Source organism: Gavia stellata, chromosome 7 (assembly GCF_030936135.1).
Source record: "Gavia stellata isolate bGavSte3 chromosome 7, bGavSte3.hap2, whole genome shotgun sequence".
NCBI classification, from domain to species: domain Eukaryota; kingdom Metazoa; phylum Chordata; class Aves; order Gaviiformes; family Gaviidae; genus Gavia; species Gavia stellata.
The window spans coordinates 27,677,302-27,821,480 of record NC_082600.1 but is presented as its reverse complement, the minus strand read 5'-3'; the positions used below and the strand labels follow the sequence as shown (position 1 = coordinate 27,821,480).

Below are 144,179 nucleotides of genomic sequence, written 5' to 3'. Positions count from 1 at the left end.
GGAATGTATTAAGGAAAGACATTGGCCCATAGTCTTAAAGGAAATATATTAATGCAACAGATCACCTGTTCTCAACTCAAATAACAGCCTGGTATCAGCTGAAGAATACTTCCTTAGGGCAGCCAGCTGTGTTATGATTCGGTCTGTCACCAGAGGAGAGTAAAACACACTCTCCTAACAAGCCCGGGCATTCACAGACAGCTGTACGTGTGCATAGTCCATTCCCCACCCACAACAGCATTGTACAGATGTCCAGTCTTTGATCCAGACAGCATTCCTCTTCCCCACACAGAGCCTTCATCCCCTTTTTAGTGAGATTGTATTACTTCCATTAGTAGAAAATTTTTCTTTTCCTTCTTTTCCTAAGCTGGAAAATGGACACTTCTTCAGAGGTACACAGAGAAAAAACTTGCTTACAAATATCAGCTGATGATTCCATGAAAGCAGCAAAAGATTTTGAAGATGTCAAAACCTGCCACCTGTGAACTACATATAAGAAAAATCTGATTTTATAGTCTTATTCCTCAAAAGTTGTGTGTTGCAAAAATGAGCGATAGAATACAAGTCTTCCTTCTCACTGGGAACATTATGATTTTCCTTCTTTCAGTCAACTTCTTCAGTTAGAAATCCGTTAAACATGAAATTGCACATACGCATGTTTCAAGCTTAACTTTTCTTTTGTGTTTTTCCACCTTTTAATTTATAACTTAGAAAAAGCTAGACTTTTGTATAACATTTTGCAATTCCTTCTTAATTGTTGACCAGTTCAAATATTTCAGTCAACAGTTTTGCATTATTTAGCAGTCAATGAAAATACAAGGTTGTTTAGCATGCCTGAAAGGTAGCCCTCATATTTTAGACTGCTAAATCTACATTTTAGTAAACTACAATTACTCACACAGCCTTGAAGCTCTTGACCTTTGCAAATGGATCTAATTGAGTGACCTCTAGATTTCTCTCTCACTGGGCTAAGACAATTGACAGAGGTTACTGACATGTAAATACATATTGATGAGCCTGAAATGCAAAGTTAAGAGTTGGATTTAAATTCTGTCCTAACCAAGTTTTCCCACATCGTTGTGCAGAACATGAAAACAGTTTTAATAGAGACCAGTAAAAAAGCAGAAATGTCAATAGTAAAATTAACTTTGACGTCATTTTATAGCCCTGTTATTTTCCATCATGTTGTAAATATATGAAAACTGAAAACTTTCTGTATACAAACTGAAAAACTGATCTGAGAGTACTGGCAGAGTCTTAAAGCTGTTACAAATACATGGCTGTGGCAATGATGTGATTCTTTCCTGATCAGCAAGCAATATAAATATATCTGTTATTTACAAGTATGTTGCTTCATCCATCAACACTGCACTGAACAGACTGCATTTAGTAGGTAAGTGAGGCATGGCAGAGAGTGATAAAAATGAAAAATTACTCCAACTTCAGCTATGCTAATTCTGAGCTATGTACTGTAAATGTTTACAACCCCTTTTAAGGTAATGCCTCAAAGAATACAGCTTTAATAAAATTGCACCAAAATGTTCAAATTAAAGTATTCCTTTTCAGCTAATTTGAATCAAATAAAAGGAATTCAAAAGCCCAACTCAACGATATAAAGTACTAATTTACCTGGGAGAAAAAAGTTTGCACGATTACAAAGCCCCATTTGTGTGACACTAGCTGTATCATGAGAACGGCTCTTTGAAGTCAGTACTACAAGTGAAAATTATTTGACAATTACCCAACAATGGCGTGCAGTAAGTTTCAATATTTCCTTGTATTTAAGCTCCTTCAGCTCCCTGTATAAAAGAGGTGGATTCCTCTGCAGGGAAATTTAAAACGGGAGGCTGATTTAAACGCTCTGAAAAATTCCCTGGAGAAGCTTAGACATCTCCTTTTACAATAAAAATAATAGTCCACCATCTTTCATGCCAGGGTTTGGCAGTATGAATAACCCCAGGCTTCCCCTGGGGATAGTTGCGTGTGAATTGTTGATAGGTGGAAACAGCTGCCATCTTAAACATCCTTGATTTGGCTAAAGAAGTAAAGACCAAGATTTGTGCCAAAAACAAATTTTCAAGGGTGGTAGAATATGGTTTTCTGTCCTGACATTTTATGATGCCATAAGGAGATATTGAAAGGTATTAAAAACTAGGCATCACAGCGAGACTTCACTGCAAGCACTGTTCCTGTTGCAATAGACTGTTTACAGAAACAGATTACTTCTTGGTCTCTGGTGGATTCTTCCTTCACCAAGAAAGCTTGTGTCTGCCCCCACCCCTATCCTGGGGTTAATGAATGGCTGCAGCTTTATGCAGGGAGGAAGAACAGATCTAAAGAGCCCAGTGTGGTGCCCTTCTGCCAAAGACCAGGGCAAAATGAGAGCTGAGGGACCTCTGCACAAGCTGTCCACCTCTGCTACCATGCTACAACCAAAGAAATGGGTTTGTGCCCTGGAATTATATCTTTACATGGAAACTTGGTATCAAGCGTATTTTCCCATGGCTGTAATGACAAATATTTGCCCATTCTCCTTTTCGTGAGAGGGACTGAGAAAAACTTCTTTCAGACCTGGCAACAGGCAGGCACTGGGGGACCTGGTCTACTCCTACCCATTGGTTCAAGAGAGGAGAAGGGTTTGCTCTACAGAGAAGGATGTGAAGCTGAGGGACTGCTTTCTGTGGGGTACCCCTGCTGCGTGGTGAGAAAGGAGTGGGTGGATTTCTGACAACGTTATTGAAAGAAAAGCTGCTGTATTTGTTGGTATGTGTACAGACTCTGCTGCTGCAGTTTTCTCTAACTTGATGATTCTGTCCCATTCATGTTAGCAAAATATTTCATGGTTCTTATTCAGTAGAGATTTTCTGACTCATAAGGAAATCCAGGCAGGCTGCACCAACTTCCCCACACTGATCAGAAGCGGCTTAAGTTTATTTCATTGTTTTCTTGTGCAATCTAGAAATATTGAATTCACGCAGGTTTGCCAAACCCAGCAGATGGGTGACATTTTGGGGAAAGAAAATACAGATTCAATGTAGAAGATTTTAAGGGGTAGAGGGTCCTCGGAGGAGGAGGAAATATTACATCCATTTTAGGGTTTGTTCTATTCGTATTCTTTTTTAAGGCACAACATATTTTTTATTGTTTCCTTACAATCTGGGAAGAGGGCGAACTTTACAGTTAGCAAAGCCCTGCGGAGTAATGCAAATTCCACTGTGATTTGGGGTGTAGCATATAGTACAATGCATATCTTTCAAAGCTATTGAAATTTTGACTGGTCTCCCTCAGTTCACTCACTCAGGAGTTAGGCCTTGTGCTTTTACCATTCTTGGGTTCTCCTCTTCTTCTTAAATCAGTCCCTAGCATTCAGTGCATACTGTCACTACTGTTTTTTCTATCCAGAATATAAACAGTGACAGACAAGAAAAGCTTTCTTCTTATATAAGAAGTTACTATTTTTTAGTATTATTTTTTTAAAAAGTACAAGAGGAAAAAAAGGATTTTACAAACAAGTCTGTGTGTAGCAGTTGCTACAAATGAAGTCTACTTAAGTAACTCAGGAGACATTCTTATCTTGGCCAGGTTTCAGCTGAATTGCCTCTACATCAATGAAAGAGTGGCCTTTTCTTTAATCCTGTCACAGCTCTTTTTCTATTGTTGGCTTTGGTCTTTCTAGTTAAACCACATCTGTGAAGGAGATGAAGACAAAATCAGCAGTGCTCATTATCCTTACAGTGGTGACTGCTTTGGACAATAGTTCAGAAGATAGAGAGTACTCAAGGTTGTCGCTTAACAATTCTTAAGTATCAATAGTAATTTGATAGAATCTTGAGCCTTTCCTTCACCACACAAGTGTTTCAACTCAATCTAATATCCACTTTGTATTAAGCAGAGGACCCCAGTGACAAATAAAAAAATATTCCACAGGAAAAAACAGGCACTGAAGAAACAGACTTGAATGAATTGTTTTGAAGGTATTTGATACAGATGACATTTTTCATTCCAATGGAATCTGGAACTGTTTGTAAGATCTCTTAAATTTAGTAAATTCAGTGGATTTGTTATTACAAAGAAGATTTCTTTTGGAACTTCACATCCAAACCAATAAAGTTTATTATAAATGGGCAATTCACTCTGCCCACACATTTTTTTAGAGTCTGCCATTACATTTTTGTTTCAATTACATAAAAGACCCAGAGAACATTATGGCTTATTTCACTGTTCACTTCATACATAATTGAGATGTTAAGCACACTACAGTAGTTGGGGACATGAAAGCATTGGTATGCTGTCAGAAATTCCCATTCTTCAGACACATTGCATGCTTCAATAAATCCACCTATACAGACAATGCTTTAAAAAGCTGTTGTCCATACCCAATGACAGCAGCATCTCTCAGGGACTTGGCATTAATCTCTGGTTATGCTCACCTTTCTTGGCTTCATAGACTGACAACAACAGATTAGTTACTGGTGAGTGAGACCTGGGACGAGGCCATATGCAGAGGTCACAAGCAATGAACATAACAGACCTTGGCTGTCTAAGCGAATTAAAAAACTTCAAACATGCATCTGGTTGTTATGGCAACCATGAACAGCCAAATCAATTGTTCTAAGGGAACATGTAAAAACTAACAAATACTTTTAATGTAGTTTTAACATCATCCCTCCTATGATACTTATATTTTGTTTTCCCCTTTGTGACTCTTGCACCTTTCAAGAGCAGTTATACATAGTTTCTTTCATATAATTTTAATTTAAGACAATCAAACACATTCAAATCATATTTTCAAAACACAATAAAATATCAATTTATTGAGTTCAGACACTTCTAAGCATAAGGAAAAACTAGGTTCAGTTTGTTACCTCAAAATCTGAAAAGGATTTATGGCATAGAACTCAGATTTCCATCTCAGCCTGGCTCAGGTCTCCAGCCTGTGTTTTTTCTATCAAACACGTTTCTGCATGACTAATTTAACCATGTTGCATAATTGAATCCAAAATGTGAAACTGTTTTAGCTGAATAATACAGATGAGTATTTTCTAATGCAAATGGCATTACACCAGGCATGATGTAACTGTTGTAAGAGTCACACAATACACAAAGATGAATTAATCGCTGGACTGAAACTTTGCGGATATCTAAGTATCAGTAATGACAACATGATTTATATTTCATACCAGAAGAGAGATCACAGTTCCAATGCAAACTAGGTTCTTCAATAGAGCTAATTTTCTAAATCTGAAGAAGCTTTTTTGATCATTTGCCAACTCAGAAGAGTCGATATTTTTTAAGGGCAGCAGTCTCTTCTTAGTGAGTAATTGCACAACTCTGCACAAAGCAACATCTTTACAAGAACCAGTGCCTCCCAGCACATCCACTGGTATAAAGGAAGGATCTCTGTCTGCTGAATCGCTATGGAATTCACTTTATTCAGGTTGTCCAGAATTCATGCTGATTCAGTATTCCCCAAAAAGTTTATTTTTTCAAGTATTTTAACAGAGTTTGGCTATGAAAATGACAGATGCTGCATCATTTACTTGGAAAAAACACTGAAAATTGCTTTCCCATTGGCTGTATCTGCACACACAGCTTAACCTAGCATCTTCTCAAGAAATGCTTGTGCTGGTTTTGGCTGGGATAGAGTTAATTTTCTTCATAGTAGCTAGTATGGGGCTATGTTCGGGATTTGTGCTGCAAACAGTGTTGATAACGCAGACATGTTTTCGTTACTGCCGAGCAGTGCTTACACAGAGTCAAGGCATTTTCTGCTCCTCACACTGCCCCACCAGCGAGTAGGCTGGGGGTGCACAAGAAGTTGGGAGGGGACACAGCCGGGACAGTTGACCCCAACTGACCAAAGGGATATTCCACACCATATGACATCATGCTCAGCATATAAAGCTGGGGGAAGAAGGAGGAAGGGGGGGATGTTCAGAGTTAATGGTGTTTTGTCTTCCCAAGTAACCGTTACTCGTGATGGAGCCCTGCTTTCCTGGAGATGGCTGAACACCTGCCTGCCCATGGGAAGTAGTGAATGAATTCCTTATTTTGCTTTGCTTGTGTACACAGCTTTTGCTTTACCTATGTACACAGCTTTTGCTTTACCTATTATACTGTCTTTATCTCAACCCATGAGTTTTCTCACCTTTACTCTTCCGATTGTCTCCCCCATCCCACCAGGGAGGAGTGAGTGAGCGGCTGTGTGGTGCTTAGTTGCTGGCTGGGGTTAAACCATGACAATGCTTTAATACATTTTTCACTCACACCTAACAGCCTCTATCACATTTAAAATTTGAATGCCAGAACCCGATTTCTTATCCTTCAGGAATACCTGGATCACAGTCTAGACCAGAGCTCTGGTTCTTCATGTTGCATTCTACACATGTGAAGATAATCAGGACTTGAGTCCTGAAGAGGAACACAAGACCATGTTGTGTTCCTGTTAAGGTCAGTTCTGGAAACCCAACCGAAGTAAATCAGTTATTCCATCAAATCCTTTGCTCTATCATATAAGTGATCTGAATTCCTACTTTTGTTTTCAGAGACATTTTCAGAGGTCTGTCATTCTATGTTTACATCTACTGACAACTATCTTTTTAGAGGTCTATCCACAGCTGACCCTAAAATGTATTTGGTAACTTTCTCTGAAGAATTCCTTCCATGAATTTACTTATAAGGTCTGTGACAGTGAAAAATCACCTTGTCTTTCATCTTCATTATACTGGCATTAAAATGTATGGAGAATGAGCAGGAAAATGGAGAGTTACTGCACTCAAAGTTCCTCAAATAGCTGTATTCTATACATATTTCCATGTATTTTATGTAAGTATATTAAAAGTCTTCAGAATTAATTTCCTCAGTTGGTTAGGAGAAACAGACTATGTCAGAGAAAACACTGATGTTAGGATAAAACATGGCTGAACAATCATGTAATATTACACTGAATTGTTGTTATAACAATAGAATGTGTCCTATGAATGGAGGATTAATGCAAGATATGCTGTGTGACGTGAATGAAATTTAGCATCACAGAGCTGTATGAATTTCTGTGGAGGCATAGTTTCTACCTTACAAGGACATACAGAAGAATAAATTACCTTTTTCTGTGACAGAAAATTACATTATTTTTGATACATTACATTCTGGAATAAAACGTAACATAGCACTTTTGGGAGCTGTTCCAAGACTCCTAGTGCATGTCTACACAATAAAATTGAATGCTATGTAGAGAACCCCAGCCTAGGAAGGACTAAGCTAATTTCAGAACCAGTAACATCCTAGCCATGTTTTTGTAGCATCACTGAAGCAGCAGACTCTGTTAGCTCAGGTTCATTGTCTTGTGGACTTGAGGGATCAGCCTTGAACAGCCACATTGATATATCTGCACCAGATCATACTGTGTGGAGTTACTGTAACCCAGCACTACTTCTCTGTTCTCTGTATCTCACTCCAGTCAGAGAATTAATTGGCCCTTAAATGCACTCATCCCTGTCACTCTTCACTGAAGTATATACTTGCATATGTGTGTACACACACAGAGCAAGGAGATCCAGACCAGCAGCAAGATTGCATGGTCTCAAACAACATTCTCAAGCAGAAAAGTCTTTGTTCGGTCTTGTCAGCACACAGGGGCCAACCATACACACAACCAAGATTTAGCAGTGGTTTCAGAACTCCTAATAGACCTCCCATTTGAGACAGCAGCAAATCTGTAGCAACTTTAAGCCCTATCTCTCTCTGAGCTAGATGACTAGGACAGATACCTCATTCAGAGAATCACAGGGAGATTTTAGACAAAGAGACTCATCTGCCCAGAGAATCACATTTTTAAAAAACAACCATTCAGACAGCACGATCTGGTGTGAAAACTGTCCCAGGGTGAATAAAACAATTCAACAGCTCGAATCAGCTTTTGAACGGGCCACGCAGATTGTTCGAATTTGCAGTCTGTTTGATAAGGTCCCCTTCTCCGTACATTCCTGAAGGAGCTAAGCAACGAGACAGAAGTTCTCACATGGGTTAAAAAAATAAATAACTAAAAAGTTAGGAAAAACTCCTTAGAAATGAGGAATAAAGACAGAAATAAATGGTCAGTTTTTAAAATGAAAGTAGTCATTAATGGAATCTCACAGGGATCTGTACTGAGCCCATTCTCTCTCTTATATATTCATAAACAATCTGGAAAAGAAGATGAAGCCTCATGTGAGACAGTTTGCTGAAGAAATGTATAATCCAGGCTATAAAAGTTGAGGGCTGACTGCCAAGGAAAGACCTTACAGTAACAAACATATGGCCCGATGAAATGTAACGTAGATAAACATAAAGCAAGGTACTGAAGTAGTTAAACTAAATGACATCAAATCAAACAAACAGAAGACAGGAGCTTTTGACATCAGCAACACTATTTTTAATTCCTCCATCTTAAACAATTATTTTTTTTCCGTGTAAGAAAACTTTGATTTAAAAAATTCAAAATTCAAGCAAAGACAAGAAAACAAAACTTGAAAAGTTTCACCCAGAAGGTTTATCCTGTGCTAGAATTGTAAACAACTGAAAATAGGGAGTATATCAGGAAGTGCTAGACAATATTAACAAAAGTTTTCTGGTGTTGTCTCTGCTTTGTTGAATGTTAGTGGTGCTTTACCCATCATCCCAAGATTTCTTGGAGATTGTCTGCATCTACTGAGTCAGAGTGCCCAAATAGTTTAACAATCTGAGCTCTAGTATTTCCACCAACCCCACTCACTTCATTGCATTCTTTAATGACTGTATAAAGAATGCCAATTTAAATTTTTTACAAGTTTCTGTCTTTACAATTCCCATTCCAATTCAGACTTGTTACCCTTTGAAGACAGGTTACCTGTCCTTCTTTTAAAACCTAGCACAGCAATATGAAGTGGCAAACATCAACGTTTTGAACAACATTTACTATGTCCTGACTCTCCCAGTCACAAAACTAATTCAAATGAACTTGATAATAGACAGTCAGAAGGATTAACAAAATGGATGAAGCAGTAAATGGATGCTGAGCATTTATAATGAACTGGTGGGAGGTACCCACGACTCTGGGAAAACTGTTAATTTACTAATATTGATAAACAAAATAAAACACAGATTAGAAAGTCTGTAAGTCACAATCACAGGTCCACTAAAAGGGAATAGCTGCAAATGCTTTGGAGGCTAAAGCGAGAAAGACGATTTGCAATGTAACATGAGAGTCACCTTGGACAGAATATTAGAAGAACTGCAAGAGCTAGCGTGAAGCAAAGCTATCGAATGGCTGTCACCTGGAAAACAATGTTTGGGAAGAGTTACTGTGAACAGCATATTAAACCTGAGTTGGCACTGTAAAATGGTAACACAAAAGACAAACACAGTTGCATAGGACACATGGAGAAGGCAAACAATTTATTCTTTCAATATGGGCACAGGAACATTATGAAAATTGTCAACCCATTAAACCCACAGACTAATTTCTTACCACCCACCCACAGTACTAAGAGTTTGGGCCATAAAAACTTCTCATAGCTGGCGCACCAGCAAGCTAAAGATGCTGGTACAGGGACATTAACAAGACTTCTGATTGGAAATCAGTGCAGACGCTGTAGCTGACAAGCTAATGAGGTTGCTTGCACAGGCCCAGAGGGTAGAGATAACTCCAGCCAGACATCTCAGCACGCTAAACTCACAGAAGAGGTGCAGCCACAGCAGAAACAAGCGAGAGGAAGTTAGTGGTGAATCCTAAACTGTGATATGAATAGTCACGTAGCTACAAAACAAGTTGGGTTAACACTCATCTGGATTTCTCTACCTCACATTGCAGTGATCTTGCATGAGCTCAACCTTCTGAAGTTGCCAGTCAGCTGTGAAAAAATATCAGGGACATGTGGAAGGTCAGATGCAAGTGAAATGAAAGACTATTTTCCCCTGTCAGGAAACCCAGCTTAATTCCACCTTCCCAGCCCTTCACTGTCTGTTAAACCAAAACAAAAATCTCAAGGAAAAACAACAAAAAAGACTGCACCAGCAGTTTATAAGGCTGAAGCTCTTTCTCTGTAGAAAAACAGAATCTGGTAGAATTGCTCAAGCTAGGAGAGAGTTAGTATTCCCTTCCTCACCAGATGCTTTTGGAAGAAGAATGGCTCTGTAGGTTTTCTCCTTCTGGATATCCACAGCAGACCGTGAGAGTCAGGTGGCAGGACCGAAAGGAGACCTGTCTCAAGACCCTTGGTGCTTGAAAAAGAAACAGGACAGAGGGAAGAAGAATTAAAGTTTTTGTGGAAAGATCAGGTTGCCTCCTGAATCTAAATAATACTGTAACGTTCTGTAAATACTGAAGCATTAGAAACTGAAGAGGTTCATAAAATCAGGCCCATAGTCTGCTGCTTATCCCCACTTACCACAGTTTGCTACATCTGTTTTCCAGGTAAAAATGAGTTCTAATTAACATGTCACAGTGCAGCTCAAGGCACAAGAGATTGGAGGGAGCAGAAAGTATTGAACAGAACTAGTATGGGAACACATCTCCAAGGACACCTTTATAGCTTTATAGTTCTCTTTTCATGTACTTCTCATCGACCCCTCTCTATGCAGGCATCTGCCTACATGGGTAGCTCTTGCTAATCTAATTTTTCTCTCCAAATAGATAATAATGTGGGACCAACACAGGAAATGCAACCTGGCTTTGGCTCTGCCTTTCAAAAATGAAGACATCAATTACAAGAAGATACTTAATTCTTGAAAAAGTGTCACAGCTTCTTTTGCATGGAGATCAAGCATATTTGGGGTTAATCCAGGCTGTTTGATATGGGATTGTGTTGCAAGGTGCTAGGCAATTTCAGCTTTCCCTGTCTTTGATGCTGGAAAAAAGCACTAAGCACCTACAAGGAAGTTCTTGGCACTTCACAAAGATTGGGCCAGAGTGACAACATTAGGAGATAGTTTGCTTTCTAACATTTTAGGTCTGACTCATCAAGCCTTGACATTTACAGCCTTATTCAAATAAGAACATCTTCAGGAGTAATTAAAAGGGAACCATTTTAAAAGCGCTTTTTATATCAAAGAGAAAAGAAATAACTTTGTGTTGACTGTCTAAAAGAAGTGTGACAAAGCCTAACTACATTTATTCAAAATCTAGCCCAAATAAAATGTCAAAATACTGGCTCTCTTTCAAATTTAGAGATGCATAAGAAACGTACAGGGAAGCAGACTGTAATAGATATAAACAAATCCAAGTCTGGATTAAATTAAAAGCTGTTACAAAAAGAAAGCACACCGTTTTCATAAAAGCAGGATCATGACAAATCAGGGGAAAATAAACATTGTCCTCCAAAAAGCATGATGTACCTTGCCTTTAAGAGGGCATTTTAATTCAGTTTCACTGACTGAAGAGGAGTACAGGAACATGAGGAATGAAGGATGAGGAGGTGGGGAGAATTTCTTAGAAATTATTAACCATCTTAAACAGCAGGGGTTTAAATGTCAGCAGAAGCACATTAACCAGCGTTTTCAGTCAAATTCAGCTGCTTGACTTCACTCTCAGGATCCCCTGCAGAACTGAGCTCAAGCTGCTAACTGAAGCAAAAAGCCAAATCGCTGCCTCTTCACTGAAGTAAGGAGGTACTCTCCAAATTATTTCCACTGATGAAGCAGAGAAAAACAAGGGCAAATGAACGAAAAGGGCCCATCAGAAAGTGTTCAGGACAGAAATCCTGAGTGGAGAGGGAGAGCCATGCCTACAGAAAAATGAAGAAATGAAGTACAACTCCTTAACTGATTCTCTTGTCTCTCTTACATATACCTTCTCCTTTCTCCCCGTCCTACCGGCTAACTTCATCTTTGAATCAATTTCCGCCTGTCCTCCTTCGTTTTCTCTCCTCTCCCTTCTCCATTGGCAATTGGGTTCAATTTCATAGTTCATAACACTGCCAATCCCCGAAAACTTTGTGTTTTACTCTTAGGGGCTCTCAGCCATTTTATGTACTACAAATAAACACAGTACCTCCTCATGGATTAATCCTGCTATCCTTCAGCTGAGAACTCTCCCAGTGGAAAAAGTCATATTGCCTATTTATCCAGAGAAAGATTATAGAAATAGTGAGGCTATAACACCGACAAAAATAACTCTAGTGTCATCATTAAAGCATGCTCTCTTCACAACTGAAAGTAATAAATCAAAAATCATTATAGAGCTGCTTCTTTCTACATACTTTAGATGAGTCAGCAAAAATGTACAAGCATGTTGGATACACCAGTATTCAGATAGCATCTCTACAACATCACATAGCATAGGGAAGTTTTATTAAAACAAGGAACATGAGATCTCTGTCATGATCCCTGAATTCCAATTACAAGCTCAGGCTTAGTACTGTAACTACCAGATGTCACGTCAGAGCTGCCAAAGTGAAGAGGAACAGATGGCATAGACCCATTTAAGTTTCTGAGTTTTGAGAATGGGTTTAGGGGATTGCACAAAGGGGTTTTTTCTTGTGCCAAATAAAGTACTTGGGGATTTTTCAGCATGTATAGGAAAAAACAATTTCAGGACAAATAAAAGACAATCCAAAGTCTTGAGCAAAATTAGCAGATACTTAAACTCCAATAAGTTTTCCCTCCATTGGGAATTATTATAGTAAATCCTCCTTTCTGAATAGTTTCTTTATTTTAATATTAAAAAATCTGTAAAACCTCAAGTCATTTCATAAAATCTTTTCACTCATACAAGAAAAATACAAATAAGTGCTTTAAGACTGCAAACAAACCTTGGCTCCGAGTGTAGCTGAGAAATGTGAGACTGTAAATTAAAGAAGTTAAATAAACAGAAGTAATTGTATTTTCCCAGTGCCTGTGGTAGCGTTCACACAGAAATCTTACATCTGGCCTTGTATTATGAGGTTAAAGGATTTCTCAGCATGGGCAAAGTGGCAAAATAGAACTGTTTACTACTGATTCAAGTCCCAAGGAGAAAAAGTTTGACATATCTGCCCTCTGAAAGCACCAAACTCTTCTTTACTCAGAAACAAAATCCAGAGTGTTGCTGAGGATCTGATCCTTCTGTTTTTAAGGGAACTGCAGATGACTAGCACATCTTAAAACTGCATTATAAGTGACTGTTGAAGTGCTCTTCATACTCTAATTCAGAAGTAACAAGAGTTAATTATGGCTTTTGACATGTGAACTCCAGTATGAGAAACTGCATAGAGCAAATACATACTGTAAGAGGAGGAGCCCCATTACATGCCAGTATAGTGCTGTTCTAGGCAGTACCTGCTCAAAACATAGTAGTCCACAAGATCATGGCATTTTCATTTCCATTTGAAACTTGTTTCCCTTGAGACCCTTTCCATCTCTGCATGTCTGCATCATTGCTACACTGCAGTGCTTAACCCCTTAGCCATTATCCTAGAACAATGCTTCAAAATGGCTGTTTTCACTTATGAGGCTGTGCAACATCAAGTGCTCAATGTTGCAAACTGCACAGCATAGCGAGGGCAAATGAAAAGAAACAGACTCCTAAGTGTACTGATGAATTGGTCAATAAACTCATATAACCTGCTGTGAAATAATTTAGAGGAAGGATGCACTAATGTACTGAAAATAAAACCGTCCAATTTTCTTATTTAAACTCTAGGCCTAGTTTTATCCTGCTCAACTTTTGATATTTTACTTGGAAACCTGTCTGCCCTATGACCTAATATTACATTCTGCAACCACTAAATTCCTCTGCATAATCCAGTGCAATCCAGAGAACAAGAAGCCATATAAGGGAAATCCCTCTTTTTCAAGAGGATTTGATTTTAATCCCTTCTTGCAAAGAAGGTAACTACGCAACCCTCATATTCTGGGCAAATTCTTCAGCTCTTGTACTTACATGCACTCATTCTTTAATAAAACATCCCCTCCCTTCTCATTCCCCAGCCCCAGCCTAATTGTGAACAACCTCTAGACTGGGAATACAAAAGAATGGGTTAGTCCACAAGAAAGATGTGGAGAATTATGCTATAGAAATACAAGCAAAGCAAATATAGTATTATTGCCTTTATCAGGGAAATAAGGCAGTGAGACAGACTGAGGAGCTTCTCAACCAATCAGTCTCCACTCATGGTTTCCTGCAGTAACAACCAAATTATATACAAATAGATTCAGGACCAAAATCCTAAATCCATTGGTTTATATCCATTAGTCCATTGGTTTATATCCGCTCTGTTGTTATTTTAGACCTTGTAGAATTTGTCCCTAAAATGGAAAAGCTTTCCTTTAAAAATGAGGTGGTTTTTTTTTTTTTTTTTTTAATGATGATCTATCAAAGGTCTGAAACACAGAGATTAAATGACGAAAATACAACCTCTGGGAAAAAGATGGAGGTAGGAGAAGAGGGAATAAATAAGCTAAACTAGCCAGCTGTAAAGGCAGAGCTTTTTGCAAAGTAGCTAAGTTGTCTGGCATTTTATTTACCAAACTATCAGGCTACAATATCACACACTTATCATCTATGTACATCTCAGTAACAGAATCCTTTCTCACTGAGATTTTCAAACAACCCTTCAAACTCTATTTTCTTCTTCAATGTCTAAAAGTGATTATTTTTGACCAAGTCAAGCAGCTCAAAAAAAATATGTTTATCTCTACAAACATAGTGTTTATGAAAATGTGGAGATTTGAGAGGAGTCACCAGTGAAGTACAGTTATAACTGAAACTGAACATCAGATGCATACAACTTTCAGCCTGTGCCTAATGGAGGAACCAAATATATCAGTCAGCCACACAGAGGGGGGGAAAAAAAAAAAAAAAAGACAGATGCACAGGAATGCAGTGGGAGAGTAAGTATACTTCACTAAGATCTAAAGATATTTCTTCCCATTTTTCTCCTGTCCTACCAATAAATGGAGTTCCAGGAAAAGGAACATGTTATTTGCTTCACGCTCCTGCTCCCACCATAAGGCAACTAAGTTCTTTTTCTCAGTGGGTGCTCAAATCCTTCCACACATTGGACCAGATTTGCCATGTTTCTGCACTTGAGATAACCAACTGCACTTACACCATGCCAGCATAAAAAGCACTAAGTCAGTAGCAGGAAAGCCAGTTGCTCTCCACTAGTGCCCATGGGGCAATAAAAAGCTTTTTCTGTTTCTCTCAGTTCTGGCAAGGCTCATTTACACCATGTCTTTTCCCATCTGAAACAACCTAACTGTACCTTCTTACCTCATTTTCCTTGCTTCTTTCCAAGTCTCGTTGGCAAATATACTTTGTTCTTTGTCTTTCCCTTCTCCTCACCTGAATTATTCAAAGATTTGAGTCTGCAGAGCATTCTGCAACAGAGCGGAGATTTTGCAGGAAGGGGGAACAGTATCTAGGAGACTGTTCCCCAAGAGTGTATAGGATCCATTCATAACTACTGCTTTTTCCCCTGAGTTCCTCTCAGAGTGCTGTATTTACATGTTGTCTCATTCTCGGAGCATACATATAAAGTCTCAGTCTAGCCCTGGATTGAATCCCACAAGATGTAGTAAGAGTCAGCTTGAACGTCTCATCTGCCTTAACCATTACAAATGAAGTTATCAATAAATAACCACAAAAACTCATTCTTAAAACCTCTCAGGTCTACAGGAGACTTAGTCAGAATTATGGCCCCACTACAATAAAGAAAAAAAATAAGCGTGTTTCAAGGCAAACCATGTTATTTTGTAACAAACAGCATGAAGTTTCTGTTTGTAGAAGATGTTTTTTTCTAAAATAAAATACACAATGAGGTCACTGGTAGATTTCTCCCAGTTTTGCACTGATTAGCTATCTTGAAGTTAATGAAGATATTCCTCATCCAGAAACGTATTTGTAAAGTCACTCTTACATTCAAGTGTTTATAAAACCATATCCTAAACCAGGAGCAACTAGATCCATAAATGGAGAAAATCAGTAAATAACTTTAGATTTATAGATTCTAAAGTAGCCAATGAAGTTTCTCCAAATAAAAATGTTCACTGAAGGCTAGGATGAATACAGCAAGGTAATGCAAGGTAGTTTAACAAGATCTGCCATTTGTTTTCCTGGTCTCTCACTCAGTTGATCCTTCTGCTGCCAGAACAGTGAAACTGTGGAAAGTCCTATTTAACACAAAATTTACAGTCTGCATCCAGGAAAGGATCATATTTTGGTCTGTCATGTTAGGCAGCTCCAATAACTAAATATTATGTGCTTTTCCTTCTTCAGTCAAATTACATAGTTGTTTTCATTAAATCAATAGTCAGTTGTCCTAATTTTGTCAAAAATACGGTAGGAATGATTCAATGACAGAAAATAATCATACAGAAGTAAAAGTGTTAAAAAAATATAAAAATTGTTGAAGAGTAATCATTAAGAAACATGCACTTTGAATTTCTAAATTCTAGTGCACTTAAAATTAACATTTTGCCTTGAAACTAGACATAGCATATATATGTCTTTCTACATGGAGCTAGAAGTTTTTGTTCACCTTAAATTATGAAACAAAAGTACTTTGCTGAAAACAAAATGTGACCTTTTTCAGTTTTACTGATTGCCTTTGAAGAGAAATAAAATGTCACTGTGTCTCATGAAGTTTGCTGGGAACTCAAGTGAATCAGAAAGATACTTCCTTCTCTCAGTGGGATACTAAGGTCTAAGCAACCTGCAGTAGAACATAATAAATGTTTTAGTTATATAGCAAAGTTGTTTGGTTGCTGCATGAAAAAAGGCACTCAAGAACTGGTTTTGAGTGCCCTTCTAATGCTCTTAAAAAAAAAAAAAACCAAAAAACTTTCAGTTAACTTCCACAAGTTACAGACTCTCTAGTGCTTGTGTTAGGGATAAGTCCCACCCCATATCTGCCTGAGCATTAGCTCCTTATTCCCGCATGTCCTATTGAGGACTTTGTTTGACTCCTGCTTGTTAAAACGTAGCATGAAGCAGACCAAAGCACAACAGCAGCCAGCATCTCAAAGCTGATTTTAAGCAGGAAACTTAAATAGATTCAAATATATAAAAGCCTACCACTTTTCATAAACAAATTCTTTGCTGTGTTTGCAATGGAAATTGCTGACACCACTGCACTCTTAGTGTAGATTTTACTCTGTGCAAAGACTCACGCAGAACACATAACATATGCCAGCAGCTACCATCAAGTAACTCTTCATAGATCTTATTTCTTCACTATTTCCACTAGGTACTCCAAGAAACAAAAGCGAGGTCAAGGTATCGATAACGTCATGTAACTCCCAAGATGGAATTCAAGGAGAAAAGCAGAACCATGATCTTAAAGGCATGCTCCTTAAAGGTTGGAACTGATAAAAGATATACATTTCTCTCCCTTGCTTTCCCCCAGGAAAGTTTTATTCAATTATCTTAACTAATTAGGGGGAAAATTGTAATAAAACTATAGCATTCAATTTACTTAGAACTAACCCTTTCATCCTGATTCATTTTTTAAAAGCTGGAAATTTTCTATTTCCAAGTTGGATGATTGTTTTCCAACAAACAATGGAGTGTATTTTGTTGTTGTCACCGTGTTTTTTCAAATTTTTTTTTACCTCTAAGAGAATTTCAAGTAGAAAAGGAAAAAATACAGAAACCAGTTATGTAACTTCACAGCTTTCTCAGCAGTTCCATTCTACTACATTGAAATTATTGTCAAAGTTTCAAAATTGCAGAGGTAAAAAAGACAAAGGAAAAAAGAAAAAATGTGAAGATGCTGGACTTTGTCTATTTAATTTAGTGAGGAAGAAAACAAGCAAAACAAATTAAGAATTACCTATAAAGCTTATTTTTTTTTTCCCCTCAGAAGGAGTTTCAAGGAAGAAAGCACAAACAAGCTCTGTTTAGAAAGCGTGATCAGCTTTGAACTGAAGATTTAGATCCCCCTCCGGAGTATACCAAGCAAATATTTTCCTGTACCACATGTGATCCAAACAGACATCCCTTGTGATGTTTCCATTTTAAAGCTTCCAGCTAGGAGATGTCCAAAAAAGTAGATTAGTTCTTTCAGCTTTTGTTCTTCAGCATTCTTGTTATTCCTCTACTGACCTATATCAACACGGTACCACATGGAAAATGCTGGAAAACTCCGGTCTTGCCCTAAGAGAGCTCATATACCTACGTGGCACAGCACACGCCATGTGGAGATGGTCAAGAGAGTCCAATTGCATTAGCATTCCCTTTTGCCAGGGGTAAACTGTCAAGCTCAACACACCATGTCTGGTTACAAGCCTCTCTTGTTCAGCTTGAAAGCACACTGCATCCCCATGTGCAGAAACACTGCGCTCTCCCTAAGGCTTTACTGTGAAGTTCCTACTACCGCACATAGATTCTGGCATAGGAACAGTACAGCAGACATGGTGAGCTCATACCTACAGTATGATTCCTTTCACCTCACTTTGCATAAGCACCACTGACTCGTGTTTAACATGATAAATGTGATGTGTTAAACACGTCTTAAAGGTTTGCAGGACTGAGGACACTGAACAGCTTGAGGACTGAACCTCTATCTCTTAGCCTCTGTTCTATCAGTCTTTATTTAAAAATTTCAATGGGGCAAAGGAAAAATGAAAAGTTTTTGCCAGTCCTTTATTTGTGATTTTTTTCATGGCTTTATATTAAATGATAAAGGCAGTTCTACCATCATAAGAACATGCGTGCCATGATAGTTTATATTACTAGTAAAAGTAATTTTTTCCAATACAACCTTCATCTGTTTTAGAAAGGTGGGCAGCGGACACACAACAGCAAATTAATCTTGACAGACACATGATCCAGGGCATCTATACTTACAGATTTATGAGCTTTTCTAAAGAATTAGCTATAAAATAACTAGCATAAATCTTAAACTAATGATTTACCTGCATTGCACACTAGCATATAGCTCAAGATCCCCAAACCAGCTCTAAATAAGCTCGTTCAGTCAGTATCAGATACAGCCTAAGCACCTTGAAGCAGATCAAATTAGCCCCCAGGAGCTCTGTGCTTCCATTTAGCATGAGCTTGAGTATACTTGTAGACTTACCCCTAGTTTAACACTTGTGCTTACCATTTGTACCTGGGTTTTTTTAAGGATAATAGATTTTAAGCATAGGCTTCGCTTTTCTTTAAGATCATGTATATAGCCAAAATAGCAAACAAAAAGTTTTTAAATCCATCAGACATTTTACCACTGCTGAAGGCCACATTGTTAATAACTAGGAGACATGAAAAACCATCATAAAGTTATGTGTGGTCATGTTACTCTTCTATCTGCTTTTATCTGTTTGCAAGAATCATTTATAAAACTGTTAGGAGCTGCATACATTAACCAAACTATCCCATTATAGCTTTCATAGTGCTAACTAGTTATCAGTAGCGGTAGAAACACAGTTAATGAACAACTCATGATTGAGTATCAATATGTCACCAGGCAATATTCATTCAACCCAATCATTTGTTCTTAAGGATTTTCAGTTCAGAGGCAACATAACTGGAAATACATTGGTTTGTGTCATTGTGTTCACCCTTTTCTTCAGTTAAATGTCTTTATGAAAATTTTCTACTCTTCCTGTTACTCTTTCAGATATTTGAGTATCAAAAGCTTTTATCAAACTACTAATTATATTACTTATGCTAACATTTTTTTCTAGTAGAAATGCTTTTATTCTCTATAATTTAGAAAACCCGTCCCTAAACATCTGCAATGAAAAGATAATGTAACTGAATTAATGGCAGCTGGAATCTTTATACATAGCAAAGAATATCTGAGCCTCTGCCAGAATTTCAACCCTTTTTTATCTAATTGTTTGTTCTTCTTGCATTTATCCCTTCAGCATAACGATTAAATGCTGTGTTCTCCTAGGCAGTCTGATCAAGTGTTGATTGCCCTCAAATGCTTTAGTTGGGAGAGAAAAGGAGGAAATAAACCTTGAGAAATGTGTCGGTTTCACTTATTCCCAGAGGATTACACTGGGATACAGTGTGGATCAATTGCTTTCAGTAATACCCTTTTATACACCAGTGCGAATCATTACTAGGAGAAGATCAGAAATTGCCACCCTCTAGCCTCCCCCTTTTTTTTTTTTGTTTCCTGAATTGCAACTGGTCCACTGGGATCAGATCATCCCTTGTTTCAAGGGAGTAGCTCGAATTATAGAAATATCCCTGTAATATTAGGAATGTACCCTACCATCTTAACACTTCCTCAAGCACATTCCTGGCTTCAATTTTAATATGACACATGGTCCACCGTTTAGCCTGATACATTTGTCCACTGCACACCTTTCTAGAATAGAAGAAAGTTGTATTGGAAAAGAGTACTTTTCTGCTACCCTAAGTGGAAAGAGTAGCAGACATGGAGATGAATGGCTTCTCAGAACCAGACCTACAAATGAAAAAAGCTCTTATTACTCTTACAGCTAATGGACATTTTTCCTTAGTTTGCAAGAGCTTAAATCACAAGAACCCATAATTTTTGCTTCAGAAAACTCAGATTATCACTGCTTAATACTATTGCCTGAGCCTTCTCTGACTGCAGGCAGTCTCCACCATCTGTAGGACTTATACTACAAACTGGTATTTAAGTTTGCTTAAGGCCCCTGTGCACCATGCTGTGGAAATATATGTTGATAAATGTTTTATCTGCCACTCTGGACATCTTCTTTCCACCAAAATCAGCTAATTGAGTAAGTATACAAGCCGAAGAAATGGACAAATAAAAAAGAGATTAATGCTTTCCCCAACATTTAAAATGGCAAGATTAGTCCATACTGCCCTCCATTCAGAACGTATGAAGAGAAGAAGAACTGCAACATGTATTTGAAGCTCTCTGTTGTAAGCTGTGCTTTACAGGCATATCTGTATAATAATACAGGCAGCTGTATAATTATGCTGTCTGTATAATTAAGTTCCTTCATGACATACCTCCCAAACCAGCAATTTTGAATTAACATTTGGTGCATTAGTACGTGCTGAATCCATACACACTCTTACAATCAGGTATTGTGTTTCTGCTGGAAAGCAGTAAAAAGCAGTTTCCTAGAACACTTACTAACTGCAGCCAGTAGTATGAGGACATCTACTTTGTTTCAGACCCAAAGCAAAGACCTCAGTTTAAATCACCTTCAACATTTTCCCTGGGCCCCAGACTTCACATAGACAAGGCAGGGAGTGGTGTGCTTAGTACTGAGCTGGAAGTCTTGTCCATCTTCTCAACCGTACAGCCTGACCCACATGAGACTTGCCATCAGTGCCCTTCTGCACTAGCTGGCATAGCAGGAGCGAGTACAGCATGCACCTCTCTCTGCTCTTTAACACAATTACCTTCATCTTGGTTTAGCATCTATTCAAGTATGGAAAAGGTGAGACAAAATCAGCAAGATTCTATTTAGCTTTGACATCAAACTGACAATACTTCTACATAAACAAGCAAATAGGATCTGAAACTTATGTTGAGCCAAATGAGAATGAAACAACCCCAAGACAGGAATACAACAGCCAAAGTAGGTAACAAGTGAGAAAAACAGAAACACATAGACTGTTAACACTTGCACGACACCTGAAATCTGTGTTTCTAGTGAACAGTAAAGACACATACTTTTGCAGACAGCCATATTATGGTTTCTCTTGGATCTTATCCATACAAATCAGGACTTTTTAAGTATACCTTGCCCTGAGAGTTGATATTTCTAGTTTTATTTGGTTGTTATTCTTTACTAATCCAGTTTTATGATTCTCTTGAGTGCCTGCCAATAAATATCTTCAGAGGCATCTGGTGTTGTGGCTTGCATCTGACATGATCAGAACACCTCAAATGCTGGCTTCAAAGTGTATTTTCCTTTTATTTGGTTAAGAATTACAAAAAGGGATGAGCAAGAGCAAACTTTTTACTTCTGCATTTCTAGTTTTGATTTTCTAGATTATTCCCCAAACCTGCCAGCAAGAGCTGCAATGATAAATCACAACGGGGAAGGATGGTCCTTGTTTGAACTTTCAGGTTTAGTTGAAGAGATATGAAGTAGTCCCAGGAGTAGTTTTTCAACCTGTGAATTTATTCCTTTTGAAGACTGTATGACTACATTTGGTCAAGTGAATGGACACTCTGGAAGCAGTCCTTGGTCTGCTCTTGCCCTTTCATATTATTTTTATACTGAAAAGAAGGTAGAAAAATTCATAGGAGTCCTCCTTTTGAAGACAATTATCAGTTAGCAAATGGACATATTCAGGAAGTGTCTATTCCTTCTGCCCATACAGGGACACAGTCAGTACATCTGTGTGCCAGAAAGGTCATAAGCAGCTGTGAGTAACTGTTAATATGCCCAAAACTGCTCTACCTTATCCTAAAACCAAGCCAGCCCAAGGACTAGTGAACTCAGGATAGTTTAAGACAGTACACTTCAGGAGGATGCTGTGGAACAACACAGGGTATATTTATAGCTTTTACCTCTGTCATCTAACAGAAATGGTACTGAATCAAGTTCCTTAGAATCAAACACCTGCAGATTTAGCTTTATTTAGTCTTAAAGTGAATTAATACAAATACGGCGAGGCTTTATTATTCTGAATGGCATCATCTACACAGGAATAAAGGTGATTTTAATTAGCCCATTTTAAATTAAAATATTTACTTATTCAAAATTAATTTCTAATAAATGTTCTCTTGCATACAAGCCTTTAGACATATGCTTGGTGCTGACTGACTTCATCTGGAACTCTAGTTGCTCTGGTGAAACAGTCTTAATCACTGACATTTATTGTTGACAAGGAGCAAGGGAAGGGAATAGAGATTCTTCTCAAGTGGGAGGGGCATGTGACTGAAGGATGTAACAAGAACAGCAGCAGAGCAGCTCACTTTATAAGAGATGCTACAACTTGTATCATGAAAAAGGTGCCTCACCACACAAACAGGCTCATGCATTCATGGCTTGGCTTGCCCAACCCCTCTACAGCATTGCCATCCTCCTCCCTGAAGGACACAGAACCATCACGATAACAAAAATAGTTCATCCCTAATCATTAATATATTTGGCATGTTTCACTATAGAAATCAGGCTGAATATTTAATGGATTTTCCTGGCTGGTTTTTGCTTTAGTAAAGCCAGGAGACCAGAACTAGAGCCTCCTCTTTTTCAGTTGTAAGAACAGAGATCACACCAAGAAGAACTGACCTGCAAATAACATACCTTCTTTCCTTAATTAAAATGGAGAATAAAGCTACAAACTCATTTTATTTGACTTGCATTGAGTGTACCAATTTAACTATTCTGGTGTAGGTATGAGTTTCATGTTTTATTCAGTGCCATGCACATTCCAACAGGCAGGCAGACAGACAAATGAGCACAACATTCACAAAAAACCAAAAAGTTCTAGACAGGATATGCCTCACACTAGCTGGACTCCTTAACAACTGTTTTGCTTTACAAAGAAATCGGACAGGATAGTCTACATTCATGGGGCTTGTAACACAACTGCTTGGATGTGCCAGTTGTATGCCAGTTGTGTTATACTGCTTTCGCCTCCTGTGACAAAAGAGTCAGTAGCATTATATCTTATCATTACCTTCCAATATAGTCTGAGCACCTCAAAAGTCATGTCTGAGGCAGGACAACCTTGGAGCAGCTGGACAACAAGGAAAATAGAAATGTCAAAAGTCCTTTACAAAACAGTAAAAGTCAATCATCTTTGGACACACTAAGTCAATTGGCCTTGGGCAACACAAGGGAAAACTAGAAAGATTGTGCTTGGTTTGTTATTCCTCTTCACTGAGCACCAGGGCTGTGATACTGCAGGACTGCAGTCAAGTTCAAAAGGGACAAAAATGTATTAAAAACAAACAAACAACAAAAAATCCCTACCAAAACCACCAACTTTTTCTTGACAGGAATCTTCAATTATATTTAAAACAAAAACGGAGGAGGCGGGGAAAAAAAAAAATCCTCATGCTATTGGACGTATCACTGATAGATCATTTTATTTTCATAGAATCACAGAATCATTTAGGTTGGAAAAGACCTTTAAGATCATCAAGTTCAAGCGTCAACCTAGCACTGCCAAGTCCACCAGTAAACCATGTCCCTAAGCACCTCATCCACATGTCTTTTAAATACCTCCAGGGATGGTGACCCAACCACTTCCCTGGACAGCCTGTTCCAATGCTTGATAACCCTTTCAGTGAAGAAATTTTTCCTCATATCCAGTCTAAACCTCCCCTGGCACAAGTTGAGGCCATTTCCTCTTGTCCTAGCTCTCATTCCTAACCATTTTAACCTGGTTTGTATTTTCAGCATCATAGCAAACCATAACTCAGATAGCCAAAGGTGACACCAGTAACATTGTTTGAAAACAGTGCAAAAAAATTCAGATATCAAGGTTCCTTACGGAAACTGAATTCAGAAACAACTTCTTTTTCCCTACACCCAAGTCAGATGCAGTAATGTAATGGATTTCAGTATTTATGTTACAGTAGGTATGTTAGGATAAACTATTACACAGAGGTTAACAGCTGTGCTGAAACTATGCATTTTGACATGTCCTTGATATTTTTCATTCAAACTAGACAACCATAAAAAAGTAATTATGGTAGGTAATTTTTTCTTTAAAAAAACACAAACCAACTTTTATAAAGTAGGAGTGTCAGGGAGCAATTTGAAGATCATTAAAAAGATTTCAGGGCAAAAAACATGATCCTAGTAGAACGACAATAATACAGATCTCGCTAACTGTTCCCTGCTGTTACAAGTGGAAGGTGAAGTGTGATAGCCAGAACAGGTATATTAGTCAGATTTGAGTATTTGGAGTTACTGCAACTTCCAGAGCCAATACCTTTAAAAAGCCGTGGTTTTGTTTCAGCTTCCTGTTTTATACAAATCTTTATCTAAAATCAGAAAAAAATTATGAAAGAAGAGTTTTCAACAAGTTTCAGATCTGTTCCTTGCTCACCTTCTGGCTTTGCTGTTCAATGCTGTTTGTATAATACTTGGACACACTATGTATGATATACACATCAATCTTGAAAATTCGATCCCTATCATAACAGCAAGTACTAACAGGCTAATTGACCTGTGATTCCCACAGGCTTCTCTGATAACTGAACTGCATATATGTTCTGACATGTTTAAATTTAACACTGAATTAACGTTTTATTGCTGTTTGATGTTTGTCTAAGTTGATGAAAACAAAATAAATTGCTTAGTCAGTAAAAATCATACAGAACTAAAAAAGCTTGTCTGTGACTTGTAATTCAACTTACTGAATGATTGTGGAGTTCTATTAACAGCTATGAAATTGGGGGGGGTGGGGGTGTTATGCTTTGTTTGCGATCCTTGTCTCTTATCTAATGCAAGTCAGAACTCATTAACCATTAACCCATTTACTAAATGGCGTTTTCTTCAGAAAAGTGAGTGGTTTACCCCAGCAAAAAAAAAAAAACAAAACCAAAAACTACCTAGCTATTGCTGTGATTAGCCAGAATTGTTAATGATACATCAGATGGAAATGGTTGTACAGTGTTTTCCTCTGCGTAGTTCAAGCAGAAACCCTTCAGCCTAACTCAATCCAAAGATGAGGAAGTCATAAATACCAGGCTTGAGTTCAGAGCATCCAAGGCAGACCTCACTCTGCTCACACAGGAGAAGCCCAACATCTCTAAACAAGGAACGGACCAGACGTGGGAAATGCCCCACAGAAAGCCATCTCCATCTTTCGGTCAGTTAGGCTCTGCTTTGCACACACAGAGACAAATGTGTAACCAGCTTTTATTGATCCAGGCACCTAATTTACAACCATGCAGCAGCTTGTGACTTGCTGCATCTCTTGACTCACAGCTCCAAGTAAGCACCTGCTGGATAGGAAGTCCCAGATGTGTAGGAACATTAGAAGTAATGAAAAATCATTATGCTGCAAAAGTCAGTTACAGGAAGAGTTATGGTGTTTCTGTGCCACCCAAGTACCGTGAGCTTGCCAGCATAAGAAGAGCTTTCTAGTTCGCACACTCTATTAGTCAGGTGGGTAGCTATCATGCTGAACTCAGGGCATGTTAGATGGCTACTCTTTTAAACTCTGTTTCACATTAATGGGTCTGTGGCCGCAGCTTTAAAGAGTGCATGGCCAAGATATTTGTTGACGGTGCTAACAGGAGTGACATAGATGCTGAAGACAGGCAAACAAGTAATTAATTGCATGCAGATCATTAATACTACAGGACACATCCCTGGCCTGGGTCCTCAGTCAGCAAAGTGAAGAAAGTGCCCACCCACAAAATCCGAGTGAATGGATATAACATGTTGGTCATCTGTGACAGGTTAAGACCAGGAACAGAAAGAAAAAAAAATTGCACATGACTCCCCAAGTAAATGAGCAAGACTGAGGTCAGCTGCTATGAGTCACTGAAATGTTCCTCCCCTGACATTCTGGAGGAGATAGCCAGCTTCCCTAATGTGGAAGGGAAAGCACCCTGGTCTTGAACAGTTAGGGCCAACTCGAGCACTTTTTGAGTCTAAGAATCTCATTCTTTAACGCACTCAGAGGCCGCTGTTCAATAAATGCTGTTTTTCAGTGAGTGCCCAGCATACTAAAGGTTAACAATGTTACTATCTTGTTAACAACAATGTGCAATTTTCCTATCTGAAGTTTCCTTATTGTTGGAGCATAGGATATTAGGGAGGAGAGGGCGGGTGGACTTGTACTGATTAATTGAATTAATTTCCAGCTTAATTAAAATACATTATGTACTTCATATTTTATTACAGAACTATAGAATGACATGCCCTCAACAAACATGTTTCTATTATAGGATTTCCTTCAATTAGCACCAGCACAGCTAGCTTCTGAATAAAATGTACAGCCAGGTGGGACTTGCTGGGAGGAAGAAGGGGGAAAGCCAGCATGAAAGGTGCTGTGCCTGGCACGCTATGGGGCAATCCAGTGTGCCTCTGGCTTCAGGAAGAGAACTAAAGAATAGGTGGTTATTCATTGCAGGACTGACTTAGAGCAGAAGCCAGTGCCATGCTGCTTACTGGTCTCTCTGCCAGTCTTCTGGCAGCCTTGTGGAGCTATGACATGGACAAGATGTTTGGGTGCTGCTGATTGGCTCCTGCCTACCAGGTAATCTTAATCTAAAGTCATGACCGCATGCATAGTCCTTGCCTTTATTTTGAGCACCCGCAGTGCCAAAGGTGAAATAGTCAATTGCTAGAGCCTTATGCTAAAACTGTACTAATTCCTCATCAGCAGAATTTGAACCCTTCACTGCTCCAGCTCCCCAAAAAAGTAGGTGTCTGGTTTTACTGCAAGATGGTTACACATCCATGATTTCTGACACAGTACCACATACATACTGAGGTCATGACCCTGTTTCACCACCCCCATTAGCAGCATTAGGATCCCCACCACATTCTGATGTCTGGATTTCAGGGAACCGCCTCCCCTCCCAAGCCTCTGTCCTCTACGAATCTTTTTGGGTTTGTAGCACCAGTTGACTGCAGGCTAGAAACGAAGACTAGAAAACAAAACCATGGTAATTGTATATATTGCCAGATCCTGCACGCGTGAAGGAACTGAATATCACTGCTCCCCAGCACATAAAACAGGGAACAAATGCTCTATCCATGTGATTGCAGAGCAGCTACAGGCACACAGGTAGCAGACCAGGTGGCCTGAGAAACATGGGAGAACAAATGGAGGCCTGCCAAAGCACCGTGCAATGCAGGCAAATATTAGCATGCAATAATAAATCGCAAGATGGAGTTAACTGCTGCTTCCAAGCAACACGGTATGGCACCAGTTACTACATTACGAGTGAATTGCCCAGTGCAGACAAGACTTTTTTATTCAAAAAAATTCAGTACAGCATAAATTCCATTGTGTTGACAACCCCTTAGACTAGAGGTTGCATGCCAAAGCCAAAAGAACTGTGAATCTCACCCTTAACTTTTTAGTGGAGTTATTCTACAACCTTTCAACATTCAGAATATATTCTTTTCTAATTTTAGAGGCAGTAAAGAAGTATCTCGTATATGTCGCAACCTGACAACTGTGCAGGTAGAAACATCAATCAGAGAAATATGATTCCAAAATTTTAGATTTCCATCTAAGTACCACAAGCTTGACTCTCCACAGCCTCACATACTGTAATCATTTAGATGGGTATTCAACTAAATGCCAGCCAATACTACTGGATATTCTCTTCCCATACAGATGTGAGTAACTGAATGGACCGGAGACAGGGAAGAATCAGGGCCCTGCACACTTGAATGCCTGTGTTAGAGAACACAACATCCAGAACTGTTTGTGCTTTCACAAGCAGATATTTAGGATTTCATTTAAAGATCCATTCCATGAGAGTTGAAAATCTGAATGAAATTATTGATGCTGTGCAGTCATCTGAAATTTAAGAATGATAATGTTCTGAAGAGTTGGTGTCAGTCTTTCTTTGACCTAAGCTGTTAAAGAAGCAGTAATTAACACCATAATTGGCCCACTTAAATCACAAAAGCATGTCCTGTAAGAACACCAGAACTTCTACTTCAGACCTTAAGCACCCCTTGCAGTACTTATCTTTTAAACACACACTGCCCAGAACATAAGAGCAACACAGTAACTGCTGAGACCACAGGAACGGATGTAGGAACACTATGTACATTTGCACATGAACCTGTTCTTCAGTAGCAGGACAAATTCAGTTCAGCTGTTGATTATGTAGCTGCACAGATCACATTTAATACTTATAATTACATAACTGAGAATATGCACAGGAAAGAATAACTCTGAGACATATAAAGCATTAGACCTGAATGCTAATCCAGAAGGTGAGTGGGTTGCAAGCTAGAATTCTGCACCAGCAGCAGGATGCAGTATTTCTCTGCTTTTTACCGTCTTTTTCAGCTTCCATAACCTTAACTGTTTACTTCAAGTTGCAGTTCTGACCCAAGCTATCCCCCCTAAGGTTGCATAAAGTAAACTGCCAGGTAGGCAAAAAAGAACAGTCAGATTTTAGCCAAACATTTGCCTAATGAAGCTAGATTACCCAGAGTTTTGCTTTACATTATGTCTTTCACGCACAGAGTAGCTATTCCATGTAGAGACCGATCAGAAAGAGAACAGCTGCCTTCTGTAAAACCAGAGAAGCTTCCTCTAGTGTCTACTCATTGCCAACAACCCCTCAGTGGCTGCTTTTTGACTGTCACTTAAAACTTTACATTTCTGGTATTCAGTTTTCATTCTACTAAAAATTCAGTTCAGAGTTCTATAGCTATCCTGCAGACTACAATGTGGTGTAAGTATGTGAGCAAGCTTGAAATGAGAAAGCCTGAGTATCAGAATCTGCCCAGACATGGCCACATGATGCTCAGCAGAGGATAATTTATCCTGCTTCCGAGAAAAGTAAATTAACCATGGTAAGCCTTGTGCTGCTGCAGCAAGGTCTCTACAAATACCCAAGTTACCTCATTTAAAGCTAGGGTGGGCATCCATAAACAATACTGAAAGCTGCACAGCCTCAGACTCAGCTGCTTTTTCCTTGGATGGATTATATATCAACAATATCCAGTTGCCACAGGAAAACACAAAGGCAGAAAAAAGCTTCCGTCATTAAGTATTCAAATCCTTAACAATTCTATGGCATACTCAAGCCAGGTCACTCCAAGAACTCACACGCCATGAACTGAAATTTTACCGTTGAGCTGTTAAACACAAAACAGTTATTAAACACCAAAACTGCAAGCAGGCTTCAACACTGCTGTCCTCTTGGGGAAGAAAAATAATGATGCTACTTAATGAATTGACTTTGTCTTTGAGGATTGAACTCTCCTTCTAAAGTCTGCCCACCTCAATGTGACATTTAAACAATAAAAGGACTTTCACCAAACACCTTTTTCAACCATGCAACCTTACAATGCTACATTCAGTAACTGAGGAAGGTAATTTTTATGAAACTACATACATCCACATGCATATATATCTATCTATCACATACACACACATATGTATTTATAAAATGAAAGAGATTGCAGTTGCATCCATAAAGGCCAGTTGCTGCAGAAGTCAGTGACAAATGCTGCAAATGGCATGAAGACAACTGTACTAAAAAGCAAGCGAGTAGCTGCATATTGATGCCAGAATTCAAGAATACCTTTGTACAATGGTGGGTTTTGTTTCATTTTGTTTTTTTTTAAAGACACAGAGTTCCCTTGTCAGTTTGCCAAGGTCTTGCAAGTTCTACTATGCATTAGAAAGGGTATGTGTATTAGAAAGGATATGTTCTCAAACACTAAACACCCACGTTGCCAAGTACAAGATATTTTTCAGAAGAAGAGAATGTCATGCATACTGAAGGAAATACCAGTAACTGCTACGTTGTGGGGACATTAGTACTGTAAGGTATTGTAATATTTGCATTTGATATTGTTTAGAAGGTCTTCAGAAATTGAGGGGGATTTTCAGAAGTGGTTATAGTTTGCTCAACTCTGCTCTCTCAAAATGAAATTAATTATACCACTGGCTTTATTCATAGCAGAACTAAATGGATGTTAAGGCCTCCTAAAAATCCTTTAGAGCTTTTCTTGAATAAAAAATTTAATGTCACTTTGACATTTGTTGCTGGCAATGTAGATTGTAATAATCCCCACAGTCATTTCATTACATCATAGCTTGAAATAATCAGAAAAACAGCCTCCTGTTTTTGCTACTCTGGTAGGGTAAGACAAACGTAGGATTAATTTTTTTCAACAAATGTTACATCTCCACTGGTTTGGTGACTGTAATAATCAGGTAAGAGTTAACCAAGGAATTGCATCAGCTTGAGTTATATTTGGAGAGCTAGAGCAAAAAGCCACTGGATGAACAGAGGCTGTAATCATGCAGCAAATGGAGGTTATATGTTCTTTGATGCTTTCCTACAGCTTCTTCTTCAAGGAGATTAAAGGCATGGAGAAAAACTCCTGAACAGGAAATCTTAGGCAGAAACTTTAAACAGAACTTGGATACAGTTGAAAAGCCACAGCATGGAAAAAAAGAGAGTCTGCAGAGAAGCAGATTGTAACTGGGCAGCAAGGACCTGCCTAAGCTTGCAAAGAATAGCCAAATTTAGATGACTGCGTGTGCCTAAGGATTTGTTATTTTAATCTTTTTGCTTGCAAAAGTACTATGGAAAATAGGACATGTGCAAGTGGTTCCCTGTGACTGGACATGGTGGTTCATGGCAGCTCTGGCAGCAGGAACCAGAGCTATTGCTCTGACCAGTCAAAAACAGATCAAGGAGGTCAGGGAAAAAGGGGGTCAGTCACAGAAATCCACCAGGAATAAAGGGCATACCTAGGCCTGATGCTAACAGGACATACTCAGAGAAGAGAGGAAAGGTAGTTTTACCTGATCTGCTTTACTGCAAAGCACGCCCATGAACACCATGGGAACCTTCATGGGGCAACAGAGGTTAGTTACATTTCATTTTTCTAATCTTTCATTTCATGCAGGATTTTACGTTTCAGATGATTCCTTATGAGAGTTCCCTTCCACAGAGTAAATCCTTCTTTTGCCCTTAAATGAAGGGCCGTATTTCTAGTCAACCAAGATAACAGATTTTCTGTCTGTTCTTCACCTAGGCAATGGCCTGCAGTTACAGAAAGCTCCAACAACAACATTCTTTGTCCATGTTTTGAAGCCACCAATATCCAGATCAAGAATAAACAAAGCGGGACTGGAAACCAAAGCAACCATCCCACAGGTGGCACCTCCCTGGTGGAAGCTTCCATCACCCTACGCCAAGCACTCCTTCCAGATATGTATCCTGCTGCTAGGAGTGAAACACAAAATAATAGTATTGGAGAGCTGGGGTCTCTTAGTCATTTGAAGTGTTTATCGTCACTACCTGGAATTTCACACAGCAGTGAAGTGGAAGGCAACAAAGAACATTGAACCATTTGCACTCTTGTCTCCCTTTCTGCCAATCACAAGTTTGAATTGGTAATATGACAGATCCAAGTATCTTGTTACAAGAAAGAGATGTGGGTGTTCATCACTGCGAAGAATGAGGCAAGTTTTAATGTCTTCAATTCAAGATCATCATCTTTGGAATATTTGAGAAGGGAATTCAGTCCAGTGTGTAACACAGCTAATGCCAAGGCAGGCAAATCCAATAGATGTGATGTCTTGTTGCCATACCCATGCAACTGAATTAACAGAACTTGAGAGGGACTGACACACGCCTAGTAAAGAAACAAACAAGGAAGATGTCCCTAGTCCAAAGGACTAATTAAAGTCTTCTCTGGTTAATAAAAGAATTACATAAAGATAGGGAAATGTACAAATATAGCATTTAAAGATGTGTTATATATATTCATAGCATGAACAACTGCTTTTAGTGCATAATACTACATACAAAAATCCAAAATATCATTGTATGCTATAAGGAAACAACACCTTGGATTCATGCTGCTGGAACCTATTGCTGCTGTGTGGCCACCACTGTGTCAAATGTGACTTTTACTCTCTCCCATACTGTCTCTAGGAGTCCTCCCTGAGAGGAGGGCAAACAGCAACTGGAGTCCTTGCAGTTCCAGACCTGGTCCCTGGAACAAAGCAGTCAGGAAGGGACAAATCCCAGCAGGAGCCACCAGCAAAGAGGAATGCTTTGTGCCAGGGTGTGGTCAGCATGGCTTGCAAGCCACCTCCGCTATCAGCTGCTGAAGTGCTAATTGGTGGGAGTAAAGGAAAACAGATCAGCAGCCTAAAAAATCCCTCTGGAGGGAGACAGGAAGGAATACTCTGCAAATTTTCAAAAGCAGGTCTGTTCCTATAATAGTAGCTGGATTGTGACAAAGATGTATCTGACAATGTACAACAAAATGTACCTTTTGCATAGTCCACAAATTGTTTGGGGTTTCTAAAAATTTGTTTAACATCTTCCTATATAAATATGAAAAACTTAAGGGAAAGGAGAAGATGATCAGAATGTATTTATTTAAATAAATATATAAGTAAGAAAAAATAAAAACTAACTATTGCCTGAAATCCTTTTTCTTAAATTAAAAAAGATCCCAAGATGTAAAACCATCTAACAGTAGTTTAATCTGAGCCTGGAAGGATAGTGCCCTCTGGTGATAAAAATGCCCTGTTATTTGAAAGTATGAAGGTAATCTCTTGTTTTTTCTTATGACACTTCTGAGCAGCTGCACTAGACTACTCAATTTCCAAAGCTCTGTTTTTAAAATATGCTTAATTAAGAAGCTTTTATTTGTAGCAAAGATATCTGATTATGTGTGATTGCAAAAATCTAACAAATTAACATTTTCTTACCTGATGCAAATAGCTGCTGACTGATTCTGCTGCTCTGCACATTCTCAGTATTCATTACGGTTTGCAGGGATTTTATAGAGGCAAGAGTTACACACTTTATGGTTGTGCCTTTTGAGAATAAAGAGAGGTCTAACATTCAAATATTGACCTGTTCCAGTTCCCAGTAAGTTCATCTAGTTAACTACAGAAAAGAAAATAAAGATAATATGTTCATATTTAATCCTATTTACAAAAAAAAGATTCTACATCCATAATGTGTTTTGCTGCAAATCTCACTAATTCATTCAAATACAAGTAAATAAGTAAATTTGAGTGGGGAAAAAAAAAAAGAGTAAATGTTCACAAATTGAGGAATCTTGCCCAAGAAGTACTGAAATAATGAACTGTGAAAAGGACTAAGATATTGATTATACTACCCACATCACAATACTAACTGGTATTACTCAGAGATACACCTCCTAGATAAGTATGTAGAACATAACTAAATATTGTGCAATTACTGTAATCTTCATTTCACCTCATATATAGTTTATTTTTCTCTAAAATGTCTAGTTTGCTTCAAATATTGCTGCTACAAGTTTACATCCCTCAAACAGGAAGAAAAAAAAGAGGGGGGTGAGGATGCTGAGAGAAGTGAATTCCTTCACACAGTGGGACAGATTCCTTAACTAGAAACACACAGCATCAGAGAGTACAAGAATGCATATTTCTGACCAAAGTCAACAGATGCAACAGAAATGCTCGTTTTACTCACCCATGACAAAGGATTACAGGGTCCAAAAGGAAGAGAACAACAGGGACCTGACTCAGTTTCTCTCTATAGGGGTTCCTGCAGTTACCTGCCATCCCTTATATTGCTACATCTTATTTTCAAATGAAGGCAACATTAGAAAAGCATGTGCTAACTGGGATATATTTAATATCTTTGCTAGGTTGCAGGGGGAACTTTAGCAGTTTTAAACCTGGTTGAACTTTCTATATTAGCCTTTTCTACCAAGATGACAAGATTTTGTGGCCAGTTTTTATTTTACTAGCAATCAACATATTTACAAATATTGGCAAAACTTACATAAGCTTCTCCTAAGGCTGAAGAGTAAAAACATTAGAGAAAGAGAGAACAGATGAGGGGAAAGAAGCTAGTGAAATTCTTCATACATCTTCAGTTTATAAAGATACAGGAAGGGGAGACTAATTCATAATGTTGAGGCTCCCAGATCCTAGTGCCACAGGAGCATCTGCTGAGAAGGCTGGTAAGGAAAACACCTTTTGAACTCCTTATACTAAGAAGTAACAGCAGCTAAGACACAGTTATGTGAATGCTGTTCTGAACCTGCCTGCACTCACAAAGAGGGAAGCTGAGAGGTGGAGAAATCCCATAGTTTGTGCCAGATATGACATTTCTAATCACTAGCCATGTCTCACACTGAATTTTTCCAGGCATTCAGACTGCAATTCCTTAGAGGCTTTTTGTTAATGTTTTTCCATAGCTGTGTACCCAGAACAAGAACCCTCCTCGAGGAAGAGATTAAAGTAGGCTAATTCTGCCTTGGAAAAGGGTGGAAGCGTGACAGTGAATAACAGGAAAGCCCTGGAGAGTTGAAGCACACTGCCGTGGCAATTGGAGGAAGCATTATCCACCTTCCCACACACTGCAGCAACAGCAGCAATTGCCCTTAGGCTGTTCAAGGACTATGCACTGCCTATACCAGGTATTATTGCTACCTCACATGGTCTAGTGTCCAGAGAACTCCCTATGCCTATACTGTATCACTGTTGATGGTTCTGTAGCAGCATGCGTCATAATAATAATGCAATAAATTGTCTAGAATGCCCCTAAAACCAGGATACATTCAAGGTTTTAAGTAGTTCCCCTCACAGCAACACTTGAGAAATAAATGACAACAGCAAATGCTGCTCTAGGTGAACCTGCTCTGGTGGGGGGGTTGGACTAGATGATCTCCAGAGGTCCCTTCCAACCCCTATCATTCTGTGATTCTGTGGTTTTGTGACCACTGAAATGAAAGAAGGTTCAGTCTCATTTCCCTTTTCCAAAATAGGCCTATTCAAATATTTGAGCAGAAGAACCTCACAGTATGTATCTGTCCTACTGCTTTTTAACAGCTCTATGTTTTACAGTAGATTTAGTTTTGAGAATTTGAAGATAGGGATAGTAAGAAAGCCAATTTTATCTGAATCTATGCAAATGAACAAGTTTAAAGTAGCATTGATTTTCTACTTACAGTTTTTACAAAATTAAATTTTTATTATTGAGTTAGATGGCTTTCTGTACATTGCCTTTCAAATTTTAAGCAGTAAGTATGCGGGGGAAGAGTACAAAAAAAAAAAAATTGCAAATTAAGTTGCCAATAGAAAAGTTTCTATTCTCCCCAGAGCAGAAAATTATTTAAGTGAAACCTGCTTCCATTTAACCAGTACTTCTTAAAAGTGATCTTTGTGAAACAAGACCCAGTTCTGCAAATTAGTCTGCATTTTCCACTGTCTTAGATGTTTGCACTTGTCTTCTAACAAAAATAGTTGGGTCAGATGTTTATAATGTTGAGCAGCCCGGATCACAATGTTAAAAGCTTTAGCTATGCATTTAAATTTTCTGTGAGTGTTTGACATTACTAAAACCTGTCAATGTTAAAAAGAGCAAGTATAAATTACCATCTTTCTCATTTAAATAGCAGCAAGAACAGGAAAGAAAAGTATTTGAAATTAAAATCAAATCCGCAAGATCATGTAATATGCTGCAGAGCTACCATAAAGCTTTTTATGTTGCCCACCAATCACATTGCTCTAGAGGGAGTTGCTAGGTACACTGCACTTCTGAAACTAAGACATTTGCTTGTGTGTGCAGGTCTTCATTTTGTAGTAGTTTGGGCATGTGGAACAGCAGCCATTGCCAGAATCAAGCTAGCTACTCCTAGGAAAAGTAACCATCTCCCCTTCTTCCCCCATTCCCAGCAGCAGAAATAAAACAAGCTCTATGTGGCTCATGTCCTTGCTCCTCTTCCCACAGCAGAAGCTAGGGTTAGATCAGGCTTTAGACTTCATGTAAGAAGATTCAGTTTTGATATAGTGCTATAAAGTCTTCCACTGACCCTCTCATTCCTACTGCCCAAACCCTTTTCCAGTTTCCAATTATTCATTGGCCCCTGTCCTGTATATGCTAAACAGTTAATAGTGAAAAGCTATCAACTCAAAAAGAAAAGCAGCTCCCCAAAATTAAGACTTAAGAGTGAAAAAGAGAACAAAGCTTATATACCTTGATTCCACAGTGCAGACAACAAACATAAACAAGAGTTATTAACACTTTAAGTAGCATCATTGCATATTTTATGAAGAAATTCTTTGAAATGAGGCTTTAAAGGGGAAAAAGAGTGCTGTCAGTAAAGATGAGGATACCAATTAAGGGTGTTCATATATACAGGCTTCATTATATGTGAACTAAGATTTTGCAAGATTAGGAAAAAAGAGCAGAGGAGTACAGTACTTGAAGCAGTTCAGGAAGTTTGCTTTGAAAGATCTTGTCTAAGTATGAATTGCACACGTGAAGAGGGCACCTAGAGATCTATGCCCAAAGGACAGGTAAACAAAAACAGTAAATAAGCAGGTTCCACAAGAAGAGACATAATTGAGGATGAGTAAATTTTAGGTGCTTTCTGAATATTCTGCTAATTCCTTTCTGGTTTGTTTGACCTTTTTGAGTTTTGTTTGTTTCGTTTTTTAAGGAGAGCAAGCATTGCAAGAACCAGAACTGCAAAGTCTCTAAACTGGTCGCAGAGGAGGACGTTAGGTTGTGTGGCCCAGAAGGAGAACAAGACATAGGATGGAGGATAGGAATAAAGTAAGGAATGATATTAGATGAAATGGTCAAGGTACCCAACAGCTCAGGACAGAGTTGGGACAGCACAATGTGGGAGCAGCAAAAGAAATGTGAACTACTTGGAAAGGAGCAAAAAATGTATTTTTAATTATAACTAATTAGTAAGGCAATTAACATTTTTCTCCACAAATGGAGAAGTTCTTCAGCAGCTCTTGGATGAAATTGCTTCTTTGGGACTACGAGAATGGTTTTCTTTTTCCAGTGCCTGGCATACAACTCACTTTAGCCCTCTGCTTCAATTTTCAAATCTGTAGAATCAAAAGAAGGAAATTTCACTTCCTCCATCACACATGTTGAAAGGCATTTAGATAGCAAATGTTATTAAGTCAGTATGCTTCATCTGCAGATTACCACCAGCAATCTGTCCGCTGCCTCACTACCTTGCACTGCACCCAGACAAATATATTAACCTGGATCAGAATGACTGCACATCACCATCGTTCCAGTCTGAAGGTTTTTCATGCCAGTTTTGCATGGTTAAGTAACCATGCTTGAGGGTAATGACATGCTCAGTTGTTGACATTTTATTAAAAATAATCTTGTTTTATATATCTGGCACCAACATTAAGTTGCATATATTTATGTTGGGTTTTAAAAACCATTGAAGATTATCAGATCTTTATATAGGATAATTTTACTAAGTTTAGCTAGAGCGCTGTGCAGTTAGCATGTAGGACTATAACCATTGCTATTACACTAGTCAACATTAGTTTAAATACACTGTTTAATGGAGATCGCATAAGCAAAACTAATTATTCATTGTTTTACAGTAATATGTGAATCTTATATCAAATAAAGCAGAAAACATTAAACATTTTAAAAGGTTAAATACTGCCCCAAGCAATTCTGCAGAAACTATAACGATGAATATTTAAAATTAAAATTAATGTTTAATTATTTCTGCCAGTGAAACAGCAAGAAACTTATGCCAGCCTGTCTTTCTTTCCTGAAACTGTTTCATAATAGACTACTAATATTTACAAATTTGCTTGTCATAAAAAGAGCATATGAGCACTGATTTAATTGCTGAGAGAATGTTCATATACGCTCTGGACCAAATCTGAGCTGTTTTTCAACAGAGACTATCACCATAAGTTTTCCATAGCATCCATACACACAAAATGCCAAAGTCTACTCTTCTTAATACAAGGCCAATGGAAATTTTCTGCTCCAAAGAGGCCTCACATTCACTTAAGCTCCTACAGTTTCTCTAACCAGCTCAGTATTCATTTCTCTGTTCATATTTCTCCCTTGAACTCATCTGAAATGCCCCGTAGGTAAGAGGAATAGAACTGCCACTGACGAGGCTGCAGTGGAACCTGTGTCACTGCCAGAAAGGTCTCGCAGAAAGGGGAGAAGGCCACAGGCCAGCACAGCACAAAGTTAATCAACAGCTCAGAAACACAGCTGTCCTCACAGACAAGGCAGCAGACAGGTTTCTACCTACCTCAGCAGACTGGAAATAGAAGAGAGGAAGGAAACAAAGCCCTCTACAACTAAGTGGAAGGTTACAATGGCTCTCCTGCTGTCCTCTTTCAGCAGTCCACAAAGTCAGGGATTTAATTCAAGTTCCCCAAGTTAACCACAGCTGGGAAAGCAGAAACTAGAAACTCTAGCAGGACTAGAGAAACCACATGAACAGCCACTATGAAGTACTGCATGTGTTGACACAAGAGAAACCGCTCCACACTACCTCTTGTGCCATCACCTTGTTTCTCTTGGATGTATTAGATCGTATACACAGCACACAAGCAAGAGAATGAGAGACTGAGCATCTTCACACATTAGACAAGCCACAGTTTGGCTTTTGATGAGGAAAAACAAAACTCTTAAGAAGTGTTACATGTTTTCATTGATTATTTTTCATGTCCCTTTCTCCTCCGTGAAAGCTAGTGAAGAATTTTATTGCTTCCAATTCCATTCCTTTTTCAGCTTGACAGCAGGTTTTACTACCAGATACTCTTTTTAAAAGGTTATTTCTAGTTTGCACTGCAAATTTCACTAAACAAAATCTTGAGTATGTTCTTGTAAGCACTTACTTGTCTTTACAGCACTAATTGAGAGTATATGCATAGAACCAGCACTGAAAAACAGATTACTTTTATAAAAAAACATGTTGCTATATTCTTGCAAATATCAAAACTCTTTCCATAAATGAATCTCAGTGTCTGTGCTGAAAGACACAGATTGCCAAGAAAAGCTCAGAAAGGAGCTCCCTGCACGGAGATGAGTAAAGTCATCGCTCATCTCCTGCATTCATAGCTGCTCAGCAGATGCCTAGCCTGGGGCACTAGGCTTCTGTTCTTCAGCTGTGGGAAGCACATGCAGAGAGGTCCTGCTACTGAAACAGCCAAAAAGCAATTTTCAGACCTAGCCACACTAGTTCTGCCTGATGATGTGTATTTGCTTGCTTCAGACCTGTCCCTCCCTCTTGCTACCGTTTATGCAGTTTGCTTCCTTACACCCCGTACCTCACCCCTCCCTCCCCCTGACACCAGTCTTTGGCAAAGCAGACGGGTTACTCACCTTGTGAGTAACCTAGCTTTTCACTGTGTGTTTTATAAACAAGCAAACACTCTCCCTTCACATTCAGGAAATTAATCTGGTGCTTGTGTGTCATAGGCCCCCTCTCGCTCTGTCATACCAGGATGGTCTGACCCCAGCAGCCATATCTGGCTACATCCAGGATTTAGGGGAAACAAGCAAGTAAGCTACATTGTCCAGTCTTAGCAGAAACTATTCCTTGTCTCAGTGACAAGCAAAGGTACCTGCCTATATTTGCTAAGACTGGATGCAAAATCCCAGCCTGCTGAAGCTGTCAGAAGTATTAGAGAGCAGGTAGCTATTCATTCCTCCCTCCTGATCCCAAAGCCCATTTTCCACCCCTTCCCAACAGCCTAGATCTGTAAAAAGAGCCAGCAGGGTCATCCAGTGGTTTGGGCTCCCTTTGCTCTTGCAAGAGGTGTTTCTCCATCTGTTCTGTAAAGAAAGGAGAGAGACCAGATGGATGTCCTGCCCATCTCATCTACACTGCAGGTCTGGGCCTAACAGTTCCAAGCTGAAGGAGGCTCAAGTTTCTTCTCTCCCACCAACATGCTTTCCTGAAATGTAAATTTTCCTGTGGATTTGGGCTCAAAGAATAGGGACATAATGCAAATTTAGGTTTGTAAGCACAAAAGGTACAAGCTTCCTAGCACATAGCTCAAGTTTTCAGGAAGCATTTGATTGATGCACACAGAAATGTACATGCAGATACGCTTTGCAGATTTTCCAATATCTTTCTGCTGTTTCCTTATAGGATAGCACACAAGAATGCAGATCATTAGAAAATACACTACCTGGCTATAATATCCTCCCATTCTGCTCACCTTTACCTGGAAGATGCAATGGTATCTGTGACAGCAATATTTAGAAAGACTGAATTCCCTTCTATCATTAGATCTATGAACAAGGACAGGGGTTTTTTTCCATCTTCCTTCATTTTCTTTCACCTCAATTCATTAAGCAGAGATTAACTAAATCACCAAAAGCCACCTCTGACCATTATCTCCCAGGGGGTAGAGTCTGTAAGAATACAGCAAGTTGAATGATATCTTCTTGGTTCCCAAGCCAGAGACTGTAGCATTGTGTTTAATAGAATTTGAGAAATCTTTTTAATGTCCATTTGCACAATTTCTCTTGCCTTTCTTAATTTCTGGACTCCTGTGGAAAATCTTGCTGAGACATCATGTGTAAAAATTCTACTTTGCTGTTGTTCATTTAAACCTGGTACTGGATAGTCCTTATACTCCGCAGCGGATGATTATTGCTTATAAATCTTCATAGCATTCAGAATTTTATATCCTTTTCTTGTATCTACCTCCTCTCTCTTCCACACTGAAGACTTCTATGCTGTTTAAACTTTTCTCATGAGAAGCGGGGACTCGAACTGTGTGATGGGTGAGATACAGTTTTAGAGAATGGCATAATGATAACCTGAGATTTTCTGTGTGCTTCTTTCCTACTATTCCCTAGTACTTTTATTATTATTATTCTTTTGTTACCATGAAGCCCTGAACTGACTTTTCTTAGTGCAAAGAATAGTGATGCCAAGATCTTTCCTGGGTAGAAACAGATAGTTGAAAGCTCTTCACCCATGCATAGAAAGTGATGATAACACAAAACCTGAGACTGCTGACAATCACCTTTCATCTGACTGCTTTGAAAATTTTGTGTCCCTGGTAAGTTTTACCACATCCCTGCTCAGCTCCCAGGATTTTATATGAGCACAATGAAATTATTATGTCCATGCACTGATCTTTCCTGAGTTCTATTACTATTCTCCCCTATATTGTTGAACACATCCCTCTATTTCTCCCTTTTTCTTCCTCTTTGGTAATGTCTTTTTTTAAGGCTCTTAAAGAATCTAAAGATACCATAGGACAACAGGGAAAGTCTTCTCACAGATTAAGGGCTAGCTAAGAAACAGGCAAAGAAGGACTGGAATAAGTGGTTGGAGCCTTCTGCTGCAAGCATCTGGATGTCTTCTGACTACTGGGCTTTCAACAGTTTGCTTTCTTAGTTCTAGCCCTTCCCTCAAAAGCATGCCCAAACACTTCAACCCACCCAAACCTTCTGCTGTGCTTCCTTCCTTACTCTTTCTGTGAGCCCTCTTTAAATGCCTTTTCTGTTAATTTTGTCTGATTTTTTTCCCCTAGCTGCTGATATTTTTCTACTCTTTTTGTCTTTTTCCTCCCCTCCTGAAATGCAGAGCAGTCATTTCCTTCGCATTTCCATTACCAATCACAATGGAATAATCATTCAGACTAAACTATCTCTATTGCCCTGCCGGATGAGTACACACTTGAACCATTGCTAGTCATGGGGAAGCCTATTCACAGTACAGCAATTTTCATAGCAACAACTATACAATAGCAACATAGTACAGTTTTATTTTTTACGTTAAAAAAATTGTTTACCTCTACCTAACCCTATTATGTCACGTGTTTTAGAGTGGTTTTGAGGATTCCCGAGAAAGGTAAACACATCTACACAGACTACAAGGAAAAAATAAAAAAACTACAGACATGCATTACACTAAGGGTATCTTGCAAAGCAATTGTCTTACCGACCCAAGGACCATGAAGGAGATGGACCGTCCATACATTCTTGTGTCGTCTTGCGCCGCGCGCTCAGCCCAGCAGTTGGTAGGTGCCAGCTTTACATGGGCGTCCCAACGGAGGCAACAGTGACCTCGCCATACACCGGCCCATTGCTTTTCGGGAAATCCTGGTATTTCTATATTTGCAGAGGAATGGATTTCGACACACATGACCAGTGGGTGCCGAAACACGCCTCGGTTGCCGACTCTCAACATAGGGAACCTATGGCGCATGTGCCCGCTGGTCAGGTGCGCTGCACGCACCATAGCCATGCTGTCTATTGGTTCATAAGCTTTGTACACGCAGCATATTACCAAAATCCAGCAGTCACGTATCAACCATGCTCAAGCCGACAGCAGGATGTTATAAGGCAAGCAGAATTATGAACTGTGCTTTGTATTCTTCCACCGCTGCACGTCCTCCCTGTCCTCCCCCTGTATTGCTCAGCCTTCTTATCTCTATGGTCAGCATTTCAAACACTAGACAATAAACCATCTGTTTTATTGTGCTGACTGCGGATTTCTCAGCTATCTACTTCTCACCCAGCGTCCATCCACGGACCAAAATTCCATCTTTTAACTCTTCCGTACACAGTCATGCTTTGTCATTGATCTTTTTAGGAATCACTGGAGTATAATAATAAGTAATTTGGAGTACCTATTCAACTCACAACTTAATATCCTAAGACATCAAAAGAAAGTTGTCTTCTGTGGCACAGTAACATTAAATTTCTGCTTCACAGCAAAGAGGAATATAACAGAAAGGATAATTTGTAGCAGTCAATAATATTCAACCAGAACATATCAAGACAGCTATAAAGGTGTCAGGAAGCCCTGAAGCAGTTCGTTAGTAATATAATGTTCACAGTTTGGAATAGCATAACTACATTTTACTTGGAATACTCCTCTCGGATTTGCAATTCATGAGACACTAAACATCTTAAGTGACACCACACGCTTAGATTCTTTTGTGTTTGTTCCTGTCTGGGTATTGCAGAGATGGTAACTTTTAGAAAAATTTGCCTCAGGGTTTCCAATTAAAGGTCCTTTTTTCAATGCTTCCTGAGCTCTGAGAGGCTGGACTGAAATTTCCTGTGCCAAGAGTGCACCTTAGAATAGCATATGGAAATTATCAGTTAAAACCATTCCTTCTTTTTGAGAAGGAACTAGTAGAGAAAAAGTAGTGCCTCATTTAACTCAAATGCTTTCCTCCTTTTTGCTGAAAAAATGCTAGCCCTTGCCTTTCCTTGAGGAAAGAAATCTCTCCAAAAGATGTTCATCTGGTTTACAGTTTTTGCCATAAAAATCTGCAAAGTTTGGGCAGATTTGGGGAGGGGGAAAAAAAAAAAAAAGACTCTTTTGCATATGGCAGCACTGTTTCAACATCCACTCCAGCCACATAAAACAAGATCAATTCCCACACAACTCCTGTAAATCAGCATGTGCCATCTTCACAGAATAAAATCCCATCCCTTTGAAGAAAGTAAGCCTCTTGGAAATGGGAGAAATGTACTTTTCCTGCAACTTATATTCCAAATAATAGGAGTTGCTGTGGGTGTCTAGCATGAAAAATAAAAGAAAATAAGCTTTCTTATGGCTGGTAGCCAGGTTGTAGTAAGGGTATGTTATGATCAGTTTGATTAAATCTGGATTAAATTAAGAACTATGAATGATAAGAACAAGAGAATAGGAATGGAGAAAAATACAGAGAGATGATGAAACAGAGGTGCTGTCTTTGCTTAATGATACTCCCACGATCCCAAGCCCAACAATATATGGATCAGGGATTTTCTATACCAGAGAAAAAAAACCAGGATAAATAAAAATTAACAGAATACATAATTTAATTATTTTTTTCTTTTGTTTATTTATGATTAATACTTTGGCCATATGGAACATATAATGTCTCATATTACTATGAGAAAGCAGAAAGGGATAAAACCAGTTAAAATTTAATTGTAAGATCTGGAAAAGTATAACCTACAGAGAATGAAAAAAATCTATTCAGATTAAGTTATTAGCTTTTCTTTTACTTTTCTTTGGAACAAACTGTGATTTTTTTTTTTTTAAACACATGAAAATAAATCTGGAATAATGTTTGCTTTGTTGACTTTTGAAAGTACTCTGACAAAAGTAGTACACATGTTAAAGACAGCAGCAGGAATTTTATAGTCATTACACTTAGACTGAAGCCTTGATTGAAATGCATCACCCTTGGGTTCAATCTCACTCAATAACCCCATTTCACACATGTTGCATTCCTTTGCTTATCAGTAGGAAGTCCTGTGAACATAGATACAATCAACTTTGGTAAGAAAATTGAAAACTGATCCTTTCTATGCAAGAAGGCAGGAACCACCCCAACCAGCCTAAAAGACTCTGAAAATAGGCGCCAAAAAACGGCATAAGGAACAAACAGTGGTTTGAGTTCTGAGAAAGCTCCATCTGCAAAGGTAGAGGACTCTCTAGACAAGCATAGATCCTTGGCTAGGTAGAGGAGTGTATTTTCCCACGTACAGAAAAGAGACCATTTTCTACACGTTCTCTTAGCAATTTTCTACATGTTCCCTTAGCAGAGCACTTCATTCTTAACTTTGTATTTTCTCCACTAGTTTCATTCTCACTTCTTCCTTTGGAGGATTTATTTTGGTTCTGCCCAGACAGGAAGAAGTGTCATTGTAGTGGACTAAGATCGTGAAAGAATCACAGTAATTATGTTTCCGGGGGAGGAAGCGGGGAGACAACCTCAGTCCAACAACTGTTGAAGGAAATTGTGGACATTGTGTTGGATTTAGTTTTGTGATTCTCCAATTTACAACTAGCTTTTTGGAAAACGATAGCTAGTGATACACAATTAAGTTTTCAGGTTACACATTGCTGTCTTTGCTTAATCTGACTAGCACCAAGTGTGCCATGTGTAAGCACACCACAATAAATCCATTTAAACAGACATCCAAGAGACTTCTGTCTTATATGATACAATATCACTGTCCGTTGCTATGATAAAAAGTCTTTTTACTTATTATATTAACTTTTTCATACATGCCTCATTATTTCTTCATGCTGATTACTCAGTGGAAGAGTTGAATTCTATTTCAGGCTATGGAAAAGGTCACAGACAAAAGGGAGCTTGAGCCTCTGTTTGCTATTTTAAAAAGAAAACTACCACACTAGTGTTAATATTTGCTTTCACTTACAGCAGGTACGCTCTGGTTATCTGAATAGCAAATCATGGAGGGCAGTGTGAATGAAAAAGTACTGAGGAGAAGTTATTGATCTCAGAAGAAGGATGTAGACATGTAACGATATTTTTTTAACAGAAACTTCTGAAATATTTGCAGTTTTGCTGTTATTGTTAAAAGCTATTGAAAGATTTATCAGCTACCCACTGCAGAAAAGAGAAATGGCATTTTCTTGTACCTGATATCCAGAGAAGTAAAATAAGTAATCAGAACATACAAGTTAAAAGAGAAAGGTATTATAATAACTGAAACTGAATGCAAAGTAAACAAGGACTATAAACAAAACATTTCTTTCAATTAAAAAATTACATTTCTTTCAATTAAAAAATTACATGGGCACAGGACAAGAATGACTTCTGGGTTTGGTCAGCTGGTTGACTACTTTTTTTTTTGGGGGGGGGGGGGGGGGAGTGAAAACATTGTGAGAAGAATTTTGGCTGCAGTTTCACAATTGGCCTTAGTTCACCAGATAGAGAGTCATTTTAAAATGCAAATATCATCACTACTTTCAAGAGATGGTGCCAAACCAGGTTTTCTAACAGATAATGAAGGTCAGGTTTTGAGGTTTGCTGCCTGGACCCATTTATAATATTTACTATGACTGTTCAAATATACGATGCATTTTTATATTGTGGAAATGTATTTGTTGAGATGCAATACTTCATAGCTTGTAGAAATGTTTGTAATTTACGTATGAGATTTTGCACAGACTGTAGAGAGGGCTTAGGCAGGTCAGAGTCTTCCAAATTAGGCACTGATAGTGCACAGACACTTACACTGGCAGTGTGAGTGTTACTTACCTCGCCTGCTCTGCCTTGACACCTGTCTTAGTTGCCAGAAGTGAACAGTGCAACTTAGACCTTCCAGCATGAGACTTCTCTTCCCCCAAAACCACTCATCGTTTTCCCATCTTGCAAATCTCAGCTCTAAGTGGGAGCCAACAGAGAACTGAAGCACAGGAAGATCAGGATTTTCCCTGCCTCCAGTTACCTAACTACAATGTATATGACCTAAACTAGCTGAATGGTAGATGAGTGGTGAAGTTTGGGATGAGAACAACCATCCCTCCTTTCTGCAGAAAGGTTGTAAGTATAATGAAGAACACACTGAAGGAATAAGCAAAGACCATACTAAAAATGCAATTATGCTCCAGCTAGCAGCAGAACAGCAGGACACTGCATCTTTGAAAGGTTGATACAGGACGACATTTCCTCCCACACAGCTTTGATGCCAATATGCCAGTGCTGTATATTTGACAGTAGCCTGCTTCAGCCTCAGCATCTGTGAGAGTGAGGGCATGAAACAGCATTTAAGATAGCATTTGCTTAGTATTTTAAAGTAGTATCTAAGGTTTCATAGATGCTATGGTGTTAAAATATGACTCAGATAGTAATTAGTTACTGTCCAACTGAATGCAGTTAAACTGAAGTTACTTATACAAAAATGGAATTCTAATGCATATCAGATTCTGCCTTTAGACATATTGTCTAAACACAGACATCCTGGAAATGATGCTTCACACATCCCAACACGTCAGGAATGCTAAGAAAGCTTGTGATGTCTAAAGATTGCAAGCCATGGTCTCCTGATGGGATTTATGTAGGTGTTATTCTGTTTTCTTTAAACTAGATTAACACCATCTTCGTTGCTTTTTTAAGCTTTTAAACATCTGTAAATGACAGCTTGGTTAAGCTGTTCACTGCAGATTGATTTATTCACTCCAATTCCTTCTTCTCTTATGCTGTATGAAGGGGTTATTCACAAGTTTAATTTTACTGGATGACTGATCTAAAAATATACCTGCCTCTCCAGTCCATTTCACAAACTGAATGAACAGATAAACAACATAATTCACTTTCACAAAGGTACTGTCTTTAAGAAAATTGTACAGTTCAGTCCACAGAATCAGTAAATTAAATTGTACTAAGTGATTAAAAAGCACATAGATGTCTTTGAACTCTGCAGAGATTGAGAACATAGAAGGCAGTTAACAAAAGTTTCAGACCAGAACTACGAACTAGGGAACAACATGACATGGGGTTGTAGAGGAAAATCAGAGTTCAGGACTGTGTCAGAGGCTTCGTCCAGTGACTCATTTGGATAGAAGAGAATAGAGTTTCTCTATATTACCACCTCTGATTTCACCTGGAACAGGGAACATTTTCTGTAACTTGCTCAGAATGCCTTTGTCCACAGGATTGCACGCTGTTTCCTTGCCCCATGGCTTCCACCCAAAACACATGATCAAAATGTACCCTACCCACTCAGCAAAGTACTCTGGGGAGCAGGGCGTGGACGAGGAGAAAGTGCCCATGCCCAAAGAGAGCAAATAAAGTGGCAGTCACCATGTCCTCTCGAACAGGAACTCAGAAGAAAAACAAGTTTCTGGACTGCCTTTTACTTTCTCCATTCCTGTCAAGGTATATATTTTTAATTGACTGCTTTCACAAGGCATGATTTTCACTATACTCATACTCACATAAGCAAAACATGCAGGCCAGAGCCACAGAGAGGAAGAAGGAGCAAACACAGAGGGAGAAACATTTTCATGCATTTGTCAGTGTCTTACCTTCATTTGCCATTATAGCAATGAAAGACTGTCTATTGAGCCAGTGTAAGCATCACTAGTTTGAAACATTTCAGGATGATCTAGTAGAGGTCAGGAATAAGAATAATCTATATCCAAGATTCACAGTAAAGTAGCTTATTTTTCCTTCTTTTAATATCTCACAATATCATGTAACATTTTTCTTCAGCCTACAAATATTTCCAAAAAAAATTTCAGCTTCCTTAGTGTAGTGCTGCTTTTTTTACTGTTTTCATTGCAGTTTTCTCCCTTGCACTAAAATCCCACCACAGAGATTACATAGCCCTTTATATTTTCAGTAGGGCTAAACAATTACTGGAAAAATCCCAAACCATGTTACTGTCTGGGAGCAAAGCAAAGGAGTTTTCACATGTTTGCAAGCCACTAAGTTCTTGGCTTGGAATCAATGACCCTAAGAAAGTTCATATCGTGTCATCTTTTCCTGCTTACTAATTTCACTGTTCATTTCCAATCATCATGTTCCATGTTGAACTACTTATACTCAAGAGAGAAATTAATGCTGCAACCATGTATTCAGTCTGAGTAGTTTCAATGACTTGCACTCATCGCAAACAACTTTGGCCCATTCTTTATGTCACTGAAAAAAAAGAATTCTTAGAATTCCACTCGGGGGGGGGGGGGGAGAGAAAAAAAGAAAACAAAAAGCCCCCCAAAAAACCCAAAAGCCAACAAAAAACCAAAACAACACAAAACTGCTGAAAAGTACAATTCCTGCAAGTTGCTAGAATGTGGTATTTCAGTTCTTCTTCTTCTTGCTGACATTATGCAGACCATCCAGGTAAACATTTTGCAAAGGGGTAAAGGTAAAGAAGTATCCCAGAAGCCTAAAATGGTATGTATACAAGCTTCTCCAAGAATGGTACATGAAACAGCACATGGAAAATGCAGGAGACAGAGCCCTTACCTTTGAACGTCTCGTAGAACCAACTACTGCAGTATCAAAGCGCTGTTATTGTATCACCCTAGGAAAGAAATAGTGTGGTGAATACATAAAGAACAATTTAAGCTTGTTTCTTCTACCAGCTAAAATGATTGCTTCCCTCACATGTTTCAAAAACAAATTATATAGGTTGCAGCAAGGACAGCAGTTTCCCATACACAAATTCTAAGGTTGGATAGAATCCCTGTTTAATATTACAGTTATATGTTCAGAGTCACAGGAAGCCCAGGCTCACAGGTCCAGGATCACTGCTATTTGTGAAGTTCAAAACAGAAACTAGGTCTTCCCACTCTCAGCCCTAAGCTTGCCCTGCTAGGAGTGTGTTCCTAGAAGGATACTGGAAGGGGGGGTTCAATCGTTAACACTGTCTGACTCAAGTAAGATACGTTGGACACCTGCAGTTTTACCAAGTACCACTTGCTTTCTCAACCAAGGATTTTCATAGAATCATAGAATAGACTCATAGAATCATTTAGGTTGGTGTGGTGGGTTAACCCTGGCTGGACACCAGGTGCCCACCAAAGCCGCTCTATCACTCCCCCTCCTCAGCTGGACAGGGCAGAGAAAATATAATGAAAGGCTCATGGGTCGAGATAAGGACAGAGAGAGATCACTCAGCAATTACCATCACAGGCAAAACAGACTCGACTTGGGGAAAATTCGTTTAATTTATTACCAATCAAATCAGAGTAGGATAATGAGAAATAAAACCTAAATCTTAAAAACACCTTCCCCCCACAGCCCCCTTCTTCCCAGGCTCAACTTCACTCCCAATTTTTCTCTACCTCCTCCCCCTGAGCAGTGCAGGGGGACAGGGAATGAGGGTTGCAGTCAGTTCATCACATGTTGTTTCTGCCACTCCTTCCTCCTCAGGGGGAGGACTCCTCACACTCTTCCCCTGCTCCAGTGTGGGGTCCCTCCCACAGGAGACAGTCCTCCACGAACTTCTCCAACGCAAGTCCCTCCCACGGGCTGCAGTTCTTCACTAACTGCTCCAGCGTGGGTCCTTTCCCCGAGGTGCAGTCCTTCAGGAACAGACTGCTCCAGAGTGGGTCCCCCGTGGGGTCACAAGTCCTGCCAGCAAACCTGCTCCAGCGTGCTCCATGGGTCCACAAGTCCTGCCAGGAGCCTGCTCCAGCACAGGCTTCCCACAGGGTCACAGCCTCCTTCAGGCGCATTCACCTGCTCCATCGTGGGGTCCTCCACGGGCTGCAGGTGGATATCTGCTCCACCATTAACCTCCATGGGCTGCAGGGGCACAGCCTGCCTCACCATGGTCTGCACCACGGGCTGCAGGGGAATCTCTGCTCTGGCGCCTGGAGCACCTCCTCCCCCTCCTTCTTCACTGACCTTGGTGTCTGCAGAGTGGTTTCTCTCACATATTCTCACTCTGCTCTCTGGCTGCAGTTGCACAGTTGTTTTTCCCCTTTCTTAAACATGCTATCCCAGAGGTGCTACCACTGTCACTGATTGACTCGGCCTTGGCCAGCGGCGGGTCCGTCTTGGAGCCAGCTGGCATTGGCTCTGTTGGACATAGGGGAAGCTTCTAGCAGCTTCTCACAGAAGCCACCCCTGTAGCCCCCCCGCTACCAAAACCTTGCCACACAAACCCGATAGACACATTCAGTCTGTTGTTGCGGTGTAATTTGTATGTGCTGACTTTCTTGTTTTCTGTGACATTTGCTTTTCCCTTCCTTTATATATTCTTCCTCTGTCATCCCAAGGCCTCCTTCACATAGCTGCCTCTTTCACTATGCCATAAAACCACCCTTTTCTGTGATTAATTGATTTTAATTTTTTCCAGGTAGTAACTGCATATTCCTATTTTATATAAGAAACTCACCACAAAACAGATTCCTGATTACATTTTCTGCTTATGGCAGCAGATCCTCCTTTGTCCTAATCCATGTTTTCTTTTAATATAGCTGAAAAATTGGCCCTTTATTCATATTTTCCTCTGAGATAATACATTTACATCAATATTTCATGATGTAGTTGACTTGAATTTTGGCCATTATTTGTTTAGGTTTGTCACAGTGGGTATCACTGTTCATTTCATGTTTAGAGAATGAAGTGACAGACGTGCTAGAAGTCACTAATGTTTTTTGTTTCTACCTTCCAGAATGACAAGGAGAGACATTGAAATAGTAGTACAGCTGCAAGCAAAGGAGCTTTTCTGAGCAAATATCCACAATTATTGTGACTCATCTGATCCAAGCAGCTGACCAAAGTAACAAAGATATATGGGTTGATTTTACTTAAGATAAGACATTCATGATGGAGTCTGGTATCTTTATTTACAAGGAACATACAAAATCTTGTTTCTTCAGAGTGCAGGAGGAATCAAAAAGAAACAAAAAGTCTTTTTTCACATCTTTAGCTTTTTTCCATTAGTCAATACCTAATCCTCAACATTGAAACCCAAAATTTCTCTCAGAGGTTCTGGATTCTGTAGGTGTATTTTAAATTTTCTCCTTTCCTTTGTTATTCCATCTGACTCTTACTCACGCTTTCTTACACTTCTACAACAAGGTGCCTCTGCCTATACAGTCCCACTTTCTGAGTGGTCTGACCATACCACAGCTGAGCAGTGGCACATGTAATTTAAGATGGAACTTGCTTCTGTTTAACAAAAAATAGGTTTTTCCCACCATACTAGGCAAAAGACAGCATTTGCACGTGCTGACTTCAACATCTTTTGCACAAAACAAACAAAACACCAACGATGATTTGGAACTTCTACATTAGATTTACAAGTGAGGATAACAAAGCTCTTTAGACTTGTCATGAAACAGTGCAAGTATGGGAAGATAAACAAATTCGGCTGCATTCTCTGCCAGTTACTCTGCTAACAAACTCGTGATTTAGCCGTCATTAGTCCATCAGCACAGGAAAGCTAATAATAAGTCTTACTGTTTGCATTGCAGTAGTAGCATGGACATTTTGTTGCTACCATGAAGTAATGGGAACATAACTGCCACACTATCTCACTGAAAGAATCCCAGAAATATTTTGTAAGGTTGGCTAAAAGGACCATTTATGTTCTTGATTCAAGGACTACAAGATTGATGTTTAGAAGTATATGTTAGACAAACACAATATTCTAGAGCCATAACCCAACTTTTTAAAATGTGTATTCTGTCTTTAGTATCACCAAGTCTCTTGCTGTTGTAAGCTATTAAAGATCTGTGCAAAAGTTTCTTTTAGCAAAATACCTTGAAGTCAATTGAAAAATGTTTATGGTTTCCTGTATTATTGCAACCATTAGCAAAACAGATATAAATTTCCATTTATCAGCTCTAGAGCAATAGCAGATGTTTTACTCATTAAACTGCAAGTCAAATATTTGCCAGTTGTTAAACTACAGCTCCTTGACATTTACCCATACCATCCAGGACTCCCTAGTCCTCTTCTATCCAACCATTAGGTCTTGAGAACACATAAGATCAAGTGTTTTCAATGCACGGCCTTGGGTTTAGGGAAAACATGACAACAGAATAACCCTTAGGCTATTTGAGATGAGATTATTGGCAAGAATTCTTTCCATCAAAAAAAGCAGATTTAATTATTTCTTTTAAGCAACACTCCATTTAAGAAAAAATAGTACACATGCAATCTGAGGAGGTTGTAAAGATATCAGTTCAAACCAATATCAAGTCAAAATATCCTGTTTCAATGATAAAATGTTACATTCAGTTCTCCTCCCAGACTTTCAGTTGTTAATCTTTCGGAAGAAAATCTAAATCAATTTCAGGGAGATCTGAGAAGAGAATAATACTAATTAGTATATCCTGTAGCTGTTCAACTTTGCAAACTAGTTCTTCCCCGAAAGAAAATCAGAATGACATGACTTTCCATAACGCAGCTAAATATTTAACAGATGAGTCATCACGTCGTGAGAATGAAGTAGTCCGAGTCATGCATTTACTGATCTTTCCAGAGTTAGAGAAGCAACAAGACTGTGAAAGAAAAATCTGGAGGTGAAGTAATAAATCAAAACTCTCCCAGAATATTTGTTCCTTAAATACCAAAATACTATCACAGATATAATACAGTTTCAGAAGTTCTGTTGCTTTCAGTGCACAAAATTGGAAAGGGAAATTTCATTTATTGTAAACTTCGCTGGCTTAGCACGTATTTTTCATTGTAGGCCTCATTGTACAACTTTGAAAATATGCATTCTCATAGTTAGAGGTCATTAAGGCTTGTTCCCTCTTTCACATCTATACAAGTATGGTTTTATTTTTTAAAAAAATCAACTATTTCTTTCTCAAGTGAAAGAAAATGGATTTCAGACACAGGCACTCAAAAAAAAAAGAAAACAAACCAGTTGTAGGGAATCTAGCCTAAAGAAATAATGATTCCCTAGTTTCATAGTTTCTGACTCATTCAGCAGGATTTTCAAATTTTTCACAGACCCCTGGGCAATGGAGGCTTATGCTATGAATTATGCTATGAATTTAAGGCATGACCTTACAGACTACTTACTCTCCTATTCGTCATACTGGGAAAAAAAAAAATATGTCCACCCACAGCTACAGTAATTTTTCACCACCACACACACACAAAAACACAATCACAGCTAAGACTACTAACTGAAAGAAAAAGATAGGAAAGTCAAGTGGGATAGAGACTATAAGTCTACATAAGCAGTCAGCTTTCTGGGACTCAAGCTAGACAACAGACACCTTCCCACCATGTTTTTAGAACACTTCTGCCTTAGGTAATGTCGTGGTTTAACCCCAGCTGGCAACTAAGCACCACACAGCCGCTCACTCACTCCTCCCTGGTGGGATGGGGGAGACAATCGGAAGAGTAAAGGTGAGAAAAATCGTGGGTCGAGATAAAGACAGTTTAATAGGTAAAGCAAAAGCCATGCGCACAAGCAAAGCAAAACAAGGAATTAATTCACTGCTTCCCATGGGCAGGCAGGTGTTCAGCCATCTCCAGGAAAGCAGGGCTCCATCACGAGTAATAGTTACTTGGGAAGACAAAACGCCATTAACTCTGAATGTCCCCCCTTTCCTCCTTCTTGCCCCAGTTTTATATGCTGAGCATGATGTCATATGGTGTGGAATATCCCTTTGGTCAGTTGGGGTCAGCTGTCCCGGCTGTGTCCCCTCCCAACTTCTTGTGCACCTCCAGCCTACTCGCTGGTGGGGCAGTGTGAGGAGCAGAAAAGGCCTTGACTCTGTGTAAGCACTGTTCAGCAATAACAAAAACATCTCTCTATTATCAACGCTGTTTCCAGCACAAATCCCAAACATAGCCCCATACTAGCCACTAGGAAGAAAATGAACTCCATCCCAACCAAAACCAGCACAGGTAACGAATACATCATGTTCGTTACCTATTTGAATTTCTACCTAGGAAACATTGTCAGTGAAATCAGAACTCACTTGTTCCCAAGTAGGTCATATGAGAACTACTAGGAACTTATCAGCTTATTAAACACGCTTGTACCAAGAAGTTCTTTTAACATCTGTTGTAAGCTGAAACCCTCACAGTGCCTCATTCAGTTGCTTCTGCCTCGTTGCACTTTTGTTTATAATACAAGGCTGTATTTTCAAGTTGCAACTGGGTCTATAAACTCCATAAAAACTAACAGCAAACTAAGCAACAGGGAACACTGTTTTTAAAAAAAAAAAAAAAAAAAAAAAGTCACCAGATTTCATGGGGGAACAATTTAGAAGGAAAACACCGTACTTTCATAGAAGTCCTAGAAAAGATGCACAAGACGACTCTGAATAACACATTTCTGCTATGGGCGTGCTATATATATTGCAGTATTTGTGACCGAATTTCTACAGAGCAAAAGCCAAATCACACCTGTGAGAAGATGACCCTCCCGTTGACAGCACAGACGAATTTTTCCTGTCTCTGCCACTTGATATTTATTAATATTTTACCAAATCCCTTCTAGGGATGGGAAGTGTTTCTTTCTGTAAAGAAATACATACAAGCAGCACTCCCAAAAAAACTAATCAAAGTTAATCAACACAGGGTTATTTTTTCAACAACTACACAGCATTTCTTCTGCACCATAGCAGAGCTGCTTGCTATTTCATAGGCAAGATAAAAGCTTCAGGAGTTGTGGACCATTTCTGATGGCCTAACCTTGCAGAGGATGTTCTGCAGGTCTATATCGGCAGCAAAGTTATACAGTCCTAAAGTCCATAGGACAAGCTCCTGTACAGGACTGCAGCTTGCCCCTGGTGTTTTGCTGTCACCCTGGCACAGTTCTGGCATACTGGAACTAGTGCTCCCCAGTACAATGCACAGATAGAACTCAGAGCTGGCATATCTGTGCCAAGATCCATTCCCAGTTGGCAGTGTGGACAGGCTGCACTAGATTTGGCTTCCTCCTATCCTCTAAGGCTATCCCAGATAGATTTTTCACCCTAAAGCATATCTGCATGTCCTGGTGCCAAGTCATAGGTTTTCACGCTACAATGACGTGTAATTTCAGAGGCTTTGAACTCAGCACTTCTGTCCTCAGCACACTCAGCACACGTAAAAAATCTGCCTATAAGAAAACAGATTCACCACCTGCAAAACAGGAAACAACACTACCAAAACAAAAGGATCTATTTTACCAAACAAAAAGCATAGTAAGCTCCAGTTACATGCTTCTACTGAGATTAAGCACAGCCACTGGCCAGCCAATATTTAAAGTGCCAGCATTGAAAGTGCTTAAAAGGTTAGAGTACTTCCTCCTTTTAATAGGACTTTTAAAGAGAAATGGTTTCTTTTTTCCTCCCACCAGTACCTGAAAACTTTCTGTCCTAAAACAAAGGCGAGAAAAAGACCAAACACTCATAGGAAAGAAAACCTGCCATCCATCTTCAAAAAAAATAAATAAAACTTGAAACTTAAAGAAAAATATGTTTGGGGAACATATAGTTAGCTGAAAACCTCTCCAATGTTAGCTTAAAAACAAAGTCTCTGACAAGCTGTCCTCCACCTAGCACCAGCTAATGATGTAAGGTTTCCTGGCTCCAGCAGCTCTCTCTCACTGGTCACAGCGGAAGTGGAGAAGATGTACTCACTCCACCTCTTCTAGCACATCCGACTGAACCTGCCACAGCTTGGCATTACTGGGGCATTGACTAAATTTAAACAAATGAATATTGATTTTAATCCACTTTTCACAGCTCCACTAAAGGGCTTGTTTCCCTAGGTTCTGCCAAGTATACAGCTCTGCTTTCTAAATTAAGCGGTTTTGTAACACTATGCCATAATAATACAGATTGTTAACACTGGTCCCTGTAAAAGGCAGAAGGAATAATATGCTACTAAATGCCAGAAGGAAAGGATTAGGGATGCACAGAAAACATAAAACAACTCATTTTACTAGAAAGGGCAGCGCACAGCTGCTAAGGAAGGCAAATGCCAGTCTTGCCTAGCACCCCAGAAACTCCACCCCCAGAGCTCCCCACCAGCAGCACAGACTGATCACTGCTGCGATAGGCAGAACACGTCAGCCTATGTGCTTGCTCTTATACGGTGCCACACGAATGTGCCATTACATTTCTACTGGTGCTTTGACAGAATAGACCTACCCGCTTCTGACACAACCTGCACAGTGCGCAGTCATTGCCAAATGCTTACACAACATTATCAGCCTAGTTACTAACAGAAAGGTTGTTTCTGTTTAATGAAGATAGAACCAAAGCAGCTTTTTAAGCACAAGTGAAGGGAAATGAAGAAACAAATATACATTTTCTTCTCCTAAAACCAACCAGGAAAATAAAAGATGGTCGTAGCAGCATGATTTATACATCACTTTTCCTTGCTTTTCTCAGGAGAAGATCAGAAATAGCCACAAATAGATTTATAGACAGACTAACCCATTTAAATGTTAAATTGCAATCCAATCTGGCACGAGCTAGAACATTAGTGTCTGGCTTTCCTGTCTGTTGACACACCACACAGCAAAATCTTTGAATTACAATAAAATTGCTTTTCTGGTGGTGGTGGGAAGGGAGTTTGGGTGGGGTTTTTTTCCTGTAACTTGATGCTAAGGTTTTCCATTAGCCTGGGTAGCCCTGAGGAATTAACTTTACAGTGATTTGCCTCTTCCCTTTCCATGAAGAGTTCTGCCATTATTGCTCTAATCAAAAAGACTTGGATGAACAAGTTTCAACAATTGCCTTGTTTTACTCAGGAGTCAGACTCCAGTTCAGAATGTCTCAAGAAATTAAGGTATGTGTGTCTGATCAAGAGATCATTACAATGAATGGGAGACCATTCAAAAGGTTTGTCTTTTATGTGTGGTTCATAACATCTTATAACACTTGTCTTTCAGGTACTTCATACCCTCGGTCACTTCTATGGGTCAAACCTTTCAAACAGGCCCAGTCTCCTGTAATGCACTAACGCATGTGGCTTTGCACAGGTGACAAAGCACAATACTCATCACTCCAAGGAGTACACGGGCCATTAGTAAAGAGCATAGAGACATAAGTTACAACTCCCTAGATAAACTGTGGAACTTTGTGTCATTAAAACAATTGCATCTACCTAAAGTCAGTGGTTCAATTAAATATATAATTTCAGATTTTCTAGAGAGAAACCTAAATATTTCAGTGAAAGTGTCCATGAAGCAAAATTCCTTTGCTGCTTCTCCCTGTACTTCATTTAGAAATTCCCAGCTAGCCAGTGGGGGTCATGGAGGATAGATTGGATGTGTTATCTGGGAGGCTGTAGCTTTTAGCATTAGCTTTCTTACTAAGCTATGGTGAAGCCTAAAACACAGATCAACACAGGACTCTAATATTTAGACCAGAAGTCATGAATCCTGGTGATGACATATGCAGATAAAAATTGTAAATTATAATAAACAAAAAATAGAGCATGTAAGCAAAAAACCCATGTCACTATTAAGCCAAGAAACTCAGCACATTCTTGACTAGTTTGCTTATGCAGTTTTATCAGATGACCTTTTCTGCTGTCGAGGGATATATTAACTCAGCAATAACTAGGTGCCCATTTAGATTTGATTAAGAACCTGCTAGCCAGCAGGCAGAAGATACACCCATTCAACAAGTAAGCCTTACAATATTCTCCAATTGCTTTTCCATCCCAACACCATCTGTATCAAGATGGGATAAGTATCTTCTTTAACATACCACAACTCGCATTTCTTCATCAATTCTCTTAGTGTTTCCTCCTGTGGCTCTCGAAGTTTAAGCACTCCTCCCCACTGTCCTTCTGCTTTTCATTTTGCCTGGTGTCACCTGTCTGTTAGAGGAAATCTCTCACCCATGGAGATTATTCTGCAATCAAGTCCCATATTGGCACTTCCCTCCCCCCCCAAAAAAACAGTAAAATACAGATATATTAAATTGATACTTTGCAGCTACCTTGAAAAATCACCCTTAAAGAGGGGTTATGTTAAAAAGTAAATAAAAATTCATTAAAACTTTTGAAACTACATTACCTCTATTTTATATGAATGGACAGAAAAATGAAACACTTCCATCTTCCTTTCCTTCAATTCAGTTCAAGAGGTTTGTCTCTTCTTGTGCCAGCTACCTTAAAAGCTATTGTGAAGTCAAACATGCACACAGAGATAATTTTCACTCTCTTTCTACTTCCCCCTCGCTACTTACTGCTCCCAAAAATACTAATATCACTGTGCATAGCTAAGTGCAAACATCTCCCATCCTGGCAGGAAACAGATTCTGTAACTGTCATGAAGGTTACTAAGCTAGAAATAAACCATTTACAGTTTGCATGGTTATGCGAGTGAAATAAACATAGAATTCCATTTTCCATCTCAAAATGGCAAAATAGTCACACATGGAATTAGTGCTGCCTGGTTTTCATAGCTCTTAAGTGAAGCTGCACGGTGGTGAACAACTACACAGTGGTAGAGTTGTGTTTCAAATGACTGATCCCAAGTCACCAAGAAAACTGTGATTATCTTTATTCCTTTGTAAACTTATTTACTGTAACCACATGTCAAAGATGTTGAGAGGGCTAATTCTAATAGAAGCAGAGAGGGTAAGAATTAAAAGGTCATTTTCCTTCTTAACAGGGACTACTGGAACTGCGGGGGGTAGGGATGGGGAGGGAGGTATGGGGAGAAACCAGTCATGCAGATAAGCAGGGCCAGCTGGCCTCCTTTGATGAGGTGGATGAGAAAGTACTAATTTAAAAACCCAAGGTGAACAACACAACATCTACAAATTAAGTTGAAGGTGCTGGAGGAGCCAAGTCTGACCTCACCATCTGGAAGTCTTCCAGCTTCTGAATCAGTCCACAGAGGTCTGTCCAGAGAGCTCCTAAAGAGCAGTCAACCATCAAAACGCACACATACCAGTTATATCCAGGACACCACAGCTGCAAGTCTTGCTCTTTAGAAAGCTGTGTAATACTTTGTGTGTGTATTCATTGAAATCTGATGGAAAGACAATGTACCTTTTTTGATTATTTAACTTGATACACCACTCCATTATATCTGAAATCAATTTATTAAAATAAAAGTCAATGGAATATTTATAAGCATCACAGAACACTTCCAAGAATAAAAATAGTGTTTCTATTTAATTCCCTGTGAATATGTCCTTAACCAGTGCCAGACAAAACATACTATTGTGTCAGCCAAAAGGAAATTAATTGGAGAATTAAAATCCTTCCTATTACCAGAATGCAATTCATTCTAACATACATCATTTGTAAATTAATTAACAGAGATACACCATCACTTACAACACCGATCTACTTGACAAAATAACTTCTCTAGTGCTGGGTCTGTCACGGAGCCGTTTCCCAACCATTGTAATTAGCTCAAACATACTAGCTTCCATTCAACAGCATGCTTTAGAAATGTCTCTGTACTTTGTGACTAGAAGTACGGCCTCATTTCTAAGGATACAAAGAAGAGCTGATAGGAAGAGGGAAGAGTGAAAAGAACGTTATTAAAGCAGTTCAGTCAATCTAGTAAACTTATAGACCTAATCTATTAGATCTCAGTCTGATCAGGGAAGATTGCTGCCTTTTTTTCCTGTGGGAACTTGCACATGGGCAACTACTGTAGAAGAGATATCTTGTCTGGTAATGTTGTTTTACTGCCATCATCTAACAAAAAAGAGATTTTCCCATATTCCCCATGTGAGGGGATCAGTTCAGGCTACCAAGATGGTCAGAAATCTGTCCTGCATAAGCCAACTAGAAGGAAAAAACAAACAGTAACTTTTACAGGGACTTGGCTGACGGCTGAAAGAGTTACAAGGGCAGAAATAATTTACTGTTATTTATTGTAACAAGATTGTCCTAGATCTAGATGCATTTTTGTAATGGAAGTTTCATAATACTGCATTTACATGAAAATTTTACTCTGTCATTAACATTTCCTATCTTTGTTGCAGTTTATCATAGGATTAGCTAATAAACAGGTTTGCTTCACTCACTAAAGCTTTACACTGAAAACTTCACAGAACAGCTTATATGACAGAGCCGTCATGAATCAGTTAGTGTTACTATTATAAGCAGTTTCAGAACTTATTTGAATATTTTAAGTCATAGCCGGAAATTTGGTAGATTTGGGAGTCATGCAGATATCTTTTCATATGTCATGTCACTGAAAACCCCTTGTGGTTACTAAGCAGTAATAAAAATGTTAAACAGCAAATGAACTAAGCCTAGGTAGGAAAAGAGTGGAGTCTGGTGAGCTTAAGTGGGCTATATTTGAACACAGTAATTGCAGCTCTTCATTTTAGCAGCATTAGTGAAACTCTTGCATAATAGACTGAGAACAGGTCTTCAGGAACATGGCAGCAACATAGAGTGGTCCTGGAGGATTTGTTGGTATGAATGATAACACACATTTTACCTCACATTATCTTATCTCTGACAGCTAGTAAAAGGGAGAGCCCAGGCTGAATTCCAGCACAAGTTAAAGTAATCTTAGGATTATTTTAACTAATACCAGAGGATGGCATTCCAGTTCAGGATCCTTGCCCATAGTGTACAACAACAAACCTGGACTCTCACTCACACTCTGAAGGTTCATCTGGAAAGATGAAATTAGTGTGCTGAAAATCAAAAGATATTTGGATAGTACTCTTAGAAGTAACTTAAAACCCCATATGTTTGAAAAACCGTTTCACATCCACCGAGTCTGCTGTTGTACAGCTGTATTTGTAGTAAATGTTTTTAAAGAAAGAAAATGTTTTTATGTTGGTGCATTCTGGAAGCCAACTTTTTTTAATCAGTCTTCTGTTCAAGGTGTTATGCTTCTCCAAGCATACAAAAAATCCCTCCAGAACTACTGAGTTATTTGGAACTATAGTATTTTTTTCTTTAACAGAAATGCCTATACATGTGTGACACAATATTTTCAGGGACTAAGAGGAGTCTGAAGATTTCACACCTGTCCAATGCCCCACTGTGAGACAGTTTAAACATCATTTTATACGTGGAGAAGAACTACTAAATCTAAACAATCGTTGCATAACTAAACTTGTGAGCCAGTTCACTGAAACAAGCCCAAAAACACTGGGTAGGCAACACACACACTGGGTGATTTTGTTACTGCAGTTGGGACAGTGGTCACCTGATCATAATCCAAATTGCAGGCAGATCAAAAGTTTCTTAAAACAATTTTGCCAATACAGCTAAAAAGAAAAAAAAAAAAAAAAGGCGCCTAAAATAAGTTTAAAGCTTGAGGCCTGATATGGCTAGATTATTATCACAAAACCTATTACTAGCACCTGGCAATATTAAATTGGCTGGGCCACAGTGCTATTTGTGGCCTAGGCACAAGCTACAGACCCATTTTGAGAACAGATGAGCTAACTGTATACCTTTACTCAGTTTTTAATCAATACAGTGACATCAATTGAGATACATCCCTAACTGCAGTGGACATACTTTAGACTGTACCATTTCAAGCAGTAGTGGAATTTAGTCCTTTCTCCAAAAAAAAGTTAGAAGGCAACCTAAGTTACTGTGGGTTTGAGCAGATTAATGTAAAATATGTCAGATATAGTCCTATGAGAGCATTGTATTTGGAGAGGAAGCTCTACAGAGAATGACATTCAGCTTTGCTTTTGTGTATTTGAAGATCATTACTATATTGCCATACATGTCAGGCCAGAATATTGAAGTGTCACCCTTTCCCCTCAACATGTTGGGGAGCATCCACTTCAGATTCAGATTATCTCGCTGTTGACATTAAAACTGTAGTGCTGTGAAAAACAGAGTTTACTTGTCTAACAGTTGGTTTTGGTTTTACTTCTACAGTAAGATAGCCAAAGAGACTGAGGAAGATTTCTCTCCTCTTGTCATGTCAAGCATAAAGACCATGCAGTCAAACCAGGGATTCCTCAAGGAAGATTACTTGGGAGCAGTTGCCACTTAGTGCTGGCAATTTTTTCCTGGCCTGCTCTCACATACCACCCTTCCCTCGAGTCAAGGAATATCTACAGTAGCACAGATAAAACCCTCCCTGCAGCCTACTACATCATACTCTACTCAGAGGAATTTCCCAAGGACTGTTCTGCACAACCAAGCTGAAGGTAACTTGCTCAAAGCACGTGTGGTGGATTTCTAACCACAGCTAAGATACTGGACTCTTTATTAAATATGAAAGATTATCAGTGCAGTACACTTCCTTAACAAAAAGTTACACTGTATTTAATTAAATTATTTCTGTTTCTGTTGTCATCAGTGGCATCTACCACTTGCTATTCTACTCTTTGGTTGATAAGTAATATTGTTTCACTTCCACACCATCTGATCATTTTTACTTGCAGCCTTTTCAATCATCTTTAAGAGCACTCGAGATTTTTTGAAGGCTCGATGAATTCCCAAAGGTCCTATTTCATCCCAAGGTCCCAAACAGCAGTAAGTATACAGAACTGACTGGAACCTACAAATCTGCCGCAGGAGTCACAATATAAGTATAAGGTGCATTTATTGCTTTTGTAATAGGAGTTGGTCCCTGCAGCATATTCTGAGCATTTGGACCTGAAAAATATACTACAGGGATCACTGTTTGCCAGCAAAGTATCTCATGAAAAAATGAAGTGCTTAAAGCATTCATTGTTTTCCATGTGTCTGTGATTCCATGTACCTCCAGGCTGAAGAAAGCCTCAAAGAATAGTAAGTAGGTGTCTAGATGGGATTCGCTTGCACATTTGAAAAGCACGTTCAAAATAAAACTAGTAGTGTGTTAATGTGCTACAATTTGCAGTCAATTTCTAGAGAAAGATGCCTAGCTGAAGTTTCTGTTTCAGAGTTCTTCCAGTTAAGATTTGATGAGGAAAAGGATTTGTGCATATAGACAACTCATAGGCCAAGAAGAACATTCAAGAACATCCCTGTCAAAGCCTGTTCCCAGTAAAGCTACTTGAATTTACATGCTCATTTATAAGTTGGGGAATCAGCTTGCATTAGTATCCAGTTTCCTCCACACTACTTTGTGCCTAAGGTACAGAAGGAATTGGAGATTCTTCCTGAAACCCCTCCTGGTGAAGCACCCAGGATTTGAGAGTCTTTGTGGAAAGTAGAGTGTCCTCCTGAACAGAGCAAATGCCAAGGACAGTCCAGTTAAACTGTTGAAAATTTCCAACATAAACTTGAATCAATATTATTTTAAATGAAAACCTGTGCCCCATTTCAGACACTCACTGGTATTTTACTAGCAGATGCCAAATGGGAGATACACTGCAATCAGGAGCATGCAGAATGACACCCGAACCCACCTAAGTTCACATAAAGTTTGTAATGAAGACGCAGGAATACTGTCTTCAGCACAGGCGGTGTAAGTATGCCTGTGCTTTCCTTACCACCCACTTAAACAACACAGGTCCAAGATGTACTTCTCCAGTGACTTAAATTGATCAGTCTGGAAGTTCTATTGTAAAAACTTCTGACAAAATATGAAACAGATGTTAATGAATGACAAAAAAAGCCACAGCTCAGGAGAAGTCTATCATTTTGACCAGAACATACTACATAGCCCTGAAAACATAGAGTGAACTAAATAGCATCATAAAAAAAGAAAAAAAAAATCGGCGTGTGCTTAACTGGATCTAAAGATACAGTGGTTGTGTCAAAACTTTTTGGAAACAAAAACATGCCCTTTTTTGTTCAGTGGCAAGGTGTCAAGTCCATATTCAGATCCCTTTAAAGTCATGCAGCATGACAGGAATGCATCACAGACAATCTCATGCTACAGATGGTTAGTTTCAAGAATCTTTTGTAGCTCAGTTTATTATTGAAGCTAGATATGAGTCACTGTGGGAGTTAAAGGCCTTTTTCAGAGCACAGTCCAGATGGGATCCAGAAGTATCACCTGAAGAAAGAGAAGCAGGAACTATTCCCTGTATGTGTTCACCAGTTTGCAGGACAAGGAAACAGACTTCTTTTGCAGAGGGTATCAACATCAACAAACAACAGCTTTTTTAATAAAGCAAACACCAGTTTTTTGCTTCCTCTTAAAGAAGGGAGATAATCCCTTCCCTAATCAATTAGAGCTCTAAGCTTTCTCAGCTTGCTTTCTCAGCCTCAAATGGATCTTATAACATGGTTGTATGTGCAGATTGTAAGGCACTATGGAATTCATTAATGAGCAAGTTGTGCCACAAAGATACTGTGAGAGGAAACATCCAGACTGGCTGTTAAAGAAGTCAATGCAGCTGACAATTTGAGGGGCAAGAGCTGTTGAAATCTTGCTGGAAGAAGATTTCAGCTAGAATAAAACTCCCCAAAAACTTTGAAACAGAAAAGGTGGGGGAAGGAGTTCAGGAGGGACAAGAATTTCCCTAATCACCAAAGTCCAGTTTTGTAGTTGGAACATCAGAGGCTTAATATGACATTTCAGCCTGTTCTCTGGGAAGTTTGTTCTAAGCACAACAAGATTGAAAAAGTTCACCAATGCTAACCGCGGGCTGTACACTGGCATGAGCAAAGAAGCACAAGTCTGAGAAGTTTCTGTGCCCAAAGAATCTTCTGTGCCTCTGTCAGTGCCACATTTGGGGGCAATTACCCCATACACCCCACACGGTGAGTTTATCCCTTAATTTGGGCTATTTCCTGGACTCACACATATATCAGCAAACTCAAGAGCTACAGACCAATTGTAACTCAGGGCATATAAAACGCATTAAAACAATGGCCCTTTTTGCCATTAAGGAGCCCTAGATTGTAAAGAGTAGGAGCAGTCTGGAAGTTTTAAACAGTCAGACAAATTCTAACATTCAAGACATTTTAAGCCAACCCCTGTTCTCTGCCCACTTACGCCATTTTCAAACACCATAGCTAATAAAATGCCTTTTATCTCAGCCCCTTTTGAGGTATCCTGCAATCACAGTTATTAAACAAAAAGACATCTACGACAACTAGTTGCTAACATTAAAATAGACAGTTTCCTGATTCTGAACACGGAGGCTGTTTAAACTGGCAAGCCTCCCAGTCTGCCTAGATAGATTAAGCAATTTGGCACACATTTCCAATGTATTCATGCATATTTCCCCAAGTTCACAGACGCTTTTGTTGTCCAGCTACCTCCACCTCACTCCTTGTTGCAATAGTTCAGTTGTGAATCCAGAGCTTTCGTTGTCCGTTTTGACGCTGGAGGGGAAAAAAATCCATTGTATTCAAATTCTGCAGAGCCTTATGAATTTTTTCCACCTTCCTGCATGTCTACAACATGCATATTGGACCAATAGTCACGGGATTTCCGTAACTTTCAGGTAGGATTTAAAGCAGATAATGAGAAAACAGGCTTGTTTTCCCACACTGATGCTAAAAGACAGCATTGCTTGATCTTGCAGCTCAGGGGAAAAAGGGGTATCAAAAGTCTTTGTAGATTGGGACTCTTGTCTCCACTTCTGCTAGGAAAAGTGTTATGAAGACTGATTACTACATGGAGGATAAGAGGAACACCAAGTGTTATGGCCTACATAGTAGGAACACCCAGGATGGGACTTGCCACTCAAAACTCATGCATACATGTGTCTTCAGCTATCTGTGTGTCCTGACAGCCCGAAGAAGAAAGCAAATCTTTTTCCACATTGAAGTATACACAGTCTTCAACCACACATGCATGCACAGTTAGAGATACAAGGACTTTCCCACACCAGTCTCAGACCTGGTACTCATTGTTCTGAGACATTCTCTGTAGGGCCAAATCAAGAGCGCCAGGTATCACAGGACAGGATGAATTCTGAGTAACTGCACAAATAAACCAGACATTATCTGAAAAAACAGAATAATGCAGGTAAAGGACTTGGAGGATACTGTTAAATAGTTCTCGATAGAAGCTAAGGCTGAGAAAGCTGCTGAAAAATTGAAGACGTTTCATAATTATCAGGTTGTTCAAGACACGTACCAAGACCACCTACTCCTCAAAACTGCATCTCTGTGTTATAGTCAGAGAGAGGTTTGCCACTGCTTTGAACAGTGCCTTCTGTCAGTGCACAGATTTACACTTGACTAAATTTCTTACCAGTTCTCTTATTTTACCAGTTTCTCTGGTTCATTGAAATCCTCTCTTCATATGATAAATGCCAACTTTACCAAGTGAAAAAGCCAAACAGTCTTGGCAAAATTACAGTATTCTTGCACAGACTCTCAGGTAAGTTTTCAACTAAGAACTCAGGGATAAATTAAAATATATCCTGATTTTGCCAAGGAAAGTAGTCGCTGCTTAGCACCGTCCAACTTCAAAAGACCAGAGTTTCAAAAATTGCATTCTTCAACCACAGCAGTGTCTGTACTTGTCTTTAGCTGTTAGATAGGCTATGGCGCATAGCTAAAATTGGGGTTCAGACTTTGTTGAGATGGGCCACTAACTGTGTAGAGGTAAAAACAGTAATGGGACACCTCTTCAGCAACAGCAGCAAAATTCTGCATTGGCTCTACTTGGTTTGATAGACCACTGGAATTCTTAGTGGCAAAAGAAATAAAATTAAAGGGCTTGATATTGTTACAGGGCATTTTGAGAAACAAGGGTTAAAAGTAAGAAAGAAAAGTTTAGAGAAGATACTTTGTAACAACTGCACCTGGTACTTAGACATATTAGAGATAAAGACGGTCTCCACTGAGTCTCTGCTGATAAAGTTTGTCTTCACTGACTCTCTGCTAACTAGCAATAATGATTAGCGCAAGGACGAATCGTAGAAAAATAGAAAAGACTGCCAAAATAGTGCCCTAGAGTTAACTTGTCTCATTATAATCTCATTTTAATACTAAAAACCACACCTCCTAGCTAGAGAAGCCCCAACCCAATTTAGCCCCCTACTCTCTGAGCATGCGTGGTGAATTAAAAGAGAACTGTAACTTTAAGATGAAATAAGAAAAGTATTAACCAATAGTTATTAAGGAGTAGCACCAGTAGGCGTAACTAACTTAGTTAACTGTTTTAAATACCTGTCATGATTTTAACTCTGTGTGCAAGCTTTGTGGAGAAATCCCCTTGCACCCGGCGCCGCAATAAACATGCCTGCTTTATAACTCTTTGTGAGTTGTGAAGTTCGTTTCCGCGTGTCAATATATAGCAACAGTATAGGAGATCCAGGTTCATGGTAATCTGAGCTGCAGCTTTACAAAAGACTTTCTGTGGTGCTACATGGCATAACACCAACATCTACCGTGGGGTAGGGTTTAGGGTACATTTGGTCAGATGTAATTACAGATCAACCAGTTTAGGAGCAATGATATTTCAAGCACAGATATGATGCACGTTGTAGCAACCACAAAGCTAAAGGCTCAGTATGCATTTTAATTTTGCCAGCTGTGCTCTTTAGTGACACATGAAATGTTTAAACATCAGCACAAAGAGGCGGTATGCACTTAAAGATTATTTTTTTTAAATGTACGAGAAGCTGAAAACATATCAATTGGCAAACAGCTGTAACAGCATCCACAGTCCAAGAAACAATGGAACAACTATTTGAAAATAGAAAGTAGATCTTAGATCTACTGATTTTGCATCTTCAAGCTTCCTCGCTTCAGATACATGACTTGATGTACCAATAGCTTTTCACCTCGAGTAAGCTGTGCTTGGCTGTTGACAAACACTCGACCTCCCAAATCCAGTAGGGTTTATAACACTTCACTACTTCTCGAAATAGATCTCTTAGCGTGTTTCCAAAAAAAGCCCAAAGAAACCCACTATATATCACTGTCACTATTATTATTATTAATCAAAACTCTCTTTATTTGACAAGCTACCTCTTCTTCCCAGCTCCTCCACACAAGCTGATTGCTTGAAGCTTATCACATTTTACTATTTGCTAAAGGCCCCTCCATGCATTTTAAATGGATAAAAGATGAAAGAGGTGCTGTCTCTTAACCTTAGTAGTTAATAGGATGCCCTCTGGGAGTTTAAAAAACAGATTTTGAAAGAGGATATATGCTCCTGAGCTGTCAGAGATGGTCTGAGCAGACATACGGCAAGACTGCTGACTATAGCAGTTGAAAGCATACTCTTAGCACCACAAGTAGTTATTTATTCTTTAGACTCATCATCCGAAGGTGTAAGGAGAAGCCACTACAGTTAGTTCTCTTATATTCCTGAAGTGGTCAGCTACTCAAGAAAGCCAAAGTCAACTTCACTTTTCAATCTCTGAGTAATGTAAGAGGATTTGGGGTCAGTACATCTCCTGCTAGTGTCAGCAGGCGTAAGATTTTGCCCTTTACATCACTGTCTTTTTGTTGTCCATTTTTAGCATCCCCCCTATTACCAAGGGTATCTTTTTCCAGAAGGCTTCTAAAAAACTTTCTTTATGCAAATAGATTACAAACCCTTTTAGCTAGTTCATATAAACAGGCCATTTATTTGAGCTTGTTTGTCTCTTCTAGTATGAAGACCATTGTATTTGCTAATACTAATACAATATCTAAGTTATCACATTATCAAAAAAAAAAGTATCACTGTTTTACAATCTCTTTTAATACCCTAGGAAAAAGAAGTCTGATAAAAACATACCTCTTGAAAATTATAATGGTGAGAATATTATTTTTGTATTCACATAAGTCATTTACTATCATTTACAAAATACTATGAAAGACAACCTAGCTGTATAGCTACCACCTTGCTTTTTTACATTTCATTTACAGTAGCTTTCACAATTTTTTTATTTCATGACTTAATGGAAAACTGTATATGACAGATTCTTTCAGCTTATTATACACAGTCAATAGTCTCTGAATAAATTAAGCACAAATCTTTGCTAACAGAGGAGATCAAAGGAACACACATTCAAGGTGTTCATAAAAGTTGCCTATTAAATAGTTAATAAAGATTCAGTCTGAGAAGTCACCATGAAAAATACTTGTGTAATGTGAATAAGACAATTAAATCACAGTTTTCTACACCTACTTTATGTTTATAAATGAGGTAATCTTTCTTAAAAAACTTCATGTGAAGAGACCTATCTATGTTGTTTTAAGACTAAGAATCTCAGTTATCCACCTATATTTGTATCTGATTGTGCCATGACACTGCTCACCACAGAATATTACAGTGCGTGGACTGCAGTCATTAATAGAGGCTCCTGCCTAGTGCATGCTGAAACTACTGAAACCCAAAGGCCTCACTGAAGGTAACATCCACTCTCACCTTCCACTGAATGCAAAAGAACACAGCATACCCTTGAGGAGTTGGTATTGTGAAGGCTTTTAGTGGCAGACATTCAGTAGTCTAAAGAAAGATTTTGAAATATTTTTCTTCCCTTACCATTATTTAGAGATGAGATTATAACTCTGCCCTAACCTGAAAATAAGGTAGCATAGCAAGAGCCATATTCCCAAGAAACAACATATCTGCAGAAATGTATTCATGGTTAGTTCTACTTAAACTGAAGTAGCCAGAGAATCAGTGGTGACCCAGAATTAAGCTGAGGTACTGAACTTTTTACGCTACAGGGGAATGACTTTCCATATCAGTATGTTGAATCGGATTGCTTGCAACCTTTCGACTGGGTCACAGGAGCATACCGAAGGGACAGTTCTCTTAAGGTGCCAGACTAACATTCAGGAGATGAGAACACCATGTCTGGTGATGCCATGACTTGACATAGACTCCTGGTTAAGCCTGTTAACCTCTCAGTATCACTGTCTATAAAAGAAGGATAACACTTCCTAGAGTCAGAAGGAAGTTGCAACGCATTAATCAGTGTTTGTAATATCTTCAAATGTTGAAATTTTCTTCATTTTCTGTTCACTGTCCACCTAGATCATAACTGGAAGCTGTAGTCTCACTACTTCTTTCAGCTGGGTGTTGAAGCAGTGAGACAGCTCAGGAGTCTCCTCTTTGTCTTTCTAGTGTAATTTGGTGACTGAGACAGAAATTCTCAAAGCACTATGACTAAGTGGCATTTGCAAGGGAAAACAGAACAGCAAATACAAAAGTACTGAGCCATAACCGCACCTAATCTGCTATTTTATTCCCCCAGTCCTTCTGCTAATCTTACTATCCTGTAACTTCATTTAATTCAAAAGGATTCCTTAGGTGAAAATGGTGACTGTGCAATCAATCTAGCACTTTTGACCTCATGCAAAAAGTTGTTTCTGTGAGCACTCAGCTAGGCAGAAAGCAGTAGAAACTACTCACAAAACAACTATAGTTTTTCCCAATATCTCTACCCTTTCATGATTTTATTTAGCTTCACCTACACTCATGGTCTTTGCTGTCCAAGCACAGGATTACTGCATTACAAAAATGACTAGACTACTGCCGTTTTTCACAACCTATTGGGAAAAATTAAATGTAAGTTAAGCCTTTATATAATCAGCTTTTGTACTTATCAAATTTAAGGGTTTTTTTCCTTCTGCCACAGCTTTTATTACATAAAATAACAGACACATTTAACAAAGGTTTGTGATAGGTTTTAGCACATGTATTTACTGGAGGGGAAAAAAAAAGAGAAGACTGATGCAACACAGAGGACAACATTGTAAGCCCTAGTGTTCTCTTGTTTAAGCATATAAAATACTTCCACCTACGAGCAGGTAAAGGAATTGATTTAATAAATATGTCATAGATTTAGACTGTTTCAACTCATAGTAGTAAAGCTAAAGGAAAAAAAAAAACATCCCTTGAGCAGTTATTCCAGTGTGAAAGTGCTTTACAACATTCTAGAACTTTAATCTGGACAGAAAAACCCATTTCATTAAAAAAAGAAAATCAGTACAAGGACACCACTTTTGAAGTTAGCATTTACTCCTTACTAAAGCAAAAACTGGGTCATTAGGGTGTTAACCGATCCCCAATGACAATGTAGTACCCTTGGCTATTCAGGTAGTCTTAATTAAAGGATTGGTGTGGCTCCCTAAATCAGAAACTCTATTTGAAGTTTCTTCCTCCAACAAAGAACATTCACTAACACTTTCTCCCAAAATACCTCTGACCAACTTGTGACTACATAAACAACAAACCAATCCTATACTGCAGGGCTGTAGTCCTTTAACCATTTCAGTAAAGCACTATAGCACCACAACAAATAAATATCCAGATTAGGTCCAGAGACTACAATGCCAATCTACTAAGATATTCAGTATTTACAAACCAGAGTTCTCAAAATAACAGACTTTGGCCTGTTAGGAAATAAGAACTCAAACTCACATAAACTTTTTGCAGCTCTTCCTGGAAAAAACAGTTTCACATCTTGCCAGATCACAAAAACAAATCTACTGCCTGCTTTGCCCAAAACAAATTTGCAGAATTCTGCTGAAAATGTACCTGCACAGTGCTGCCCAACAAAGCCAACCATGTCTCCAAGGGCTTTCCAGCTACAGCTGCCTCTGGTGCTCACACACCTGGACAATCAATGGGAATAATGCATCACTGCATGGACCATGTGGCCCCAATTACTTGAACTGCTTGAAGGAAGAAAGGTAATCATGGAGCAACCTACCAGTTTCCCTGACCCATCTGTATCTGAGACCTCGTGGGTTTTCAGTTACTTCTATCTTCTGCCATGAAAAAGTGTGAAGGTGACGTAACATCATTTACCTCTATTACTTTTTTTGACCACCTCTATTTCCACCTCATAGCCTGCTTAAAGCCTGCTTAGAGCAGTAGCAGTAGGCAGGCAAGAGGTCTGTAATCCTAGATGCTTTTTTTGTTTCTGTATGTTTTGTCCCATTGATTTCAAATGCATCTTAATTCCTGTCATTTATGACTGGTGAAAACCCTAGATAATAGCAATTCAGACCTCCATTGGATGACTCTGCTTTTTATTTAATTTAAAAAAAAGTCAGATCAGGCTGTGTTCCCAAAGCCATGTACACAATGTACAAGCAAATAGATGGTTTTGATTTTAATCAGCATTGCACTTCAAACACGCTGTCACCTAATCCCATCTGAGGGTGCAGTCACACTGAATAAGGGAGTCACACTGAAGGAAGAGCAATGCAGCACGGCAATCTGCTGTACTGCTTCAGGCCACTGTTGTGAGGTATTTTACAGTAGTACAAAAACTACAAAGTTAAACTACTGGTACTTTAGAAAGCATGAAATTATCTCCAAATTACTTACTTCCTTCTTGGGTTATAGGATAATGTCCAACACTGCCCTTATTTCCAGCAAATAACTAGTCGAGTGCTCTTTTCTGAGCTCTGTAATAAAAAACCCACTGTGAAGAGCAGAGCCGGGTTCTGCCTGCTGCTCAGTTGAGTAATGGCAGCGTCAGCATAAAAGCGGCACCGTACGCAGACCTTGCAGACGCGCTTTCTATCCTCTCCCTCACTGTAAAGTCACAGGGCAGCTTTAAATAAAACCTTCTCTCAGGTCCTGGCGGTACGTTTAGGGGAGTCTGGATTCAGCAGAAATGTACAGCCATCCCACATTTCCTCACGCATTTGACAGTCATCGCTTCACCACGCATGCGGCACCTGAAGCCCGGGCAGGCTGTTTGGTGACCGCACTCTAGGGAGAAAATGGCTGCGCCAGTGAGGAGCCCTGTATCTGGAGATGTCCTCCTAGAGTAAACAGGGGACCTGGCATTTAGCCCCTGGCATGGCACCACAATAGCTTTCCAACAGGGAGGGCATTTCTGTGTTTGAGGTATCCACAGTGGCGCCCAGGACTCGGCCTCACAGCAGGGGCGGGAGCCGGTGCACGTGGGACTGGGATTTCCTGCATTTTGTGAGAGGGTGAAGAAGCCAAATACCTCCATTTCTGCCAGGATGCCCCAACAAATGCTTCTTCCACCTCAAACTGAAGCTGGAACAGCCAGGCCTGTGCCTCCCTCACACGAGGGGGTATGCGGCCAGAGGGCCTGCAGCACCGCCGGCCTGAGGGGGAGCACGGGGCTGGGGCACGGGCGAGGGGGCAAAGCCTGGAGGGCAGCAGCTGTGGGGCCGGTGCCACAGTGGGGCTGCCTGCAGGGATGTTGGTGCACAACGGCCCGAGCTGGGTGACCAAAGACAGCAGCCATGAGCGCGGCAAGCTGGTTGCAGTGACCACGGCCCGATGCCAGTGAACAAAATCCTTGGACGGCTCCACCGCCCGCTCGAGCCAGCAGGCAGGCCAGTAGCAAGAGGCAGGGTTTCTAAAATTCACAATCCTTTTTTTTTTTTATTAAAAATACACTAAATCTCCAGTCTGTTGCTGACGTTGTCCTTACTTGATGCAGAAAAATTCTTGCAATTGTCTTGAAATTTCCCTTCAGCATAGGCTTGCAGAAGGCTTGCCTTCTCTGGCAAATGGAGCTTTACTAGGGAACAACAACATATGAACAGCTTGATTTCAAACTGAGCTCTTGATGCAATACAATAAACAGAAATGAGGTATTACACAACGCAACTGTCCTACTGCCTGTTCCCAGAGCTCTGTTGGTTGTTCACAGCTCACTCCCTCTAACAGATGCTTCATGCTGTAAGTCAAGCCTGAGCCTCTGCATCTGCAGCCACAGTTCATGAAATCAGGTAATTCAATCGCATGGTGAGAACTGCTGCTTCACAGCTGCAGCAACTTCTGCAGTGTCACCTTTGCATGCAATAGCTGCTTGGGAAGTGAAATCAAATCCTGCCCTCACCGAAGTCATCACTGGATGCTGCTGTAGTAGAAGGTACTTTTACATTGCCTGGTTTTGTTTGGGTTTTTTTATTACATCATTTTCTCTGTTTTGAATGATCCCTCAGAAAAAAAAAAACAAACAAGCAAGCAACTTTCCAATCTATTTCCCGTTACCCTAGAACAGAGCGTCAACATATTCTTACTACTAGTAATGAATCTGAAAGCTTATTCAGCGATCACAAGTTACCACTATCAACTTGCTCATATCGATTTTTCCTTCAGTCAAAACCACATCTTTTTATCACTGCTGAGCCCACTCTCCCCATTACTCTTACGGTATGGAACGAGTCTTGCCTTCACACTAGGCAGCGTGCTGACCTTCAGTGCCTCCTTGTCCCCCCAAAAAAATCTTCAACTCTTTGACATGGGAAGAACTTCACAAGGTCTCTAAAGTCCTCACTTACATAAAACCTCCTGTCAAAATGAAGTTCTTGTGATCTGAGCCTTCCAAGCTGACAATAGGCAATCTGAGATTTGTGGCACGAAGACTTCCTTTTCCCAATTAGTCTACCTCCAATACTGTGTTCAAAGAGAAAAGCATTGTTTTATCAGAAGCTGAGTCCACCAAAAGTCATGCCCTTATGCAGTATGCATGTACAATAAACATGTTCCATAGTGTATTATATTACAGACTTAGAAATATTACAAACATGCATTAGTGATCTGAATAAAGATAGGTCAGCTGGATCTGAGCTACATTTGCTTCTTGCAAAGGTTACAAGTGAATGTCGCCTTAACTACATCTCCATTGAGTTAAGGCAAAAGTCCAAATTACTGAAAGAAGAAACAGAGGTGAATCATTCAGATTTAAACTGGTTCCTAAAGGGCAGGATTGTCATAAAAACTGGGTCGCAAGATCTACAAGTTGGCCAATGGCAGAACTTAATCTAAAAATAATAAAAAGGTAGAGGTACTAACAAAACACCCTCTAATTTGAATTAAAGGCTGGGCTGATTTTGTATACAACCAGAATTTTCAGCAGAAAGCCCAACTGGCAAAGCAACGAGCTGTTAATGAATTAAAATGCAAAAAAGGAAACATACAATAAGCAGAAACAAGGACAGGCAACAAAGGAGGAGTATAAAAACATTGCTTAGGCAATTAGGGGTGGGATCAGGAAAGACAGAGCCCAGCTGGAGCTCAAGCTGCTGAGGGGCATAAAGGGTAAAAGGAAAAGAATTCTGTAAGCATGCTAGTAGCAAACTGAAGTTCAAATGAAATATGAAGCTGTTTTTGAATGGGGGAGACAACCTGGTGGCAGATGATAAAGTGAAGGCTGAAATACTCAATGATTTTTTTGCCTCAGTCTTCAAAAAGTTCCCAGACCTCCATACACAGCTGCACAGTTTGAGAAAGGAGGAAACACAAAAGTAGGAGAGTTAAGGACTATTTAGAGAAACTGGGTGTATTCATGTCTACAGGGATAGATTGGACCCACAGAAGGATGGTGAAAAAGCTGGGTGATGTGATTGTGAAGCCACATCATCCTCAGAACATGTAATGATCCAGGGAGATCCATGGAAAGGGGCTAAATATTACAGTCATCTTTAAGAAGGGTGCAGAGGAAGATCTGAGGAACTAAATGCTGGCCAGCTTCAACTCAGTCCCTAGAAAGACCATGCAGCACATTGCTCCTTAGGATCCATTTCCAAACAAATGAAGGACAAGAAGGCAGTGAGGAAAAGTGTGGATTTACAAAGTGCAGATCAGCCGTGACCAATCTGATGGCTTTCTCTAATGAAATGACTTGCTATGTGGACAAGGGGGGAGCAGTGAGTATGATATACAGCCCACAGTCACTCCACACATCAAAGCCACCAGTTTTATCATTGTAAAAACTTCTCCCACAATGCCTACAAGTCACAAGTACCTTTCCTCAGCTTCAAAGACACCTGTGGCTGCTCCAGCCTTCCAAGATCATTTGCTTCTCTTTCCTGACACTTTGGACCTCCTCACTTAGGTTTGACAGTTTTAGCTGTTCCATGTCATGGGATAGCTCCCAGCTGAGTATTCTGCAGAGCTGCTTAACTCATTTGTTCAACACTTAGGACAGTGATTAGGTGCGATGATCCTCTTGTTCTCTGAACTAATAATTCCTTGTATATTCCCGGGGGGGGTGTCCCAATTAGGAAATGAAACAAGTTATCAGAAGTGTTCATTCAACGCTAAAAATCCTAACTTAACAAGTTTTCTTCTGGACATGTTACACCTTCAAGGTAACTGTCTTCTTACATTAGTTCCACTTGGGTGAATATTTTGGGCAAGTCTTTGTCCAGCCGCACAGATACAATAGATCTCATTTCCTTTAGTCAATCACACCCTGTTTTTCTCTTTTTACAGATAAAAAAAAAAAAGATGCATGCAAATCAGTGCCTGTGTATTTAGTTTCTGCTTATTTTGTGTTCTTTTTAGAAGATGAGGATCAAAAGATGATCGTTCTGCTGTATTCCCTCTATTGTGTTTATTTATGCACATTTTATCTTACAAGTTCACCTTTTTAAAAGAAAATGCTTTTTTACACTTAGGGGAGTTTCAGCTTATTCCATTAAAATATTTTAAATCAGTTTTGGTAGCTCTTCTTTCTAGATTATTTCTTAAAACATTAAAAATGCTTATGATAGGTTGTTTACTTTAGAGGGTTGTCATTATTTTTATCACAACAGTTTAAACTGAAAGAAGAAAGAACTAAAATATTGCTGTGTTTTTCTAAGTGAAGGTGAATTTAACTCAAATTCTACACTGATTGGGCCCACACTTATACAGATGTAAAAGAGGAATAATCAAAGACACTTGATTACACCAGTAACTACCGTAACTGGAACCAGAATCAGGCAAGAAGCCTCATGCACCTACTGCCCTCTCGAGGTCCGCCAAAGGTAACGCCAGCAATTAAAATACTCCCACTCGCTGGGAAGCTGCGAATCCATGCCACTATTTTCTCTGTAGCTGGCCTGCTCCTACAATCCTACAAAAACACGGAATTGCAGCCAAAATGTGGCAGGGCTTATCTGTTAGCATTAAGTACTGATGCTCATCTCAGAAGGTAACATCGTCCTTTAACCGGAGCTCTGATCCTGCAGGGGATTAGCACGCCCATTTGATGCACACATGGCAAGATAACCACTTATCCCATTGGGATGAAATTTACAGAAGCAAATTACTCAATTTCTTTGTGAGATTGGAGGCAGAAGCTGTAAAAGTATTCTTTGCTTCTTGTAAGGACACAGAAACTATCAATCAACTTCAATGCGCAACACAGTATTTCAAGTAATACATATTTTTAATTTGTGTTTCTATTAGCAAATAAGACAGTTGTGTCTAAGATTAACAAGTTGCAGAAATCTGACCAAACAGATGTCCTATTTATTCTATTCAGCTTAACTCCAAGTTATTTCAGGCCCTGCTTAGAGTGGCATTATGTCATACATTACCAATTATATCATCTCAAAAAATAAATCCAGACTTATTTATACACATTACTTAACTAAGACAAAAGATATTATTCATTCAGATGCAACTGGCCTACTAAGAGGACCTGTCACTTCATGGATTTCAGATACATATGCACAGGGAACAATTTAAATTTTTGTTTAATCTGCATTCAGTCCACTCTGATTAAGATGGATTTAGCCTTTGAAAGTGTTCTACCCACATGTTACCTTTTCAGTTAAAATCATCTCTCAGAAAATATTCTCTGTGTGTTTATACATGTAGTATTGCACAATGCCACAAAGACACAAACTCACACAGAAGCAGAGAACTCTCGGTCCATCTCCTGCAGCCTGTGGGACTATTTCAATTTCAGCTACAATTATGCTGGATAACAAGTAGCCTGTGCAAGGATCTATCTTTAAATTTGGAACTTTCCAACTTCTTTTTAAGTCAGAAAAGCCATCTGGACATGGTCCTGGGCAACTGGCTCCAGGTGGCCCTGCCTGAACAGGGGGGATAGACAAGATGACCTCCAGAGGTCCTGTTCAACCTCAGCCACTCTGTGATTCTGTGAAGACAGATACAGTAACGGGACCTGCTCTCCTGCAGTCTTGGTAGATCACAGGCAACTACCAAATCCGTCTCATTTTCTATAGTTATCTATCAGGGTTGTATTCTTGCTTTCTCAAGGAAAAGTCATTCGTATCCCTTAGCCAGAAAGAGGTTATTAAGTCACTTAAACAATCGCTTCAGTCTAGAAGGCGCAGCCATCAGTTTGTGCATCTGTGCTCAAAAGCATCCTGTCAACATGTGACTAGCACATCTGATAAGTACAAAGTAAAGCAATTGCAGTTATTCCCAAAGGAAAGGAAGTAACAGCAGAACGTTTATATGCTAAAATTTCAGTGCAACCATCTTTTCATTTTAGTCAGCCAAATTATAAAAACAGCAATCACAGTGCACTTGACTCAATTTACCTTTGATGGGCCAAAAATCAGAAAGTAGAATTGAGTGGAGATCTGTTTGCCATGCACATACTGGATAACCTATTCTGCAAAGGCTGCAGTAGTCTGCTCCTCTACCCATCCATTGCACAGCTTTGCTTCTGTGGCATTTTTGCCTTCCTTGGAAACAGCCACTAACCACCGTTTGCTCTAGGATGCCAAAGCGGTGCTTGTAATCAAATGGAAGCTCCAGGTTGTCTTGCTAGTATTTGGGGTTAAGCTAGCTCCCTGTTTGGAAGCTGGCAAGGATTTTTCTGCTCTGATTAGATTGGCAGGGACTACCAAGGGACTGCATTTCATGTGGCCAACTTCCTCCTATCACCTAGGCATTTAACTTAAAATTCTTTTCTATTGCAGAGAACCCCAGACATTGTCATACACTTTTGATCTGTGCTGCTTTTTCTCCCATGACACGGCGCAAATTTCATCTTGCATTTTTGTGAGAAAGGTATTAGTTCTGCAATAGATGTTAAAATACCTTTTGTGGCTGACAGCTCATTCACAGAGGAAACGGCACAAAGTAGACCCGCCTGAGCAAAGTGTCTGTTACACAAGTGGAGTTGTGGGAGATTGGCTCTGATGGCAATCTCTCTTTCCAGACCTGTCTTTACACCAGTGAAAAACCACCGTATCTTCTGCAAACAGTTTTAGCTTCAGAGTCTGTGATAAAATCCTCATTTTCTAAAGGACAAAAATATACACTCTGTTAAGTTCTGTAACAAGTTAGCTCTCTCATTTTCTGCTTTTACAGGGACAAAAATGGAGTACAGTTCCATTGTTTGGTTTGGTGCCATCACCTGAAGGGTATTATCTCTGTTTACCTCCTCTTCCTGCAGTGGAGTGGGAGCAAGTCTGAAATGACAAGTTATATCCTCGCATGCTGTAGCACTGCTCACGCCACAGTGCTAGATCCATCTGGGCTATTTTTCCCCTCAGCACAGTGTGTAAATACTTAGAGTCGGAGGACATATTACAGCAACTTGTATGGGAGGGTCACATTTTGATCTTAACTAGCCTGGCAGCATTGCTTGAAACCACGAGCTCCTGAGCAATTAATAGTCCCAGCTTGGCCCTTTGACTGCCAGCCTGGCTGCCTGTCAGTGCTTCTCCTTAGAGCTTGTCTTTCACATCTGCTCTTGGACAAACAGGAGGGGACGTCAGCAGCTGGGCCTCCACACAGACAGCGACTGCAGTAACAAGAGATCTGAGGGTCATTCACTGCTCTTTTAGCTGTTTCATGGCACACCAGAAAAATGCAGCAAGTAGTATTTTGCCCACCTATAAACTACCTGTGAGTTTTCTGGAAAAATTCAATATAAGTCCTTCTAAAAAGCAGTACTAACAAAAATACACTTGCTCCAGGATAAATAATGATCAGCAGTGCTACAAACCACTTATAAATCTACCTCATTAGCCAGGTGTGACATGTCTGCAGATTAGGATAGCTCAGTTTAAGCTGTCCACATGTTTCAGTTAGCAATTCAAGCCATCCTGTAATACTGACACCTCTAGCAGGAAAAATAAAAAATCCCTCTCCCATGGTAGCACTCTCTTCAGGTCATACAGGACAGGGCCTTAAAAAGTTCATATCAATTCAGAGCCAAGGCTCAAACATGTCTGTGTTACTACAGAAAACAGTGAAATATGTATCAGCCCCCAGTATGCAGCTGAAAAGGAGCTCACAACTGAACCCTAGAAATGTAATCTTCTCTTCTTTGGTACTTTACTAATTACTTTGGCTACTTCATACCAATCTAGTATCACCCAAACTCTTCAGGGTCTCCACCTAGCTTCAATTTTTGACACAAGGCTATGGTCCCTTGCTGAACTTTTATTAATGACCCTATAAAAGCAACACAGTTCCATGTGCTATCTGTAGACTACGAACTGTGGCCCGTGAGTCACTGGCACCTCTCCCGAGGTTGAAACGTCGGCAACCACACAGGGGTGAGTTCTCACCTAGAAGGAAGTGCACACTGAGGGACCTCAGAGGCTATCCCCACATTATTTCAACCCCACCCACCTCAACAAGCATTATGGTTCCAAGTTGCCCTGATAGCAGAATTTATATGCATGCTTTGAAAGTGGCTAATCCCTTCAGCAGTTGTTTGTTCCTAGTAGGAGGGGAAAAAGAGGAGAAAATTACAGGGCTGCCATGACTGGGCTTTGTGAGACACAGGCTCTTTTTCTGATAAGCTATATTGGTCTTTGGCCATTCTCTAGCCAGAGAAACACCCCCTGAATGTGCACAGTTCCAATGCATTAAGCTGACTGTAGACCATGACAAAACACACGTATTTCTCCCTGAGAAAGGCAAAGGACAGCCTATTGCTTGTTCCACACACATTAGCTTCCAAGTAAACTCATACCCGCTTCATGCCAAGTGTACCACACAGCCAGATACCCCCAGGCAGTCATGGAATACAATGGAAAGACACACGCTATGGACAATCTACACGTGTTGGGGACAGCCTCCACTGCTAACATATGCAGTGAAAATTTTGCTTCATTTTTGCAAAAAATCTATTTATCAACATTGATTTGTTCATCTTTTAGCATTGCAGTCCTTTCTTCGGATAAAAGCTTGCACTATTAGGCACAATCTGCTATTTTAAATAAGTTTTTACATTAAATGCAGAGCAGAGCAACAGCTTCATTAATTTTTCCATCTGTTCTGTTCAGGCTTTTTGGCTTTCATGTAACATTTAACTTTTGCATGAACCCAAAATGCCAAAAGCTAAACTGAACTAAATTCTATTGTGCTTCACAATCTGACAGGGGAATAATGTAGTTGTTTGCCTCAGATTTGGTAGAACAGGATAGGCTCCTGGTCACTGTTCATCAACTATTATTTTTAACTGTGGAAAAGAGGGAATACTGGGAAATGCAATTTTCCAAACACAACATTGTGTGTTGGAGGCAGCCATGGGACCACTCATCGATGTCATAGTCTCACAGAACAACCTATGAGGTTCTAGGAATTTGACAGTATTTGTATTTCTAGGCAAATCCGCATGAATTAAGCAATTTAATGTCAATTGTTGGTTGAGCTTGTTAAATCTGTGTCTAAACCTGGTACCCTTGTGATTTATCCCATCCAAACAGGAGATGACAGTCTAAAGTTAACAATCCACTACCTTTTCCCAAGCAAGAGGAAAGCAAATTATCGTCAGCCGGTATTAAAAAACAAGAAAAGATGAAATAAACAAAGAGTAGCTAAAAAAATCCTCAACTCTCCAAAAAAGATCCTGAAGCTGTAATGTAACATGGATTCAATTACTGTAAAGTATTTCCAAAGGTTCTTAACATACCGGCTGTGCCAGTCCCAGACCTGTGAAGTGGGTGGAAAGGCCAAGCCAGGACATTTACCACAGCAGTTCACAGTCAGCAAGAAATCAAACAGCAGAGGCTTGCTGTCCTGCCAGTGAAAGAGCAGAGCACTGTCAGGGGATGTTCTGACCTTCTTTCCAGCATACTTACATCTCTGTGTGGATGGCAAGGAGTCTGTTTTTGAGGTTCAGTCAGAAACACTTAGAGCTTTGAGATTTTTATACGTATAAATACAGAATTATAATCCATGTTTTGGACGATAGCTTCTATTGCTTTAAATGGTGCATTCCAAAACAGAGCTTAAACACAGTTTATTTTCCTAAATGAAGGGCAGCTCTCACACTTACGAAGTCCAGCAAATTTTTACCTAATCTTTGATGTGCTAGCAGTAAGAGCTTTGTCTTGTGGGCTGGTCTAAACACATGGATGGCATGTGGACACATCTGGATTTTTAAAAAGTCTTTGAAAATGTTAAATACGTGAAGTTACAAAAGAAGCTAATGCTGCCAAGAGATTAGCTAGAAGAACCTATTACAAGGTGAAAGCTGGTAAAAGGGTAAAAAGGAAAGCACAAAAACCCCCATCCATTATCATGACTTGGTGATGAACTGATTTATTAGTCAAACGGTATTTAACTGCCAAATAAACTGGAAATATTTAGTCTTACAAGAAAAATTTTAAGCTGTTTATTAGCTAAACCAAAACAAAGTCAAGAGGGCTACTGAATTTTTATCTCCTAAACTGCCACTAGTGTGAACAGTTCAGTACCTCTGGAAGTTACACAAGTTTAATACCAATTATTACATGAATAAAAGTGGTGAAATTATTCTAAATTTTATCATTACTACCTTTATTTCCACATTTTGTTTCAAGCACCGACAGAAACCAGCGCAATAAATACAAAAAGTGAGAGAAAACCATGTATTTTATCTGTATTGAGGCAAAAGGAGCTCATCTCATTTAGAACAAAGAAATGGAGAACAATTGCTTTAATCAAGTTTTTGAGAATTTACAGAAAACAGAAAAAAATCCCTCATGCTTATCACACCAGTATATGATTGAATTTCCTATGTGAAAACTCTCTCTTCCTTTAGACTTGGCACAGTTTTTTACTGCCCACTACCACATTTCACATCTTTACTTGTCAAAATGTCGTATTACCTATGTAAACATCTGTTTTATGTGTAAACTTCAACAAGTAAATGGGAAAGCCTACTAATTTATCCACCCCCAAAAAATTAAGTATGAACTAAATATCAAATTAATCACATCATATTCTATATAATACTGTTTCAACAAGAACTATAGCCTGTTGAATTCATAACAAAAAGCATGCAGAAACAAAAAGCACATGTGCAGTGTCATGCATTAGTGTAATAACATTATAAGGCAATAATAAAAAAAGGTAAACAGGTACATTTTTTTAAAGTATACTCGCCAAGACAAAAATCAAGGCTGTATTCTTAGTTCATTTTGGTAGTGCAGGATTTCTTCTTAGACAAGCTAAAAGTGTTAACTTTTGAGCATATTCATCTGTTACTGTGTTTGATAATAGATACTTTTGTCTAAAATACAACATGTGGATTTAAATTTTGTGCAATAACAGACTTTTTACTTTTTCAGTTCAAATTCTTTATGGGGAAATAAAGAAAAACTCTGTTCCCACTTACCCTACTGATTCTTTGGGAAGAAATATTTGAAATTAAATACTCCTAAAATGAACAACACATGAACAATAGTATCTCTGCAGGAAAGAAAAGTTTGGCAGCCTAAGTCAAAAGACTGAGTTAATACTATTTTTATATGCTTTTTGTTGCTTCTTTGTTCACTTCATGCTCAAATTCAGTAAGCAAAAGTAGTCATATGGCAGTCTGGAAAGCCCGACATCACCAAAGATTTCCTTTATTGTTCCATGTGCCTTTGTAGTGCAGAGCAGAATTAACCTCAATCATTTAAAAAGGAAACTGAAATCACATCTCAAAGTTGTTACAAATTATCTCAAAGTAATTATAAGTATCACAGTAATAAAAATGACTGTTCTTTTTCCTCTAATTATAACTTAATTTAATCTACTACCTGTCATTTTTACAAACTGCAGTTCACATTAAAACATTTGCTGATAACAAAACCTTTTCTTTGAAAACAACACTGCTTTACATCTAATCAGGCAGCTTGTGCATATCAGAGCATTCTGTCAAGACAGACTTGGGAAAGGGTAAAAGAGAAAAAGCTGAAATATGGCTACAGCCTATCTGTGCCTTTAATGCACTGCAGAATCTCAGGCAGCACTAGAGACAGCAAGTTTCTTCAGATGATCCATAAATACTTGCAAGCTGACATCATCAGTAAGAATGGGTGCTCCAGACTCCTATAAAATAGAAGGAAACAAGGAGAATTGATTATACTCATTGTGAAAAAAAAGCATTTTAAGGCATAATACATTCCATTAAATAAACACTTTATAAATTTAGAAAGACCTTAGAAGTGTATCACTGCTGAAATCCTCTGACAAAAAACAGCAGGCTGTACATTTACATAAATTTTCATATGTTTACATAAATTCAGGCATAAACCACAACTACACTCTCTTCCATATTAATGCATACGGCAATGAGTTGCAGTATAGCAAGGTATTTACATCAACCATACAAAATTCCAGAGCTTTTGACAGCTGCCAAATACTAACTTACAAATTTTTAAAAGTAAATAAAACTTCCATGTCACAGTTCTTGTATCATTCCTACCTCAGTGGAGCAGACAGAGGTGAGAGAAACAGAAACACACAAGTGACACAACTAACAAATCAGTATCTGTCAGCAAAGCTCAGACATATCAAAATGGCAAAAGGAGAAAACAAATCCACTAAGGGTCTGATTTGACACTGAGTGAAGGTCAACTAGCTTTCTCAAGGAAAGCTGGGCCAATTCTCTCCTACAGGTCTATGCCATCTCAGAGAAACACAAAAAGCAACATCTGAAGGTCATGCCACTGCAAAATCAGATCACAAAAGATTAAAAAAAACCCTTTTGGGTGGATTTTTGCAATTTACTTTTTGACATCAGAAGTAAGTTTCAGAAATCCAGTAAGTTCAAAATGGTCATCTTTTAATTACTATTTTTAAACAAATTTACAGTCTAAATAAAACAGCAGTTGGCAGCTCTGCAAACGTTACGTAGTACCCCTCTTAAGTCCTTTGAAACCAATCTGCCATTACTTCGTTTACACACATAGGAAGGATTCCTATAAATCTCAACAATTCAACCTTTTCCAAGGTACTAAGCACCCATATTTCCAAATTAAATCAGAGTTGTCTGAAAGCTTACAGTATCTTCCAAAACACAGACATGAAAGTCTTAATGAGGATGCTTAGAACTGGTGCTCCTTTTTGAGAACCAGCCAAAACCAGTTCTCAGTTAACAATCAAGGGACAAATCCAGGAGCAATAAGAGATCTTAGATCACTACAATACACTTCACACAATACACATCCACTCTCAGGGAAGGCCCACTAAATTATCTGTCAGCTGATGGTGGCAAGATGAGAATAAAGGATGTTCTACTTCCAAGCCTGCGAAATGCTAAGCCTGAGCGCTCTTATTTAAGAAGCCACAAGAGAATTACAAGTAGTTTAATTCTGGAGCAGGATATGATCTGCCACCTTGTGTCTTACCCATGGAAGGACAGTACATCATCCTCTAAATAAATCACCAAAGGAGCTGATAGACCCCCTAAGAAAAGAGATCCCTCATGAAGACCGCTAGTGGTAATCCAGGGTAATTAAAACCAATGCACAGAGTCTATTCCTGAAGCTGAACACCTCATCCAACATGTGCACACAGGCAGCTGCCGTCACCACTGCTAACACCAACAGCAGCAGCTTTACTCTGAGGACTAAGAACCCTTCATTCTAGTAGGTAAGGTAGCAGACTATTTTATTTGCTGGGGAATAAAGTGAAAACCAGCAAGGTCACAATGTACAAGTCTGAAAAGTACATGAGAATTAGCTTTGATTTTTCACAGACCACCTTAAGTTTTGTCTTCTGTTCATTCAAAATTTTGATCTAATGCATACAATGAGAATTTATATTTAATTAACAGTGATTTGGTGACAGCTAGCTAGGTTTTTGATGAGATTTGTGCCACTGACCTCTTTCATTTCAAATTGCAAATTCCCCATAGTTACCAAGACAAAAAAGATTTAAAAAAAACCCAAAACTGAAAATAAAGGCATTCTCAAATAAATGTCATATCCAATATAATCTGAAAATTTCAACTGCATCTTCAAAGACTAACCAACATAATAGACTTGTATGAAAAGTTCACCATTATTTTCTGAAAATGTTTTCTATACTATATAAGGAACCTACCTGCTGAAGTTTAAAAAATCTTTACTTACAATATTAAAAACCAAACTAGACAATTCATCACCTCCTGAAACATGGTTTCAGTGGTGTGTGGCTGCCCTCTTCAGGTCAATGTGGACTAATGGATTTTTCTGACTCAGTTATGCACCAAATAAAATTACATGAAACAATCCAGGAAGCTCATAAGAAAAACAAGAGCAAAACCAATTCAGTTTAAAATTTTCTCCCAACAGTTACATTTCTCATTTCATAATTTTTACTTGGATCAACTTTGTTCACAAAAACCCCTGCAAACACAGGAGGATACTATGTTGGGAACACATGCGGCAATGCCACTGGGAAGATTAACACACCATTTCTTATATTACCCTAAACGTGAATTCTTTTCAATATTAAAAGGGAAAGCTCTCTTTTCTAAAACGTATCAAAGAGTATCTCACTTGTCCAGCATGAACAATTTTCTTAGAGATCAGTTCAAGCATTGTTTTGTATTTGCATTTACATTTGGAATACTGTTTCATTTGCTTACTAATTAAATGAGCAAGAAACAGTTGTCCTGTACTGTTGGAAAAGTCAAAACTTCAAAAATTTCCACGTAATGTTTAGATAAAAACCAGACTGTTCAAACTACAGGATTTGTGTGTATGCTGTGGACGAAACATCATGAAGAGAGATTGCTGGTTAGGTTATTGACTTTGGAGGCAAGAGAGCTGGGTTCAAATTGTGCTGTCCCTGACTCAGTACAAAGTTTTCAAGTATTTTCAATTCTGGATCTCAGTGGTCTTCCCTGATAGAAGTTTCATGAGAACCAATACATCCCTATGAAAACCTACCCTGATAAAACTTACCTGACAAAAATCACTACTGTAAAATTGCTACAGAGCTCTCTCACTCATGACTTGAACACTGTAGGCTCTATAGCAAAGTAGTCTAAAAGTACAGTTAATATGTAGCTTCAACTGTCTGATGCCATTACATTGTCATGAGAAAATGACACTATACTAGCATTCACCCAACAGCAGTGTTTCTCTTCCCACTATAAAAGCTGAATTCCTAAGGAGAACATGGAACTGGGATGCAACGTTCAAGAATACAAACTGCTCCAGAAAGTTTAAATTTTGAACTCTTACATAACTTCCTTCCTAAAGACAAGATTTGAAAAACTGATTCCTGGTCACCCGGGCCACAAAAATTCCGGAAAACATCAGTACACTGGTACTGGTGTACTTTTCAATTCTTGCTTATAACTAACTTCAAAATTTATTACCCTACTGCAAAAAGGTCCCTTAGTCTTTATGTGTGATAAGTGCTCTCATTCTAAGGAATTTGAAGGTATCTGTCCAAGAAAGATGGCTAGACACGGAAGTAGCCTAACAGAAGCTTAAAACAGCAAACCAGATCATTTTTGTCTGAAGAAATTAAATCCATTTTTCTTAACTTTTGCAATTTTGGTGGCATCAGGCCAAAAGTGCGTTTCTTTTTCAGTTTCAAAACTGGGCATTATCACTTACGTACACAATGTGTCACTTGATTTCTGAAATAGGGAAAAAGAACATAAGATTATGCATACAAGCTTCATCAGCAGATTCATACTTACCTGTCCCCATGCATACATATTGTTATGAGTCTGAGAGGGATTTACTTTTGAAAGCAGGAAACGAGCCTTTAAAAAACAAAACACAGGCAATAAATTAATCTTCTCAAACAGAAGTTTCTTATACTCAGAAAAAATTACATGTTTATGAAATATACCATTTCTATTATTTGGAGATAAAAACATGCACAGACACCTATTCAGAAGAGCAAGTAGCAATCTCTATAAATAAAGCCACTCCCTGGATTCTATAGCTATAATGCAGAACTGCTAACAACTTTTCAATGCAGCAGAAAGTAAGCTTTTGTCTTTTTCTAAGCACTAGCAAAGCAAATGTGAATATTAATAAAATATTAATTAATAAGTTAAAAAAAAAAAACACAAAGAATACTTCTGGTATTGGTCCAGAGACCCTGACAATTACTATCTTTTTTGTCTTACACACCTCACACAAGGAATCTCAGAGTCCAAGTCAATATGGTAAAAACAGTAATAAATAACAGGATTCACAAATCAGGCAAAAAGCTATATTACATATCTGGCTCTGTAAAAGCTTTAAGATTCAAATTTTTCACTTGCAATTTACATATATTTTAGCACAGAAATGCATGTTTACTACCAAAAAAAAAATCTCATGATATTACTAACACATCACTTCCTAGATTACATAATATATATTTTACCATACCTGGCTTCCTCCATGCTCTGTATCAATGTATCTGGGCATTGGAAATCTGGAATGGAGAATTTCTTGGGCATCATCTATTGGTGCTTGTAACAAGTGATGAAAGTTTTCATATTCTGGCATATCTTGGTAACCTGATTTACGCCACTGAGCTATGGTCTGGAGATAGGGGGAAGAAAGAAGTTTAGAACTGATTCACGAACCGTTCTTAAGGATACACAGGGCTTTTCAGAGAAGAATGTGCCATTGCTGGCCTCTTTTCTATCACTCACCCCTTTCTGCCCTATAGTATGCAAGTTAATTTTTAAAAGCCAAGATCTGCAAGTAACATGCCACTAGATTTTTATTTATTTTTTTTAAACTAACAATTTACGGTCCTTCTGTATTTCCTTTTTTGTCATTCTTTGTATGCTAAACATGTAGTTCATGAGGTCAAGGATACTATTTACAGTTCTCTAATATGCATGTCTATGACACATAAGAAATAAATATTTACACTGATATTTATCTTTCAGGGCCTGTAGCACAGCCTCCCCACCTCCTAGGAGTGAAGCTGGCTGCTCAGGGTCAGCTCACTGATACAGGCTGTTGTTAGAGGGAGCCTCGGCAGAGGTTCCCCCCTCCTTTGCTTGGCGGCTGTCTCAAGCTGAGGCTGTCATTCCTGGCTCCTGCCTGAGCTCCACTGCAACTGTGCCTCTACCTGGCCATGTACCCCACTTACCTGGACCCCCACCCGGGGACCTGACGACCTGGCTAGAACTGGGATCTGCCTCATCCCCATCAATTTGTCTGGTGATCTGGACTGGTGGCTGAACCCGGCTACTGCCCACAAACTGCTCTGCTTGCCTTGCTCAGGTACTGAGGGGCCAGGTCCTCACTGGGGAGGCCTATGCCTGCCTTGCAATCATGCTCAGCTCCCCGTTCCCATTCCCTCGGTGAGCAGCCCGCCCCTGCTGCTTCCTGACAGCATCTTACAAAAATACAGAGAACATTTTTCTACTTAAGAAGCATTAAAGTTTAGTAACTATTTTAAACAGTGCAGCTACGAGGACATGATCCAGAACAGTATTTCTCAAACTCTCAGCTGGGAACCATTTGCAGTTGCAAAGCAGTAAAAAGCAGCAGCCCAATTCCTCCAGGGCAGCAGAGCACTAGCAAATCACAAGCATTTATATTTATATGTTCCTAGTGAATGTCTATCTACTCAACTGCCAGGAGCAGTTTCATTCCTCCAGGACAGTGCAGATGAAGGGTGACTATAAAACTTGTTCTGACTCCCCATCCCTGAAGACCTAATTTATAGGTCTAAAATAAATGAATGAAAAGCATGGGGGGTGCAGGGAATAACACTCTCAAAAGTTGGAAAAAATAATCTGCATATTGAAGCTAATTCGTCTTAAACCCATCATAACAAACAGCACCAAAACATCAAGTAATGTCAAGTATCTGTGTATAGGCATGTTAGGTTACCGAACTACAAACATGAATTAGGAGTCTAGTAGATGAGAGGTCAAGCACTGGAGTGCTTTAGAACTGGGGCTAGACTTTCACAATGTAGCACTCCTACAGAAAAAGAATATTTATGTAAGAAATGACAAATCTTACCTCTCCGTGATAAATAAGGATCTGGAAAAAGGTGTCCATAAGGAGAATGCGATCTGGTAGAATGCTGCTGCTATCCAGAAGAACAGGCTAAAGTTTAAAAATAAATAAAAAATTACCAACTGACACAGAATTGAGCAATCAGATGGCATTACCAGCTTTTTGAATCAGTCACTGAATCTTAGGAACTATTTCAATCACTTACTAAAACTCCATATTTACTCGTTTTCATGTCATACACCTGCAACCCACACAATCTCATTCTGAAGTTATCCAGCCTGATTCTGAATATATAACTTCAGGAAAATAATAAAAATTGTATTCAAGAGCTGAAACCTCTTTCATTATTATGCACTTTTCTAGTCTTTCAAGTACCTCCATATTTACCTATACAATGCCATTAACTTCAATATTTCAGCGTATAAAGATTCGGTAGTTATTCAAGTATAAGATTTGGGGGTTGTGGGTTGTTCGTTTTTTTTTTTAGTCTTGTCCTTACAGCTATTATTACTGTGCATATATATCCACCAATACTGTATATAGTAAATACTCATGATTTATTAAATCTAATGTAGTATTTAAGGTTTTAATTCACCTTTTGTAGGGCAGTGACACTATATTGACACTATATGATTTAACTGAATCAGTACCATATGATTTAATTGGATCAATCTTACTAGGGATACCAAAAATATTAACTATTCCAAGAATAATAAAAAAATATTATTACTTATTCTACATTGAGGTGTCAGCTCCTGCTTGATTATGCTTCTCATCTGCATCGCCCACGTTACTAATTGTTATTCATACATGGGAGAATGATCTTACACCTGTGATTAGCTCTTCACCTCATTACTTTAATTTAAACTCCATTTTTAAAAGTCTTTTTTATCCCCATGACATAGTCTAAAAAAAAAAAAAAAATCCGAACAAAAATTCCAACCTGCCATGATCCTTGCCTAATATGTTTACTTTCACTGTCTTACCATTTCCTCACTCTCTCTTATCTAACCAGACTACTTTTGTCGTCTCCTATCTTACACTTCTTTCACAAGCTTCTTGGAAGATCTTATTTTTATTTGAGATTTATACAGAATGTGCCATGATAAGATCAGATGGAAGGTTCTGTACCAAAACTATACATAATGGTAACCACATCAAAATTAATGCCTTCATCCAAAGCTTCTAAGATAGACGCAATTTTGTACATTTCAAAAAAACCCCAACTTTTCTTTCAGACTCTACAAAAAAGTACATTTTAAAATAAAAACATTTTTGTTGATGTTTACATTCTGGCACCATAAAAAAAAAGCAGAACTCCTACAGCTCTCAATACCAACAAAAAAAAAAAATTACCATTCCTTAGTTTAAAACATCATCTCTCCACAAAGTGACTTTTGTTCTCAAGATTATGCTACATCAGAATTCTGAGATATGCTTTGCTCATAGTATGTTCTATATTAAATGAATATTGTTTCTCATGCAATAAATTTTAAAACAACACATTTTATAATGTGTGACAGCGAGGACAACAATCACCTCTCTCTCAAAACAGCACCTTTTAACCTACTATTATGTTATATATAATGATACCTCTGGAGGTCCATTGAAAGAGTAGGCATAAAGAATCGGCTGAACCATGATAAGCGACTGGGTTAGATCTTGACGCATAAAATGATGACGATAGTATGAGCTCTCATCTGGACTGTTATTAAAAACTTGTAAGAAAGGAGACCTTCTCAAGTGAAACATAAACTGCAAAACAAAAACAATTTGTTTGAACTTTCACAGATAAAAAGGAGAGTTGGACAAGGAGATAAATGTTTTCCACAAACTACATGAGACCAATGCCACAAAAAAATTGAATTCCAAGTCCTTTAACATTTCTAACTTGTATACACACCTTTGCCAGTTTTTTATATACTCTGATGAGAGTAAGACAGAGAGATCAGAACAGATAAACCTACAAAGCAGCTTTGAATTAAAAGTTGAAATATTTCTTCTTCTCTAGTACTAACTGATAAATAGTATGACTGAATATTGCCAAACCCTTCCTTTACTGTAAGTTCTACTGTTCCTGTGAGGGAGGCTGCTGTCCTTGAATACACAAGGTAAGTTGTAGCATGTGAACAGAAAAAAGAACATTAACCATAGCAAAGTTGAACTTCGTTAGTAAAAATGGAAAAAGCAAATCCTTTCATTGCTGAATCAATCTCTCCACATACTGAATCAATCTCTCCACAACACTTAACACCTTGAGACACACTGATAGATAACTCAAACAGAAATATCATGGAAGTCTATGAAGGGTCCAAAAGCAACATATCAAGAGCTATCAGAACGGAGGAATTTATCAGAATGGATTATTAGCAAAGAAACTATTCAAAGTTTAAAATAGTCAAGCTCAAGTTCACTTCACCAATTAAGTGCTTCTTTTCAGGTCAGTGTTATAAATCATGTAGGAAAGAAACAACAAAGCAAAACTATATCTTTTCTCATGTTTTCTGAATTTTTTCATTAAAACTGCCCTTAAAAAAACCCAGTGTCATTATCTGAATTACAAACTCAGGTAAGATGAGGATTCCACTATAGGAGAAACAAAAAATAGACACAGTTAGAGGAAGTTTAACTGTAAGAACAGAGGGCAAAAAGGGACACAGCAGCACAGACAACAAATGTCACATGCCAGACAGTAGCTGGGGGCAGGGGGTCTTTTCATTCTGCTATCCAGTGTACTGCCTTATTTTACTCTGTGCTACAGTGTGTCTCTTCCTTCACTAAGCATTATCTCTTTATCCCTTATAGACACACCTGCCTTCTACTCACCTGTGGGTAAAGTGAAAAGGTTTCTGAAAATCTGAAAGAGCTTGGATCATCCTTGTGATATTCTCCAAATTTCTGACACTGGGGTAAAAGAAAAAATTATCTAAATTAAGAAACATATTTGCTTGGTCATGCCATTACTGTAAGTCTGTTTGGTTTTAATAAACACATGATTTGAGGTGCTTACAGCTCTGTCAGCAAACAGAAACCTAGCAAACATTAAGTTCTTTTCTTAACAAGCAGGGATTTCCTTGCTTATGAGGCTTTAATGGCTTTTTGGGGTTTTTTTCTCCAAAATCTCTAAGCAGAGTTAGATCATTAAACAGCCCTAGAGAACATGTTTAGAATTCAATTATTAATAACTACTTACTTACAAGTAAGAAATAAAAAAATTAAAAAACTGAACTTTTGAAAATAAAGAAATTACGGTTTTCTAGATACTTAGACTTTTTTGTTCTTGCTAAAAATATTTCATCTACGATATCATTATAGGCAGCAGAAAGTAGAGAAAGCTTCAACTTCTGCTAATCTCATGCTAGAATTTCTCTCAATTACTGGCAATTACCAACTGCTGAGGACTGAGGAGACATTAATAAACGAACTAAAAACTTATCTGTTCTTTTTTCCATTTAAAATAGAAAATCTTAATTAATTCTGCATACCCACTTGTGGAAATGAAGCATTCAGTTCATTTTGGTTTGTTTTATTTTTAAAGAAACAATCACTGAACACTAGTCATTTAAGAATGGCATGTCTGGAGACAAGAAACCAATCTGACTCTTTTGATATAGTCCTTTTTACCAGTCGTATAAGCTGTCTGTCCAGCCACCTAAGCACATCAGGCCCCTCTTCTGTCTCTGCCCTATACACTGCCAATCTAGCCATGAGAATCGCAGCAGCCTCCTGGTCAAAAGATGCAGCAATGTTTTGAATCTGTGTCTGTGCATCTGCCCAGCTGCAAAAGAAAAATACAAGTATTTGCATTACAGTGAAAGCAAAGATGTCCAACCTCAAAATACCCCTTCAAAATTAAGGCACAGAAAACAGTGTTAGCAGTTTTAATAAACTTCGAAAATCTACTGGGTGTTAATGAGCAGCCTCTCAGTTAACCATTCCTTAATTACAAATGTCCCTTATTTGTACAGATGCCATGCAACCAGTGAAATAAAATATAATGCCACGTATAAAACAGTTATTACGTTAAATAAATATTAATTATGAAAGGTAAGTTACAGGAAACACTGTCCATGAGGCTAATCACACATTCCCACACTAGCAGTTTTCTTGTGCACCTTGCCTGTTCTTTTCAATTTATAAGGTGAACTATTAATCTGTCCTTTTATCAATCACCAAGAAGATTTTACTAATATAACTAATGTAAGTTCACAAGATAGTCATATCAACAGTAAGGGCAATGCTTTCTTTGATAAACTGAATCTTCCATCGAATTACCCAATCAATAATCTCCTTCAGCTTAAAGGAAATGTCATTTGACATTGAAAAATGCCTGCATAATAGTAAACATCACTATATAAAATTGTGAAGTAAATTGAATCAAGGAAGCTGCACGTAAATGTTATACATGGAAGAACAGGTACTTACACCCCCCTGAATGGCAGCTAGGACTCTCAAGTTAAGTCATGAAGTGATCTTTGCCATTCCCTAAGTCTGACCATCTCCTCAGTCTAGGCCACAGAATTTCACCCAAAAAATCACTTGGGTTACTTCAGAGCACTCCCGTAACATCATCATACAACCACTGCAACCTCTCAGAGAAGAAAGAGCCCACAGAATGAGAGAGGCAACTGTCTCAAACCTATGGATCATGCCTTCACCACCTGTGACACTACATATCCCAGAACAATAGATTGTTTACAAGATCTTAAAGATTAGAAGGCAAATATATATCCTGCTTTTCAGAAAATGATTCATCACAAGTAAAACATACTTTCTGGCAACTGTGGTCACTCTGATACGTCTCTGTCCACTGGAATGCTGGTACTGAGTCACAAATTGGATTGCACCACGTCCTCCTTGAGGAATGGGAGCATTGTGCTAAGTACAGGAGAAAAAAATTAAATAAGGGGAATCTCAAAATTTTACAGTATAATGCAAAAGTATATAAACAAATTACTAGAAAATTATAAAATTCTTAGCAATAGGCAGCTCAAGTTATATAAATGCATTGTCTGATGCTTCTATTATGTTGAGGGCCTTTACTAAACATGGCTAATAAACCTGGAGACTGTTAAGGGATGTTAGGAGCAGTTGCTCCCTCCACCAGATACCCTTAAAGCAACCAATGCTCTCTCCTTCCACATACCTTTACAGAGACAATACTTTTGAAAGGGCTGTGTTAGAATTGCCAATTTCATTAGATTCTATTTGAACATGACGTAATTCACTAGAATTACAGGGCAACAAAACTGATACTGCTCTAAAATGTTGATTAATGAATCCCAGAAAGTGCCATCAAAACTTAAAAGATTGGAATCCAGATGTAAACTGAAATTTCAAAATGCTGGTCAGTAGAAATACAGGTTTATATGCGGCTAACAAGGTAATTCCAAAAGAGAAGGACAGTTGAAATTAACTATTACACACCACGACCAGATCAGTTTTAGAGCTAGTAATAAAATGAGACCAAAATAAATATACAAAAAGTAAAATGAAGAATGGCTAAGGTAAGTTCAAGTTTCCAAACCTTTGCATAGGTTGAAAAATATGCAATACAGCATACAAAATATATAGAAACTACAGTCAGTTCACATAGTTCTGAGCTTCAAATATTTGGAAGAAGGGAAAGTACGAGATGTAAGTAACATATTTGCTTGTCATGTTTTTATCCTCTTTCCTAGAACTGCCACTGGGAGACAGGAAACAAGGCTATATGCCCCTGAGACATTTCAATGAAGCCAATCTTTATTTGCAAATACTGAGCAAATAAAGCATAAATTAAAACATTATGGAGTAATTACTTTGTAACTAAAATATCAGAGAAATACTGAAAAAGCACTTTTAAATATACAGATTACAGTATTTTCATATATTAAAGTGTATTTCAGTTGCAATTAAGAACCACTCTGAAAAAAAAATTGGGCTTAGATTATGAACTCCATCCAAAATTTGTAGACCTCTCTGGTTCACATTATCATATTCAAGAAGATTAGCTCATCATTAAGCTGTTAGTGTCCATCTCTAAACTTTGACAACAAAAATGACAACATCATTTGTATCCCTGCTACTGTGCTTGAGGGCACCACACAAAAACACAGGCTTCAGCAGTCACGTAACATAAAACTACCATGTTTAGTAGACAAATATTTATTACCTGGTTGACCACCTCAAAGTACAGTGCGAGAGTTGTGGTAGGATTAAGTCCACAAATCTTCCACTGACAAGTACCTCCTGTTCCAATCTCCTGTAGAAAGATTTTATAATACTTTCACAAACCAGAAATATTACCTTCCTTTGTGAAGTACAACATCTGGCCATAACAGGTAATTGTTTATGACTACTCTGTCACAAGTTTTCTCCCTGCTTACTCTGTCAGCCTCTCAGGCACACACTCTTGCAAAACAACTGCAGTGTTAGACACAGGAATAACAAAAAAAGGAGATGGTTGAAAAAGATTAAAACGTTAGAAGGGAGATGGCATTAGAAAAATGGAAAAAGCAAGTCAGAAACAGGAAAAAGTCCTAGACTTCGCTTAAGCAGTCCCAAGAGAAGAGGTAAGAAGCACATGAGAGCGGAATGACCCTTCTAAGGCACACTAGTAAAACTTCAAGTACGCAGCTTACATAGTATATAGTTACACAGTCTCTAGTAACTAACGAGGTAACTGTATAACGATAGCGATGTATTTCAAGTGACATCCTTTTTGTCACCCAAACAACATAAATACCCAGAGAAACCAATTAAAATAACCCCCAGAGAAACCAATTAAAATAATCAGTCATCCATAATGGACCCAGTGAAACCAAACAAAACATTCAAGGAAAATTATACAGGCAATATTGTCACTGTGTTTGTGTTCACTGTTAAAAGCATTATGGCTGGATTAATTGTCCATTTACCACTTGCAACGAGCTGCATTCATCTATGTTTTATTCATATGTTTTACCTCAAAAATTTTAATTCAGATTATTTCAATAAAAAGGTTTTGGAATAGAAATTAATCATGATATAAGTGCAAGGCAACAGACATGAATTCACAATTAAATTTTCTATTACCTCCTATGATTTAAATATGTAGCTTAAATAAGGATATGCACATTTAATTGTTTTTTGGGGTTTTAACTTTTATTGTAATATACGCAGTCATTCAGGTGGCAGGGTTAAGAAAATCTGTACCAGACCACCAAGAAAAAAAAAAAAAATCACGATGATTATATTGAGATTTTTAGTTCACAACGATGCAATCATAAATACAAGGAAAATTTACACATGAAAAATGCTTGATTAAAGCAGGCCATCTGCAAGCACTTTCATACTGGAAAGTGCTCTATCACACTGATTGTTAGGAACAAAAGTGAGACTTTTCAAATGTAAGACATTTTGGTTACTTGCAGGAATTGTTTTTGATTAGTAATCAAATGCAAAATTAAACTGTAATAATATTATTTGATAAGAAAATAAGTGATGATTTAAGTCTGATGTAAATTTAAAGGAGTTATTTCAGGAGCCTGTAATAGGTGGATATTCTAATCAATTAATTAAATGTGCATTTGGTGAAACAGCCATGCAAATGGAAAGATGGGGTCAAGACAAAGGGGATGTCCTCCTGTTCTCTCGGTCTTTCTAAAGAAAGTATTTTCATGGTTCTCTGTTTGGATAAAAGGACATAGCTCTGATTTTAAGAATAAAGCATGCTAACTCACTTTCTACTTAGTTTCTGCTTTGCCAGCATATAACTTTTCTGTAATAACTTCAAAGCAACCACTCAGTGGACAAACCTAGCCAAGTAACAAGGGATCTGCAAGGTCTAATACAACTTGAATCTGGTCTAATACAACTTGAATCTAATCTAGCAGTGAACAGGAGCTTTTACAAAAAACAGCCCTTGCATGTATTTGATTTAAAACTGGTAAAAAGTAAACACTCTTTGTTCCATTTATGGAAGAGTTGCAGCCTCTCTTCACATCCAGAAATCCTAAATCCTATTTTTCCATAGTAGGACATTACCTGCATTTTCAGCAAAGTTTACTTACATTTTCTGAGACACAAGGTCCTTTAGAGTTGAGAGACACACAGGGTCCAATCGCTCCAGAAATCTTTACTTCTCTTGAAGTCTTCATATTTAGAAGAAAAACACACATTAATATGTCACACTAAGAAGAACTCAGTCTTATTTTATCATTAGTTAATGAAAACCTCAACAGACTCTTCATACCTTTAGGAAAGGTTATACATATAATAATGCTTGATACATTTAGAAAAACTTTTCATGTGCTCACTTTCTACACTTAATTACGTATGTTTGCTGTACCAATTAGTATAGCTGAAACAACAGCATGAACATAAATTAAAACATGGAGAAAAGCTGCTGTTATTTATAAACCTGGGAGCCTAGAAAGTATACTGGATAATGTCTATTTTCTAGCAAAGTAATTAAAATATTCACAAGATGAGATTAAAACTGAAGACTGGTAAGATAACCCTGTACATACCCCACACTGAATTTATACTCTCTATCTCCTAAACATATTTAGTTAAAAGCAAAATCCAGTTGTTTACATTCTGCCAACATAATTTTCCTGTTTGAAGTAATTTGTACATTCCTTTAGAACTGAGGCTCCCTCTTCTCATTTTCCAGGGTATTCCAACAAAATTTACAAGAACACGTGCATGAAAAAAGAGGAGTTCAATTATTTGTCCTGGTAGTAACAACTTAAACAGAATTCCACTGAACAAGAAAACAGCCCCATATTCTTCTACAATGCAGGACTGTAATACTTTGCAAGAAACATCATGGAAGACCATACCTGAACCTACAGCACATTCAGCTCGAAGTTTCTCATAGGAGTGGAGGTGAAAATGAACACTGTTAAAGTACCAGAGTGGATTCTGGTAAAGATGGAAAATGAAAGGAAAGCTGTCCTGAACTATTTAGAGAAACTGGACCTAAAACCAAGAAACACTCACTACTGATACCAAAATCTATGCAGACAGCATTGCGAGTTTCTAGCAGAAACATTAATTTTAGTCTAATTTTAGCCATCACTGAATGCACGGTAAGAAGGAACTAACATTATACTTAACTCACATTTACAAAATCACAGAACTGTAAAAAGATAGCTAGGCAGTAACCAGCTATGTCCAAGCCAACCCTGAGACATCTGTTTAGCATGTTCCTAAAAATTACTTAAAGAGCAGAGATTCCACAGTTCTTAGCCATCCTATTCCTGTGTTTCACTAACACACTGCATTTTTTTATTCTTACCTTTATTTCTAATGTGCCACCAAATCCCATTTTAAATTGTCCTTGCATATCTTTTGTGAATACTCTCTGAAAGGTTTGTTTGAATAAAGATGTATTGAAAGAGTCTCCCATTACCATGTAGCCTCTAGACAACAACAAAAAGAACAAACAAAACCTTCACGTTAAAACAGATTAATTATTATGCAGTAATTTAGGACAATGGATTTATATAGCTTATTTCTATTAAAGACTAAAACTGATGACAGTTCATGGTGAGGCGCATTTTTGCCTTCCTAAAATGGACTATCATTAAATTAGTCATTTGCTACAATGTTAGGGATGAACATTGTAAGTGAGCTTCTTGCCCAAACAGCATCTTAAGGTTATTGTGATTATAATATATAACAAAATCTTTAATTGGGAAAATACTATACTGGTCTTCAACACTACAAATGTCTCACAACCTCGTCAAGCGAAGTCAGTTAACTACTTCCAATATTCAATATTCCAAATATATTTCCACACCATTTTATTTTGAGTAGTTCACTCATTATTTCAGCCTTAAATCTACGCTCAAGAAGCATGACTTGTTTTTATGCTTAGCAATATTCTGTGGATGTAACTGCAACAGTTGCCACTCATCATAAAATATCATATAGTGCATTTAGGAAATAGTAATGAGAGATATTACTGTTATTCATCCAAAAATATTAATTAAGTCATATTAGTAAAATACGTTAATAGGTCAAACATTACACCCAAAAAGTTATAGAAGTTTTCAGGTAGATACTCCAAGATAGAAGACAATAGATATGGGCAGAATCAGAAATGCCTCGCTGTATGTAGGATGTAACCAAAGAGAAAATAGGAACAGCTGCAAGAGAAATGGACAAAGTATACATAAAGGCTAGTTTTGCTGGAGAGCAGAAACAGGGTAAGGTGAGTCACAAGAGCAGAGAGAAAGAGCAAAATTACACTGTAGTATATAGAAAAATACAGCTTGGGTTTGATGCAGAAAAAGGAACAGGAATCAATTGTGCAGGTGAAGTCATAAACTTAAAGATCCTAAGCATTGGCAACTCCCATGCTAAGGCTATACAAAGACACCTCTGAAAAGAAGTAAACCAGCAGTGACCAGCATGGCCAAGCTGGCCTGAAACTCAGTGGCATACGTTCATCACAGCCTGCGGCTGCATCTCTCATCCTTCTTGGTATGCCTAGAAACGCAGCATGGGCTTAGGATCCTCTATCATATGAAGGTATTGACAGACAACTAAGAAGGCCCCTTACCCAGAGATATATCAGTTATTAAACTGATAAGCCAAGATGCTTGATTTAATTTTACCTGCAGTTGGTATTGACACAGCTGAGAATAACAAGCAAGAAAAATGAGCTTGGCAAATGAATCCAGGCAGAATACAGAAGTCAAACCTAAAAATCAAATGGTATCTAAAGCACGTGGCTATACTAGCAAAGATGAAATATTATGAGAGCACCAAAGACCTTCAGAAAGAGAAAGAAAAAGAAAATACAATCTTTGAAAAAATATGGAGGAAGAATTGGCAGGATTTACAAAATTAGTGAGGTACTTAACATGCAAGCAAGAGTCAAAAGTTATCCCAGACAGTAGATCTGCATATGAGTAAGGGTGAGGGTGTCATCCACAGTGACAGAAAATATGGGAGTGGTTTCATGAGAAAGACTAGGACATGTTTTGATCCTATTAAAATGAACTGATGTCAAGACAAGCTGGAGGGAACACAAGACCATGTCTGAAATGCAGAACTGGATAGAGGGAGCAAAAATCAGGAGCAACAAAAGTATCTGATAATCACCTAAGACAGTAGTTGAACCTATGAAAAACAGTATATAGAAGAAGGGCATAAACAAGCCAGAAGGAATAACACAGGGGTTTGTACCACTCTGAAGAGCAAGAAAAAGGATGATGGGTCCTTATCTCTACTGAAACCTGCAGCTTATATATACACTCACACTGAAAAACAGCGAAAGTACATAGGATAAATTGCCTGTTTAAAAGATACCCATGTTATTTAAGCCTCAAACAGATCATATTAAAAAAAAAAAAAAAAGAAAACCAGCAAAACCAATTATGGTAACAAATTTGCCAGAAGCTGAGAAATTCCAAAATTCTGGTACAAATACAGCCATCGCAGTATATCAGAGTACATTTGTGGGTTTGGGTTGGTTTTTTTTTTTTTTCTGTTTTTTGTTTTAAGTAGCAGAATGCTTTTGGTAAGTGTTTCCTGTTAAACAATTTAAAAAAAAAACCCCACACCAAAAAACTGCACCTTCATATACTACTTAAAAATGAATAGGCACATACCCAGTGTAGTTGGGACAACACTTCATCTCCAGAAGACCAGTCTGATCCAATGCACATGCATATATGTCAATAACATGACCATTTGTTGCAGCCCGATTAGCCAGGGCTTCAAAATGCTAAATCCAAGATGAAAATACAGTTCATAGCAATTTATGACGTGAACTCTCCTTATCTTCATATTAAATCCTAAACTCCCAAAGTTTTTCTAAAACAACATTATCAGACTTTATTCACATCATATTCTAATACCAGCTAAAAGAATATTTTTTTCCTAAAGTTAAAATTGAGACTGGAATTTTCAACACCTGTGGGTTTTTTCTGACCAGCTGAGAACCTGACTCACACTAGACAGACCAGTGGTTGCTATTTAAACTAGAAAGTGACTGTGATTTTTTCTTTTTAAACTTTGCATTAAGTACTAGATCCAACACACAGAACTGAATTTACATTTCTAATCTCAAGTGTCTATAATGACAGGCGCCTGTGATTGAGCTAATCATTTAAGCTCCCATTATAATCAAGTTAAGATGAATTCAACAGGTTTCCGACACAGTTCACCTGCCCAAATGTACATTTAAGATGAAACGAACTATGCCTAAACTCTACTGCCTAACCCTTCCTCAACAACAGAGACAGTTTTGAGCAGCTGTCTTAGAAGCAGACAGCCTTACTCTAGATATATCATTTAGTCACATGAATCTTCTCTGATTTAAACAGGCAAACACTCCAAAGAACTTTAATGTAAAGCTACACAAAGTCCTAAGTCAATATACTGAAATTTCTGAAGAAAATCCTGAAAATACGCCACTATTCAGAGACAGGTAGACAAAACCACAGAATTCCCACCTCTTTATACATTTGCTACTACTAACAATATTTTACAGTGCCAGGCAATGTAAGTATTTACTTACTGGTAAGATGCCTGAAATATCACCCATGATCATCTCTTACCTTAGTACCCTTTTTAACATATTTAGCATTGTCTTTTTCAATGTCATGCCACGATCTTATAGGTAACTTCAATTCATCCCCTACAACCATGCCAGGTCCTTGAGTAGCTGGTCCTCCAATGAACATCATTATACGTGCACCAGTATTAGGAAAAGTGCACTGCAGGAAATAAAAGACAAATAAAACCATCAGGTTTCGCTACAAATTGAACAAAAGAAATAGCTATGCAGGTACTTACCACGCTGACAGGATTCTAACAATAACAGTACTTTTTCCCCCTCCCAAAACTTAAATCCGCTGTTAATTCAAAGTCTCTATTATGCCTCATTAAAATGTGTAAACACTTACGATTACTCTATGTATGTAAGGGATGATATCCATCAGAATCATCATACAAATCTAATATGCAACAATTACTAAGGTTTTTACATACTGATTGTGGCAGCTTTTCTGCAACAAAATGATCTGTTTACATATTAGCACAACTGTCGTTAAAGCTATTACCTCAAGGAGCCCTACAGCTATAGAAAGAGCCACTCCAGAAGAACGCAAGGGCCGTTTTCCTTGTGGAACAGGCCAAGGATCCCGTTGCAGTTCCCCCAAAAGATCAGTAAGATTCATGTCAATTTTCTGCACTGGTTGCAAAAATCTGTGAACAAAGACATGGAATTAGTTTAGATTCAAATTGTTAAATAAAAATTTTATCAGTTGCTCACTAGCAATATATTAGACATACCTTGGCAATGTCTAATTCTAGATTCTAGTCCGGATTCAGAGCAACATCTCTGCCTCACCAAGATAATGCAGTTTGGTATTGCTACATACACAGCATATTCAGGCTAAGAACTTCAGCAAAGAGCTTTTAAAACAAAAATTTACTGACTTAAGAGATATCACCACTATCCAAAAAGAACCCCATCTAGTCAAAGGAACACAGCAGATGATGACCTATGAATCTCAAAAAAGAAACTCAGGTTTCACTACTTCAGTGAAAATCAAAGATCAGAAGAAACATTAATGTATTAAGAATTTTTTGTGCTCTTTGCTACACAATGTCTACAAATGCAGCTATTTCTTGAAAGGCGGAGACTGCAAAACTGTCTCTCTCTTTGATCACTTCATCAATTTCTTCTATGTCACCGTGGGATACACAGGAGAATCAAACACCAGTCCACCATCTCCAAATGAGAGACAGAAGGGGAGGGGAAAGGAGCAGAATAGGGAGAAAAAGGGAAGGCAAAACTGGACATCCACGTAAGAAAGGGGCACTAAAGCAGCTATTAACACTTTCCAGCATACCAACCAACAGAAGCATCATCATTTACATATAGTATGCCTATATCACGTTCTCTCAGAACATTTCCAAAGTATCATCCAGATGATTTTATTATCACCCATTAAGTCTTTTCATCCCAGTACAAACTGTAGGAAAGAAACAGCCTATAGCCATTAGTCTCCTAGTAAATTTGTGCCTGATCAAAAGGTTCAACTGTCACTTGATTGTAAATCAGTGCAGTCAAGGTATGTTTTTTAGACGTTTTAAGCACATTACCTGTTAGAAGGTGGTGGCTGCTGCACTTGAGGACCCCGGCCAACTTGTGAAACAGCTACTTTTGTAAGCCCTAGCATTTCCTGTAGTCAAATACATAAGATTTTATTACAAAATTTGTTTACAGACTATTTGAATTTCTTCATCATCATCATCTTGGTGATTTCTTTTTGTTTGCTTTTGTGCATTACCTGCAGTTGTTTTGCAGATAGGTCCTTTGTTCCTCTAAAGACGTAACTTTTGGAAATTCCTTCACAGCCAAGCTCATGAACTTGCACCATTCGGCCAAAGGTAATGAGACCTACTAATGCAGTTGGTGGCAGGAGACTAAGTGACATTTGCATGGATTCCTTCAGAGCTTGCAAGTCTTCATCTTCCATGCATGTGTCCACAACATAAAGAAATATCAAAGGCATCTGAGGACCACGCTTTAAGAAACACAAATATAATCACATGAAAAACAAATCTTGCAATATTTACAGGATCAAAAATGAACAAATAAAGAACATTTTGTAAAAGTTTTAATTTTAATCATACTAATAATGTCAACATTCCATCTAACTCACCTACCTCTCAAGTAGTAATCAGTATCTGGGGCTAAAGAGGAACAAAATCCCTACCATAATGAACTCTGCACAAAAATGAAATGCTTACTACAGAAGAAAAAAAAAATCGTTTCAGGATAGCATGATAGTTTTGAAGCATGTGCCAATTATATACATGTTTTAATATATAATGAGCTTTTATTGCTCCAAGTGAAAGTAATAGTCATAAAGCTATTCACAATTATAAAATATTCCAACCTGATGACATTCCATGGCATTTCACCTCATAATTTTACTCTAGAGATCATCAGCAAAATTAGTTTAGAAAGAATAAAAAAAACTGTATTATGAGCAAATACTCCCTTTACTTGGTGTTACAAGAGTTGGCAAAAAGTAGAGATTCTGTTCAGTCTTCACTCTGCTTTTCATAACCTGAATGCCTCACTGAAGTCTTCCGAATTTTAATCCTCAAAAAAGGAATTTAGAGATTACGAATTTGTAACTGCAAATGTTTGCAATTTTGGGGTTTAGGTCCATTTTTTATTTAAATTCAAATAACTTCTATCCTAAAAAAGGATGAATATTGAAATTCAAACACCTGAATTGAATATGTATTAGCTGTTTTCTCTAAACCAGCTAGCCCTAAAACTAACTCATAATCATTCAAATACAAACTTAAATTCAAATGATTAATGAGATAAATCAACAATCAGCCAAATTTGAACTAAAATCATTCGAGCAAGCAACAGCAGTAAGCAGACCCCCAGCGCAAACACAAATTAAACCCCTGGTAAAGAAACAGACCTAACAGAAATATTGCCTTTAGAAGAGACTTTTTTTTTTTTTTCCTTCAAACCAGTCTTATTAGCCATCCTGGTGTTCTTACAAAAAGTTATGTTTTCCATTTCCAATTGATGACATAAATATTCAATCTACTAACAAGCACACATAGATTCACAGTCATTAAAATGCAGTGAAGAAATAAAATTGAAATTAATTCTTTTTGTATGTTGCAAGGCTGTAGATGTTAAAGATTTTGTTTAATGATTTTACCTGTACTACATATTCAATGCTGGAGAACTGAGGCAAAAGTTCAGCTGGTTGATTCATTTCAGATATGCCAGCATAGGTAGGAGGAAACTGCAAATAAAAACACAGAAATTAATTATAAACAAACGATTACAACTTCTACAAAAACAAAAACATACATATGGACTACTTTTCTCTGCAACAGATGTTCACTATTGCTGTCATGAAAAAAATCTCAATGCAATCTCTGAAGATATAGCTGCACACTCATGCTCTTGCTGACAATTTCAGTTCACAACTATAATTTGAAAAATGAGGATTTTCACTTTTACCTTACAAAACATATTTTCCATATCCTGAATGTTTCATTTTCTTACCTGATTTCTCTGATAACAGAAGTTGCAAGCCCACAGTTTTGCTCGATAATCCACCTGGCTATAAAAATACAATAAGAAAAGTTTATATAGCATGAGCAATTCATTTTCCTCCACTGACCCTAGAATACATTTTCTTTTAATTGTTCAAAACCACACTGACTTTGAAAAAGCTTCCTCCTAATATACTTTCTCCTAAATACCCACATAACAAATTCAAAATAAGTGTAGTCTTACACAGATATACCAGGCAAATTATTGTCTTTAGAGAGGAGGAATGGTCTTCAAGGAAAACAAGCAAAGAAGAAATTTAAGAATACAGACTCAACACCTTTATTAGAGACTTTCTGCATGGTTTTAGGCAAATTGTTTTAACTCTCCCTACCTTTGCAGTTTTTTGCTTTCTCAGCCTATGTGTATTAGCTGTCAGAGTCTGGGACTATCCTGAATATACATTATGCCTTAAAAAAAACGGTTCCAGCTTAACATCTATCTCTCTAGTCAAAATAACATTTTTTTCAATACATAAGCCTACCTTCTTTTATCTACATTTTCAATAGTATTCAAATAGTTAAAATAAAAAATGCAACTGGTATCTTCATGCCATACAGATGTCTTACAAAGTCCAACTCACATCTTAAGGGAAAGTAAACTTCACATGTTTTCAATGTACACGTCTTGCTATCACATCTTCTCCTGTCTACAAGGGCAAAAGTCTTTTTAAAATATCATTAAATCTTTGGATAAATCCCAGCATGCTGTAAACACAACACAGCTCTATTGAGATCAAATGATCTATACCAACTTCAGGGGCTGCAGATTATCTAGCCCGATACACTGTGCCACACAGACTTCAAAAGGTCCCCCCCAATTCAGTCTCTAATCACACCTTGTAAAAAAAAAAAAAAAAAGAAATCCAGTCATGACTTGCATAACATGAGATAGGAAAAATGTACACAATTCACTGTGATGTCCGGGATCTGACTGACCCTTTACTGCGTTGTCTTTCCATTATTTTTCTTCCAGCCCTCAATAAAAGATTATGCTTCTGAAAAAGTTAACTTCCGCTAAGTCTGACTTCCAGTATAATCAGCCCCGTGTCTGTTTAATACTGAAACACAATTTTACCTCTGCTTTGAAATTGTCCCTGCTTGGGAGAAAAGACAAGTCATTCATACAATTGAGTTAGTTCTACAGGATCTTTTACATCCTGTCTAATCTCTCACTATCACTCAGTACCTTTCCCATGCCTATCAAACTCCACCTTAGAAATTGTTCCATTTCTTTTCCATACTTCTGTGATTGGAATGACGTATGAAACACTTCCTCTGCTTCCAACATAAACTTATCCATGACTAGTCTACAATCATCTGTGCTTGTGCCAATAACACCAATATCAAGCCTACTTCTGATGTATCTATCTATCAATCTACCTACCTATCTATGACATCTTTCAGTTTCTGTTTTGGTAAACTAAACCAGCTAACCTGCTTTGGTCTACAAGTGAACTAAAGTCAGTAATAAACACAGTTTATTTCACCTAGAAATTCAACTATATCAGGGCCCAATAGTTAAAAAGATATAGCATAGTAACTTTTTACCCAAGTACTTTTCTACAGGCAAGATGCTGGAGTATACTAACTCACAAGATGTGTAGTTCCAGAAAAACAACATACCTAACCATTAATTAAATTAAGTACATTGAAAACATTAGTTAAAGGAAAGCTATATTTTAGGTATATATGTTACATATGCAAATCTATGTGCAGAAACTTCTAAGATCTAGAAGTCTGAGCTACATACTCATGTGAGGAGTACTTGAACTTCCACACATCAAGACGTTTTGCATAGTTTAACTGGCACTGTTCTAAAAATTGTTTGTAAGGATAGATATTGCCATAAAATATCTATTAGGTTTACCATAAGGGATTCAGGACAGCTCGACATGTGGTCCTACTGCACAAAACTGGCTCATACTGAATAGGAGGCAAGTCTGGACGTTCTTTCAGTGGTGTGAAGAGGGCAGCCACCGGGACTACCATTCTTGTAGCTTCAAGACGACTTGAAGGCCAAACATTCCAGCTGAATCTAACTCCATCTCTGTCCTCATTCTGCTGGATAAATTCCAGGAAGGTTGTCATGTTCAACTTCTCTGTTTATCACTATAATAAAAGAGATAACCATTAGCAGAATGTTGAAATGCAAACATTTTAAACCACTAAATATTGAATATACTTAATGACAATCACACATTCAAATACTATAACTGCATTACTATCAATAAACACTTGAGTAATGCTTCTAAAATCCTAAAAGCAACACACAGAATTACAAGGTGGAACAAAAAGGAATTTAAGACTCCTAGGATGCAGCAACCTCTTCAAAATAACAAATATTTGACATGGTGCAAGTTAAATACATAGTGTTAAAATAGTCCGTCTTCTGATCACTTCTTGACTCAAGCAACAAACTCGGACAAGAAATGTTATAACTACAGCAGTAATTCTAGGGTAGGTCAGAGTAGACAACATGCAGTACACTAACACAATATAAGAAAAAGACTTGCTTACACAAAAAAAATACACTCTGCTTTAAGGCCTTTCATTAACGCGTTTATTTATTCATTCTGCTCATTATTCAAGAATCATTCATTCTTGCAAACTGTTTAATCCTCTGATTTCTTTTAAGAATCAAATAGCAAAAAGTATTTCTAAGTGTAATGGTTTTATGTCTTCTGCTGTGTCAAATTCTGTAAGAATTTTTCAAATATGATTAACGATTTTCAGTAACTTCTCATGAGGCCTACAGGCAAATAAAAAATAGTAACAACACTATATTCCACAAGAGTACACTCCTAAAGCAATGCTAGGAAATAACTTTCTAAGTACATGTGCCATATTCCACTACATTATATATCACGATGCACCTTTCAACAACTGTTTGAAATCAAATTTACCATTTGGGGCACCGACCTAAGGCCTTCAAAATTTTTAGCTACAGTTACTCAGAAGCTGGAGCACTGAGGAACACAGACACATCTGAAAAGCTCAACAGGAGCCTGTGAACATCTGGGAAAGCTAGTAAGAAGTCCCCTGTCCCATCCTCCCCCCCAAAAAACCCCCTACACTCAGATATATCCACACTGTCCCTGACTACCTGCTGTATGCTTCCCACTACATTTTATAATGCATAAGTTATACAAGTTTTTCCAGCAACTAGGGTATCTAAACTCCCACTGCCTAATAATTAAGAATTTACTGTAAAAGTCTAAATGAACCACCTAAGAGGTAGCCTGGGAAAATACTCCTAGGTCTCATTTTAGACTGTACTGTTAATGAACAGCTTTAGACATGTAGGAATCCTCCTGAATTAGGATTTAAATCAGAAATTCTCACAAACACACTGACGACCATCTCAGCCCAGCAATTACATATGCTACAGAAGACTGCTGGAAAACTCTCCACTTCTAAAGACGTAGCTCTCTTTACTAAAACTATAATGACATTGCACCTTTAGTTTATATGATAGTTAAAAACTTTTCAAGTTTTTTTTTAATTATATTTGAACTTAATAGTTTTATTCTAATGCTGACTTTTAACAAAGCAGATTAACAACATCCATAAAAGAAACAGAAGCCCCACGTTTCATAGTTGGTATCATTAAGAAATAATCAACTGTCAGCATGTGATGAAAGCTATAAAAAGCAGTCTCAAAATTATTCCTATAAAACACAGACTGACAGGCGAACTTAACTCTGTAGAGCACCCTTCTCTTAAATTTCCACATGTGCAATCACTATCACTTATCTCCACACTGTAATAGAAATGTTATTATAATAGTCTGCCACCATTTTAATGGACATGTCACCTTACTGATACTAGGAGCAGATCTATGTGTCACGGCAATTGCAACACAGGGAACTATAAGGGACTTTGTGTAGAATAGTACTTCCACCATCACTTTTACTCAAACTGCTGCAAGGCCATTGGGGACTAAAATGAGCAAAAGCAAAGGGAGAGAATATCTGAACTCAGAATTAGTACAGAGGGATCAGGGACAGAAGAGAATTCAGCTAAGAGAGGAAAGAACAGCCTGGTATCTGAAAAGGATCTAGAATTTAAGAAATTTCTCTCCTAATACATCAAAATCTACCAATGCTTTGTGCAAAAGGTGAAGGAACATTATCCCTGAAAAAGGGGGTATTGATACCACAATTTGCCTGAGGAAACAATCTCAAATACAACCACAGGCTGAATAACTGAATAATCTCTCCTTTTAAAATTATCTCCTGAGAAGACAGAGAAAATTGCGACTTAAAAGCCATTTCAGCCATTCCATAGGCATCTGCTACGAAATCCACCAACTCCATCTCCATACAATGCAACATGAAGTCCCACTTTTTTTTTTTTAAGAAGACTTTAAAGTCTTCTCCACATTTTACTCTAGCTACATTTGAAATGGTTTTACGCGAACATTATTTTTACTGCTCAGTTACTGTTCCACAGAGGACAATATACAAACCCCAGTGCACAGTGACTAATAAAGTGCATATATACACAAAAGATTTGTTGGATTTATTGAGTTAAATATCATTACTGTCTAGTAAGGTATGCGTTTCCTATTCAGAAGGCAGAACTTGCTAATAACCAAATCTTCCTCCATCTTTTCTTCCATCCTTTTCTTCCTTTCCAAGAGTCAATAATGCTTACATATTTCATCATACATCAAATGTGAAAGTCATGGTCTAACAAGTTACATTCAGTTTCGATAGCATTGTTATAGCTATCCAGGCACATTTTCTGGGATAGGTGTGGAGATGTATTACATTACACCAGAATAGCAAACCCTCCCGACCTTACATATCAAACTTCATACACCTGAAAGCCATAAAATGCATACTGCCCACCTCGGAAAAAAAAAAACAGAGAGAAGTGATTTTCAGAACAGCTGAAGAGTAACAGCTGCTGCGTTGGGGTGATACTGCCTTAGCTTTGCTGAGGGACAGGACACCCAGATGAGACCAGCAGTCCTTCCTGGCTTGCTTCCTCCCTCCCGCTGCTGAGGCTGAATTTACCTCGCATGCCTGCACCATGGCAATCTCACTCTGTGTCACACAAAGAAGCCACACCTGAATTGCATAAAGTGTCACAGGCTGACTACACCTGACTATGAAGGCTTGATTCTCAGGTAAATAATAGTATTCATGTAATTACTCTGACTAGATGCAGGAGTACAGTTAGGACTTTCTAACCATCACACATATCAAATGTTTGATGTACCATTCTTTCAGCTAGCCCATAGCTGAATGAACAGTTTTGAAATACATTACTTTGAAATAACATTATTTTGAAATGCTTCTAGAAGCAACTGCCAACAGTAATGACAGCTGCTTCAAAATAGATTGTTCTAAAAGCTCCTCCTTCATCTCAGCACCTTTAAACATTTACACACCACACGTAAAAGTGTTCCGATACAGAAGATCGCCAAAACAATATCCACTAATCCTTGAAAGCATATACAAACAAAACCAAAACATTTCTCTGCAACATTTTAAGAGTTCCAGCATAAAGAGATCAGAGGCCCCCATATGTTTATGTATTGAAATACCACCGAATCAGTACAGTTCACTGTGCACTTTTCTTACAACGAACACATCCCTTCAATTTATTACGCGCTAGCAATCTAGTAAAATAAAAGAGATTAAGCCTTTAATCATTTTTTATGCCAAAATCAGCATTTCAGATACACATCTGCTTCAGTTCCAAGGAGGAATTCAAATATACGAGGCCAATGACTTAGTACTTATCTAAAGTAACTGCAAATTGTCAAACTGACAACATGAGAATTTCATTTTCACTACCCAAACACGGCCATCCTCCAAACCTGCTCTCCCAGTTTTGTTCACCGAGGACTTTTTTTTAAACCACCAGTGTATGTAATAACCCACCTAAATTAAAAAACACATACTCAAATGCAGCAGGGCCTGCCTAAACACAGTTTTTGTGTAGCTTTACGTAATATCGCGAGGCTCCCCCGGCAGTGGCACGACGCGGGTACAGAAGAGCTCCACGCCACGGAGCTGCAGCCGCTGCCGGAGTGAGCCGCACTTTACACCGGGCGCAGCGGCGGCCGTGCAAAGGCCGTGCCCCCCGGCCCTACCCGAGTGCCGGCAGCCCCAACTGAGGACGGGGCTCTCGGCGGCTGCTCGCACCGCCCCAGCCGGGCTCCACGGCGGCGGCCAGGGTGGGCGCTCCCCGCCTCAGGAGAAGGGGCGCACGCACCCCTGGTTCGGGAGGCCGCGGGCAGCGCTGACCAGCCGCCGGCGGCATCCCCGGCCCCTCAGGGCCGTCCGGGGGCCCCGACAGCAGCTTCAGGCGGCCTAGGGATTCCCCCCCACCGCCACGGAGAGCGGCGTGAGCGCCCGAAGCCTCGTGAGGGCAGGCGGGCAGCTCCCCACCACGCTGCCTCCTGGCCCAGCAGCCGGGCGGGGGCCCCACGGCTCGACGGCGGCGCTGCCCCCCCGTACCCACGCAGCGCGGGGAGTGGGGCTGCCGCCACGACGCCGGCGAAGGACTCCGCTCCCGTGGCACCCCCCCAGCCCACGACGCCGGCAAAGGACTCTGCTCCCCGTGGCACCCCCCCAGCCCGCGCCGCCGGCTGCCTCCGGCTCCCCACGCCCTCCGCTGCCCCCCTCAGCCCCTGCCCTGCCCGCTCACCCCGCGTCCCGGCCGCCGCCTCTCCCGCTCTCCCCCGCACGCACGCAGCCGCCGCGGCGCTGCCGACGCAGCCAACATGGCTGATGGGAGAGTCCGCGCCACGTCAAGGGGCAGAGAGCGGCGGGCCGGGGCGGGGGGTGGGCTGAGCTCCGCGGCTGCCCCGGCGCAGGGGCAGCCCTTGCCGCGCCCGGCTGCGGACCCGCTCCCGCCCCGCCAGCCCGCCTGTGGCCCTCCCCGGCGAGCGGAGCGGAGGGGCCCGGCGTCAGTCATCCCGCACCGCTGACCTTCGCTGCACCGCCCTGACGGCTGCTGCTCCCGTGTGCCTGTGCTTCTTCCCTGTTGGACTTTCAGATTTCTTCTAAAGATCGTTTGTCTCGATCTCGCTCTTAAAGCCGTTCGGGAAAGGAGGCATCCCGGCCACCGGGGGAGTTTTGCCTCCTCTGCCCTTCGGCTGCGCTCGGCTCCCCCGGGCTGCGCCTGTGCCCGCGGTTACCGGAGCCGTCCTCGCCCCCGCCTGTGGCCGTGCTGCTCCGCTGCTGCTTTGTCCTCTGCTTGCGAGGGGCTGTTCCAGGGAAATCCTCGGGACCAAGCCAGCCGGGCTTCTGGCAGTGCTTGAATTCACCCTGCTTTTTGCCCATCTTCCACCATGTGTATTTATGGCAACTTTTTAATCTGGAAGATTGTTTACATGTTTCTTCGGAGCCTGGAAAAAAATATATTTAAATTATATTCCTGGTGGGTTTTGGCCTGAGACAATGCTTTATCACATATTTATAAATATTTAGAAATACGACAAGTTTATTTGCTATCCGCGCAATAACTTTCACATAGCTGTAACTGTACAGTTTTGTTCAGGTTTTTTTGTTAGTGTGGTTATCTCTTTTCCCCCAAAACCCAAGTTATAGGGACACATGTTTCGGGGCACTTCAGAATCGTTTTAAAGAAGCCTGCCACAAAAGGCTAGAACAGTAACGTCAGTCTCTCTTGAGATACCTCGGTGCAACCAATCCGCATGTGGGGGAGGACTGAAAAACATTCTGCTGACTACCACGTCGGCCTTCACTGCAACTCTGAAAACATCCGATGACCACCAACCAAATATTAATGACTAAAACATCCTTATCCTCTTTCCTTACATGTCAAATGTAATTATGATAGGAATGGCATAGAAATTCTATCATCTCCTGCATTGTTTGCCAGTACTCTTCAGTCTAAAAGCATGAGCAGGTAAACAACAGCAGAACTTAAAGGGAGGGATTTTAAATTTCCACGTCCACAAATCTCAGTGCCAGTTACGGGAGTATTAAGCAGGAGCTTGCCAAGGACATGTAACCTGCTCAGTTTGTAAAAAAGGTGAACTTCAAACAGATGCACAGAAAGCAATTCAGTGTCATAATTTCCAAAGTACTCAATCTGTGAAACATTTTCAGAAAGTTACACTGAAAAGAGCCAAGTCCCAAAGTCAGAACTGCAGCATGAGCTCTATAGACAACAAGAGAAAAAGAGGCAACTGACACTTAAAAGGCAAGAAGGAAGAACAGGAAAGTATACTACTCTGAAAGTTCACTACAAATAAAAGGTTTACAGTCATTAGCACAATTAAATTTCATTACATAATGACTCAATCCAATGCTCTAAACAGCAAGAAACGTCTTGCAGCTGTTAACAATGGTGCAAACCACAGAGAAAAGCAAGAAGCAAAAAAATAGAACAGAGAATAAGATCCTAACATAGTGTATACTCATTATAAGAAAATACTTGATTATCTCACAGTATTAGAATGTATAGTGAAAGCATTTCATTTTTCTTAATGCAGAATTTTTAGTTCATGTGTTAGATTTTTTTTTTTTAGTCAGCAGTGCATATCCACTGATGGCAACTCACCCTTTATTTGGAAAAGTACTCTTCCATAATGCCTAGGCAGTTGAGGAGAAAGAATACTCATTTCCATTTTCTTTTTCCTCTTCCTCCATTGAGTCATATTTGCTAGCCAGTGCATCAACATTGTTGGTAAAACTTGTTAGGAACAATTTTATTACCAGTGGAAGACTACCTGTAATAATTAAAAATATGTTACTTAATTTTAAAAGCATCAATGGTAAGTTCCAGAAAAAGTTATCTAAAGATAGAAAGTATATTTAAAGTTTATTTATATCTGTGGATTCTCTTTCTGTTCATAGTTCTTGACTTCACGACAAATAGAAGAAGTAAGTTCTGAATATTACCAAAGTATTAGAACAGACCTTTTTACAGCTGGACTCACCGAAGTTTTTGTCTTGACCATTGGTCAGCTTTTCCAGAGATATCTCTGTAGTTTTAGCTAAGCAGGTTTTATTTCTAGTGGTGATCCCAATTGTTGCGTACTCAACTAGGATGTTAGATCCGGGTTCCAGAATTAAAACTCCCTGTTACACGTAGGTGGTTTTGGAAACACCTTAAAACAAACAAAAGCCAGTGGAGAGGAGGAGCTAGGGTAGATGTTTGCTCAAAACTGCTGAAATACAGCCTTGCGGAAAAAAAAGCATTGCTTTTTTGAACTTGTATCAGAAGTATTTAGAGCTACTCTGATCTACTAGATGGATAGATGGGTAGCACTAAACTGACTTTGCATGCAGCAGAACTAATAGGAAAAATAATATACAGATGAACATTTTGCGCTAACAGGAATTTCATAATACACAATGTAAATGATTACTGCATTATCTTCCCACTTTTTAACTGAGAAGCAACCCCCCTTTGTGCTAATGCTACCTTGCTTCTGATTTGGCATGTGAATACCCCCACATCATAATAGTATTTAGATAAACCCATACAGCTATAAAATAAAAACTCAGGCATTGACCCTTCCAAAATTGAAAACTCTTGTTTAAATTTATAGCCATTAACTTTTATGTAACTGGTATCTACTACAGGTCCCAAAGCATTTCCAGGGAGGGACAAGTATTACTGTTACTGGATGTCCACAGGTAGAATAGAAAATACTAACGGATGAGTTTTAAAGAACCACTTGCAAAAACTATGGTATAGTAGAATGACGGCACGGGGCCTAATAAAAACGGTCATGAAAGGTTTACAGCAATTCACCACAGCAATAGGCCTAGTTTGCTGGGCAGTAAATTGGCACAACCACTTTCTGCGCTGCTCTTCGGCCGGATTTCCTTTCATTCCCCTCCCTGGGTTCTCAGGGCAGCTACAACCTGAAGAGCAGGCCGCCGCTCAGGGCTGGGCAGCCCCCGGTGACGCAGCCCCAGCACACCGCGCGTGCACGGGATCACTGCCAGGTCAGAGCACGACACCCACGCACCCGTATCAGGGCGCAAGGACCGAGAGGAGACGGGGCGGCCTGGGGTGCTTATAACGACATCGCTCCCGCCACGCGCTCCCTGTGGCACTAACGCCGAGCGCCCCAGCCCGCGCCCGCCGCTACCGGGGGGGGGCAGAAGGCACCGCGGTAAGGCCCCACCGCCGCCACCAGGGCTCACACGCCCCGCCTCTCGCGAGAGCGGCCCCCGCCTCGCGCCGCCTCCCAGCGCGCCTGCGTCGCGGCGGGCCGGCCCCAGGCGCGCCCAGTCAGGCGGCCTCCGCCGCCGGGGAGGAGCGGAGCCGAGCGCGGGCGTCCTTAGCGGTGGCGGTGTGGCCATGGAGCCGGGCGTGGAGGAGCTGATGCCGCGGCTGCTGCCCGTGGATGACTGTGACTTGGCTGAGGACTTCGACCCCACGGTGCCTCCCAGGACGCCCCAGGAGTATCTGAAGCGCGTCCAGTGAGTGGCGGGGCGGAAGGGCCGAGCGCCCGCGGGCCGGGCCCGCCGCCGGCACCTCCCCGCGAGAGCGGCGCGGCCGCCGGTGCTGCCCGGGCCAAGCTTCGCGCTGGGGTGCTCGGGGGCGGCTGTGTCGTGCCACCGTTAACCTGGAGCCGCAGCCAGATGAGCCGTTTCCCCCGTGCTGCCGGTGCGGTGGGATCCCGTCCGGCATCGGGTCTAAACCCATCCGCCTCCTGCGAGGCTGCCGCTTCTCTAGGGCTGCGTAACGCCCGCTGCGCGCCTGCCTCGGCCGCAGCTCTGAGGGCCGATGCTGCGCTGTTTTCCAGAGAAAGATGGAGGTCCAGTTCTTGGCTCTCCGTAGCAGCAGCGGCGGCCTCCCGAGGCCTCGCTGTGGGAAGCGGTGCCGCACTTCAGGCAAGTTAGGATGTCAGGAAGCAGCGAGGAGGCCAGAGCAGTCGTGTAGAAACTGGGAATACGTGATCTGGAACTCCCAAGTCAAACCTTCTGTAGGAATTGCCGGTATAGTCAGTGTTTCACGTACCTGAAGATTTCCGCAGTTGCAGTATTTCAGAGACGTCCGGTATATAACCACCTGTTAGAAAAAGGAAAAACTGTAGCCACTTGGTTTTATTTTGTAGGATTGAAGCAGCTCGATGCCCAGATGTGGTCGTGGCGCAAATAGACCCCAAAAAATTGAGAAAGAAGCAGACAGTAAACATTTCAGTAAGTTTGAGAGCTTTTACATGTTTCAAGAGAAAAAATTAAGATGTTAATATCATAATGTTTGTACTAATTTTGGGGAATGGTTGGCTTAACTGAATAGCACTGCTGGATTTTAAAAAGCATCTACAGAATTAAATGTCTGGGTTTGAAGAAACACCTGTACAACTGCTGGCAAACAGCAGTCTTTATAACTGATTTAAATTGATAATATCCATACTATTTGATAGACAGCAGGTTATTTTACTGTCTGAGGAAATCAAATGTTGCATTAAATTTTACAAATATTTAATCATGAAACCTGCATTTAGAAGAAAGATATCTCCCTACCTATATTTAGGTTTAAATATATATCTAGGGCAAAGGTAGTAAGTGCAGTAAGCTTTACTAAAGTTAGATGAAATTCTAGCAGCACTTCTTTCCTTTTTGGTGGAATATTTTATCAGAATTTTTGCTTACTGCCCAAGCAGCTTTTTCTGTTGTCACATTGCCCTGCCAGCTTGGTTTTTAATCTACTTTCAAATAGTTCAAGAGACCAAGTTTGCCTTTCTCTAGTGAAAACTGTGTAATCTGAAATTTCACTATTAGATTACTCAAGGAAAGTTTCTAGTAATCATATATGACCATGTAACTTCTGTAACCATTCTATTCATTTGTCTCATCTCTTTGTAGTGGCATTCTTAAACATTTGTTCAAAGATTTATTTTTTTTTTAAAGATCACAGTGAAAGAGTTATTTAAAGAGGTTGTATCTACTTAACTGTCAGTTAATTTCCTAAAAGATATTTTTGTGGTCTTCTGTCTTCATTATCTTGGCAGGTAGAACACCCGAGATTCATAGCGTCTGTCCAAGATGAGGAAAAACACCCTGCTTTTTATCAACAGGGAAATTAAGGCAGAACAATTACTAAAAAAAGACCTTAAATAATTCCTTGACAATGTATTTTGAATGCTTAGTTTTCCTTCTTATTTGTATATGAGAAGAGTCAAACAGAAGAAATCTTGTTTAAAACAACTGTTAAGTCAGTCTTGGATGTGGTCTTGAAAATAATGAAGATTTAAAGGATATTGTTTACCTGATAGCAAATATTTACTGATTCTCTTGTTTTTAAGGATTCTTCTTATAAAGCTTTCTTTACATTATAATTATTGCCAGTGTTTTTTTAGCTTTCCGGATGTCAGCCTGCTCCTGAAGGATACTCTCCAACGCTCAAGTGGCAGCAGCAGCAAGTGGCCAATTTCTCAGCCATTCGTCAGGTACAAAATGGTGTGTGTGAGGGGACTGGCACTCTCTAGATAAAGCACAGATGTGTTCTACGGGGGACAACCTTATATCTGGTATAGAAATCTTATTTATGGTAGGACAGATGTTAGTAGGCAAATGTTTTAAGTTCTTGAAAAAGAATTATATATATACTGTGTGGCTTTTAAACCTCTGATAAAACTCTTGAGACAGTCATGTTTAAAAAAAAATATCTTCAACTTCAGCAAGAATATGTCAGTATTTAGATTAAATGATATAGAGTAGCTGAGGGAGGACAAAAATCCCTATGATGTCATGCAACTATATTAAAGCCTAATGCTAGCAGGAATGTTCTGCCGACTCAACATTAACTGAAAAACAGGTGGATTCTAACCCACCAGGAGATTCATGTACGTAGAACACACTATCCATTTAGGGTACTGTTGGCAGTGGTGGCACCCATTATGAGGAGAAATACTGATTTGGTAAAATGTATTTGTAAGGTTGTAGCGTTAGCACAGACTTAAATCTTTCCTACCGCATTTGCACCCTGCTCTTCAATAACAGAACAAAAATGGAGAATTGATCAGTCTCTCTCTCTCTCTCCCCACAATTCAAACAGGGTGAAATGCAAACCATAATAAAGATGTAGGTAGAGATCATTTATGACTCCAGTACTGCGGAAGGCATGTTTACAGTGCATTGATACTGCATTGTAGGAATACCTCAAGTATAACCTACTGCATTGAAGCTGCAGTAGCACTGAACTTTGCATGAGCTCATTTACCCTGTTTTTTTCGGGGAAGTAAATCAGAGAAGGTGGAGATCTGTACTATTGCATCTACACTGTAAACATTAACTGAGCTAGCCCCTATTTCTACAAGGTATCGCATTGCATACTGTATATTAGGCATAATCTAATCCTAATAAACTAAGGAAACTGACATCTAAAGGCATATTCATTTTACAGATACTTTTTATACACAAATCATTTGTCCTCTCATCTGTGCCAGAATTAACCCTGTGAAGTATGAGAATATCCTAAAAAACATTTAAGAGAAAAAAAGAGCATCAGAAGTCACTTGTTCAAACACTGTGCGTCAGCTACTGTTACTTACAGCATTTTTAGTGGTCATTTTTACTGCTACAGTAACAATTGGATTGGGGGGAAAAGTCTTCTGTTACAAAAAGTTTATACCTGTGTACAGGAAACTGTTAAGCCGGCAGATTTGTCTTATATGGCATCCCGGTCAGGTAGAAGAAACATACTAGGAAAGCACGCTTGCCTTCTAACACTTCTGTAGACATCTGATACAGACCACTGTTGGAAACAAGATACTGGCTTTATGTGTGCTTTTGGACTAAATAATTTTTTTTCTTAAGCTTGTTATACCAAGAGAAGTCGAGAAGACTATTAAAGCTTACTACCTCACCTTAACTTTATGTAGTAAAATTCCTTCAGCTTTAACATTACTTCCAAAAACCCAGCATGAGCAACTTAGTTACATACTAAGAGACATGGGAAATATTTAGCTAGTTGTGCCTCTACTGATGTATAGAACATTGTAAAACATAGTTTTTATACATTTTAAGAATAATGAAGAGCAATTATGGCTAGGATAAAATAACTGCAAAGTTAAACTGTGATTTGGCTTTAATTACCCAGAGCCTGAACAAGCACAGAAATCACTGGCGGTCACAACATTTGGACAGCAATGTTGCTATGGTGAGTAGAATTCATAACAGTTCTGTGGTTTTTTTCCAGTCATTAAATCAGTGGTTAATCTTGCTTTACAGTTTAATTAACAGCTTGTGAACATTACGAAGTCTCTTCTTCAAGCAGCATTTCACAGTTTTCACTTACTTTTATTTACTTCAGCCAAAATCCGAGGATGAAGAAGGCTGGAAGAGGTTCTGCCTGGGTGAAAGAATATACTCAGAAATAGATGCACTATCTGATAATGAAAATCTAGGAATTGATTACATAAAGGTGAGTATAGACTTCTACTTTTCAGCTGCTATTTTCAAGAGTAACTGCCAGAAACAATCCTACTGTTTATTATCACTTTGTGCTAAATAGAAAGTAGGCTCTCTGGTGAGCCCAGGAAGTCCCATTTTTCTTCCCTTTTAAGTGGAAACTGAGTGAAGCAGAGAACAAGTCTATCCCTTCAGTCAAAAAGTTGAAGAGTTCCTTCATCTGTTATCAGCTAAAGCACACTACTTTGATGCTCACTGAACTGAACAGAAAGCTGTCTGCTTTAGTGTTTTGTTGAATGGTGGTATGTGGCTCCTCTCCTCATACGTGCTATCCTACAAACATGCCCTTCACTGCATAATTTTGAAAAACCAAAACTTTTAACAAATAACAGTAAAAGCAAGGTTCTTTGATACCAAATTTGACTGGACCTCATCTTGAACTTGCTTGAAGATTATTTTTTTTAATAGATTTCAAAACTTGAACAGACTTTCAAATCACTACAGATGTCTGAGCATCACATTAAAGTGTTAGTACATTCTAAATTAGAACAAAAATGTTTGATAATGTCTGCACTTTCCAACTTGATTTTTTTCAGGTGGGCTTTCCCCCTTTGCTAAGTATTGTAAGCAGAATGAATCAGGTAAGCATACCTCTTAGAACTGCATAGTGACATTGCATAAATCATATTTCTCACATTCTATTTGTTGCAGAAGTCTCATCTATTTTTCTGTGCTAGAGTAGGCAACTGTTTATTACAACTGCTATTCATGGTACACTTACAAGGAAAACATGTAATCATTATCTCACCTTCAGCTACAAACAACTTTACTACTGAACATTTATCATGACTACTTTTAAGAGTATTTTGTACTTGTAATTTCTCTATAGAACATGTAATGTTTGAATTTTTGCTGAATGCCCCATTAGGTGCTTGACAGTGTTTTAAGATTTCTCACTTAGTGTTTTAAGTGAAGTCCTTCAACTTGATTGTGAACTCTTACATATATTGCAAGGCTAGAAGAATCACACTTACCTTTCCTTTACTACTATGTTTCCCACTAGTCACCTTTATACAGAAACAACCAGACAGTGTGATGCCTCTTTCCTAATCTGTAGCTACTTATCCATAACTTTTTGTTAACACACAAAATTACTTCATTTTATATAAAGTTCTTTCCAGGAACTGGTGCTTTAACACTTACTTTACCTTTATATGGAACTTCAACCTGGAATAAATACCATATAGTATCACAGTAGAGTAGAAATACATCATGTGTATATTTAAAAAAAAAATCACATTGCTTTTTATAGAATACAATCCTTTGGGTAGAAGGACAGCAAAACAAAACATTGCAGGTATTGTATTGTCTCTTTCTGTTCCTCTTTTGAAGGCAACAGTAACCAGTGTCTTAGAATACCTGATAAGCTGGTTTGGAGAGAAAAAGTTTACTCCAGAACTGGTAATTTTTAATTTATTCTAACTACTTGAACATGAACGCATTAAACAAGGGATAAATTGTTCGGTTTTCCATGAAATTATTTTAGTTTCTGGAGAGTTCTCTAAATGCATGTATCATATTCAGTTACTTTCAGAACTTTCTTGATTAGATACTAAAATTAGTATTCACAGAACTTTTTGGAAGGCTAATTACAAAACATAACAGATACAGATCTATCAAGTACTGCCAAGACCTCCTCCCTTTTTTATTGCTTCCCACACTAACTTAAACCTCAAGGTTAGATGAGTATCGGCGCCACGGTGAGAAGAGGGTCAGACTGCATTAGCTTTGGTTCTAACTAGTCAAGCTGTCAGGGTGCTGCAAGCTGTATTTACTGACACCTCAATTTTAGTTTGGAGATGCATGACAGTATGCTGGCAAAGACACGTTTAATCTTTCCATGTGCAGCACAGACCAGAAAGCTTAGCTGCATTAGTGTGGTGACAAATCAAACCTAATAGGAAATTCTGATTGACAGGGTACATTAGCATGGAGTTTGGCCACATCTAGATTGACTAGGTACATAACAGCATTGCATCTACAAAAGACCTTGGTGGATGCATCTCATCTCATTCAGTACCACAAAGCAAAACAGGAATGAAAAATTACTTCCATAATACTAAACACAGTTTCTCTATTTGGAGTCGCTTAAAGGCCTTTCATGGTCTATCCTTTTCTGTAAAACAGTTTTCTTGTTAACCAATATGCACATTGTGCACGTTGACTTTTAGTTTATTTCCATAATGAAAGCCACTAGACACTGAAATTAAATTAAGAGCTTAGACTGGTAGCAGAAGTTACATTTGTAAGAACGCAATAGAATTCAGTAAAGTAAAGTGCAAAGGACATGTTTTCACAGTGGTGCAAATCTTAAAAGCTGATCTAACAGCATTAACTCCACAAAGATCTGACTTGATACATTCACTCTTCAGGAATGTTTTTTTCCACAGTTTGTAAAGTTAAAAATTAATAGCTAAGTGATAATCTGTAGCTATTACTAAAATAATCTTTCCCTCAGACTTTAATAGTATAAGCTCTATTAATTTGTATCTTGGCCAGTACTCCAAAAACATCAGGAAATCCTGGAGTACTGCTCACAAGAAGCTTATCTAAAGGTACAAAATTCTACTGTGTAGTATCTAATTTGGCTTTCAAACTCTTCAGTTCTGGCAGTAGCACTTAAATGCAATTCTTTGAGCGTTATACTCCAGGCCGGCTCTATATAAGAACAACTGCATGAAATTTCAAGGAAATCCTCATAATTAAAACTTTGTTATTTGAATCCACACAGGGTAGATGGCTTTATGCACTGTTGGCATGCCTTGAAAAACCTTTGCTACCTGAAGCTCACTCCCTTATTCGACAGCTGGCAAGACGATGCTCAGAAGTCAGAGTACTAGAGGTAATATTTAATATAACATTGCACAAAGGACTTGCTGAACTTAGCAAATTATTAGGAAAATTATTTTTCAGTTCTTGAAGTCTTGGTAAGCAATTTTTCATGTCCCAAGTTTCTTCGAAAATGAAGGGAAGACTACAAGCATGTAACATGGCACATAACAGCTTTTCTATTTGACACAGGTAATGAAAGAACTATTCTAATATTTATTCCTCTTTCAGGAGAACAAGAATGAAGAACAAATATCAGCTCTGAACTTGATAATCTGCTTAGTTAGCAGGTAATGCAACTTACATACCTAAAACAGGAAAGTATTCCATAATAAATGTGTGATTACTCTTGTCCTAACCTAGATTCTTTTGAAGTGGAAGTTAATTAAAATACCCTGGGCCTATGTAGCAAATATACGTAGCTAAAAGGACTTATGATAAACCTAAGAGTAAATTAAGTTTACTGGTTTCCTCAGATGAGCCCCCTGAACTGCAAAGCTATAATTATGGTAGAAATACTAAAAGAAAAGCTAGAAAGCATGGGGTCTAACAACTGAGAGCAAAGTATGGCATATGTTGCATTAGAGGTTTCTTGCTGTATTCCACTTCTCTCCACTAGGTACTTCGATCAACGTGACTTGGCTGATGAGCCTTCCTAGACTGTTTTGAGAATATCAAGTATTTTGCATTGCCACAGTACAAACAGCATTATCAGAGTTAACAAAGCAAGACACTGCACTGTTCAGACCTGAAGTACTATACAACCGCTTCAGAACACCCTCACAATAATGCATTTGGGACAGCTATGAATAACTTAAGCTAAGCTTTAGCACAAAACTGTCAATGTCTCCAATATCACCATCATCATCATAAAATGGTCAACGAAGTGTCTGGCATCATCTCTCAAGCTACTGTCTCTGTAAACTGCATTCTTGGTTAGGAATTTCTACCATCTGGAGTAATCCTGTGGACACTGCTATTAGGTGAAGTCTGAGGTTACATTACAAATGATTGTTCTTTATCTAACACACACCTATTGAGGGCTTTTTTTAATAAAACTGAAACGTTTTAAAAAGTGTTCTTAAACATTGTGGCTTTTCTCATTCTTTGTACTATTCAACAGCAGCCTTACTATAGAAACGTACACAACTAGAACTGAATGTGGTTTTTTTTTCAAGCTTTGGTTCCTGAGCTTAAGCTCTGCTAAGCAGTTCAACTACAGCCAGTAAGTTACTGAAACAATTATTTTAGTAAAACAAACATTACTACTTCCTGAGTAGTCATACTATTTTTTTAGTAAACAGTTGCAGAAACCAGTGAAAATTACACAGCTGTATTCAATGCTTTTAATAGAAGCATTTATTAAACAGAGTGAACAACTTTATTTTCTGTATGGTATCTTGACAAACACATTAGCTCACCTATCTATATCTTTAATGTGGAGTGCTTCGCCAAGAGTATCAGCATCTGCTTGGTACATCCATGACTTCCTCTGGTTCTAATTATCTTCAATTAAAGATCCATGTCAAAGGAACTATAAGTTCTGCTGATAGCAGCAAATTGATAAACAGTATTAATAGACATCTGCTTTCTGTATATTATAGAATTTAAGTCCCTCACCTCGCTGTTAAAAATAATCATTAACCACAACCAGTTTCTGATAAACCTTTATATGTCTTTGAATGATTGGCACTTTTGCATCTGGAATGGTAGTCTTAAGTGAAAAATCAAAGTGACTTATAATAATTACTAGAGTTTTAATTCTGGAGATGCAAGTAACAATGATTCTATGTATGCTGATACTGAATGTCTACCACACTGCAGGTGCCTAAAATGTGATGACATTGAAGTGTCCATCTGTTGGACATACATTGCAAGTTATTTCTAGTCTCTTTAGTAACATTTTCAGCATGTTGAAAGCAGGATGAGTTGGCAATTGAAGAACCCATGAAATGCAAGAATACTAGTTAGCTAATTCTCTAGCCCTATAATTTCAAACAAATCCAAGTTACAAAGGTGAACAACCACCACAGCCTTCCTATAAACTACCAGTAAAAGAACCCAGCATTTTCAATCAAACAGCTGATCCCCACCAAGTACCATACTACTGTAGTCACTTTCATCTTTGCTAGTTCTATAAACAGTGGGACAGCATTCTGCTAGTTTGAGTTCTGCTCTAGATGTTTCCTAGAACTGTCAAGTTATTCAGCTACAACTAATCTGAACTAGCATTCACAGTACCTGAAAAGATCAGAATTTGCTCACATCTTAAGCTCAAGTATAATAAACCCCTGGTTACCACATTTATCATCTATAGCTTGCCAGTTTGTAACAGCTATCTAGAAAAGGCTTCATCCATTACAAACTTCAGACCTTCCCTAAAGCTTAGGGAAGAACAGCCTCCACTGTTCTTTGCCCACCACACAACTGGAAAACATACACTTCTCCCAACACAGAAGGTAGGTGTAACAACCCAAGGTGCTATTATAACATGTTAGCTTTTCTAGTTAGCCTGTTACTTACTGGTCTCAAAGTAGAAACTGAATCACTATCACAAGGCATTCTCACACTCCAGAATAAACACCGTAAGCTTCTATCATGATTCATTTAAAAGTATAAAGGCCTGAACCTGCCAACAGAAAAGTCTTACAGCAGAATTCATTAAAAGTTTTAACAAATGTTTTCATGCTTACCTACAGCAAGATATGTATTGTTATGCAAATCTTGTAACAAGTAGTATCTAGCAAACCCCAATGTCCTCAAGACTCTTGGTGATGTCTTTATAGCTTCTTGCAGGCCTAATCATCTTCCTGGACACACTCATTACAGAAGTGAGTTGTAGCTAGCAATTAAAAACAATTACATTAATACTGAGTTTATGCACAATAAGCTAAAATTTCCTTCTTTGGCCAGTATAGATGACCTTATCTGTAAAATTATTCTGACACAAAAAACAGCTGCTAATTTTAGGGAGGTAGGAGAAACTGTTTAACTATGTAGAAGTAAGTTCTCTTTTCTACTGCCCCATATCATTCCTACAAAGTAACTAAGACTCCACTGAACGCTATTGATGAAGGCTGTTGGTTCATGTGCTAGTGGCTTCCTCAGAATAATACAAAAGCAATTGCTGCCTCACAGTTCAGAGTGAATAAGGAAATGTAGCAGTTGGGCATTCATTAACCCTAACCATGTTAGGTGACACAAAACACATTCGTTTCTTATTACAATTTACTCTTGGTCAGGCTTTTACTCTGTTCTCAAAACGTGCCTCCGGTCTTCCACATGTGCTGTTTTGGTAATTGAAACATTTGCTGAAAACTTCTGAGTAGACAGTTTTTACCATGTGGACATTAATACCTTGGTATAGAATAAATTTCATACCAAGATACAAGGATAGTGTTAAGTTATTTTGATGAACATTTATTATATATTTTGGAATTGTGTTGCACACTGCTATAATTTACAAGCTACATACAAAGCTGAACCAAGATACTTAATCCACACAGAAAGGATTTTTAAGACAGATACCCAGATTTGAATGTGCTCTACATCTTCTGTATCATCACCTGAAATTTACCTGCAAAGAAAAAGCAAAGTCAGATCAAAGTATCACCATTAGAGTTATTTTCCAAGTATTATTTTCTTGTAATCATTTTGTTAATAGAAATAATAAGGAACATTTCAATCTTATGGTTTAATTGTGAACAATCTAGCCATTATTTAAATCTAGCATTTAAATTTAACTCCAGCTTAACAGCTTTTTCTTTCTTTTCTTTTTTTCTTGAAGTTGATCCATGTCCCACATCACAACAATTTTGTCAGCTAAATGTAAAATTTGTGCAAAGTCTGGGGAAATTTTTAAATCCACCTTAAGCAGCTTGGGTAGTTACAATGGACTTCACTTACTAACTTTCTTAATGACTTCTGTAGAGAAAGAGCATGTTACCTAGTTGTTTTTATCTTCACTCGTTCAAATAGCCTTCTGGATGTACATCTTTATGCATTTGATGCATCCAAATGTAAATACAACTTTTAGTTTTGCTTTCCACTCAATATCACGGAGGTCCACCCTCTGTCAGTATTTTCTAAACACTAAAGCATTTAGTGACAAGCCATATTCCGAAGTTCATACCGACTCCTATGGCCCAGCAGCTTCAAACTAATCCCACCTCGATAAATGCTTATACAGAGATGAAGTCAGTACGGAAAGTTACCAAGTGAGCTAATAATTGAATACTCTGAGAACTACTTACATGCAGGCATTGATGAAACTTCAGCTGTTACAATACTCTTTATTCCCAAATTCGATAGGCCTCCTCTGATTAGTCCACAGGTAAATGCTAGGTACTAAATATAAAGTTCCACTTTAAGTAAGTGTCAAGGGTGAAGCTCCTTGCCAAAGATTGAAACTAAGTACTCAAGAACAAGACTTAACATTTGGACAGTATAAAACTATGGCGGTTTTGTTACCGTGCTTGAAAGACTTCGTCATGTCTCTAATAGATGAAAGCTCCAATATTTGGTACAGCGGAGCTCACAATACAGATTTCTTGTTAGAGACACTATCTTGAGTCACTTGTTTTTATGTCCATTAAACCTTTAGGAACTTAGTATCTTTAAAACAGTTATTCCCAAGACTTGGCTGAAATTAGCAACTGGTATTAAAGTCAACAAAGGAGAAACAGCCCAAGATAGCACTCTTGCACAGGCCACATCTTGGAATATAAGGGCCTGCAGATACTTAGAATATATGTTGCAAAACAGAAGAAATGTGTCACCAAACACCAAAAAAAAAAAAAGCCCAAGGACAGTAGCCTGCAACTGTGATGACTAAGAAGATCAAGAATTAAGAAACCATAAAATGGAACTGAATGCCCCATTTCTTACATCTACCTGAACCAAAGCGCTTTATAAGAGGTTCTGCAGAGGCACTGATTTTACTTACATAAACCATTAACCTAACTCAGCATCTACACTCAAAGCTATTTTTAATTGGTGGAATATCTTTCTGAATGTTCATAAGATCTCAGAATCTTGTTCTCGGTAACAAATAGCATCTTCTAAATAAGTTTTAGAAATTTTTAAAAAGCTTCTGAAAGCACATGTTTTCCAAAGAGAAAGAAAGAATTTGTGTGACAGTGGCAGACCAGCTCCTACCATCAAGTAACTCAAATGTGACAACAGCAAGTTTCACAACAACTATGACCATTTCTTGAACCATAAATCAAATCCACTGTTCCAAAACAAGGTGCATTTCTAAAAAGCACAGGTTTTGGAGACTAAACTTTAGCTGCCCTTTTGAAGAGTCTGCATCCATTTGATTACAAAATTTAAAGTTATTATTAATAGATCAAGATAATTCAAATCAAACTGGTAGATGCCCAGGATAAAACTGAAGGGTACCTTTGGTGCATGTTCTAAGTACTGCTTTCCTGCAGACATTTGTGTCAAGAGACGAAATTTATTGTCTTGAAGGACATAAATACCCTGTTTAAAAAAAAAAAAAATTTTTAGTTGAATATGCAGTAACATGTAATCAACATTTTATGTAAAGGGATTTCATTTGTAGATACAATATAAATGTTCTCAGGTTGAAAAAGGAAATTTTAGATTAAGGCATATGTGATTTAAGTTTAAACTGTACTATTTACTTACACAAAATATCAAAACAAAAGAAAATATACTTAATTGTGAGTTTACAACAAAACCCCTAGATAATAATATGATCACTTAACCCTAAAAAATATTCATTTACATTCTTCTTGGAAGAGTCCTTCCAGTGCTCGGAAACAATAGTTCCATATTAAAAAGTCGTTGTTAATATAGCAAACGCACGCTGATTTTTACATTCAAATCTTAATCTTCATTTGGTATGCAATTCACTATTCTTGTTCTCAAATTCAGTGAGAGTTACCTTTTTTAATAGCAATACAGGCAACAACACCCAGCAGATGATCAAATTTAAAGTCTAATGTTTTCTATGTTACGATTTTGTGCCACAATATGCATTTTAATAAATTAAGTATGAACATGGTATAGTTTAATCTAAACCTGTCATTTTAATTTCTTTGCTAATGACTGTGCTACTTTGGAACTTCATAACCCTTGAAATTTAATTAAGGCTGCATATACAATTGAGACCTAAGCTCAATACGGCAGCTTTCTTTGAATTCAAAACCAGATTTCTAACATAATTATTATCTGTTAAAGTTATTACTTGATAAACAGCTCACCAAAAAATAAAACCTATTTTATTTGGCACAATCCTTGTACAAATTCTCTTGTTCCTACTTTGATACAACAGGACAATGGCCATAAGGAAACCAAGTCATTCAAAAGGAGAAAGGTTTTTTTACTCTAGTAAAATCACTCCTTAAATTATTTTGATCTTGCTTTAAGAACTGTGGCTGTTGATATAAGAAAGGACATAGATACAACGCAATGTCACCAACATGCAAATCTGGTAAGTTTTTCAGCTGTTTCTTATACATGTATGTTCAGTAGAGTACAACTAAGTGTCTCAACTGCTGAAAACTGTAAATATTCTTCAAAATAAAAAAATTACTTCAAGGCAGCCATTCTATTTAAATAGATGTTAAGACAGCAGTATCATTTTCTCACACTAGTTTTCTACTAAAATTTATTGGGAGATATATAAAAGAGTTCCTGTTTAAGTGTTAATCAACACTTTTGTTGTTTGTTTGTAACTCTGCAACAGCGCATATGAAATTCAAAGCATTTAGTCTTTTCAAACAGGGTGGCAATAAAAACATCACAAGCAATTTTTAAATTGTATTCTGAACCTACATGCTAACATGAACAAAAAATGCATTAGTAACTCAAAACCGTTACTGATTTTGTAAGTTAAATCTTTTTCTACAGCATTAGTACCTGATGATTAGTCCTTAGGTTATCTATTTGTTTTTTGAATACAGTTGTCCAAAAATCTTTGCAAACGAACTTCATAATATCTAATTCATCCTTGAACCTCGCAGTATCTTTTGTAAACCTAAGAAATAAGTGAGAAATATATCAATAATTAAGGTATACACAACTTGACTGATTAAACTGAAAAATAAAATAATAAAAAAAACAGCACTATGCAACATTATTTTTAAGGCTGTTACAGAAATTAGTTTTCCAACTATTGTACAGTATCGTTCTAGCATCACTCTGCGTTCATCAAGTATTTTAACTTAAGAGCAACAAAGTGTTACCTTAATAACTGCAACATAACAGCAGAGTAAGTGGTTTTAATTATATGATTATTAAAGACAGTTGAAGTACAGAAAGATGCAAAGCACTCCATCAACTATCTTCAACTAAATGTTTAAATAGAAGATAAACAAAAAGCTCACACCTATACTACTGCTTGAAAGGAGTCCTTCAAATATGCAAAAAAGCACTAAAACATAGGAACAAACATGAAAACTTGTTCCTGTTTCCCAAAAAGGGACCTCTTCCTCTTGCTTATTTCAGAATTCTCTCCCTTTATCCTCCTTGATGGTCTTTATCTAGCACTAAAGCACCATTTTGTTCAACGAAAGTATGACTTCGGAAGCTCAAGAGTCTCCACACGACCTCAGAATGAGGGCGCTGAAGTTGGATGTGCAGCAAGTCATCGTGCATCCCCAAAGGGCCTAGGGAAACAAGGAGGCAATGTGCTCGGTCATGAAGTTCCAAGGACTGAGAGTGCTTTAGAAAAACGAAATAGAGTAGCCAGTCATAAAATTATGTTTAAGGAATTAGAGAAGAAAATCATGAAACATACGAGCAATAGGTAACACGCAAAAGTAGATCTACAAAAAGTGCCATTAGAAAGGATTATAAGTATTAAAAGTAACCATACACCCTAACTCAGTTTTCACGACGGAAAGCACTGGGAAAATTCATACTCGAAAACTGTCCTGCGGTATTCAAACACAGGTCCCCGCAAGAATAAGATGCCGAAAGAGAGGATGCCAGAACGTATAATAAGAGGAACACATCCGCAGCATAGCCTTCCGTCCACCCAAAGCGGCGAGCAGCTTTCCACCGAGCGGACGAACACACCTGGCCCCAGCAGGCCGGGAAGGAGGGGCCGTGGGCCCCCGCCGGGCAGAGGCAGGGGAAAACCCCCGCGGACGAGCAACGCCCACCGGCCCCGAGAGCGGGAAGAGGGGCGCTGCAAGGGGCCGGCTGCGGCAGCGGCGGGGACTCACCTCTCGATCAGCCCCTGCCCGACGCGGAAGCCCATGCTCTCCAGCTTGGTGGTGCAGCGGCCATTCTCCTGCAAGACACAAGACGACGACGCTTTACCCCGACCGATGCCGGGCGGCCCCCAGGGCGGTCCCGACCCCACTCACCCCTTCGCCCTGCTCGGCGGCGCGGTACAGCCCCGCCACCATCTCGTTGTGCAGCAGCAGGAAGAGCGCCTCGTCCGCCATATCCGCTCCGCCCTCACCCCCCCACACACACACCGGCGCCGCGGCAACGGCCAGCTGCTGCCGGGTCCCGCCGCCGCCACACCGCCCCTTCCGGCTGGGGCGAGGGCGCGCGGCGCGGTCGGGCCCCGTTTGCCTCTGATGCTCCCGACCGAGGCGGAGCGGCCCAGCATTGACGGCCTGACTGGTTCCTCCCGTCGGGGAACCGCTCAGCGTTCCTGCCCGCCGCCGCCTGCGAAGGCCTCCCGCGGCTCTCTGGCGCCGGCCAAAGCCTCTCCTGAAGCGGGAAAGGGCCTTGTATGTTATCCCTTTCCAGAGCCCCCTGCCTCGGGCGGCAGAAGCGAGTGCCGTGAAGGGGGGGGCCGGAGCTGGGGTAGAGGGCTGAGGAGCACACACCTCTCTTCCCTGCGGAGCCGCCCCCCGCCCGCCTTGCTGCTGAGGGTTGAAACCGGGGGGTGGGGGGGTGCGGGTCGTGGTTTTTTTATTGCCTTCAGAGCGTGACTCGTTCATTCGCTTTCCATTTCCCGCCGCCGCGGAACGGCAGCGGGCTGTGCGCGCGGGGGCTCACCCCAGCCTCTCCGCAGAAACGGCACCGGCTGCCCGGCGGGGAAGAGCGCAGTTAAAAACCTCGCCACCCCAGGCGGCAGGAATAACGTCTAGTAACGCAGTTTTACAGCCGCTAAATGGAGGGCCAGCTGGCGAAGCTGAAGCCACGAAGCGCCGGGTGACGGGCGGGAGGGCAGACGCGGACCGGGCAGCGCCCCCCAGCGCGGAGTCGCCCGTGAGGCCGCCGCCATACCCCGGCCCCAGCCCGCGCGCCACGGGGCAGCGCGCCAGCCCTCAGTAACGTCCCCGCCTATTGGCTCGCCTGGTGCGGCGGCCTCTTTAGTGGAGCGGTGATTGGCCCCCGCCCGAGCCGCCTGCGTGCTGCCTTGTCGGCCCCATAACGAGTGGGAAAGTAGGATGCGTCCTAGGTAGGTGGGGATAAACGTCCTCGAAGTGGCTTTCTGATTGGGCTGCGGGAAACTGACGCATGAGTTCTCGTTAGCTCTGAGCGATGTCACTCCGGCTGTCCCTTTGGTGATTCGTAGAGCTGGCAGACAGAGGCTTCCAGTAGTTGGTCGGTCAGGATGCCAGTCTGCCTCTGGGCCCTGTGATTGGTGGGCGCCTTCGGCGAGCCTTTCCCGCGGGGCGTGCCCTTTCCTCTCGTGCGCGATTATTGGCGCTCGGAGGGGACCGCCGAGGGGCTATTGGCTGCGCCGTCCCGGCCCCGCGGCTGCCGGAGTGGTGGGCCGCCAGGCGGGCCGCGCCGCGCGTGGGCGGGGCCTTCCCCCCCCCGTTACCCAGCGGTGCCTTGCGCTGGGCCCCGGCTAGGCCGCGCTGCGGGCGGGATGGCGGTGGCGGTGCGCGCGCTCCAGGAGCAGCTGGAGAAAGCCAAGGAGAGCCTCAAGCACGTGGACGAGAACATCCGCAAGCTCACGGGACGGGACCCCAATGATGTGAGGTGAGGCGGGGGGGCACCAGCGGGAGGAACGGCCCGGCGGGGGGAAGGGGGGGGCGTGGAGAGCGGCCGGGCCGAGCTGGGGAGGTGATGGGGCTGGCGTGCCCCGCGCTGTTGTCCCGTGGAGGGGGGGGGAGTCGTTGCGTGAGGGGCCCGAGGGGTGGGCGGCGAGGAGCTGCCCGCAGGCCGCCACCCCCGCGCCCTTCTCTGGGCCATCCCCGCTTCTCTGGCGCAGCGCGGGTGGGGCTGGTGGGGCCCCGGTCCCGCTGGTTTGCTGGCGGCGTGTGCCCGTCGTGGCGGGGGTGAGGGGACAGAACCGTGGGGTGCGTGAGGGAATGGTTATGGCCGCGGGCACCTTTGGCTGGGCGAGCTGCAGCGCCCTGCTGAGCCTCCCTGCAGCGGCGCGGGGGGGCCGGGGCAGGTACCACTAACAGCGCCCGCTCTCTCGCAGGCCCCCTCAAAACAGACTGTTAGCCATCACAGGCCCTGGTGGAGGTAGAGGGCGTGGGAGCTTATTGCTAAGGTAAGGAGCTGCAGAAAGGGGCAGTGGGGTTTTTTCCACCCTTTACCCTGCCATTGGCTTGCTGACTTTACCCTGGGGTGTTTTATATTTCTCGTCTGATCCCGTTGCTCATTGTACCGCTGTTTAAGTAAGCAGGCACTAAAGCTGCCCTACAGTGCATTTGCCATTTTATGTCACTGCCTGAAATTTAAAGTACCTTTTCATTCTGAGTTATAACAAGTTTAAACTGGTGGTTTTCCCTAGCACTTCCAGCTGTTAGCCTGAACAATAAGGGGAAACGTCAAAGTTAAGGGAGGTGTTATGTGGTACCTGGGACCTTGTCCCTTTGAAATCATTCAAAATCAATCTCTCAGTAAACTGGTAGCTGTTCCAGGAAGAATAGAAAGAGTTGAAGTCGACAGGAATTTTAAAACACATGTAAGTGAAACCACTAGTGTTTTGTAGTGGGTTTTCCTCTCCCCTTCCCCCCCCCAAGTAGAATGAAAAGGCCAATTTTTTTCAGTAGTTCTTTCTTAATGGAGTATGTAGTGGATTTTTTGTTGAATTTCAATATTAAACTTCTGATTAAGGCATAATACATCTTAAAAACTATTGCAAATGTGAACACTTGAACACAATGGGACTCCTTGTTTTAGTGTAGCTAGTTAATTAAATAGGTGCAGAAATTCAACTTTAAATTAGTTGGTCCACAAGCAGTATGCTTAAACACTTTATTGCAATAGGAGCAGTAAATGATGATAGAGCTGAGTAAAATTTGTTGTTACATCATGACCACAAAGCCAAAATACAGTTTGATCGTGCAGGCTTAAGGTGGACCTGGGGTTAGCCTAACTTGTTCTGAGATCACAAGTGTTTTCTTTTTAGGCGTGGATTCTCGGATAGTGGAGGAGGACCCCCAGCCAAACAGAGGGATCTTGAAGGGGCAGCCAGTAGGTGGGTGCAAAAGCTGATGCAGAGAACTTGCTTTATCAGAATGCGTAAACTTAAGATGCTTAGATTCAATAACTGTTAATAACTGATGACTTTCACTGTCTTTTTCAGAGATTACATATTTAAGACTTGCTGGAAATATATTTGGATGATAGCAATTGACTGTGGTGAAATATTTTTTTTTTCATACCTTATAGCAATATAAAGATGATAGCAATAATATAAAGATACAGCAATACAAAGATTCTTGAAATTTTCTGTTTTACTCGGTGTACAGTCTGCTATATTGTATTCTGCTTAGTAGCCCAGATTTGTTTTACAGTAGACACAAATTGAATTATGACTGAGCTATAACGTTCAATAAATTGAATGTGTACAGTGTGACAATAGACCCAGATTTTGAGCTTTCACGTCTGGATGCAGATCGATCAGATGTGACTGATTATAGTGAGCTTCATTGTATGGGCATTTATGTGCAATGGTAGTTCTTGACTAAAGCAAGGCTTGGGTTTGAATTTTTGGGTTAATGCAGAACGAATACTGTGAAACAGCTTTACCAGTAGTAAAGTACTGTGCCACAAAGCTGAGAGTGAGAGCTGAAAATAACTTTTATTTAACACACAGCCTAATTGTTCTTTGTTAAAGCCTCAGTTCATCCAGGTTCCTAGGTCCTATGTGTCTGCCCCTCCTCACCTGTTTTCTAGGTATTTGGCTAAGTAAATAGCATTTCTCATCTGAAAAATCATACTAATCTTTGTATCTTGATGCATTTAAATCTGTCTCGCAATCCCTTTGTACCAGTAGCTGTTTTAGAGATTCTGGAAAAAGAAAACTGCAAACATTAAAAACAAGAAATAAATTCCAAAGGTATTCTAAAAAGTCAAATAAGGTAGTAATGTGGGCTCTTCTGTTTTACTTTACTGTGCAAGTTGTATTAGAACTTAAACTGTTTTCTTTGACTGATTTTTACGAACAGTAGATTCTGTCTGTAAAATGCTATTTACTGGTCATTGGAACAGTGGGGAGATTTTTACTGAAAGTGTTGATCCTTCTGACTAGATATGCTGACTTGTATTTTTCTCATGTCAGAACAGATGCTGTCCTAACTATATGTTCTCTAGTGACCACTAATGTTTTTTTTCCTCAGGCTGGGTGGAGAACGTCGGACAAGAAGAGAATCACGCCAAGAAAGCGACGCAGAGGATGATGATATTAAAAAGGTAATAAATGATAAATGGAGCTGTGCAGGAAGAAACTGATTTATCTGGAACATGAACAAAGTAGGTTTTTTTTCTTTGTTGTAGCCAGCGTTGCCATCTTCTGTTGTTGCTACCTCCAAAGAGCGAACACGTCGAGACCTTATACAAGATCAAAATATGGATGAGAAAGGAAAACAAAGGTATGCAGAAATCTCTTTTAAGCACTAATGTGATACTTCTTACTGCTAGCATAAAAGTAGCTTTAGATTTAACAAGTATTATACAGATGCTATTATGTATCAAAGATGATGTTGAAGAGGTACCATAATGGTATAAAATTGATTTTAAAAAATATTGTCAAAATTCTTCACAGCAGTAAAAACACATCATTCACTTCACATAACTGACAGGGGTTCTACTTCTCAGGCCACCTACAGGAATAGGTTTGCTAGTGCTATTGTAACTGATCGTCTTTGAGTAAGACAGAAATACATATAGCTTCATTGGTTACTTAACATTTTGGACTGTTACAACTGTCTTGGTACATCATTTATTTTGTTGGTTGAAGGAGGCTTTTGGGTGTGGGTTTTTCCTTTTTTCTCTTTTTTTTTTAACGCAATAGTTCCATCATGTGTTTCTTTTGCTACTCTCAGACTCATTATTGTGTGTACAGTCTCACCTTCCTTTTGCCTGCTTCTTCTTAGATTCCTCCTATGTTTATCTCCTTTTTCCTATATTTTATTTGTGTCAGGGTAGTTAATAAAAATTCTTGCTGAATTGCAGCTCTGTTGGGAAGAGGTGTTGGAAAAGCAAATTTGCAACTGTGTCCAACCTCTTGGACTCCATCTACTTCAGTCTGCAGCTCACCTGGTGCAATAATAACAACCCATAACTCAAATAAATAGAAGAATGAGAGCTGGAATAAGGAACCATAGAGAGCTTCTCTAATAATGACCACAGCTCAATTAGCACAGAAAAGACACTTCACTTGCTTCTTTTACAGTTAAAACACCACTAACAGACTGCTATTCCTTCCATCACCAGTTTCCAACTGCTTTCCTCACAGAAAGACTTTCAAAATTCTTAGTGGACTTCCTAGAGCTTCAGGCATGAAAAGTTTGGTTCCTCAAAATTGTAGTTTTACTGTTTTGCACTTCAGTAGTCTTTTGGGGAGATGAGAAAACCAGTATTGATCTATGTGTGACTTGTGGTGGAAAGAGGCTCTTTAAGAGGACAGCATCCGTTGAACTCTCGATTTTGCTCAGTGTCTTCTGGGATGTCATTCATATACAAATACACTTTGAGTAATCACTAGCTCTCAATTCTTTATTCCTATTTCTACTGTTTAATATACAAGTACCTTTACCTTTCCATGTCAGGTTTGTGCCACTGTAGTAGAGTGGTACCAAGTGAAGAGAGTAGCATTTCCTTTCTCTCTTAATTGGGTAAAAGTTCAAGGCAAATAAGAGAGTCTGCCTTTTGCTGTAAAGGCTTAATTTGGGATTAAATGGAAAGAAAGAAAAGGTGAAATTCAAGAAATTAGTTCTTATTCAGAAGAAGGGAATTCATTGAAAAATTTTACTTATTTAAGTTTTCTCAAAACAACACTTAATTGGATGAGAGCAATTCTAGTTTCATCTCACAGTACAGTGTCTCATTGTAGAAGGTACTGTTAGGCAAACTGCGACAGATAAGCTTTCACTCCTCTGACTCCGTTTCTCCTTCTATCCCCTGAGCAGGGCGGGGAGGTACATTTTTCAGAAAGCCTGATGACCTTCCAGTTCACTGCCTTATTGATAGCTCACACTGTATTTATTCAACCTTTACTTCAGTACTCTCTGCTTTTAGATTCTTTTTTAATATTTCCTTAGTGTCATTATTTCCAGGTGTAAAATATGCAGGCTTCCAATTTTCCCAGTGCTAACTGTGCTGTTTTACGGATGAACTGTGTCTTACTCTTAAGCAAAATGTGATATGTTACTGTAAATTATATCCTTGACTGTTGGCACAGTTAATGTGTTCTATTGCTGATGGCCTTGAGTAATACTGAGCCTTTAAAAATAAACATCTCTGAGGTGGAAAGTTTCTCTGATTGTTTATGCAAATAAAAATCTTAGTACTTGAACTGAATCTCAAACTTCTCTTTGTTTTTATTCAGGAATCGACGTATATTTGGCTTGTTGATGGGCACTCTTCAAAAATTTAAGCAGGAGTCCACAGTTGCTACTGAGAGGGTACTTACTTTTAGTTCTATCAGATTGTAAATAATAAAGCAAAATTGTGTGGTTAAGCTGCTTCAAATAGGAATGAAAATTCCCCATGGTGTAGATTGCAGGTGCAACAAATTGGTAAGAGTGCATGTAGGTTTTTGTTTGGTTTAGTTTAGTGGCATTGGGGTGGGAGGCAGGAAGGGGACTCTAACAATTTCATGACTTCACAACACTATTTCTGACCATTGCAAAAGTGAAAAGGCAGTGTTTTGTTGTTTTTTATTTAATTGCTGTACATTTTTAAAACATGTAAAACACAAAATAGATTATCTTTTTTCTTGTTTATGTTATTTGGGGATCATTTCAAAGTAAATGGAATTTAATCAGGTAACTATTTAATAGGTCATAGGCTACTTTTTTAAATAATGGTGATTTAGTATTGCTGAAGCAGTGCCCACCTTGATGTGTTCCAGATGTTTAAATTATAACCAAGTATACAGAAATGTATGGTTGTATTATGCTATCTGTTTGACTACAAATGGCTTCCCCCTCCCAGTATAGACAACAAGAATTCCTGTTTTTAATAAATGGGTATGTGATTGTACTGAAGTGAAGGCTTTGCATAGCTTAATGGTAGTTTCAAAAGTCTTGCATGTAGGATGGTGGTAACTTTTTATTCCTAGTATGCCTTTGTAAATTGTGGAGGGTATGGTATTTGTTTACTGTTGCCCTAAATGAGTTATTCAGTTAATACTAATAAACTTTAGATTAAAAACAGTGTTTGAAAGTTCTACTTTCAACAGGCCGGTGGAAGCAGATACAAAGTCTTCAAACTTAAAATCTTTTCTGTGTAGTGTTAGCATAGCTGGCTTGCAGTGTTGGTATTGATTACTTTCAGATTCAGTATTTGGATATCCTGCTGTTTTATCTAACTTGTCATGTAGCACATGAGAAAGGACCAAAGTTCTTTGTTGCCTGCTTGCCTTTAGAATAAGAAACTATTGATTAGGATGGTCTAGAAACATGGAGTCATTGTCTAATTTATAGTAGTATGTGTTTGCATAAAGAAACTTTGAGGAGTTACCGCTGTTTGCAACATTCTTCTGAGAATTTGTATAGGCATTGTTCTCTTCATACATAAAAACTTACTATAAATCAAAGTAGAGGGCTGAGGAGTTTTATGACACAGCTGTTTTGTTGTCCAGGCACTAAATTGTATTTTTTCGTTAGACAACTGTTGTACAGTCTGAGCATATGGCTGTCTAAGAAATACCAACAGGGCATTCCTGGATTATGGTCATATATCTAATTAGCGATGAACATACTGGAAGTATTAGCAATGTAATTTGTTTTGTTTGTCACAAACACCAGTCTGCAGTCCTTCATTTGTTTCTGGGGGAGTTGACTTTTTTCCCCTCCAAGTGGAATACCTGAAATGTATTTCTCTTTTTTTCTGCCATTGGGAAGAAAAACATGTTGAAGCTTCTATTGAAAATTCAACTCCAATTTGAATGGTAGAAAAGAAGACAGAAATCCACACGGGCCCATAATTTTATAGTTAACCTACAAAAAATCAGGTGCCAGCAAGCAATGACACTCTTTTCTTCCACTACCTGTAATTTAGGAGATATTTCTTAACGTGTTTTTAGGAATGCCTTTAATGGTATAAATAATTCAAAATTGTAATTGGACCAAACTAGAACACTTTCTTGATTTAGAAAAAAATATTTAGATACTTTTTTATTTATCTTAGCAAAAGAGACGACAAGAAATTGAACAAAAACTTGAAGTGCAGGCAGAGGAAGAAAGAAAGCAAGTTGAAAATGAAAGGCGAGAACTATTTGAAGAAAGGCGTGCTAAACAGACAGAGCTGCGGTTACTGGAGCAAAAGGTTGAGCTTGCTCAGTTGGTGAGTTTTAGTTTTGCTCTTGATCTTTCTCTTGTTTAAACTATTCTTCTGTATCTTATGATATTTTCTTTCATTTCTCAGCAAGAAGAATGGAATGAACATAATGCTAAAATAATTAAATATATAAGAACGAAGACAAAACCCCACTTATTCTACATACCTGGCAGAATGTGTCCTGCTACGCAGAAGTTGATGGAAGAGTCACAGAAAAAGATGAATGGTAAGTGGTCTTCATGATACAAAGGCCCTTGTTCTTGCCTCCCTTTGATGTTTGCTGTACAAACGCCTTTTAAGTCTCTCTGCTTACGTACATGAATTTCATGGTTAGGACAAACTGTATGTTCTTGCATGGATGTTCATCATAAGTGAACGTTACTCTTTCAGTGACTTATTTTTATGTTGGATGTGCTTTGATTCTCTTACAAGAAGTCAAAAGAGGTATATGCATAATCTCAGAGGTATGTGTTTATAACATAGTCCTTTATATTAGCTTTAGTACCCAGATGTATGCCAGTGCAGCAACTTAGTTTTTGAAAATTCTATGGATTGAAGACCCAAGGAAATGCAGGTTTTTACAAAGGATTTGAGAAGTGTTTTCTTAAGCACAGCACTAAACTTTATGATAATTTCTTTTTACCTTAATATGTGTTCATTTGCTTCGCAGCATGACTATATTTCTGTTTTGGAAAACATTTTAAAATACTGCAGTTGATGGTAGTCCTAGAGTTCTTTTTTATTAAACTGAGAATGTATTGGGGTTTTTTTAATGAGCTTTTCTTCATTGTGTGGGGTTGGGGGATAAGAGAAGCTAGCTCACCTCTCTGAATAGCTTACATTATTTAAGCTTTCTTAATACCTAACTAGCTTTTTGCCGATTTTTACTGTCCTTTGTTTACCTTAGGAAGTATAACCTTGTTAATATATAAATACCAGGAAATTAAGGTGTATTTTGATATACTGTTGGTTGGATTGATTTTAATTAAGTCAAAAAGTCTTTGTTAGCTTAGATTTAGGGCTTTACTGTTCTGATACTCAGCTGAGCTGACTATTCCCTTTGCTTTGTCTTCTTAGGGTAACTAGCAGTCCTTTTCATTATGCATGAATGGCTTGCTACTTCAGAATGAATAAGGACACAGTATTTATAAGTTAAAACAATTTGATAACTTACTGGCTCATAGGGGAAAATAGACTTCAGTGTCTCTAGATTATCTGAAACTATTATTTATGCATTTATTCCCTAGCACTCTTTGAAAGCAGGCGAAATGAATTTGCAGAGCAGATTAACAAAATGGAGGCCAGGCCCAGAAGACAATCTGTGAAGGAAAAAGAACAGCAGGAGGTGCAGAATGAAGAAAAGAAAGAAGAACAGAACAAGGAGCAGGAAGAGGGTAAGGTGGCTCAGCAGGTGGAAGAGTTGGAGACAGGTAATCAGCACAATGATGTAGAAATGGAGGAGGTAGGGGAGGAAAAGGGAAAAACAGGTTCAGGGCATAGTGATGCAGAGAAAGAACAGGAAGAGGATGAACAGAAACATGAAATGGAGATTAAAGTAGAAGAGACTACCGAGGTGAGGGAGAATGACAAGCAACAGGATGGTCAGCATGAAAAGGTCACAGTTGTAAAAGAGGAAAGTGAAAGCATTCAGCCAGTGGATAATGAGCAGGATGTGGCTGAAATGAATGAGGCAGATAGTGTAGAACCTGTAGAAAATGAACATGGCAAAGAAGTGGAAACAGAAACAGAGTGTGATGCTCAGCCAGAAAAAGTGTGTAATGTTCCTTCTCCCGAGAAGGAGAAAGGTATCAAACCAGAAATTGAAGCTGAACCTGAAGAAAAACAGGAGAAGGCACCTGAAGCTCAGCCAGAACCTGTGGCTGAGGCTCTATCTCAGCCACAGTCTGTGCCACTGCCACAGTCACCTCAGTTGTCTCAGTCCACTCAGGATACAGAGCCCCAGGCAGACAAGGATGAAAATGCTGTGGTGTCTGTAAAGCTGGTTGAGGCACAGACAGAGCAGGGTCAGACACCGAGTGTAGAAATTAAGAGTAAGACTAGGAGTAGAAGCAGGGGTAGGGCAGGGAACAAAACTGGTAAGAGTCATAGCCGTAGTAGCAGCAGCAGTAGTAGCAGTAGTACTTCAAGCAGTACTAGTAGTGGAAGTAGTTCCACCACTGGCAGCAGTAGCAGTCGGAGTAGTTCCACGAGCAGCAGTACTACAAGTGGAAGTACTAGCAGGGACAGTAGCAGCAGTAGCTCTAGTAGTAGTGAAAGTAGAAGTCGAAGCCGAGGAAGAGGGCATAACAGAGATAGAAAACGCAGAAGGAGCACGGACAGGAAGCGAAGGGATGCTTCAGGAGTAGATAGAAGTCACAAGTCCTCAAAAGGTGGGAGCAGAGATACCAAAAGCTCAAAGGATAAGAGTTCAAGATCTGACAGAAAGAGGTCTATATCAGAAAGTAGTCGGTCAGGCAAGAGAACTTCACGGAGTGAAAGAGACCGTAAATCAGACAGGAAAGACAAAAGGCGTTAACAGAAGAGACCAAGCTTCCTTAGCCTAATCTTTGCAGCGGAAGATTATTTGAGTGAAAGGATTCCTTGTAAGGAGGAGGAGAAGGCTGCCTTAAGAATTGCATGCTGTAAAAAATCTTTTGGAAAAATGCAGACTGTTTACCAGGCATTCTTGTACTTTTTACATAATTTTGTAAAAGGTTACTTACCAAAATTATGTGAAGTTCCTGAATATGTAAAAATAAAAGATTAACACTCCTTTGCATCTTTTTTTAAATATCCTGTACTCATTAAGATCCTCTGTATATTTTAATAGGTAAACCTTTAAGTAGGTGTGATCACTTCTTCTGTATCATACACTTTTTTTTGGTAGAAATAAATGTGCGTTTTAAATAAATTGTTTGAGATGTCCTGTTGACAATTAAATTCCCTTTTTAGATCATATGTAGGGAGGCAATGTTGCAGGAAATGTAAAATTTTGCTTTCCCCCTCTATTCCTTGCAAGAATGGGAATCTTAAGACCCAGTAAAGGGGGTAATCTCTCCAGTGCTGGGTAGGAAGGGAAAGTAATTGATTCAGATCTATACCTTTTGTTTTCTTCTGTAATCACAAGCTCTTACCCAATTCTATCTTCCAGTTTTATAAAACTGTTTCCTATAGGCAAGCAGTGATTAAATGGGAATGTTAACACTGGCCAAGATAGCTCAACTCAGTCTGGAATACAAATCTTATCTGCCTTCTGCAGGTGCTTTGGTAGTATTTACATCTATGTTCTGGAGACAGTTAATCTATTTAATGATGTTCCTTGCTTTGATGGCCAGTGGAGGAAAGACTTCAGCTTGCTTCTCAACCAGGATTCTTTTTATTTTAGTTGCAGACTAATCTTTGATCCCTTCATACCACTAAGAATAATTACATTGCAGTGTTGGAGTTACCTGCGACTACCTAATACTAATGTTGTGTGCGTGCAAGAATGCTTTCTGAATGTATTTAATACAACTTAAAGTGGTATGGTGTTCTATGAAGGTGAATACTGTTTTTATATAATTTTGTATGGAAAACAATAACATCTGTCACTCTGTTCTGTACATGTGCAAATAAATGTGGCTTTGTAGACTACTTTCTCGATGCCTATGATGTTTTCTGTAACACAGGTGTTTTACCTTAGTTCTTCTACATTTAAAGCATGAATCATAATTGCAGGTGACTGTACCTTAGAAGCTTTGTATCCAACAGATACTCTGTATCTGTTCTTACAGACTTTCATTAATGCCTATTAACTGAATATAAAACACTGCTATAATCCATATTGTCTTGGCAGGAAGAGAATTCTCCTATCTCATATGCCCAATCACAGACCAGGAAGTCTGTGATTTCAGAATGGAAATGACATGCAAGCCTATTTTAGTGTGCCGTATATACGAAATGCCATATATACCCCATTTTTCTGGAACACAGAGCAGACTTCTGCAAAGTTCTAGTTTGGGAGGGTGTCAATTTTTGGATTTTTT

At 39.1% G+C, this 144,179-nt stretch overlaps 4 protein-coding genes across 8 annotated transcripts; 2 read left to right on the top strand and 2 right to left on the bottom strand.

Moving 5' to 3' along the window:
* Window positions 1-82,463: 82,463 nt before the first annotated feature.
* SEC23A (SEC23 homolog A, COPII coat complex component) lies at window positions 82,464-113,356 on the bottom strand. Of its 2 annotated transcripts, none has more exons than XM_059819399.1 (20): window positions 113,161-113,356; window positions 108,081-108,322; window positions 106,164-106,221; window positions 105,811-105,897; window positions 104,404-104,640; window positions 104,216-104,295; window positions 103,168-103,312; window positions 102,664-102,822; window positions 101,713-101,828; window positions 99,390-99,513; window positions 98,158-98,238; window positions 96,279-96,368; window positions 94,896-95,002; window positions 93,749-93,902; window positions 92,951-93,028; window positions 91,718-91,879; window positions 90,128-90,214; window positions 88,526-88,681; window positions 87,841-87,906; window positions 82,464-84,248 (listed from the first exon to the last, which is right to left on the bottom strand). In XM_059819399.1, exons 2-20 carry the CDS (start codon window positions 108,299-108,301, stop codon window positions 84,159-84,161), a joined length of 2,298 nt encoding a protein of 765 aa, XP_059675382.1. In that variant the 5' UTR covers window positions 108,302-108,322; window positions 113,161-113,356; the 3' UTR covers window positions 82,464-84,158. The 2 variants fall into 2 exon arrangements, with proteins under 2 accessions (XP_059675382.1, XP_059675383.1); XM_059819400.1 differs by lacking the exon at window positions 113,161-113,356 and adding an exon at window positions 112,877-112,910.
* A 3,159-nt stretch (window positions 113,357-116,515) lies between these two features.
* GEMIN2 (gem nuclear organelle associated protein 2) lies at window positions 116,516-124,701 on the top strand. 2 transcript variants are annotated; one of them, XM_059819443.1, is made up of 10 exons: window positions 116,516-116,637; window positions 117,276-117,360; window positions 118,524-118,613; window positions 120,266-120,325; window positions 120,479-120,589; window positions 121,173-121,217; window positions 121,969-122,037; window positions 123,368-123,478; window positions 123,697-123,755; window positions 124,085-124,701. In XM_059819443.1, exons 1-10 carry the CDS (start codon window positions 116,516-116,518, stop codon window positions 124,122-124,124), a joined length of 792 nt encoding a protein of 263 aa, XP_059675426.1. In that variant the 3' UTR covers window positions 124,125-124,701. The 2 variants fall into 2 exon arrangements, with proteins under 2 accessions (XP_059675426.1, XP_059675428.1); XM_059819445.1 differs by lacking the exon at window positions 121,173-121,217.
* Window positions 124,702-126,370: 1,669 nt separating this feature from the next.
* TRAPPC6B (trafficking protein particle complex subunit 6B) lies at window positions 126,371-131,907 on the bottom strand. 3 transcript variants are annotated; one of them, XM_059819594.1, is made up of 6 exons: window positions 131,781-131,907; window positions 131,667-131,710; window positions 130,357-130,474; window positions 128,869-128,952; window positions 127,719-127,812; window positions 126,371-127,042 (listed from the first exon to the last, which is right to left on the bottom strand). In XM_059819594.1, the coding sequence occupies exons 1-6, from the start codon at window positions 131,889-131,891 to the stop codon at window positions 127,011-127,013; spliced, it is 483 nt and encodes a 160-aa protein (XP_059675577.1). In that variant the 5' UTR covers window positions 131,892-131,907; the 3' UTR covers window positions 126,371-127,010. The 3 variants fall into 3 exon arrangements, with proteins under 3 accessions (XP_059675577.1, XP_059675576.1, XP_059675578.1); XM_059819593.1 differs by having other exon boundaries at window positions 131,667-131,734; window positions 131,811-131,907; XM_059819595.1 differs by lacking the exon at window positions 128,869-128,952 and having other exon boundaries at window positions 131,667-131,734; window positions 131,811-131,907.
* Window positions 131,908-133,279: 1,372 nt separating this feature from the next.
* PNN (pinin, desmosome associated protein) lies at window positions 133,280-143,787 on the top strand. Its single transcript, XM_059819329.1, has 9 exons — window positions 133,280-133,392; window positions 133,841-133,912; window positions 134,777-134,845; window positions 135,990-136,062; window positions 136,147-136,241; window positions 138,200-138,275; window positions 140,005-140,160; window positions 140,242-140,380; window positions 141,402-143,787. The coding sequence occupies exons 1-9, from the start codon at window positions 133,280-133,282 to the stop codon at window positions 142,688-142,690; spliced, it is 2,082 nt and encodes a 693-aa protein (XP_059675312.1). The 3' UTR covers window positions 142,691-143,787.
* The last annotated feature ends 392 nt before the right edge of the window (window positions 143,788-144,179 follow it).

What these genes read in the sequence shown, in the direction of transcription:
- SEC23A (XM_059819399.1), bottom strand. Translation starts at nt 108,301, where the DNA reads ATGACAACCTTCCTGGAATTTATCCAGCAGAATGAGGACAGAGATGGA. An exon ending in TATCTGCAAAACAACTGCAG is followed by an intron (nt 104,296 to 104,403) that starts GTAATGCACAAA and finishes ATTTGACTACAG; the next exon opens with GAAATGCTAGGGCTTACAAA. An exon ending in GTGACCACAGTTGCCAGAAA is followed by an intron (nt 93,903 to 94,895) that starts GTATGTTTTACT and finishes TTTCTTTTGCAG; the next exon opens with CTGGGCAGATGCACAGACAC.
- GEMIN2 (XM_059819443.1), top strand. Translation starts at nt 116,516, where the DNA reads ATGGAGCCGGGCGTGGAGGAGCTGATGCCGCGGCTGCTGCCCGTGGAT. An exon ending in AGCAGACAGTAAACATTTCA is followed by an intron (nt 117,361 to 118,523) that starts GTAAGTTTGAGA and finishes GTGTTTTTTTAG; the next exon opens with CTTTCCGGATGTCAGCCTGC. An exon ending in ATAATCTGCTTAGTTAGCAG is followed by an intron (nt 123,756 to 124,084) that starts GTAATGCAACTT and finishes TCTCTCCACTAG; the next exon opens with GTACTTCGATCAACGTGACT.
- TRAPPC6B (XM_059819594.1), bottom strand. Translation starts at nt 131,891, where the DNA reads ATGGCGGACGAGGCGCTCTTCCTGCTGCTGCACAACGAGATGGTGGCG. An exon ending in GGGCAGGGGCTGATCGAGAG is followed by an intron (nt 130,475 to 131,666) that starts GTGAGTCCCCGC and finishes CTTATTTCTTAG; the next exon opens with GTTTACAAAAGATACTGCGA. An exon ending in ACTTAGAACATGCACCAAAG is followed by an intron (nt 127,813 to 128,868) that starts GTACCCTTCAGT and finishes CTTTATATTTAG; the next exon opens with TACCTAGCATTTACCTGTGG.
- PNN (XM_059819329.1), top strand. Translation starts at nt 133,280, where the DNA reads ATGGCGGTGGCGGTGCGCGCGCTCCAGGAGCAGCTGGAGAAAGCCAAG. An exon ending in AGGATGATGATATTAAAAAG is followed by an intron (nt 136,063 to 136,146) that starts GTAATAAATGAT and finishes TCTTTGTTGTAG; the next exon opens with CCAGCGTTGCCATCTTCTGT. An exon ending in CCACAGTTGCTACTGAGAGG is followed by an intron (nt 138,276 to 140,004) that starts GTACTTACTTTT and finishes TATTTATCTTAG; the next exon opens with CAAAAGAGACGACAAGAAAT.